General features: G+C 38.7%; 5 protein-coding genes, 1 long non-coding RNA gene and 1 pseudogene across 8 annotated transcripts in view; 3 read left to right on the top strand and 4 right to left on the bottom strand.

The window, feature by feature from the left end:
- Nucleotides 1-11,326: 11,326 nt before the first annotated feature.
- On the bottom strand, nt 11,327-43,006 carry LOC144666759 (pumilio homolog 2-like). 2 transcript variants are annotated; one of them, XM_078528145.1, is made up of 10 exons: nt 42,839-43,006; nt 40,596-40,892; nt 35,926-36,015; nt 31,170-31,502; nt 30,277-30,479; nt 19,421-21,356; nt 17,875-18,012; nt 16,261-16,508; nt 15,419-15,502; nt 11,327-14,363 (listed from the first exon to the last, which is right to left on the bottom strand). In XM_078528145.1, the coding sequence occupies exons 1-10, from the start codon at nt 42,884-42,886 to the stop codon at nt 14,132-14,134; spliced, it is 3,609 nt and encodes a 1,202-aa protein (XP_078384271.1). In that variant the 5' UTR covers nt 42,887-43,006; the 3' UTR covers nt 11,327-14,131. The 2 variants fall into 2 exon arrangements, with proteins under 2 accessions (XP_078384271.1, XP_078384270.1); XM_078528144.1 differs by lacking the exon at nt 42,839-43,006 and adding an exon at nt 41,869-42,003.
- On the top strand, nt 42,054-81,420 carry LOC144666783 (uncharacterized). The gene is made up of 6 exons (XM_078528173.1): nt 42,054-42,213; nt 48,678-48,824; nt 54,870-54,925; nt 66,996-67,075; nt 73,508-73,671; nt 81,271-81,420. Exons 1-6 carry the CDS (start codon nt 42,069-42,071, stop codon nt 81,312-81,314), a joined length of 636 nt encoding a protein of 211 aa, XP_078384299.1. The 5' UTR covers nt 42,054-42,068; the 3' UTR covers nt 81,315-81,420.
- Nucleotides 44,659-47,630, bottom strand: LOC144665971 (uncharacterized). The gene is made up of 3 exons (XR_013573098.1): nt 47,006-47,630; nt 46,785-46,865; nt 44,659-46,184 (listed from the first exon to the last, which is right to left on the bottom strand). It is a non-coding gene; the product is annotated as an uncharacterized LOC144665971 (long non-coding RNA).
- Nucleotides 81,421-90,597: 9,177 nt separating the features above from the next.
- On the top strand, nt 90,598-91,814 carry LOC144666776 (uncharacterized; annotated as a pseudogene).
- Nucleotides 91,815-122,678: 30,864 nt separating this feature from the next.
- Nucleotides 122,679-123,898, bottom strand: LOC144666557 (uncharacterized). The gene is made up of 2 exons (XM_078527974.1): nt 122,780-123,898; nt 122,679-122,687 (listed from the first exon to the last, which is right to left on the bottom strand). The coding sequence occupies exons 1-2, from the start codon at nt 123,710-123,712 to the stop codon at nt 122,679-122,681; spliced, it is 942 nt and encodes a 313-aa protein (XP_078384100.1). The 5' UTR covers nt 123,713-123,898.
- On the top strand, nt 123,810-127,429 carry LOC144666556 (uncharacterized). Its single transcript, XM_078527973.1, has 2 exons — nt 123,810-124,859; nt 127,403-127,429. The coding sequence occupies exons 1-2, from the start codon at nt 123,810-123,812 to the stop codon at nt 127,427-127,429; spliced, it is 1,077 nt and encodes a 358-aa protein (XP_078384099.1).
- The window catches only part of LOC144666767 (uncharacterized), a 67,887-nt gene continuing 62,001 nt past the window's right edge, over nt 124,713-130,598 (bottom strand). For both annotated transcript variants that reach the window (XM_078528156.1, XM_078528157.1), the window contains one exon: nt 124,713-127,585. In XM_078528156.1, the coding sequence (XP_078384282.1) occupies nt 127,532-127,585 (54 nt within the window). In that variant the 3' untranslated portion in view covers nt 124,713-127,531. The remainder of the gene's footprint in view (nt 127,586-130,598) is intronic.

Below are 130,598 nucleotides of genomic sequence, written 5' to 3'. Positions count from 1 at the left end.
AAAAGGTCTATTGCTTCGTGCAATATAGCCTAGTAAAAGCTAACCGCTAGCAAACCGGAGTGGAACTAACCGCAAGCAAACTGAAGAACAAACGTTGGAGCGAAGGAACTTGAGAAAAATAACGAAAACGCAGAAACAAGCATATGAGAAGGTACACAATAAACAGGTCCATACCTGGCACGAAATTGGATAGAAAATTTTGGTGGAGTTTTTTCTGTATCTCGACTAGCTCGACTTCCTTTACATTAAGTTATCCTGTACGTTATTAGTCCTCTTTTAGTAACATTCCGGTTGATCTGTAAGTACTCAACTATACTCGATTCACTCTCAACCACAATAAAGTCTATTAGACCATCAAAACTCTTCTCATTATCTTGATTGAACCCTACAACATGATAAAAGGTTTTCTCAACTCTACGCAACTACTAACATCACATCTTTACTCTTATCATCTCGAGTAAACTTTCTACTCTTATCGTCTCAAGTCAAATATACCACATAACAACTTTTCTCAACTCGACTCAACTCTACTACACCATTACAACTTTTTTCAACTCGACGCAATACGTGAATACCCAACTGTTGTATCCTACTCAGCTGGACACCACTTGAATCTGCTTTACTATTATGTACTCTACTCCCGCATCTACGTACATGTACGCTACTTGACTGAACTCATCTCTACTAGATTACACTCTGTTCAACTCTACTCTACTAACAATAATCTAGTCGTCTCTACTTTACGATTGTCGATTGGACTGGTCTCTACTCTCAAACACTTCTTTATTCGTCTCCGCCACGCTACTGTACGTTTATATAAGCTTATGTGACTGTTCTCGTCTCTATTCCACTCGACTCAACTGTACTCTACTGTACTGTACTCTACTTTGCTCTACTCTACTCTAGTATAATATACTTTATTCGAGTCTACTCTTCTGGACGCTGCTCTACTCGACTCAACTCCACTCTGCTATATTTGATTCGAGTTTACTCTACTGTAGGCTACTCGACTCAACTAAACTCGACTCGACTCTACTGGACTCGACTGACTTGAATCACCTCTACTCGACTCTACTCTACTCTATACTCTACTCTACTCGACTCGACTCTACTCCACTTGACTTAACTCTACTCTTCTCGACTGTACTCTACTCGACTCGACTCAACTCGACTCGACTACGGCCCTACGTTTTCATTCTAAACTTTACGATTTACAGCACTACGTTTTAATTCTTAACTGTACACTTCTAGGGCCCTACGTTTTCATTCCAAACTTTACGCTTTTACGGCTCTACCTTTTCATTCTTAACTTTACACTTCTACGGCCCTACGTTTTCATTCTTGACTTTACACTTCTACGGCTCTACGTTTTCAATCATTCTAAACTTTACACTTCTACGGCCCTACGTTTTTATTCTAAACTTTACGCATTTATGGCCCTACGTTTTCATTCTAAACTTTACGATTTACAGCACTACGTTTTAATTCTTAACTGTACACTTCTAGGGCCCTACGTTTTCATTCCAAACTTTACGCTTTTACGGCTCTACCTTTTCATTCTTAACTTTACACTTCTACGGCCCTACGTTTTCATTCTTGACTTTACACTTCTACGGCTCTACGTTTTCAATCATTCTAAACTTTACACTTCTACGGCCCTACGTTTTTATTCTAAACTTTACACTTCTACGGCCCTACGTTTTCATTCTAAACTTGACACTTCTAAAGCCCTAAGTTTTCATTTTAAACTTTACGCATTTATGGCCCTACGTTTTCATTCTTAACTCAGTTTACACTTCTACGGCCCTACGTCTTCATTCTAGACTTAACACTTCTAAAGCCCTAAGTTTTCATTCTAAACTTTACGCATTTATGGCCCTACGTTTTCATTCTAAACTTTACACTTCTACGGGCCTACGTTTTCATTCTAGACTTAACACTTCTAAAGCCCTAAGTTTTCATTCTAAACTTTACGCATTTATGGCTCCACGTTTTCATTCTAAACTTTACACTTCTACGGGCCTACGTTTTCATTCTAGACTTAACACTTCTAAAGCCGTAAGTTTTCATTCTAAACTTTACGCATTTATGGCCCTACGTTTTCATTCTAAACTTTACACTTCTACGGGCCTACGTTTTCATTCTAAACTTTACATTTTTAAAGCCCTAAGTTTTCATTCTAAACTTTACGCATTTACGGCTCTGCGATTTCATTCTAAACTTTACACTTCTACGGCCCTACGTTTTCATTCTAAACTTGACACTTTTAAAGCCCTAAGTTTTCATTCTAAACTTAACGCTTCTAAAGGCCTACGTCTTCATTCTAGACTTAACACTTCTACTGCTCTACGTTTATATTCTAAACTTTACACTTTTATGGCTCGACGTTTTCATTCTTAACTTTACACTTCTACGGCCCTACGTCTTCATTCTAGACTTGACACTTCTAAAGGCCTAAGTTTTCATTCTAAACTTTACGCATTTACGGCCCTACGTTTTCATTCTTACCTTTAACACTTCTACGGCCCTACGTCTTCATTCTAGACTTAACACTTCTACGGCTCTACGTTTTCATTCTAAACTTTATACTTCTACGGCCCTACGTTTTCATTCTAGACTTTACACTTTTACGGCCCTACGTTTTCATTCTAAACTTAACACTTCTACGGCCCTACGTCTTCATTCTAGACTTTACACTTCTACGGCTCTACGTTTTCATTCTTAACTTTACACTTCTACGGCCCTACGTTTTCATTCTAAACTTTACACTTCTACGGCCCTACGTTTTCATTCTAAACTTGACACCTCTAAAGCCCTAAGTTTTCATTCTAAATTAAACTTAACGCATTTATGGCCCTACGTTTTCATTCTTCACTGTACACTTTTACGGCCCTACGTCTTCATTCTAGACTAAACACTTCTAAAGCCCTAAGTTTTCATTCTAAACTTTACACATTTATGGCTCTACGTTTTCATTCTAAACTTTACACTTTTACGGCCCTACGTTTTCATTCTTAACTTTACACTTCTACGGCTCTACTTTTCATTCTAAACTTTACACTTTTACGGCTCTACGTTTTCATTCTAAACTTTACACTTCTAAAGTCCTACGTCTTCATTGAAAATTTCTAGACTTAACACTTCTACGGCTCTACGTTTTCATTCTAAACTTTACACTTTTACGGCCCTACGTTTTCATTCTTAACTTTACACTTCTACGGCCCTACGTCTTCATTCTAGACTTTACGCTTCTAAAGCCCTACGTGTTCATTCTAGACTTAACACTTCTACGGCTCTACGTTTTTATTCTAAACTATATGCTTCTAAATCCCTACGTCTTCATTCTAGACTTAACATTTCTACGGCTCTACGTTTTCATTCTAAACTTTACACTTTTACGGCCCTACGTTTTCATTCTTAACTTTACACTTCTACGGCCCTACGTCTTCATTCTAGACTTGACACTTCTACGGCTCTACGTTTTCATTCTAAACTTTATACTTCTACGGCCCTAAGTTTTCATTCTAAACTTAACACTCCTACGGCCCTACGTCTTCATTCTAGACTTGACACTTTTAAAGCCCTAAGTTTTCATTCTAAACTTTACGCATTTACGGCTCTACGTTTTTATTCTAAACTTTACACTTCTACGGGCCTACGTTTTCATTTTAAACTTGACACTTTTAAAGCCCTAAGTTTTCATCCTAAACTTTACACTTTTACGGCTCTACGTTTTCGTTCTAAACTTTACACTTTTACGGCCCTACGTTTTCATTCTAAACTTTACACTTTTACGGCCCTACGTTTTCATTCTAAACTTTACACTTCTACGGCTCTACGTTTTCATTCTAAACTTTACACTTCTACGGCTTTACGTTTTCATTCTAAACTTTAGTGCATTATATTCTTAACTCTACACTTCTATGGCCCTACGTTTTAAGTCTTAACTTTACACTTTACACTTCTACGGCCCTACGCCGGTTTTCCTGCTAAACTTTACGCTTTTACGGCCCTACGAGTCGTGTCGAGTCGAGTCGAGAGGGAGTAGAGTAGAGTGGTGTAGAGTACAGAAGTATAGAGTAGTGTCGAGTAGAGTAGAGTCGAGAAGAGTAGCGTATAGTAGAGTCAAGTAGAGTCGAGTCGAGGTGGAGTAGAGTAGTAGTTTAGTCGAGTCGAGTCGAGGTGGAGTAGAGTGGTGTAGTGTACAGTTGTATAGAGTAGAGTAGAGTCGAGTAGGGTCGAATCGAGTCGAGTAGAGTAGAGGTGAAGTAGAGTAGAGTGGTGTAGAGTACAGTAGTATAACGTAGAGTGGAGTAGAGTAGAGTCGAGTCCAGCCCAGTCCAGTGGAGGTGGAGTCGAGTCCAGTCGAGTTGTGTCGAGTCGAGTCGAGTCGAGTAGAGGTGGAGTATACTAGTAGTTGAATCGAGTCGAGTCGCGTCGAGGTGGAGTAGAGTGGTGTAGTGTAAAGTTGTATAGAGTAGAGTCGAGTCGAGTAGAGTCGAATCGAGTCGAGTAGAGTAGAGGTGAAGTAGAGTAGAGTGGTGTAGACTACAGCAGTATAAAGTAGAGAAGAGTAGAATAGAGTAGAGTAGTGAAGTAAAGAATGTAGCGAAGAAGATTGTAGCGGAGATGAGTGGTGGTAATAGATTCTTATAATTCTCTCTGTAGACTAGTATTCCTATATCCCTTTTATATAGGCTTTGATTGGCCGGTCGAGTTAGTCGAGGCAGAAAAAACTCCACCAAAATATCGGGATCATTGTCAGTATCTGGTCAAAGTACCTTATGTAATTTCTCTAAAAAGAATTAACAAAATTCCGCTTATGTAAATCATGTCTTTAGAATTGCTAGTTTTATCCATTGTCATAAAAATAGCAGTCTTTATTAAACTGACAGTTTTAAAACCCCTTAAAACTGTTAATTTTAAGACTTCTTAAAACTGCCAGCTTTAAGACTCCTAAGAACTGCCAGTTTTAATACTCCTTTAAACTGCCAGCTTTAAGACTAATTAAAACTCAGCTTTAAGATTCCTTAAAACTGCCAGCTTTAAGATTCCTTAAAACTGCCAGCTTTAAGACACCTTAAAACTGCCAGCTTTCAGATTCTTTTAAACTGCCAGCTTTAAGATTCTTTAAAACTGCCAGCTTTAAGATTCCTTAAAACTGCCAGCTTTAAGATTCCTTAAAACTGCCAGCTTTAAGATTCCTTAAAACTGCCAGCTTTAAACTTCCTTAAAACTGCCAGCTTTAAACTTCCTTAAAACTGCCAGCTTTAATACTCCTTAAAACTGCCAGCTTTAAACTTCCTTAAAGCTGCCAGCTTTAAGACTCCTTAAAACTGCCAGCTTTAAGATTCCTTAAAACTGCCAGCTTTAAGACTCCTTAAACTGCCAGCTTTAATACTCCTTAAAACTGCCAGCTTTAAACTTCCTTAAAGCTGCCAGCTTTAAGACTCCTTAAAACTGCCAGCTTTAAGATTCCTTAAAACTGCCAGCTTTAAGACTCCTTAAACTGCCAGCTTTAATACTCCTTCAAACTGCTATCTTTAAGACTTCTCAAAACTTCCAGCTTTAAGATTCCTTAAAACTGCCAGCTTTAAGACACCTTTAAACTGCCAACTTTACTTTTTTGCAATCTTAAAGCTGGCAGTTTTAAAGAATCCCATTTTTAAGACTTAGAAGCACTCCTTTTTTAAGACTCCTTAAAACTGCCTTTTTTAAGATTCTTTAAATTTGCCATATTGAAGACATCTTGTAATTGCCATATCATTGTATGTATTGTTTACAATCCCATTTTTAGACTCTTAAAAAGTGTTCATTTCTCACTGTTTAAGACTCATGAAAAGTCTTATTATTAAGACTCGGTCATTGAATGTAATTAGAAGCCCCAATTTAGAGCCGTTAAGAGGTCCTACATGCATGGCCACTTATAAAGTCAAAACACCACGGCAGATTAAAAGTTTCATTAATGGCTCATTTATTTCCATATTTCCCTGTAGGAACTTGTCTTAAATCGACTTTTAATTACTCACTTTAATTTTTCAGCTTTAATGACAGAAAGATTGCCTTGTACGCTCGAGATAAACAATTTGACCTGATATTAAAATGACATTACTCTTTCTAATAATTTTTTGGGAAAAAATGTAGTGAACTGAGAGAAATAGAAATCAACTAGTTCATTTGGGGCTCCAGCAATTCCAACTTTGCTGTTATTTTCCGCACACCGTTCACCGGCATTTTCAAGGGATGCTTGGCCATTGTTTCCTCTGCTAGTTCCACGGCACGCAAAATGTAAATGTGGACCTTTCCGTCCGATGATTTGACAATGAAACTGAAAAAAAAATATATAGCGTAAGTGTGGCGAGCTTTACTGATGCGACGTGTACCATTATAATGTTGACATCTAGCAACAAGGGTAACAAAATATCTAAATCTTCTTTATAGGCCACAATTCTCTTTACAAACGGTAAAAACCGGCCGCCACTTTTTTCGCATTCTCTACTCGTTTAGATTAGATTAGAGCTCTTGGTTTCCATCGCATGATTTTTACGAGGGCGAAGCCAGAACCTTTTTCACGCGCTATAGTTCACCACAGTATAGCTTACCTATATTGATTGGTTTTAAATTCCAGAGTTACGTGATAACGCTAGCGAGCGGAGTTACTATCAGCCCTTATAGTTCTATATTTAATTTTCTCTGATTCTGATTGGTCTAAATTGCTTACGTGACGCGTTAGTGCCCGCGAGCGTAGGGCATATCAGCCATTATAATTCACAACTAAATTTCCCTCCCAATCTGATTTGTTTAAATTGCTCACGTGACGCGATAGTTTCCACGCGCGGAAGGCACTATTTTGACAATAGAGTGTTTCTGTCGAGAAACTATTGGCTGATAGTTGCCCCGTGTAAATATTTTTCATTAATCCCCCTCCGCTCGTTTTTTCTCTCCCCCCCCCCCCCCCACACACACACACACAGTCCCCCTACATGCACCTGTTACGCATTTTTTTTTTTTGAAAAACAATTTGATTGAGTATTTGAGAAAACATATTTTTGGTGGTATTGTTATTCTTTCTTTTAGGTTGTGCTCAATCCACAAACGTCCAGTTTGCCGTGTCAAACGAGTAAGTTATTATGGGATTTATTACTTGAGGTTTCTTTTAACAAAACATTCGTTTTGGCGAACAAGTTTAGAAAGAATTATTAAAAAGTTCAAACGAGTGTTTTTTTCAGGCAGAATTTTAACCCTCTCACTCCCAAGAGTGCCATATGGCACAAGATGCCATTACATGCTCAATTTTTGGTCAATTTGTATGAAATTTGGACAGGAAAATGGTCTTGAACAGATCTGTCTTTTTAAAGCATAAAATCATACCCCCTAGCATATGAGACCTGATTAACCACCCCTATAACTTTTGCAAATTTTTCCTCTTTCAATTTTAAAATCAAGTAAATATCTGACAACAACCCACACATTAAGAGCTGCAAATTAAGCTATAGTTTAGGAGTATACCCAAAATATAGGCGGAATGAGATATTTTTTAATGTTTTATTTTTTTGGTTTTGTCACCTTTTGAATTAAAACAGTGACTTCCTCTGAGTCTGTTAGTATGATTTATGACATACCAAAAACAATACCTTTCAAATGGTATATTGTATGTGGTCTTTGGGTCTATAGTTACCGTTTTACAAAAATGTGGTATTTCCCATGGGAGTGAAAGGGTTAAAAATAATTTGACCTTCGAGGAAATACCTTTTTCAGCATTGGTGAATGGACCAAATCATCACGGAAATTTATGAAAATGGTGAAAGTGCAAAACAATCCCGATATGCTTCAAACTTTGCATACTTATAACGAGATCTCCGTACATAAAAACATTTAGGTCTAAAGCAAAAAAAGGAGAAAATGGAACTAATTTAAGTGACACTTATTATATATAATTTCTGTAAAAAGGACTACTTCCTTACATTGGGACTTCTTTTTTTGCAGGTTAGAAGAATGTCCAATCAAAAGGCAAAGCTCTCGCCATGGCCAGATGTTCTAGTTCTACATGATTGCTACCAAATTTAGATTGTATTACAATCTCTCAAGTTAATTATTAGACCGTTCGAAAAATTTGCGTCAGTTTCAAAGCTCAAGAATTGAACCTTATTATTAAAAGTAAGATGTGTGACAATAATTATCACAAACACGACAAATGTGTGATCATTTGCTATTCAATTGGCTGAAAAGTTTGGAAACCCCAGTTAAAGAGTAGGAAATGTTGTCTGATGTTGTCACTTTAATCAATCTTCTTGATTTTTTATCCCATTTACGTTTTGTTGCAATTTCGCAAGTTGAGGTGTGCCTTCGAATGCCAGTCGTTTGTTGATAGTATAGCACGGATTCATAAATGGCAAAGATCAATTATTTAAACTAACCATTAAATACCGTATATTGATTGCCAACAATCAAGATTCGAAAATAAAAAAAGAGAGATTTAACATGACGCTACATTTATTACATTAATAAAATGTAAAATATATGAAAGGATTTTACTGTTTTTCACCTCGTTACATTCATTATTTATTTGCCAAGCTACCTACAAAGCCGTAAATTAAGGGGCTGCCCTTTCGTTACTTGGATTCCCGTTACTCCTTACATCCACGGTGATATAAATCCCTTGTATCCAGGATTCAACGTCTCTTGCGTCCAAGAGTTCGTACATCGATTTTACAAATGTCTTGTAAACGACGAGGGGTTCTTGCTCCAGGGGTTTTTGCTTGCGATAAGGGGTTCGGAAAACCAGGGGTTTTCTCTTAGCTTACGTTGGACATCGAGGGGTTCTTACGTATAGGGATCCAGAAAATTAAACCTGCCAGTTTTAAAGGAGTTTTTAAGTTAAAGCTGGCAGTTTTAAAGAATCTAAAAACTTTACAAGCAAATAGGAGTCTTAAAGCTGGCAGTTTTAAGCAATCTTAAAGCTGACAATTTTAAGGAGTCTTACAGCTGGCAGTTTTAAGGAGTATTAAAGCTGGAAGATTTAAGGAATCTTAAAGCTTTACAAGCAAAGAGGAGTCATAAGCAGTTTTAAGGAGTCAAAGCTGGCAGTTGTAAGGGTCTTAAAGCTGGCAGTTTTAAGGAGTCTTAAAGCTGGCAGTTTTAAGGAGTCTTAAAGCTGGCAGAATTAAGGAATTGTAAAGCTCGCAGTTTTAAGGAATCTTAAAGCTGGCAGTTTTAAGGAGTCTTAAAGCTGGCAGTTTTAAGGAGTATTAAAGCTGGCAGTTTTAAGGAGTCTTAAAGCTGGCAGTTTTAAGGAGTCTTAAAGCTGGCAGTTTTAAGGAGTCTTAAAGCTGGCAGAATTAAGGAATTGTAAAGCTCGCAGTTTTAAGGAATCTTAAAGCTGGCAGTTTTAAGGAGTCTTAAAGCTGGCAGTTTTAAGGAGTATTAAAGCTGGCAGTTTTAAGGAGTCTTAAAGCTGGCAGTTTTAAGGAGTCTTAAAGCTGGCAGAATTAAGGAATTGTAAAGCTCGCAGTTTTAAGGAATCTTAAAGCTGGCAGTTTTAAGGAGTCTTAAAGCTGGCAGTTTTAAGGAGTATTAAAGCTGGCAGTTTTCAGGAGTATTAAAGCTGGCAGTTTTAAGGAGTATTAAAGCTGGCAGTTTTAAGGAGTATTAAAGCTCGCAGTTTTAATGAATCTTAAAGCTGGCAGTTTTAAGGAGTATTAAAGCTGGCAGTTTTAAGGAGTATTAAAGCTGGCAGTTTTAAGAAGTCTAAAAGCTGGCAGTTTTAAGGAGTCTTAAAGCTGGCAGAATTAAGGAATTGTAAAGCTCGCAGTTTTAAGGAATCTTAAAGCTGGCAGTTTTAAGGAGTCTTAAAGCTGGCAGTTTTAAGGAGTATTAAAGCTCGCAGTTTTAAGGAATCTTAAAGCTGGCAGTTTTAAGGAGTATTAAAGCTGGCAGTTTTAAGGAATCTTAAAGCTGGCAGTTTTAAGGAGTATTAAAGCTGGCAGTTTTAAGGAGTATTAAAGCTGGCAGTTTTCAGGAATCTTAAAGCTGGCAGCTTTAAGGAATCTTAAAGCTGGCAGTTTTAAGGAGTCTTAAAGCTGGCAGTTTTAACGAGTCTTAAAAAAGACTGCTATTTTTATGACAGTGGATTAAAACTAGTAATTTTAAAGACATGATTTACATAAGGGGCTTTTTGTTAATTCTTTTTAGAGAAATTACATAAGGTGCTTTGACCAGATACTGACAATGATCCAAATATCGTATCCAATTTTGGGACACATTTGAACAGGTCCGCTTTCACCGGACTGGAAAAGTATTAAAAAACATGGATATCGTTCCATTCAACGTTTAATCGAAAACGTTATTTGAATGGAGTTAAAACTGCATCGAATAGGTTGACTTACGCTGAGTCCTTGTACGCGCTTCAATTATACTTTTAGTTTTATGTGCTTTCAGAACTTTCTGCAATTTCTGTAGCCGTACCTCCGAGAAAAGACGAGAGGTGTGACCTCCAGATTTCATCACCAGAACCCCCGGGTTCCAAGTAAGACACTACCTCTCTGGAAGCTCTATTTTCATTCGCCCGCTGTAAACACTACCTCTATTGTTATTCAGGGCTAGCGGCATTGTTGTCACCTGTTATCTATTGTTTTAAGAAATAATGAATTAACTCGTTCCAAGAAGTAGTGGGCGACCCATGGTTCCAATCCAAGCGAGGTCAAGGTTATGGGGTTTTGAAGATAACAAAGATGGAGCCATAAAAAAATTCCACCCCGCCCTCGTACTGTCCCCCAAAAAAGAAATAATGAACATTTCCTAAGGGCCTGTTTACATGATACAGGAATGACTTTCATTCCGGAATGAGTTCAATTCATCCCCATATATTTCGTCTGTTTACATGACACCGAGACGAAATTTCGTTTTCGCACAGTCATTCGGAGAGTCGACTGTAAACGCGTAAAAACCGCGCACGTGAAAACGTCTTGGCAGGGCAGTACAGTCAACTCTCGTTATAGCGGACACGATTTTGCCGGGGATCTGGATTTTGTCTGTAATAGCGGGGTGTCCGCAAGGCGAGAGTTGACTGAACATAGCATTTGGAGGGGGGGGGGGGGGGGGGCAGTTGCCCCCGCCAGGAAAACTAGAAAACTAAAGGTGTGCGTAGTTTACCCCCCAGACAAAAGAAATCCTAGGTACGGCCCTCCTTGGTCTGAGTCGGTCGACTTGGTGTCAATTGTCATGTGAATGCAGAACGAACTTCGTTCTCGTTCCGGAATGACTTTCATTCCGGAATCAAGAAACAGGCCCTGAGAGGTTTCTTGAAAAAAATAAAAACTCTACAACATTTATTTGTGCAACCACGTTAACTTTTAATACAGCAATTGAAAAGTCTACTTTCTTTACATCATTTACATTCGTCTACACAACCGCACACATTGTACAAGGCGGTACGTCGTCAGTATTACACAGTAAAATACAAAACACCAACCCTTCATTACACCGATAAGACTCGGAAAAATGAGCCTGTTAAAATTACACTAAAACCTAAAACGGCAGTAAGTTCCACGTGCTTTTAATTAACAAGATAAAGAATCCTTACAATATAACATTCCTGATTTTTTTAACCGATTGTCTACTTTTGGATACATATAAACAGTGGTACGAAATATTTACCAAAGAAATCTGCCCGGACACAAGCACAAGCCCTTATTTGGTGGAGAACCAATGGATACAAGGATAACGGAAACGACCAGTACGCTGAAAAAAAAATCTTTTTCTCCACACGAAAAAGGACTTGCCCTTACGAACATTAGTGCAACAAATATGTGCAAGGTTCTCTTTACAGCAACTTGATTACAAAGTAATACACTGTATTCAACGGTGGTCATTTACAAATGTACAAAATGTACAGGGATTTCATTACAAGGGGCCAAAGGTATACATCTAATAACTTGAAAAATTATTACTTTATAGTTTAAATTTGTTACAATGCTTTGAATCAAATATATAGAAGCTTGGGTCATTTATGCGGACTGAATTAAATCCAAATATTAACAACATACGTACAAGACATAGATACTTGAATGTTTTTGACACATGGTTGACTATTTAACAATAAAGGGCGTCAGTTTTGGGTGGAGAATTTTAAAAAATATTTTCTAAACGATATTGAAAGATTTTAGCTCTCACCCACTAAATTACTCCAAAAGAGATTCATCACGATCTATTGTTATAGCATTTAAGTAATTAAAGCAAGAATCTTCTAGTGTTAATTACAGATACTTAAATCAATCAACAGCAAATTATCGTATTTTCCCGATTAAACGCCGGGTTACTGAACAGACGCCGGGTCTCTAAGGCGGAGTTGAAAAAAGGCCCTTCAGGTATTTACGTGACGTGAAACAAGCTGTAGGTATACTAGCAAGATAAATATCAAAAATAATGAATTCAAACTTTTTCTTAATGAAAACCGGACTAGCATAAACTGCAGGAGTCAAAAAAACGCCGGGTCCACCTGGTTAAGTTTGAAATAAATGCCGGGGGCGTTTAATCGAGAAAAGACGGTACATGCCGAAGGTTTGAAAAGTACTAACTTCTGAACGATTGGCCTTTTTCAGTTATATGACGGAATGCTATAATCTCAAAAATTCCACTTTAACTGAGAGGTTTTGGTTCCAACTGTCGACAATGAGGTGGATAGTTGATTTAGTATATACTAAAACAGTGAGATAATATAGCCCGAAAAAATGATTTTTGACCAGTTTAATCCTGTCAAAGATTACAATTTTCTCGCACGCATTGCTCGTAGGTGAATAGCAAAGGATATTTGGAGTTCGAGTAGCCAATCAGCGTGTGCGAAAAACGCTATTCACTGTTTTAGTATATACTAAGAGAGACCTATTTCCACTAACAAACTTCAGAATTAGTAACAAAACCAAATGCGAGCATTCAAGCGAGAAAGCAATGGAAAAATCAACCCTCACGCACTTTCTGCAACTAGGTCATATTCAAAGCAAATGTGGTAATATTGCTCATATTCAAAGCAAAGCCTTTAATCATATAATCTTTCAATGACAGGTTTGGTCTTCTCAAAATCAACACAAAAAGTCTTCATTTCGTTTGAAAGTATCTCATCTATAAGCTAACTTGTTGAAGTGGAAACAAATGAGCAATACAGAGATTACAACTCTTAATTGTCAAGCACTTACAATTTAAAACAGAATATGCTCCCAAGCTTATTCAAAAGGTTTACAATTTACAGATACAATAGATTAACCGTCTTCTACACGAACAAGCCATCTCCTGTACATATGGTACAATTGTACACTTACATTATTATACATAATTCATTTCTTCTTGAAGGCTCTTGCTTCATAGTAAAACTTCCAATGCATTATTACAATATTGAATTGATAAACGTTTACAACTCCTAAAAAACCCACATATGATAAGAATGTTGAGTAAATGTCTTTGTTCTTCATATATGATCACCATTATTTTTTCTCTGTTTTACACTTTGTTCAGTTGAATACACGTATGTGCAAACTAACTATTCAAAAAATCTTCCTTCCATGTAGAAGGAAATACCATTCATTACTAACACTAGGATCATCTTAAAACATACACATGTAATTCATAATAAATTTGTAAGTTATAATTATGCAAATGATATGCATTTAAATTTAATGGTACTCATTTCTAGATAGTTCATTAAGAATCCTAAAAGTTAATTGAAATGATAAAATGCAAGCTCGAATCTGTTCTGGAACTGATTGATTAGCAATGCATAATACCAGTGTATGACCTCTCTGGCAATATTAAAAAATTCACTGCATTTGCTAGATTTAGTATGCTCAGAGAGTTCTACTACAGCATAAAAATTGACAACGTTTAAACTTCCAAAGTTGCTAGTAAGAACGACCTCAAAAAGCACATTTTAAAGAAAGTAAAACATTTTAAAGCAAAACTTCATATAATAATTTGAAAACCTAGAATTCTACAACAAGGATGAAAACTGGTTTCAAATGAATCGTAAATCCAGATCAAAGTTAGTCTTCAGATTCAGGTTTTGAGTGATATTTTAAACATCTCTTCAAAACTGTCAGATAACATACCAAAGAAAATAAGGTTACTCAGCTAAGAAATTCTCCTAAAGTAATGGACCATTGGTCAAAGGGAGAAAATCAGGTGTAGGTTTCATGGTCATGTAGTACTTGTCTAACTTTGCCAAAATGTGTTTTCCATACGTGTACTTGCGCAATGTAGCCACATGAGGTCGGATCCTGTGCATCAGCAGTTTGCGTTGAGGGGGTTCTGCCACATCAATCATCTTCTGGATGACATAATTTGCAAACTGATCTTTCATCATGGTATACAAGGAACTACAAGTTAAAAAAGTGCCAAAAATGATTCATTATCATCGAAATGTTAAAGTATATGTAACTATACTTTTTAAACCTTGAAAAAAGCAAACTACAGAAGATACAAACAGGGAAGGACTTAACAATTTTTGAGTACAAAATACATTACAACATTACTGTAATACATTAAATGTATTTCTGTATTTGCCTCCTAATTCGTTTTAGTAGACAAGTAAAATGGACTGTCTAACAGTACTGACAACACATGGGGCTTTTAAAACTGGTTTGTATACAGTGTATGGCCTCTGTTCCCAGAATTTAATCCCCCGATAAAACAGACAAAAGTTTTAACCTAGTTAGTTTAGACTCAATATAGGAGTACTTTCAAGATAAAATGACTCATTTCTTCAAAATGTGTTGTTGAATTGTTGGTATATCAGGACTTCATGATGCCCTTCCACCACCAGGGCAGGGGAAATAATTCACCATAGCCAACTACAAAAGGTTATGCAGCGAATTGTTTTGATTGAGTGCATCATGAATTTTGGGACCCACACGTCAAAATTCATGATGTAAACAAACACTTTAAATTGTCCATGTTCTCGCTCAATTTATTTTGTTTGTTGAGAAGGGAAAGAACCAATGGAATTTGAGGGATGCATCAGGGGATAGATGGTTTTTTTTCTGAGCAAAAACAGAATCAAAATGGCTAGGACTATATTAGCCACTGAACTTGGAAAATCAATTATGAAATGAGAATATAACACCAACACCTTTGAAAAAATAAAGTTTTGCCCAAAAGAATTATGTTTTTAAGCAATTAGCACAATCCTGTATCTACCTAATTATCTTTGTAGCACCGAAGGCAAATCTAACACCTTTGTAGCCATAAATATGCTCCAGCAAAACTCTCTGCACTAACCGATTCAAAATAACTATACATTTAAACTGTAACTCAGTTTATTCCAACAAATCACTTCAACACTTGCTAATAGTTTGTAATGACTTTGTTGCTCCGACCTCACTCGAGCCTGCTATGGCACAATTTATTACTCAATAACTATCAAACAACATACCTGTCACTGCTACCGCAAACTTCATCAATCAGCATGGCTCTTTCTGCACGAGATGCATGTGTAACACATTTTTCAACCACATTGCTGAAATTCAAAGAAGAAGGATGAGTAACATAAAAATTATTTAACAATCCGATAAATGACTAATTAACAATTTGCTGGCACACTGGAGGTTTATATCAGCTGACAACTGACAAGGGCTAAAGCCTCAAGTCAGCTATCTAACAACAAGTTTAGTAAAGTTGCTTATATATAGTTTGGTTTACAAGTGTTATTGGTGATTTTACTTGCACACACTTCCAGGGGTACAAAACCAATAGCATAGGGGCACTGGCTTATACGTGTTCGGTCTTTTTTGAAGTGGGTTCACAAATCTATTGACGCACAAATATTGCAAATCATTGCCAGCAACCTAAATATAACCAAAAACTAAGATTTTCCCTTTCAAGGGCAAAGCATTCACAATCATGGTCTATCAGTATTTACAATGCGACTACTGTTACTGGGTCAATGTACATAACATTTCATTGGCTGAAATAAAATAAAAATGTTGAAATATAATGTTCCTGTTCTGCTTTGTGATTGGTTAACTTTGTCTGGGTGACCCAGGTAACAGTAGCTGCATTGTAAAAAAATACTTGTGTAACAATTAATTCCAGGCTGACACAGCTTAACTTGAGCAGAAGCATACACAGATAACTGCACGTCTGCACACGTCTGCTGGACTGGTAAGCATGTGATGCCCCCACAGACCCAATACGCATGATTGCAAAGCAATGCTGACCAGCATTGGTTGAGTCTAACTAAGCCTAAATTCCATTTAACCACATTAAAAATAATACCTTGCAAATTTGTGTTGGCTAAAAATGAGTATGTTCCCTCTGAGTTCATGAACAATCTTGCTTTTGTCTTCAGGTGTGCCATGTTCCAACACATGCTGGATCACATAGTTGCCATACTGATCTTGAACTAGTCGTTCTGCATGCTGATGAAGTTCATCTAGTATTTGGCATGTCTGTTCTGGCATGCAGTGTTCAAGGATCCGTTGGATCACGCGACATCCATAGGGATGAGTTGACAGCGCATACACCTGTAAATGAACATAAGGAATTTGAGAAATTTAAAGGCAGTGTTGCAACTACTACTTTAAATAAAATCAGCAACGACTGAAATAGATAACTGTCTTTACCATAACCCAGTGAACAACTATTAGGCAAACATGCAATCTGATTTACTGCACATACACAGTCTCATTTTCAACAGACTACCCTGAGAGCACATGCAAGTAAATGAACGAACCAACAAACAAATGATTGTTTAATTGAAATCGTTCCTTAATTGCCCCCGCAGGGTTTTGGCCTCTGCAAAACCCGAGGAGGCATCATTATGGTCCGTGCGTATATAGAGTATATATGGTATTACCAGACAAAATCTCGACTTGGCCAAAGTGCAACCGCAAGTAGTATCGGTAGGTGTGATAAAATGCCCGCAAGTAGTATCAGTAGGTGTGATAAAATTGCCTGTACGGTGATTGGTCATTGATGACACAAGTAAACGATGATTGGATGATGATGACAACCCAAAGCGTGAGCACGTGCACAGATGACAGCAAGTAAACAAACAAAGCTTGTAAAAGTTGATTGCAGTTGGGCAGAATTTTGAAAAAGATAATTTGAGGTTTTATTCAAGGCCTATTCATTTCACAATGTCTAAAAGCCGAAAGCAATGCAATTGTTGAAAAGACTTCGCGATAATTAACTAAGTAACTCGCAGAGAAGTAAGAAAATCCACATTTTTTTTACATCTGAGTGCCCGAAGAAGAAATATGTCTAGGAACACGTACGAACATATCAAGCCATATCTTCAAATTTGTCTGCGATTTACGATAAGCAAGCCTTAGTCCAAAACCGCGATTTACCAAGCGCAGACTACTTGAACGGAGAAAAGCCTTGGTCAGTCTATCTCCGGACGAGATTTACAAGAAATTAAAAAAAAGATCTCGAACCGGAAACAAGAAGCGAGAGACTTGTAGAAAGTCAAGCGTCCGCCGTCCCGGCGTGTTAAATTAATAAAGACGACGGACTTTTTCTAAAGTCTAGCTTGAGTGTAGCTGAGATCCTCCACCACAGCAAAACATGACAAATTGATGTCAAGATGCTGTTGCGTTCTTGTAATTAAATGATTTACCGTATCATAATTAATAATCATCCAAAATAGAAAATTAATTTCCAATCAAATGTCTGAATTGTAGAAAAGGATGAACAGCAAAGAAAAACCGATAACATCGTCGAAACTTCGGGGGCAACCTAGTGTCAGCTATTTCTAGTTATGAATTTATCTCTGCCATAGACTGAGTAGCTTTTAGTTGAATAGAGTATACAGCAAGCTAGATTCACTTTCGAGTCTGTTGTTAGATGATAAAACTCACTACAGCACAATCATTATGCAAAAATTACCTGAGCTTGAAAAGCTCCAATAATAAACTGAAGAGAAGAGGGGTCAACACATTCAATACACTTCTGTACTACATGGTTCCCATTCTGATCCTTGACACACTTCAGCACATGCCCATCCAATTCTCTTACCAGATCATTCTAAAAATTAAGCACAGACATAAACAAAGTTAACTCAAGAGAAGACTGCATTGAATTGCAGCCATGAACCAAAACATCAGCGTTAAAGCAACTGAAATAGTCAAAGTAATGCAGAGAGAAAAAGGTTTTAGGAGGGTCAATAATTATAATAGATAATTACTGAGGCTCACAGCACAATTGGGTATATATTGCAAGCAACTACGGACTGCAGCCTCAGTTGCCTGCTTTATACCTAATAATGCTGTGAACTTCAGTAATCATGCTTTTGCATTTTTTATAGCAACCCTCCAAGTTTATTTTTTTCCTTAGTGGCCATTTGGCCACCAACTGCTCAAGTTTAGTCGCCAGTGAAAAATTTTAGTCGCTAAATTAAGCTCAAGCTTTCAATCCTTCTTCTTAATTTTAGTCGCCAGCTCCAAAATTTTAGTGGCCATGATGACTAAAATGTTCTTAACTTGGAGGGTTGTATAGAGATAGGTCATACCCATGACACAGAGCAATTTGAGTTTAAATTTGCATTCAGGAATAAATCTATACCATATTATTTAAACATGTGGCATGAAAGAGTTTAAAACAATATGTCTCCTGCATTAGAAAAATGTCATAAGCAAGGTAACAAGGAAATTGGAACTTTCATTCTAGAAGCAACAAAAGTTATTATGCTTTTGAATAAAAAATATTAGCACAGAGACAAAGATAGAAGGAACAAATAATGAAACACATTATGTCTTAGCTGTTTTATATTGACAGTAAGGGATCTGTGTTGAGAGTTAAATGTTTTCCAACTCCAGAGATTTTCTAGCAGCTCAAGAACTCCTCCAGCTCTGAATATTATATATTCTAGAGTGCAAATAGAAATGAAAAACATTTGGTGCTTCATTATAGTTGACGCCATTTTGGATTGAAATTAGCTAATCAAAAAATTGCTCTGTTTCCCAGGAGGTCCACTCTGTGTAAAAGAACAATGGCGGCCAGTAAAATGTTTCCCTACAACTGACAAGTTACTAATGGAAACACAGCAAGTTGCCCTTGATAGCAATGTCGTTTTAACCTCAAGACCTTGCCACTTAACTCTCTTCGTGCCTCACTCAACTGATAATTGTAGTGCAAAGAAAATGAAAAACGTGGTGTTAAACATTTACATTCATTGTTGGCCTGTAGGATTTATATTCTGGACATGCTTAAGCTAACTTTTTTAAATTTGCCTGGTTCATAAACAATAGATCTAAGTGGGCCATGTGGTGCTTACACATGCACCAAACCATCAAACTATCCTTTTAAGAAGGACTCCATTATTGAAATGGTGAGTAATGTTACCTAATGCACATGCAATGAAACTATTTACTGGAAAGTGATTTTTTCCATGCAAAGGGAACAACTGTAGCCTGTTACAGAAAAGTCACCATACCTGAACATCAGGGGAAATGCACTCCAAAGCTTTCTGTATCACACGACATCCATACATTTGTAAGGCAAGAGGCAACACATGTCCACGAATGCAGTTGGCAAGGTGATGCTTCTGTTCTGAACTCCCAAACTCAAAGAACTTCTGTATAACATAGTTTCCAAACACATCAGTCATCAAACTGTATGCGGCTGGAAGAATTTCATGAAAAACCATCTGTTTTTCATTGGGAGAAGCACGTTCAAGTTTTTGCTGAATGAACCTTGAACCATGTTGGTCTTGAGAAAATTCTACTATGTGATTTGCTAAGTCCCGCAGCTGGATGTTGGGGTAGCGATTATTACGGAAGTCTTCCAAAAGTCTACTCCTGCCAGTTTCTTTTCCTCTAGATCCTCGAAAGCTGCTCCCTCCTAAAGAAGAAGTGCCAAACTGCATTCCACTGAGGCTACCAAGTGATGCTTGATACTTTGTATGGGATTCCCTTGGAGCAGCTGCAAGTTGCATATAGCGCGAGAGCCCATTGGAGATGGGGCTACCAACAGTGAACCCGGACTGTCCTCCATAACCTGACTGGCCACCAAAACCTGATTGTCCCTGTGAAAGAAGAGGAGGGGTTGGTAGTTCCTGAGGGGCATTGTAAGAAGGCTGTGCTGAAATTGATAAGCTGGTAAGACTGCTTACAGCGCCAGGTGCTGCATAGTACTGGGGAATTCCTGCACGTTTGCCATATTCTGTTGCATTCATAGAATCTCTCCTTGTTCCTCCTCCTGGAATGGTTCCTACAGCACCAACTCCAGAAGAACCTCCGACAACACTGCCAAGCATCCCCAATGCACTGCTGTTTAATTGAGGCTGCTGTTGTGTCTGTTGTCCAAACAGCCCCATGCTGGATGGCCCACCCATTGAGCTTGCAGTTCCCATTCTTCCTGCTGCAACAGAGCTGGCACCTGCATTCTGGGCATTTACCACCACTGGTGACACCATTCTAAGAGCTCCCATTTGACCAGCAGCCATTTGTGCTGTTGCCATGTTGTTGACATTCTGAGCATTTCCAAGTACCAGGTTCCCTGACTGATCATAATATGCAGTGGCTCCTAACCCTAACGGGGCTGCACCAGGTGGGGCAATTAGCTGGTAGTTGGTGCCAGAAGATGCAGCTGCAGCCATGGCCTGCTGCTGGTGTGATGGTGGGGTACCAATGATCTCCATCTGCCCCTGCATGGGACGTCCAGTCATTCCACCTGAGTTGGAACGAAGTAACTGAGCATGTTGAGCCTGCTGCTGCTGTTGTTGCTGCTGCTGCTGTTGGATGTACCCTCCTGTACTGGATGCTCCGGCTGCAGAATACACACCCCATGGCTGAACACTGTATGCTGCATACTGAGGATGGACCACTTGAGGTGCACCACCACTGACAGCAGCAAGTGATGGGTTACCATATGGATCTTGTGTAGGCTGAGCTGTGATGAAATATGGGTTTGGATGACCAATTCCAGTGGACTGTAAGCCAGACTGCAAGCCTAGCTGTTGGTGCTGCTGCTGCTGTTGCTGCTGTTGTTGTTGTTGTTGTTGTTGAGCAGCCATTGCCAATGCCAACTGATGCTGATGTGTTAAGTGAAGGGACGGACCATGCTGAGAAGTGACAGCATTATGACTTTGCAACGATGTTCCTGAGACCATCACAAAATCTGAAGGACTTGTAGGAGTGCCAATTACTGGCTCTCTCTGAGGTGCAAATGAGAGCTGTTCCAGTTGTACACTTTCAAGCGGATCTATTAAGGCAACTGGTGTGACAATATCTTCAATAGCATCAGACTGTTTAAAAGTCTTGGTCTTGCTCTGACCCACTTGAGGTGGTGGCTGTGGTTGTGTGGTCTGTTGAACATCTTGTTGTTGTGAGCCTGATGTTGGTGAGGGCTGTCTACTGCCAGGAGTGCGGCTGTTAAATCAACAACAAACAAAACTTTTCATAATCTATTTTCTCAAGACAATGAGCTGTACAGGAGCCATATAGGGAATTTGTTACTGTTTGGTTTAACATATTGCTTGCCCGATGGACTTGTCACAGATTAAGGTGGCTAAAAAACTGACAAAAGAATCTGAAGCAGGGACCTGAGGTACAACGGTTCATTCCTTATGAAATTTAAGGTGGTGTTGAACTCTTACATAATTTTTGATGTTTGTTTTATCAGTTAAACAAAAATATTTCAAAAAGAAAAACTTTCACTGAGTAGTGTTTAAGTTATTACCCCCAAAATGTCAAAAATAAGGTTTTTTCATATTTAATGTTGACATGGCAACACATAGCAAACTCAATCTATTTGGAAAGATGAACATTGATTCATTTGTCTCACTATGGAATCGCTTTGAGTTGTTGATCGCGGTGTTTCAACTGCAATACACTTGGAACCCTGCTTAACGGACACCCGCTTAATACGGACACCCCAGTATTACGGACAGTTTCGTTGGTCCCGACTAAAAGCTCATACATTCTCTCTTAGATTAACCTGCTTATTACGGACCCTTTTAATAAGGACAACGGACATTTTTCTGTGTCCCGAGTGACAAACTCTTATACATCGTTGACCCCGCATTACAGACACTGTTTATTTGTGCACTGTCAATTTTCATTGTCGTGATTATTTGCTAACTTGAACACATTGGTCCCTGGTCTAATAAAGACAGAATTCGACGAGTTAAAACCATTTTATCACAAAGAGTAGCTTAATAGCGTGACTTGCAAAGGTTTTGTCGAATCTTCAGTCCGCGTGGTTGTGTTGCAAGCTAAAAGCTTACGTGCAAAGTTACCGACTTTTTCAAATGAGTTTGTAGAGTTTAAGAATGGTTACAGTCAGAGTTTCATTTACAAAAGAAAATTTATATAAAACATTCTGTTGCTGTTTTAATGCATTTAATTTCTTGTATTATATAGTAAAGTTGGCACATTTTCACTGTTGAATTTATTAAAGTTTTGTTCAAGTGTCTGACAAGATCATAAGGTTTTCGGAAAAACTACTAATTTTAGTCAGAGAGTTCACAGTTTGCATTTGTTACAGTAACAGTATAATTTAATGTTTGGTTGCCATAAAAACGTTTGCCTTCGTCTTTGAGTCGATAAAACATGCATCCATGACATTTTTTCTGAGACCCCGCCTAATACGAACACTCCGTTAATATGGACAATTTGGCCTGTCCTCTTGGTGTCCATATTAAGTCATCCTGAAGGGGACAAGTTCGATTGTTTACATGTCACCAACATGCTACAGATAGTGACATGCTTACAATCAAGACCACCAGTATTGCAGTCGAAACATTGTGATCATCAACTCAAAGCCATTCCAACGTGAGACAAACAAATTACGTTCATCTTTCCAAATAAATTGAGGTTGCTATGTCAACAAAATTTGTTGATTAGTAAGTACTGTTGACTTATATTGCAGTGCAGCAGTGGAACAAGTTATATAATTCAAGTCAATAGCCCTTATTCAAGGACGTTTCACTGCCCCTATATCATGTCTAATCCAGCTTGAACAACAGACAAAGGAGCATACTTTTTAGTTAAAATCTAAGATATTAGTACTTTTGGGCATCAGACAAATCAAATTATAATTGTCAGCACAGATTAGTTTACAAATAAAAGAAAATGTAAATCACCTAGTTGCAAGTAAATGATAAACCTCAAAAACAAAAACCAGTGATAGGACTATCTTCAAGAGACAGACTTAATGCTACTGAAACCCTGTATATTTTATCTTCCTGTCACAGTCAAACTATCATGGAAAACAAAATTAACACCAACTACAATATTACTATTCAGTCCCAATCTATTGCATATGAAATATTTTTATTTTACTTAGTATTTCTCTCATGCCTATCAACAACATACATTGACATAAAATAAAATAAAATAAAAACTACACGCCTTTCTTGGACTTGAAAACTCCTGTCTGCATAGGTGCACAGTGTTACTATTAAACTAGTATACCTAAGTGGTAGAAGTGCTGCCAAAGGGGAAGAACGATTTAGTGGTATGCTTGCAGTAACTCAGGATTTGGTTAAGGCACCTAGCAAAAATATTGTATTATGCCGAGAAAAAAAACAAAAGAGACAAAAACAAGAACAAATAAAAAGAAAATGCAAAAAGTTAAGAAACTATTTACAATTTTACATCAAATAACGCTATCGGACTTAAACGCAAAGCCTTCAGCGTTCGCTTTGTGTCGGGGATCAAGTTCCACGCCTTGGCAGTACACCTTACACATTTTAGTCCATATGTAGTGCATGGTGTTGACTTTTGGAATAACTTATATCAAGGAAATATAAACGGCAAAGGAGACTTGTGGAAACTGTCACTCTTTAATAAAAATATACTAGCAATGGTCAAAGGTTAGGTTTATAGTGCGAGATTGATGCAAGGTGTCGTAGGATTAATAAAAGTTAAACAGACGTTTAATGTACTATGGCATAATTCCTCAGGAAGCGATTTATGATTAGCACTGCCTGGTTAATGCAAAAAGTTTTACACCAGGCTACTTCCCCTGCTGCGTGACATAACAAGTCACTGCAGTAAAATTAGACTGAAGAGAGCTTCGTGTTGATTCGAGTGAACGTTTTTTTAGAAAAAAGATTGCCTTGAAAAGCAAAGTATTTGACATGTTTCAGTTTACTTTGTGCGCGCTGAAAATCCAAGATGTCACTTGTTTGAAATCCTGCATCACACCTGGTCACATATCAAAACGCAATCAACGAGGCTGACAAATTCGCGCTTGTTTCTGGTTTGACCTTTGGGTACAATAAAAATTTGCTCGTTCTAAAAAATAACGAGAAATACTTTGCGCATCTTGGAATTTTTTCATTGCTATATATTGTTAACCATAAAGATTAGCGAAGAAACGGAACGACGTTTTGGTGAGTGGCACCATTATCAAGTATGTGACGAGAAAAAAAAATTATACTAAAAGTAAAGGTGCGAAATAGAATAAATTAAATCGTAACGGTTCAGTGTTTATGTAATTCCAGCGATTTATGCGTTAAGTCCTGGTTGTGCTGATTGTAGAAGCCACAGCCTGAGTTCATTCTGCAATACAAGATGACACCGAAAAGTTGTTCTGTATTTCTAAGTTTAATGCTATATATTGTGCCTTAAAACGTTCCATAGAAACAAGTAGTGGGAATATCGTCACATGTTCCAAAGGGCAATGTTCTGATGAGAAAGATAACGATTATGAAGTCATTGCGTTACTGTACTCATTGTTAAACTAATGGATTTATTACAGTGAGTGAAAGCAGACGTTTCAGGTGGCTGCTTCTCTCGTGAAAACAGTTGCCGGCATTTCCCACTCGCTTACATCTGCAATGACCCAAGAGCAAACCCTGGAAGGAAAATTTCCTTCCTTTCAACATTGAAATGCAAAGCATTCAGCTAACTTTAGAAATAATTTCCTTGGGTCTCCATTCGTTATTCCTCTAGTGACGAAGGTTCATTTTGCCGATGTCGCACGCGCGGCACGTGGACTGTTTATTTTCCTGTATTGCAGAATGAACTGTGGCTTCTACAGTCAGCACAACCTGGACTTATCGCATAAACGCAGTTATGAAAAGAAGAAGGACGCACATGCGACCTTCGTCTGCATCTTCCGCCATTATTCACAAAGCATTAACACAAAGATCACATTGAACTCCACTGCGCATCCTGAATCTTCCAATCGCGCATAACCACAATTCCTTGCGCCTTTGATGCGCATCCTAAATCTTCCGTTCGCGCATAACCACAATTCCTTGCGTTTTGAAGAAAAAAGCGATTGCAAGCCCCATATAAAGTAGTCCTTTTGCCGATTAGAGAGCTGCCTCGCTCGTTCGCTTCAGGCTCACTTCGCTGCGGCAGCAATAATACATAACTCTAACTAGGTTTAAACACCTGACTCCACCTAAATTTCAAGTAGGCTAGTACAACTTCTCTTCCCAAGCACAAAAACGTAAAAAAAATCAAAAACAAGTCATTGTGTTTAGCTAATGTGCTGACTACAGTGTGCTATACAGAGCAAAAACTTGGTCAAGACATCTAAACGAGATTTGCCATTACATAATGTTGTTTTAAAAAACAAACCATTAAATGTTAAAATCACATTATTTGTGACTTAGATCAGACAAGTGAACAGGAAGGCATACCTTACAACACTACACATGCAAATTGTGTTGATACATCACAGCTAATACATGAAAATCCACAACTCAGACTTGCAGGTTAATTGATTATCATGTTTTTGTTTTAAAAATTGAAAACACTTGGTTAAAGTTTTGCAGCTAAACTAAATGATTTTTAACTATCTAAGACATGGAATTGACCAGTTTCTAGCAGCCCTGGCAAAATGTTTCCTAAATGCAGTCCAATTCAGACAAAATTCATTAATAAATCATAGCCTTGTTTTGACATTCAGCTCCTGGAGATGCATAAATTACTGCTTGTGCTGCCAAGGTCAAGGTCTTTTTTAACTTATTGTGACCAAGATGAGGATATTTGATAAATAAATGAACATATCCTGAAGTTTCAAAGTAATCGAACATTACATTGCAGAGATATTGCAAGTTGAAAAATGCTTTTTTAGGCCTTCAGAATTGTAGAGTGCTCGGAAAAATTGTCGGGAATAAAAACTTTTGACGTCATAATTGGTGTTTTTGAAGACAACCGCAGACTGATTCCCCAGTACGCACCTTAGAATTTAAATAAATGTGTTTAGTGACATTTCAAGCAGTTATTTCTTTATGTTCAGCCGTTTTTCAGTTGACTGTTTGTTGGTTGTTGTTTAGAGACGCGCAAATTTTTTAATAAAATAGCTAAAGCTCAAAAATAGCCTATAGTTCGGCGGCTTAGCTCCTGAATTGTGCGATTTTGTACAAGCATTTACATACTAATCAATTCTTGATATAGTGCCAACGCCAATTTCCTATTTTTAGCTAGTAAACAGCAATGAAATTTTTGGCCAAGAGGCCCCTCCCCTACGAAGTGCTTTTATACACCTTTTATTGTAGATTTCATTTCAAAAATACAGATATGAATGCTTTAAATTAGGCTTACAATTGTTATTTTTTTACCATCTTTTTAATACCAATAATTTACTTGGAAATTATTGCATGGAAAAAGATTTTTCGTTCCCCTCCCCCTCGCAGGGATGTAGCTAAGAAAACACTTCGCTGGCTCATCAACAAGCCCAGCTGGCTTTTCTGGCCTAGGCAGCTCTAAAATTTTACCTATGTCTCTGTTTTCATGTGAAATTTCAGCCGTAGAAATAAGCCGGCAGCCGGCCCTTAGCAATATCCCTGCCTTTGCGTCTTTCGTTTTGTGCTAGCGTCCAAACAAATATTTCACGAAATTTCATTGATTTTAATAAATTACGGTTTGCATGGAAACTGGCGCCTTTCGGGCTTGGCACTATATCTGAAAAAACTTTTGTTGATGACCACTTTCATTGTGCCAAGTTTCATGCTTGTATCAAAAGTTGAACAATTCAACTAAAATTTCAAGCTAAGCCGCCGGACTACTAAAGTTTTGTTTGCTGTCGTTCTGCGTATCATTTGAGACATAGGCAGAATGCATGCTCATTAGCACTTCACGTTAATTAGCAGATCTATCTGGCGTTAACTATGCACGTGCGTTTTGAATCTTGGTACACTTCAAAGCCGTTCTTCTGGATCTCCGCCCAACAACAACGTGACATGAAGAAATTCTGCAAATTTTTGACCATGTCAGCCACGACGGCTTATTTTTGGTTTTTGTGTTTTGCTGCAGCCGCAATGGCTGCAAGCAAAACACATTGAGAGCTGAAGTTTGTGCCGTAAGGTACGTAAGGTGTAAGTGCCGTAACAGAGGAGAAATCTGAACTACCGATGTCAATCAAATCCATGAACAAACAAAATCGAAACCAATGAACCGTAGCGCTGATCGCATTCGAAGTTACGGGCCAAAGTATTCGAACGCAAACCACGTTGGACACGTTGGAAAACAGAAAACCGATTTAAAAGTATATCGCATTGGGAAAGAAAACAAACTGTGGCGCGACCACTCCAGTTTTATGAGAAAATTATTCTGCAGTTTTCATCATTTACGAAAAGAGCGAAGACTTGGAACCTCGCCGAAGGTCATAAATATTTTCTCCAAAGGACCGGTTAGTGCACAGTTTGTAAACTTTCGCTTTGAAAATAAACTTACCCTCACCTTGTCTACACTGTCTACAGCATACTAGTACTGTATTAACTCTGAACTTCATATTTTAAAATAAAATGTATGAACGTGTAACTTGTCACGCAAAGACAGCTGGTAGGCTGCACCGCTAATTGTAGCTGTATTCGAGCTATATAAAAGACAGCTAGAAACGAATTAATACTAGTAACATCACAATGGGAAAGAAACTTATTCAGTGGTGCACACCGTCGAAAACAAAGAAATATTAAAGGAAGTTCTCATTCACCAGATTCACTGCATCAGATGCAACATTCGTCAGTTCGTGTTTAAATGCGTGGCGACCAGTTTGTTTACTAGTTATTAAAAAATAATACGGTCTTCATTTAATAAACAGTTCATCCTTAAATTTCAGCTTTTCTACGACTGACAGGTAGGTACTATAGTATAAGCCCCGCTAAAATAGCTGGAAAGGGAAAGTTTTTTGAAAAATGAATTTTTGACTGCCAGACGCGCTCGCGCCACATGTTTATTTTGTGAAGATTAATTAAACGCCGTGAAAAATAGAATTTGATGTCCAGCGAGCCACTGCATCTTCGGCTACGCAGTCCTCAGTGAATCCTCCAACTTCACAAATTTCTAAAACTTTAAGAAAACGAACTTTCGCAGAATCAAAAATTGGTCCTTATCGATCTTCCGATCTTGTTGTGAAGACACTGAAATTCGACGAGTGTTCATGCGTGAAGGGATGACTGACGAATGATAATAATTATTTGTAAACTTTCGCTTTCAAAATGAACTTTGCGTTACGTTCAACGCCGTCTTTCCGTTGTTGATTTCAACATAACATTGATCAGTAAAATTATCAGGATTGAATTAACACAAAGTGACTACAATATAGTGCAATTATTAACCTGCACACAAGTGACAGACAATAAAAGACGTTGGATTTCAATCTCGACTCACTTGTCTTTCATCAACATGTTCCCTAAGACTTTGCTCTAGCAGCAAAACACATGGACCCATTGGGGCCCTATTTTTCTATTTGGAGTCAAACGCTCCCTTTTAAGAGCTAGTTCTTAAAGCAATCAATTAGCACAATACGTCCGGAAAGTTGCGAGATTCTCAAGTGAACTATAAATTCATTTTCCACCAGACATTGTCATTGATGTTGCCGTCGGTGCGGGTCTGGGGTCATCTACAATAACACCGATTACAATGCCAAAAGCTCGTTCCATTCCTTCCATTTCAGTGCACAGTCATTCAAAAACGTTTTCATGAAGCCTTCAGAAATCTTTGTATTTTTTGCTGTAATTCACGCTTTAAGGCTCAGAAAGCAAATTTTTTTTCTTAATTTTACTCAATAATGGGCAGTTTTAGGGTTTGGTTGGTTAAAATGGCATTTTGAAATTTCTCTTCATTTGACCTTTCTGTTCATCACAACCTGGTTAGTGACCTGATAACAAGCAACGATATAGCATCATTACAAAGTGGCAGGCCCATTAAAACCCTAGGATTTTAAATCTTATGGAAAACAATTTTTCGGTTCCGTGCCCAGAGATCGTGAGAACCCATATGTGACTTTTTTTTGGTTCTGTGAAAATTAATGGGAACCAATTTTAAATATCACTGATTTAAAATAAATAATACAGCTGTTATGAGTAATAGGAAAGATAGCTGGAGCAGGGGTAAATGCCACTAGCTTGTAAAGTACAGAAAAGTTGTAAATTTCAAACAGCAGGATCACATCCATTTACAGCAATATTTTTTGCTAAAACATTTATTTGGCAACTAAAATGTTGTCTTTTCTTCAGTAAGAAATCAACAGAAACACAATCCATCAGCACACATAATGTACATTCCTTCAATGGGTTGCAATGCATTACAGGGCGATTTTCAAAATGGCTGTGTTTGACTGTTTTGTAAGCTAAGAGAAACTTTGTTGCTTTGTTTTGGCTTCTATTTCTTGTGATAAAATCAAAACAAAAAATTGTGATTGGGTGACGATGACAACCCATTGGTGTAAACATGTGTGCACTCGGCAACAATGCTTCAAATTCTTGCAAACGTTGAAAAGAGTTGATTTCCAGCTTAGAGTAAAGATAATTTGAGGTTTTATTTGAGACCTATTCATTTCACAAGGTCTGAGAGCTGAAAGCTATTGAAAAGAGTTCGCAATAATTAACTCGCAGAGAAGTAAGAAAATCCACATTTTCACGTAAAAGAATATTGGACTTTTTGAGTGTTGCTTTCATTTTACAAAGCCCCCCAAGACGAAATTTGTCTAGGAACTCGTAAGAACAAATCTACAAATTTGTCGGCGATTTACGATAAGCAAGCTTTAGTCCAATACCGCAATTTACCAGGCACAAACAACTTCAACGGAGAAAAGTCTTGATCACTCTACCTCCGGAGGAGATTTACTAGATGATATGTGGCATCAAGAAAAGAAATTCAAAAGAGATCTCAAGTTAATTATTTAAGACTTGCGGCAGGCGTTTGCATTGACAGAGGTGAGAAAAGCCACAGCGGGACTGCAGCGCTTATTCAGGGGCGGCCCTTATTAACTTTTTTGCCCCAAATGCGGAGCTTATTAGAGGGCGGTGCTTATTCGGGGGCGCCGCTTATTCGAGTAAATACGGTAGTTGTGTTCCACAATATAAGTTTAAGGGGAGAATCCTACCTAAAGGTTCCAGGTGCTTTGTCTTCCTCTACACTCGGCTTACGAGTGGGATTTGGAGATTCATGACCTTGTTCATCCTGAAGCACATGCTTCAGTTCCTCTCCGGTCCCTTCTTCAAAGGGCGAACCACCTTTACTTCCTTTGCTCTCTCCATTAGATTTAACTCCCTTGTCAGACAAAACATCAGAAGATGGAGAAGTGCCCTGTAAAATAACTCTGCATTAACAAGGGCAGGAGTCTAAAAAGTCCACCTTTTTCCAAAGAGGTACACAGCTTCTCTGTTATTACTCCCAAATCTTTGTCTGGTGATCTGAGTTTTTTCTTAAAATAAGTGGAGTGTAGTTTTTAATATTAAAACTCCAATCACTTGACTCAAAACTCAAAGATCTTGACTTGAAACTCTAAGTATTACATGAGAGCCCAGATGAGTTTCGTCCTAAGATGAAAAAAAATTTCATTTACATAAGCGTGTTCATCCCGAGATGCCGGGACGTAAGTCACCCTGCCCAAGTTTAATTCATCTCACCCATGCTTATATTACATTACATTTCATCCCAGAAAGACTGTTTGCATGGCGATTTTTGTCACGTTTCATCCTGGTGCCCAGGACAGGGATGAAATCATCCGGAGACAAAATCATGTAGACAACAACAAGAAAATGACCAGACACCCAGATGAATTCATCTCTGGACGAAAACTCTCATGTAGAGAGGCCCTAAAGGTGTTACAGTTTTGAGGATCAAGTCACGTCATAAGAGTTTCAAGTGTCGGTCAACTTACATCTCACTGATAAACAGTATCTGTTGACTATCGTCATTTCTCTCGCATTTATAAAACTAGTTTTCTGAATAATGCAATCTTCACAAAAAAATGACAGACAAAAAGATACTTACAAATCCAGCTTTAATTATTTGTGCATCCAACTCTTGTCCACCAGGTGATGAAGCCAAGACATACTCCACCATACTGAGTCCCACTCCATCAGCAGATCTGGGTGACAATACACTCTGCGACTCTGAGGCATTGTTAAAGTTTGCTCCTTTGGCTGGACGCTGTACCATGATTGGCTGAGATACAGCATGCTCTGACTGTGCCATATGAGGAACGGATGGACCCCATGCTGTCTCCCTCCACTGCTCCCCAAAGAAAATGCCAGATGTCATACCAGCTTGATTCTCCTCACCCGAGTCTTGAACATCCCAAAGTTTTTTTGCAGTAGAAGCAATCTGCAAAGGTCAGGGCAGTTTAGAGTGAAAACAAAAAAGATAGAGAGTTTTGGGTTCACAACTAACAGAATCAATCCTGTTAAAAAAGGTATAAATTCTTCTTCACACAACTACCGTAAAAACCCGCAGATAAGCCGCACCTTTTTGCCAAAAATTTTCGCTCGAAAGCGGGGGTGCGGCTTATCTGCGGGAACATTCGGAAAAGGTGCCGTAAATTTTCGTGAACTGATGCTAATTTGTAGAAAATTATGTAAATTAATATAACATAAAACTACAAGAGAGTACCGGTCATTGCTTTTGCAAGTTTGACAGCTCCTATACTGTTTGCAGTGTCGACAATGGCCTATAACTTTAACAGTAATAAATACTTTTACGAGCGAGAAAATACCACGAGTATTCACGAGTGAGATGGCCAATTGTTTCTTTCTCATTTTGCACTTTGATGGAAAATTTGTCGAAGTGATTGCGAAACTCATGCAACGAGTTTATCTCAAATAGATGGCTCCCAAATCTCTTTAATTTGTCGATATGATAGCCACGAAACCCGAACGCCTCCATCTTGTTTTGCTTTACGTTCTCGCCCTAGTCCCTAGTCCCATATTTTGCGTCTGATCAAATGCCTGGTTACTAAGCTACGAACGTTCGGCAAACGCAAGTTCTTGACATGTCTTGTTGTTGTGACACAAAAATCTATGGAAAAACTGCGTTGAATGAAGAAATACCTGTCAACAAATGCCAGCAAAAGATCACCCATATGTCAAAGATGGTTTTCATTATATTAAAGAGCTCAAATTGTGGGTAAGACTGAAGTATTTTCTGTTTCAATGTTCATTGAGTTTACGTTCGATGAAGAAGACTTCCTAAGACTCGACTTTGGATTTTCTTTGATTTACTTTCAAAAACTTTTTTTCCAACATTTGACTTGTTAAACTCAGGGTGCGGCTTATCTGCGGGTGTTTACGGTAACTCCACACTTTATTTTTTTTTAAATTGAAATGCATGATTCTTACTTCCACTCAAGCCTCACTTGGTTATTCTTTGCAACATATTCTCTGTATATATACATCTAATTAACCAAGCTGTACTGTCAAGACCTCGAGTCAATATTCTCCCAGTACAGTCCCGAACAAGCAGTAAGAAAATGGAAAAGGACAAAAAGAACAGGATTCTGACTGAGGAATTCTTTTTGACCCTGAACAACCTGTGAGTCCGTCATGTTGCCTTTCACCAGAAGATGGACAAATCATCTTGACACATGAAGGCAAGTTCTCTGACAGTTCTCTGGTGAAAGCATGTTAAAACAGGGCTCCAGACTAACAGTAGCCAACTAGCCAAAGGCTAGTAGAAATGCAGTTTTGGCAAGCAGGTTCTGAGCTTTTACTAGCCAAAATGGCTAGTTAAAATTTCAGGAATTTGATTGGAAGTAAACCATACATACTCTGAGAGAAGAAAACTCACAAGTACACTGCCGTCCCGTATAAGACTGAGGACAAGCTGAAATTACCTAAAAGTAACCTAAAGTTAACCCTAAAGATAATGATAACAGAACTAGTTAAGGCAGCAAAACCCATGTTAGTTTGAGAATTCTGGCTAGTAGAAAATTGGTTTTGGCTAGTGAAATCAAAGCTGTCACTAGCCAATAGGGAGACGACGTTCGAATAGTATCCCATGATGCATTTCGTTCCATCTTATATTATCACTGCGTACGTGACCTAATCAGTATTGTTCAGCTCTCGCGAAGCGAGAAGAAGCGTTCGCCATGGTGTGTTTCCAGACTAGTTTTGATTCAAAAGCTGCTGCTTTCGAGGAAAACGACTTATTCTACGTTCACTGCGTTTCAAAGGAGAATTTCAGTGTCACATTGAAGGGATTTACCTGTGTTTCGCTAGTATACAGAGAAATACCGTACTTATTCGGCTATAAGCCGACCCCGGCTATAAGCCGAGACCCTAAACTTTCGGTTTTCAGAACCAGTTCAAGTCTGACAAAAAATAAACCCAAAACACTCGGCTATAAGCCGAGACCCAGTTTTTCCTTCAAACTACAAAACAATCCACGAGCAGCAAATCAACATATTTGTTAAATAACAACTACATGTATGCAATTGAAAAAACAACAAAAGAAATTACTAATAAAAGATGAATTTATTTAGAACCGTACATACGTGTGACAAAAATTCACCTGAGTTTAGAATCCCATCTCAAACAATCACGCATTCTTCTGAAGAATTAAGTGGTTATCGATCATCATACCAAAAGCTACTAGTTTTCAAACAACTAAACCTTCCGATGAAAGTTGTTGCTGAGGTAGAGACCGTTCGAAACAACTGCAAAATCGCAAGAGAATACGGGATGAATACTGTTCAGTTCGTTGCAAAATATTTCGCAAGTCGTCAGCGAGCAGATCAAGCGGATGAACTTTAGATGTTATCAACACGTAATGCCGTGCTGTTGCCGGTATTTGTCGAGTATTCTGAATCCAATCAAACTCTTCTAAAGTGGTTTCTTTGAGCAGAGAAGTCGTGTAAAGTTTGTAGTTTTGAACAAAAATATTACATCCAGCCAGCCGCTTTCTGATAGATCGTGTTACAATGTTTGCCAAGCGCGTGGAACCAGCAGCTTCTGATTGGTCAGTTTCTGACGTCGCCAAAGCAAGTCAAAACAATCGATTCTTTCTTTCTTCTCTTGAAGTGTCACGTTAGCGGTTGATTCCGCATAAAACTTTTAAAAAGCCAAAGGAAAAGAAACAGTCTCAGGCAGAAATTTACTTGTGGAAGAGATTGCGAGGAAATTGCTCAATACATGCGAGATTTCGAATGATCTCGACCGTTCACAAGACGATCACGCACGCCGACAAAATAATATTCGGATTCCAGAGCGAGCTGATGGACGACCGCAGTTCCAATAGCAAAGAAAAGACGAATAAAAACTTCATTCTTAACGTTTCTTCACTAAACTAAATGGCTTTTTAGGGGCCGCCACTTAAATAAAAGGTAATGAACAAGAATTAATTACAAATGCTTGTTAATTTTCTTTATCGATGATCGCTCGGCTTATAGATGAATAATTTATTCAAATTTAACTCTTTTCTAGTACCATGGAATTTTTTTTCGGCGGAAATACTCGGCTATAAGCCGAACCCCCAATTTGGCTGAGTTTTGACCAGATTTCAGTAAGATTTGGTGAAAAAATCGCTCGGCTTATAGCCGAATAAATACGGTACATGTTAGTGTTATCGAACAATTGGACGAACGTCAAAGAGCTCTCGTTCCTGTGACAGTCAAAAATTCAGCTATAGATGAGCTATTTGTTGCTGGAGTGTTAATAAAGAAGTCCTGTGCTGATCCGAATCGGTTTTCTTACATTTCTTCTTACATCTCTATCAATCTCTAGTCTGTCCGCTTCGCAGTCGGCGGGCTCGTTCAGCGTTGTTTACATAATCTGTGAATACATATTTGAGCTTATTATTATGGTTATTTTTCACCAGTTGTAAGCATTTCACTTATTTGAAGAGTACAGTTATAAAATTACTTTCGAAATTAGTCATTTTGAATGTAAATATAAATGGCAATGATGACAAAGCTCACGATAGAGCCCAGCGATTGTTGCCTGAAACAGACATCACACATGCTTCGCAGCACGCGGCGCTGGTTTTTGATCGAAATTTCAGTCATCTTCGATCGCTGAAAAAGTCATTAAGATGCGGGTACTTCTGGGTACTTCTTTGCAAGTACAATAATACGGCCTTCGTTATGCTAGCGTGAGACCCATATTTAGTAGAAACCTGCTTATAATCTGAAGAATCGTGAATATTTATGACCTCGTCGCGGGTCAGTGAACACTTTGTGAAGGAAAGCTAATCAAAATAAAGGACGTTTTTTAACAAACCACGGTCATAGGACAATTGCAAATCAATGAAAGTATGACAAGCAACAAAATAATATTTTTCTTGCTTTTGACTGGAAAAAAATACGAAATGTGCCGTAGAGAAAGCGGCGTTATTTTACGGTGGAATCCGCCATAACTTCGATATTAAGTGAAGTGCGCGGAGAATTGCACCATGGGATACTATTCGAACGTCGTCTGGCCAATAGGCTAACTAGCAAAAATGTAAGTCTTGAGCCCTGATAAAACAAACAGCTGCTAATAAAATAAAGGCAATACTGACTACTTTTGGTTAAAAAGTAGGTTACCTATGAAAGTACAGTACCACTCAAAAGTAAGTCACCATCCCTTGATATGACAATCATGCCTTGAAAGAATCACTGAAGCAGCAATTTTGGAATAAATTATGAGCATATTATCATTTCTCAATCTAGAGCTAGCTACTTATAGTGAAAGTTTTAAGTTATCCTGAACAACCAAAGTCCACTTAAAGAGATGTAGCTGCAACATTTCTGTGGCCAAACATATTTGATAATTACCTCTTCTATTGGTGTGTCAGCTTTCTTTTCATTGTTGTTTAAAGACAAGCTCTGGAACTTGTCTTCTAGTTCTCCATCCTTGGAATTTGTCTAGGAGATAGAGAGTGTATTATTTATAAGCCTCAGAATATACCATACTAGCGACAATGAAATTTGTACAATTTTTCAGAACACCTCCAGGTTAAATAAAGTTAATTCCAGCCATTTCCTTCTATCATCACTCAATACCGTATTTACCCGTGTATTAGTCGACCCCGTGTATAAGTCGACCCCCTATTTTTGAGGCCAGAAACTAAGTTTTTTAATTTTTGGGCTAAATTGTCTTTAAAATTTACCTTGTGTTTCTTAGATTTTCGTTTCAGGTAGAGATACTTAACGAAAAAATCACAGCAAGTTTCAATGTGATTTTTATTATCGTACTTACTCGAGTGTTTTAACAACACGTGTTTATGCAGGCATTTTGTCCACAATTTTTGAAACAGGCTTCTAAAATCAAACACACTTAATACAAACGAACCTTTCTAATTGTGGAGAGATAGTAGCAGCATAAGAAGACAAGCAAAACACCAAGAAACACTAGAAATCTTTAAAAACCACTCGATAAACAAAGTGCCAAGCTTGCTTGGGGAGCTTGGTAACCAAGCTACAAAACGGTGAGGTACTGGTAGCTGATAACTACACGTGCTTGCATCATGCCAGGTTACTAAGTAGCAAAGTTCGAAGCAAGAAAGATCATGCACGAAGATGTTTGTCTCGAGTGGATTTACCAGCTTTATTAGTGGAAAATGTCAGCTCTTTATTCAAATCTTATGCCAGTGAGTTTCTACAACATTCAGGTTTATATTAAGCGGATAAATCGTAATGAATTTCAACTTGAAATGCCAATTTAACGACACAAATAACAGCGAAAGGACATCGTAACCTGTACTGTTGTTTATTTAGATGTTTAACATATTAAAACAATTGTTATGTTAATTATTCAGAATTTATTAAACTGGTACTTGGGTCGAAAATTTTGACCCGTGTATAAGTCGAGGGCGATTTTTTGGACCGATTTTTAGGTGAAAAAGGTCGACTTATACACAGGTAAATACGGTCCTTTAGAGAACTTCACCTAATACACCAGGGCTAATGGTGGTCAATGGACAATGTCCAGTCAAGATGTCAATATAAGTCTGTACAAAATTTTGATTTGCCTGTCTTGTAGAATACTGTCAACTACATATATTTTTTAATACAATAACTGAGCTACTGCGTGCATATTACTTGGTTGATACCTGTCGTCTATCAAAGTACAGACGCACGGATTAGGTCACTACATGGTGTGACTCCTGCTTGATCAGAGTTTATACATCGTTCATATCATGTCAACTTTTAATTTCGATCACTGTTCATAACAATTGGAGTTTCTGTCCCAAACATAATTCAATGTTAAACTAGTGGTACCTATCGGTAGAAATGCCAACGAGTACAACGGGAGATCGAGAGAAGGGGGGATAATTGTAAATGTTTGGCTGAAAGTATGCTTTATGATTATGATCCGATCAATAAACATTGGATGTTTTCTTTGAAAATCTTGAATGTATCTGGAATAAAATGCGATTTTGTGAAGGCTAAATGAGGAAAAAGTTCTAAAATAATACCGTGAAAGTAGTGAAGATTCAGTGAGAAATCTTCTAAACTCCATGTTTTTTTAGAGTTTTAAGCCATTGTTGTTCGATGCCGCTATCGCTGCTGTTTTAGCTTTTTTTTAAGTCCTTAAGTTAATGTTAATCAAAGTTGCTATGACCCACTGAACTCGGAAAATAAATTACAAAACAAAAAGAAAACTTTTACAAAGATTTGCCAAAACAAATCATTTTAAACTTTCCACACTGCAGTTAAATCCACTCAACACATAAGTATCCAACAAATTTGAGGTTCCATCTTTGTGGCCAAAGATTGAACAAGTTTATTTTATTTTACTACCACCGTTCCGAGAATAATTCATCACGCGCAATGCGTGACGTCTCAAATGTCACGTTAAACTGTTGTTGTTGAGACAGCTTTAAGGAAAATTCAAGACCCGTTTGTCCGAGAAAAAAAAGCTAGACACTCCAGTAAAAAAATGAAGTATAGGGCATTTATTTTATAAACTCGAGAAACGTTGTCTCGTTGGCAACAAGTTAAGTTGGGGGAAATGATAGTTTTGGGGGGCATTCCCCCAGACTTTCAAAATCCTGGTTATAAGCCTGCTTGTGGGCATTAGCAACCACTTTTTTGCTGAATGGGCTATTAATTTAGATTATTATTTTCAATATTTTTACTTCTGTAAAATGACATGTGGCTGATAAAATTAATTTGGTCGGCCAACATGACCAGGAACTACAGTGTATGGAGGATTTTATTCACAAAATTCAGCGAAAAACTGAGCATGCTCTGAGAGCTGTCTATTTAACAATTAGACCGCAAGCTCGACGTTTCTACAGGCTGATAGTTGGCAAGGGGTGGAGCCCCGAGTCAACTATCAAAAGCCAGTAGAAACTGAGAGCGAGCCGTCTAATTGTTTTAGCATAACACAGTGGCTGATCTATTAAATACACAATATCGCTAGAGTTTATTTATTGAAGGATTTGTTGATAAAACTCAGTGAAAAACTGGGTCCGGGCTTTGAGACCTGTCTAACAATTGTTAGTAGAAACTCAGCTGTGTTCTATTAGAGGAAATCCGCGAATCTGATTGGTTCTCCCACTGTTTTCTATTCACCGACAGAAAACAGTCATGCGTGCGCATAGCTCTTTAAGCGATAAATTTTCTTGATTTTTTGTCGTCAAAGTGCACAATATTGTAGCCTGTTTTGGACTGCAATCCTTTAGAGTTTCTACTTAAACAATTAGACTACTCGCCCTCGTTTTCTATGAGCGATAGTCAACTCAGCTGCGCATCGTAGTCTAATTGTTAAATACAAGGCACCTGTGTAGCCAATCAGATCCCGCATTTTGCCAATAGATGGGCACTGGGTTATGCTAATGATTGATAGACAACTCCTGTGTGCTCAGTTTTTCACTGAATTTTGTTAATCAAAAGCTTAAATAAAACACTTCTAGTGATATTTCGTGTTCAATAGATCAGCCACTGGGTTATGCTTAAACAATTAATCAGCTCCCTCTTGGTTTCTATCAAGTAGAAATCCAGAGCTTGCCATCTAATTGTTAATTAGAAGACAGTGGAATCTCTATTTTTTAAAATCTCCAAGGAAAATGGAAATTGGTTTGACAAACCAGATAGTTAAAAAAAATTGTGTGTAAAATCACAGTGTCCCAACTGAGAAAAGGGAAACCATTTTGGTTTGAGATATTGGGAAGTTCGAATAAATGGAAGGTTAAAGAAATCGGGATCCTACTGTAATAATAATGAACTTATACTAGACAAGTTCAGAACATTCAAAGAGTAAAGAAAGACATTTTTATCTTACTGATGAGTTTCTCTACACTTTTTGGTGTTCCTGTTACTTTGTTTTATGTTTTATCATGGAACAAAGAATGGGTGTAGCTTATCCATTTGCTGGTTAATAACAGCTTTCATTTTATTTCTAGTTACCAAGATGAAAAGAAAAACATTGTTGTTCCTTGCTAGTGAGTGCAAGCTAACGCGCTGATAACTTAAAAAGAAAAATGTAGTTTGAAAAAACTCATGACTACATGATTTGCTGACTTGTGGTACAACATGATGAACAAAACAAAGAACTAAAAGGCACCGAAGACCAAATAGTTTGAGGTGTCGTCATATAGTATCATAACTAATTAGGCAAGTTGTGGGGGATCAAGTAAAACTGCCATCCAACTGGGTTCATAAACAATAAGGCTTCGAGGTAAGGCCTTTGTGATGTATTTTTACAAGTCTTGGAAATACAATAAATAAATTGCATACATATTCTTTGGAATAGAATTCAAACTTTTTAACCACTACATTGCTTCATTAGTTCAAAATGCACAGGAATGACTGACTCTTGAAACAGGTAATTTCACAAGAAAGAAATTTACCTTCCGTTATTGATTATGAGGGCTTAATGATATTGCAATTCAGCTGAAAGATACATATCATTTATCCCTGTATCAAAGAAAGACTTGGAATACGGTACATGTGGCATCGCAATCCTCGTTTCTGAATAGGATCTTTTAATGTATTGCAACTGCAGCAGCGGGGTAACAAGGCGAAGGAAATAAGACAACAAGATCGAAACAGTGCAATATTAACGCAAGGAATTTCGTCATCGTACTTTCAATCAGCTGGAAAAAAAATTCGTGTATTAAATTTTCAAGGCGCATTAAACATTTCCGCTTTACAATATCGAGTTGTGACATGCACAACTTAAAGATCTGCAAGAAGTTATGACATGTCGCTGTTCGAGTAAACAAAAAGCCGCCTAATCAATGTTTCAGTAGAAAACAGAAACGTAATTTGCAACCGAATAGCGAAACTAGCTATTTTCATCGACGCCATTTTCGATCGAGTTGGGTTGCATTTTATCTGTGCCAAAAAATAACAGTGAAATACACGGCTTTCTACTGCAAAGGTGGACGTTCCATTTCGGAACACTTCGTTATTTCGTCCGCCTTTGCAAACAATTCACTGCTTCAACTCCGACATGTAAATTGTTGACAAGCTCGACTAAAATTAAAAGCTTTTACCTGTTCCGACATTCCTTCACCAACTGATGACCATCTCTGGCCAGAAAAATTGCCTTTATCGTTTTCTGCAACTGTTTTGGAAAAGCTTGTAGCGACTCCTTGACGCTGAAAGAGGTAACTTGCCACTTCGCCGTTCGATTTGCCACCTACAATTTCGAAGCCACTGTTGTTCGTCTTCGATCCACCATTACTGGTGCGTCCTACGAGTTTTGGAGTCATACCATTGTTGTGGTACGCTCCATCTTCCCATCCAACTTCGTTCATGCCAAGAACACATGGAAAACTCATTGGACGGATCTAGACGGAATAAAAAATTTCCACGGTCAACAACGAGCACAGTGTACTCCTAACAACTGAAATACGGGGGTGTGACGTGCTGCGTTTGCAAAAACTGTCAGGATACTAAACGTTCAACAACAAAAATAATCGGTAAGATGCATACACCAATTATTTGCGACCTCGAATACTACGCAATAACATATCTAGGACAAAAGATGGCCGTTCAACTAACCGGATGCAAAACCCTTATGAAAGAAAGGCCATTCTTGGCATGGCCGTCGCTGGCTTGTCAGATAAGGAGAATCCCATGAGTCCTTTCGGGCGGATTAAAAACACGTGGTTTGTTTTTGATTGATTTTGCACACGTGCAAGAGAACATCGCTATTTTTCGAAGAGGTCAAAAACAAGAAAAATAATCCTTCAACCAGGTATTTTCAAAATTGAAACTTCAAAATTATTGTGAAAACGTCCACCACAATAATTAAGAATAAATTTAGCTACACGTATTTTTTTGTGTGTATTCTGCAATCTGGTAGCATGTGAAATTAATATTTAAAATGCTGTGTTCTTGACATTTAAATTTTCACTGGAGATGAGTAAAAATTTTGAACGAGCTGTTTTACACACTTCACTGAAAGACGCTTTACGTTACTACTGGCTATATCACCCCCGGTCTATCCTGCGGCTAAGAAAAATGTTCGACCAAGCTTGATGTTAAGTAAACAATCCGTGGAATTTAGCTCGTGAAAAATGTTCCATTATTCATGCACTGCAAGAGGCCGTACAAAAGCAATGCAAGAATTTCTTCAAAATAATTCTACGCGTATTAAAAAGAAACACGGGTCAATTTGCCAAGTCATTTTATATTTTAGATATCACGAGTCCAAAACTGCCGCGTGGGGTATGTAATTATTTTGTCGGTCATCTTATGTGTTCTTCCTCTCTCACAGTTTCAAAATAATTCACAAGTGTCTCACGAGACCAATGTACTTACATGATCACACTTAATCCTGCCGCAAGATCTTGTCTTCCAAGGCCAATTAGTAATTTGTGTTGAAAATTGTGGCTTTCTTTGAAGTTTGCTCGTCATTTCATTTTTTGGTGGTCCGGAGAAAGTTCTCACAACAGTTGGAGTGAAGACAAGTGAATTTTTAAATCACTTGCCTCACTTTCAAGTCGATCTTGGCAGCAGCTATGTACCCAGCATGCACAGCGTCTGGCTTGAATGTGACGGAGATGAGATTGTTTTGGTGGAGGGTTGTCTTATTTGTCTTTCTTTCAGAGTTTTTCAAGTTTGGCGATGTCTTTTCGACTAACGTGGATTTGCAACACCATTCAGGTATTTGCAGTGTTGTGTTGTAATTGTCGTGGAATTTTCAGTGGCAAATATGGCTTCTGTGTTACACATTCCCCTTATGTGGCTGATGAATGAATTTTGTTTTCGTTTTGCTTTACGCACGTTACGGAACTTGAGTGCTTAATCACACGAGCGATAGCGTGTCGTGCTTACCCACTCGTGTTTAACGACGAACTTCAAACCATATTATTACCTACTTTTGTAGGAATGTTAATAGCTTTGATCTGACATGAACCAACTGCGAGCTAAAATAAAACATCAGCTAAGCTATAAGCTTAGCTTAGTTATTCCATTCTGATCTTGAATTGATTCAGGCTCTCAGTGTTTCGAAGTGCACATTAAAGGGAAAAATATATACTGCGTGAGTGTAAAAGTTAACCTCTTATTTTTTCTTTCTATTGTACAAATTGTGCGGGTCTTCATGGAGTCAACATGTTAACATTTCTTCTATATCCTTTCGTTTCGTTTTCATTTTCTATTATAATGATTGTTCCATTAAAATAAATAACCAGAAAGCATGGCAGTAGTATTTTACCCGGCCCAAATGGGTTCAAGTTTGTCAAGTAGTTTCCTCATTATTTTGTTCAATATGACATTTGTAACTTACCCTTGGCTCTGGGACTGGCCTGTTTACAGGAAGGGTGATAAAAACCATTCCAATTCTGATTCAGCAGTTGCCCTTCAAACATAGCAGAGATACATTGTAAAGAGAGTAAAAAGCAATATCAGCTAAACCTTGTAGCAAGTTTAAATGTTGTTTTCAAGAAAATGTTGACAGTAGATCAATTTAGGTGTTATTAAGTTAATTAGTAATTAGACAAGTTTACAGTTTGAATTCTAAATCATTGTTGGTGATGTTTCATTGGCTTGTCCGCTTTTGTGTTCACAGTTTGCTAATTTTGAATGTGTCCCACCTGTATCTGTTGTTTTTTTCTGAGAACTGATTGGAAAGATCACAACCTTTGTTATGGCACACCAATTCTCTTAACCTTGAAAAGACACAACAGGAAAGTCACCATTTAAATGGTAAAGAAAATAATTAAAAGTCTTCCTTAGTGTAACTTAAGTGTTGAATTTGTGTTGTATTATATTTATTTGATTGGCTATGAAAAATGTAGCTAATCTAACCATTCATGTATTTTTTAGCTCATAATGTTAGGGAAAGAGTTTGACAATCCAAGTATCTCAACCATGAAGCCTGCACTGATATGAAGGAATTAGGTCATCAAAATGTTCTGTTTATGAATTCTTGTATGTGATTCTATTGAATATCACTTTATAGATTGAATGGCTTTTTATAACATTTACACAGTTACTATAATGTAAAAAAGGCTTGCTACTCAGGAGAAAATTATCTTTCTTAAGAAAGATAATTAATATCCTTCAAGTCTTTAAAAGGAGCCTTAATTTCACTGTGCAAATGGTATTTTAGGTGATATTAAAACTTTTTATGAATTGAATTATTTTGAATCATCCTAAATTAAATTCTGACAGTGTGAGAAAATGTATATTGATAGTAAAGGCTTCCAAATAAGACACTACTGTTTGACAAAAAATGTAGCTGAATGAAAAAAAGGCATGGCAATATAATTAAACTCAGAGACTCAAAGGATAGTGCAGCATGCAATGGAGTCAACCTACTGAAAGTGCGACATTTACTCGAATAAGCACCACAGCGCTTATTAAATTTTTTGCACCTCAAGTGCGGCGCTGATTTAAAATTTGGTAAAACGATCACTTTGAATTGCAAAACATCACTTTTGATGTAAAGAAATGTCTAAGTTGTTTTAGAGTTGCTTTTAGTGCTGTTTTTTATAAACAGATTTCCTTGAATAAGCACCACATCGGAACTGCAGCGCTTATTCAGGGGTGGGGCTTAATAACTTTTTTGTCCTAGATGCGGTGCTCATTCGGGGGCGGCGCTTATTCAAGTAAATACGATATGATGTTTTTTCCTTCCCAAGTGTTCCTTGCGCTTATCTTTGCAACCGTAACACAATTTTTGTTCCTTTTTTAATAACCTACTTTTGTTTTCCTTGCAAATGCTGTAACATATTGCTTTTGTATTTTTATGGCGACTTCGATGGCAGTTGTTTTACTTTCAATAAGAAAGCTAATTATTTCACTTTAAATTTAATTAAAATGTGATATGAACTGCTGGAAAGACATAACTCAAAAAGTGAAGAACAAATCAAATAAAAAAAATTATGTCTCTTTCGACTGTTTCTTTTTAAGCACAGTACATCTATTTATTTAATTTACCATTTTAACTTGGTGCCACAGAGACTGCAGAAATCCTACCCAAAACACGCAATGTACTGAAGCTCCTTGAGAATATAGCATAGACTACCGGTAATATGCGCATGGGTTTGGCACAAAAGAAAGAATAGTACCACAAGGAGAGCAAAGGGTTTTCTAAAACAAACATATACCTTTGAAATATTCTTATGAGAGTAACGTAGACATGTTTCTCATTTGTGACCCTATTTGGGAAAAGCAGGCTTAACGAAAATAGCGTTGTGCCGTTTTTCCGTTGGAAATGCATTTTCAACGCGTTGAAAATGCGTTGAAGAACATTTTCAATGCATTGAAAACGCGTTGAAAAACACTTTCAATGCATTGAATATGCGTTGAAGAAAATCGTTTTGAAATGTTTCTCAGCGAAAACGAAATGCGTTGCAAAATCAATTTCATATATTTTCAAAATATTTTAAACGTGTTTTGAAACATTCGAAAACGAAATTACCGAGCATTTATAGAATCATTCACGGGACTATTCCCGGGGGACTGTTGTGCCAGTTTTCGAAATTCTCTACAGCGTATTATAAAGCCACTTACATCATTAATTTCGCTTTGAATTTGGAGAAGAAACTCCTCAAATACACGGACTATTCCTGTAATTTTGCGAAACGCTATAAATGTATAATAAACTTCGAAGCGGCGTTGAATGAAATCATGCTGCATGTCTGAGTTTCAAATGACATTCGATCTCTTCCATAATCGCATGCACGCAACAAGTTCTGAAGATAAATATATTTTATTCGGCGACCACAACTCTCTGTTACTGGTGCCGATTAAACCCGTCTGCTGGCTGTTAAGTTATCAATAGAGGCTTCGCTTCGCTGGCCGTTGCAATAAAACAGCATAAAAATAAAAGGCGCAAACTTTAATTTTTTTAGCGACGGGCAAACAGTCATGCGGCACTACATTGTCTGCTGTGTCTGCTTCGTATAAACAAGAGAGGATAAAATTATTTTTCAGATTTTTCTGAGCCACTTGCATCATTAATTTCGCTTTGAATTTCGAGAAGAAACTCATCAAATACACGGACTATTCCTGTAATTTTGCAAAACGCTATAAATGCAAAATAAACTTCAAGGTGGCGTCGAATGAAATCATGCTGCATGTCTGAGTTTCAAATGACATTCGATCTCTTCCATAACCGCATGCACGCAACAAGTTCTGAAGATAAATATATTTTATTCCGCGACCACAACTCTCCATTACTGGTGCCGATTAAACCCGTCTGCTGTTAAGTTATCAATAAAAGCTTCGCTTCGCTGGCCGTTGCAATAAAACAGCATAAAAATAAAAGGCGCAAACTTTAATTTTTTTAGCGACGGGTAAAACAGTCATGCGGCGCTACATTATCTGCCGTGTCTGCCTCGTATAAATTCTTTTTCAGATTTTTCTGAAAAGATTTGTAAACCGTTCAGTTTCACCCAGTTTACAAACGCAGAAAACTTTAAACAGAAGACTTTATGTCTCATAAAAATCTCTTAAATGCCTTTGCCGAGTAAAAAAGTTACACTTGGTCAAATATTAATTAGTGCTGGGATAATCGCCAGTTCATTGTTGGGACGGTTCATGTCATCCAACAAGTCCGCACGGCGCAGTATGAGGGCTGTTCCGAAAACGCGGAGTGCGGAGTGCGGAGTCCGAAAATGCGGAGTCTGTAAAAAAATTAAAAAAAAAATAAAATAAAAATAAAATAAAAAAAGTGTGATAAAAAAATTAAAATAAAATGAAAAATATATAAATATTAAACTAAATATTGAAAAAATAATACACATTTTTGCACAGCTTCGCCCGAAGAAAAGTGTATCTTTTCGGATACGCAAGCTGAACTTTCAAACTTCAGAAAGTTTTAGGTAACGAAATATTATTACCCGAATTTACGAGCAGCTGTTGCCTTCTCGAAAAACGTGGCTGGTCCTTTTTCGTGCCCAAAACGACATTTTTCTCTCTCCGAAAACAGCAGGCATTACTTTCCCCATGTCACGAAAGTTTGAGCTGTAGAAACTTCAAGTTTTTCATCACACTTTAATCCGAAAATCGTAGGCGATTATAGGTCTTCCGAACAGATATTCACCGAAACGGACTGTTGGATGCCCATGACGCGTGATTCGCACTCAGTTCGTTTCATTTTGTCGTTGCGGATTCCTTGTTTTATACTGTTCTTTGATGTTTAGCCTCTATTTATTAAACGTCTTGATATCATATAAATTATTCGCTTGTTCTTAAAACATGGAACTCTGAGAACTCAATGGTACCTTTCATTCGCTGATAATTCTACTGCTTCTGTCTTTATACCACGAGGAGAAATCACCAAATCAACATCTAACTCCTTGGAACTAGATCGGGAAAAAAAAAAAAAAACGGAATTACCAAGAGTATAAAGTACTGTTTGTCATATTTAGGTGATTTAATTCTCGTGTACAACGTCAAGTTAGAAAAAGTACCCAACTTCATTCAACTGAATATACAAACTTACGATTTCTCGTTGGCTTTGTCGCTGTCAGAGCTCTCATTGTCGCTACTAATCACCAGTGGATGTTCCTTATCTGAGAAGAAGTTCATAACTGAACGTAAGCATAACATCTTTGAAAATTTCAACCAAACCAATCAAAAAAATACACATTTCTTGCAAAGAAATCGATTTACTAACCTTGTCCTCTGACCGACATGGCTACACGACGCGCAAGGCGTGCATCTCTCTGTGACAGATGGATCCAAGACGGGCGAGATGAATGGAAGTTTTGACAAGCAGAGCAGTGCGGTTGAATGGCTTTTTGGCACTCTTTGAAAAGTTTTATTTTTTGCTTTTTTATTGGCCAATCTCTTTTTTTTTTACTTCACTATAACTATAAGTCTGCGTAACGTATCGTTGTCACACATTTTTTTTTTTTAAAAAAAATGAACTTCGTCAATTAGAATGCGAAAAGTTTAGAAGGCGGAGTTGACAAGTGCCACGTAGCTGATGGATCTTCAGTTTAGAGGGTTTCCTGTGTATCATGATCTTGGAAAGCCAGGCGTATTTTATTTTTTACGAGGCAACATGGCTTTAGGCTCTTTGGTAAAAAAGAAACTAAAGTTATTTGAAGTTTACGAGTAGTGATTCCAAAAAATTGGAAATACTGTCTGTTAATATTTCGTGAAATGTGAACTGCAGTCATTTTTGAAGAAAGAAATGGCCGCGGTCTGAACGATCCGCTTCACTGCTTCGGGCGAAGCTGTGCAAAAATGTGTATTATTTTTTTAATATTTAAGTTAATATTTATATATTTTTCATTTTATTTTAATTTTTTTATCACACTTTTCTTATTTTATTTTTATTTTATTTTTTTTTAAATTTTTTTACAGACTCCGCATTTTCGGACTCCGCACTCCGCACTCCGCACTCCGCGTTTTCGGAACAGCCCAGTATGAGTTCGGGAGCGAAACATAATTATTATTTTCGTGGTCTTGGCTCTTTATGCTTGCAGTTCTTAAAAAAAAAACTTTTAATATTCTCTTAGTTAAATAAAATCAAATTCTCTCTGATGCCGAATTTTGACGTCTTTATTGAAACAGAGCGAAATATTTTCCAGCATTTCAACCTTTTGCGAAACATTCCCATTTTAACGTTGGAAAAAGCAGCCAACGCGTCAAGAAACATCTTTTATTCGTTACTAAACGTTTTCGAACATTTCCAACGTTTTCACAACAGACTGAATAAGATTGTGAATGCGTTGAGAATCATTTCCAATGCGTTGTAAATGCATTATCAACGCGTTGTAAATGCATTATCAAAGCATTGTAAATGCATTGATAATACGTTACAACGCCATTTTCGTTAAGCCTGGTTTTCCCAAATAGGGTCACATTTTACCTGGGGAGTACTGTTAGGTGCTCCCAACCCCGTACCCTCTTCACACCTTGACAGGTGTTCCCTACCCTTTCACAGGACTAATGAATTAATTGGCTATTAAAAGTTTACACCATTATAACGGTTTATAGTGTTAGTGGACAACATCCCCAACAAACCATCACAATAGTGCATTCTGCACAAAAACCATAATGCTTTCTGTAATCATAGCAAAAGTCAACCTCAAATCCAAGTCAAGCGCAAGACAGTTGAGTCAAGTTCAAGTCAACCTTTGTTAATAATAATTTATTTTTTACAGATTCTTTACTATGTAGAAAATGTGGACATGACATCACTGCGGCTGCAAACCTTAAGAATATAGGCAGTAAACTTGCCCTGCGACTGAGGAATGACACTATACTTGGAGTTGAGCATTGCCTTATTCAGCTCTTCAAGAATCCTCATGGTATATCATTTTTTTTTACATTGTTTCAAGAGACATTACACCATGGTCATGTATATGTACAGTATAACAGCCTTCACAGCTTGTTAAAAATGTTCCACTTATTCAGAATTAACTCACAGATATTAGGAAGATTTAAAATGATCCTTGATATGGTGAGAGTGTTTTCTAAGATCTTGACAAATAATTGAGCATCTTAATTGGCAACTTTTTAAATTATTTTTAGTACATATGTATGGCGGCCTTTTACGGACTAAATAACAAATGACTATACATCAATGTTATGTTGCATACATCGATGTTGTGTGAACTAAAAGATTTTTGATACAACTAAAAGATGTTCGATACAACTAAAAGATGTTCGATACAACTAAAAGATGTTCGATACAACTAAAAGATATTTGATACAACTAAAAGATGTTCGTTACAACTAAAAGATAAAAGTATTTGATACAACTAAAAGATGTTTGTTACAACTAAAAGATATTCGATCCAACTAAAAGATGTTTGTTTCAAATAAAAGATGAGTAGGCGGAAATGAATTTTGAAAACAGGAAGTGACATTTTACCCAGGTTCCAAGCGATCCAACGCACATACAAAATGGCTTCTGGTGGAGCTGCGATATGGCTGCCAGATTCACTAGATACAGAAAGAGTTTTTTTGGATTTAAGCAGGCTAATAACAAGTGCAGCCACTCAATTTGATTCTTCGTAGTTCTTCATTCGTAGACTGGACGAATATGAAAGAACTTTAAATGTTCTAACTGTAAGAATAGAAGAGTCATACGCACAGGAAACTACTAGGTATCCTAGGTGAGCTACGACTGAAGTCACTTCGAGAGAATCGCCGAAGAATCCAAAAGGAATCTTGACCCATTCGAAGAGTCGGTTACTTAGTCAGTCTATTGTATTGGTAAAAAGGAACGGTGAAGTGTGAAGACTATCCAATAGCAGTTGGAAACATTACATGTAAGTAACCGACTTCGGCGATTCTCTCAAAGTGACTTCATAGCTCGCCTAGGATATAATTTATATCTAGGCCTTGCGCACGGTGTTGGTGATCACGAGCGTAACATTTTGCGTGACATAAAAAACGCTTGATTTTCTCTTATTAATTGAGCTCAGAATTGTATGAAAATTGGCACACTTCTTCTAGAAAGAATGTGCACCTCAAAAAGCTAATAATTTTTCATGGCGCTCACGTAATATTAAAGTTATAGCAGTTTAAAAAAACAAGATAGCAAATTAGTGCATTACCGCGAAAAACGGATTTTTCTCAGGTGGCTTAAAAATAGCTTTTTACGGTGGAATGAGAAAAGTAACGACAAAAATTAAGTGCACATAAACTGTTTTGACTTTTTTAATTCAGTGTTTACCAGTGACTGTTTCGGCATTATCAATACGAATCCAATGTCACTTTGACTTACCTCGAAAAATCTTCGCTTTCGGTCAATTGCGTTCCCATTTCGTGCCCGTTCCTATCGTGCCTTACGTCACTCTCAAGGTTCTTTTAAGCGTGCGCATCGTTCCTATCGTGCACATCGTTCCCTGATCGTTCCCATAATCGTTCCTGACCTTATCGTTCCTACTTCAAAGAAAGATTTCTACCATGCACTTGGGGTCAACGTGGTCTAAACATTAATTATTCTGTATTCGCTAAATTTCATTACATGTATTTAATACGGAGTCGTGAGTTAAGTGAATTAAGAAGAGGAAGGTTCCTTCGTTTCATTTGCTTTCTTGCTTTCTGGCCTTGTTCTTTTTGAAATAAAATTTCAAGAACGTACCAGAAAAAAGTCAAACGAAAGCCCAACGTGTTTATCGGCGACCGACAAGGATGTCTCGATCTCAATCAAAAAGTAAACAACAAAGCAGCGTTCATTCTTCCATGATTTACACATAAAATTAAATCGCAAAAAACAATGAGCTATTAAAGTAATTTGCAGTTTCGAAAATTCAAATAATATCAACTATTTTAACAATAGAGTGTTTCTGTCGAGGAACTATCGGCTGATAGTTGCCCCGCGGAAATTTGATGTTCTTAAAACAAATATTAGCCCGAGAAGCGAAGCTTCGAGGGCTAATACCGTAAACACCCGCGTATAAGCCGCACCCGCAGATAAGCCGCACCCTGAGTTTAACAACTCAAATGTTGGAAAAAAAGTTTTTCGAAAGTAAATCAAAGAAAATCCAAAGTCGAGTCAAAAATCCAAAGTTGAGTCTTTAGGAAGTCTTCTTCATCGAACGTAAACTCAATGAACATTGAAACAGAAAATACTTCAGTCTTATCCACAATTTTTAATATAATGAAAACCAACTTTGACATATTATGGGTGATCTTTTTCTGGCATTTGTTGACAGGTATTTCCTCATTCAACGCAGTTTTTCCATAGATTTTTGTGTGACAACAACAAGAACTTGCGTTTGCAGAACGTTCGTAGCTTAGTAACCAGGCATTTGATCGGACGCGAAATATGGGATTAGGGCGAGAACGTAAAGCAAAACAAGATGGCGATGGAGGCGTTCGGGTTTCATGGCTATTATATCGACAAATTAAAGAGATTTGGGAGCCATCTATTGGAGATAAACTTGTTGGATAAAGAGAGTTTCGTAATCAATTCGACAAATTTTTCATCAAAGTGCAAAATGAGAAAGAAACAATTGGCCATCTTACTCGTGAATACTCGTGGTATTTTCTCGCTCGTAAAAGTATCAATATTACTGTTAAAGTTATAGGCCATTGTCGACACTGCAAACAGTATAGGAGCTGTCAAACTTGCAAAAGCAATGACCGGTACTCTCTTGTATTTTTATGTTTTTTTAATTTACATAATTTGCCATAAATTTGTATCAGTTAACGAAAATTTACGGCACCTTTTCCGAATGTTCCCGCAGATAAGCTGCCCCCCCGCTTTCGAGCGAAAATTTTTTTAAAAAAGGTGCGGCTTATCTGCGGGTTTTTACGGTATGCTAGTTTTAAGAACATCAAATTTCCAAGGGGCAACTATCAGACCGATAGTTCCGAGACAGAAACACTCTATTGTTTTTATTGTTCACCACTAAATTTTGTTCCGCGCACACATACAAAAACAAGCAACGTAAATTATTTTTACTTTTGAGGATAAAAAACTCAATTGAAAGCCGAAATTTAACAAACGAAACAAAACCAGACGAGAAACCCACTAAATGCAGTGAATTTGGTTGGGTTTTTTTGTCTGCAGGCGGCTTGTTTACAAAAAACAGTCACGGGCGGGCACTATCGATCCGGGCATTTTTTCACGGGAGGGCACTATGGGCTGATAGTGCCCTCCGGCGGACGGGCACTATCGCGTCACGTGTTCAATTTAAACCAATCAGAATCGGAGAAAATTTAGTGGTGAACTATAACATCCCATAGAAAACATTGAAGCGAGCGTGCGTTATAAATTTGTTTTCATTGTTTTCGGTGCTGGAATGAAATTTGATCCAGTTTCAGAACTCGTTGCCTAGCACGTGACAGAAAATCTTCCCATCGCGAAAGTTTTATCGGCGATGAAATCTTACAAAGTTGTTCTTCGTGAATGAAAAATGGAGTTTAGACTAATTCTGAAAAGAAGGGCAGTTCGCAATCAGAATCTAGTAATTTTTAGTTAAGCTTTCATCAAGAACCAGAAGAAATTATCCGAAACGCGCTGTACAAAATTGGCTGTGCTAACTTTCTATCTGTCTGTGGACACCGAACGAGCGATCGGAAAGTGGCACGCACGATAGGGAACGATAAGAACACTAAAGGAATGATATGTTGGGAGTGATGGGCACGATTTGGAAGGGAACGGTGGGCACGATTCTGGAAAGATCTGTGGGCACGATAGGCACGATATTTGTGGCACTGCCTTCGAGGGAACGATAGGCACGTTTCGCCGTGTTTGTTACGCCGGAAGTGCAGATTTTCGACCATTTTTTTTAAATTCTTTTAGCTCTTACTTCTCACTCTTTAGCTTAAATGTGGCTAAATGTAATTTAGATGTGGCTAAATGTAATTTAGTTAACCTCGAAGCAATGCTCTCCAGCAACCTTAAGATGCACAAAGCCCGCCTGCAACCTTGGCGGTTCGCTGGGGCACTCTGTGACGCATATACGCAGTAGGCCGTTACCGCTGGCCGCTTAGAGCTCGGGGTGGCCCCAGGGCCTTCGCAAGGGCTCTTCATGACCTTTCACGCAGCGTGTTGCTCGCCATCATTCGCAAGCTCATTTCGCTAGCACTTGCTCGCAAGCTTCGCTATTTTTGCCCGGCCCACCCTCCCTCAGGTAGGTCTTAGAGCCTCGTGGTAGGTTGGTAAGTATTCCACTGAGTCCTTCAGTGTGACGGTGCCTAGGTGGGTGGTGGCCGCTTCAGGGTTACCATGGATACCTCCTTCCCTGCTGTGCATCGCCGGGCTCCACCAACCTCCAGGCACCAACGCCCAAGCTCATCTATTGTTGATGAGTTTAATTGCATTTTAACATACAAAATACTTTAGGTCTGTTAACTGAGCAAACATGCTGAAGAAAATTGTAAGATTCTAACGTTTTTGTAAACAGTAAATTAGAATCAAATACAACTACTTCGGCCAAAATTCGAGTGGTAGGCAACACCGTGCGCAAGGCCTCTAGTTATAGTGATTAAGCTTCCTGTGTGTATGTCCAGTCTACGAATGAAGAACTTCGAAGAATCGAATTGAGTGGCTTTGGTGTTTTGTTGTTGCTGTGCTCTTGTTATTAGCCTGTTAAAATAAAATGGAAAAAACCTTTCTGTATCTGGCAGCCATATCGCAGCTCCACCAAAAGCCATTTTGTATGTGCGTTGGATCGCAGGAAACCTAGGTAAAATGTCACTTCCTGTTTTCAAAATTCATTTCCGCTTCCTCATCTTTTATTTGAAACAAACATCTTTTAGTTGGATCGAATATCTTTTAGTTGTAACAAACATATTTTAGTTGTATCAAATACTTTGTATCTTTTAGTTGTAACGAACATCTTTTAGTTGTATCAAATATCTTTTAGTTGTATCGAACATCTTTTAGCATCTTTTGCATCTTTTGTAACAAACATATTTTAGTTGTATCAAATACTTTGTATCTTTTAGTTGTAACGAACATCTTTTAGTTGTATCAAATATCTTTTAGTTGTATCGAACATCTTTTAGCTGTATCGAACTGTATCAAATATCTTTTAGTTGTATCGAACATCTTTTAGCATCTTTTGCATCTTTTGTAACAAACATATTTTAGTTGTATCAAATACTTTGTATCTTTTAGTTGTAACGAACATCTTTTAGTTGTATCAAATATCTTTTAGTTGTATCGAACATCTTTTAGCTGTATCGAACATCTTTTAGTTGTTTCGAACATCTTTTAGTTGTATCGAACATCTTTTAGTTCACACAACATCGATGTATGCAACATAACATTGATGTATAGTCATTCGTTATTTAGTCCGTAAAAGGCCGCCATACATATGTTTAAATAAACAAGAACCATTTTTGCAAAAGTTGTGAAAGAAAACTTCTAGAGGAAAACTTGCTATTTATTCACACAATCAAATAATACATGTCAAGGAAAACCTTTGGTACCGTAATGATTCGATTTAACGCCCTCCTTCCAATAAGCGCCCCCTTCCGAATAAGCGCCCCTATTCCAATAAGCGCCCCCATTCTAATTAGCGCCCCCGTTCTTATAAGCGCCCCTATTCTAATATTAAGTGCCCCTATTGTGGATAACTGGCCCTACTGAGTCATTGACGTCAACTAAATAAACTCCTGGCCGTTCACCGTACAGTTCATGTAAAAATTTACTGCCAAAATGAACAATTATTATAAAAGTAACTGAACTTTTAACAATTTCTAACTGTTACAGTTTCTGTTATTGTTAGATACATTTGGTTGTTTCTCAAAAAATTAAATAAGCGCCCCGTCCCGAATAAGCGCCCTGTCTCGAATAAGCGCCCTCCCACGAGGTGCCCAAAGTAAATAAGCGCCCCGGGCGCTAAATCGAATCATTACGGTAGCTGTTTTAATTATCTTAATTCCAGGTCAGCATTTTGAGCTGATAACAGCCACTTCTGCCAATATTAAGAGTCATGGTGAGGTAGGCCACATTATTTAATGATGAAAGGCCTTTAAATATTGTCTATGCCTTAGAGATTATAAATAAGCAGTTATTCTTTTCTTGTGGTGTACACTGTAGAACAGGGCTTGAAATAAATAATGGACAGGCAACAGTCATGTTTGATCAAATACATTATTTTATGGGTGTCTGTTGATCTCTTGATAGTTAAAAACTATTCCATGAGTGTGTATTGGATAGGAGATCGTAGATAGCCAGTGGGGTGCGTAGTATCAAAATGCCAATAACTATCTCATATCAACCAATGTAAATGCAATAATTGTTTTATTGAAAACACCGAAACTATTGCAAGATTTTAGCTCCTTGGCTGTTCTCGCTGATGCATACACCTACTATACTTGTTGTCCATGGAAAATGAGTTCATCAAAACTCAGGAATTGCAATATTAATACCAAGGCTAGTTTTTAAGTGATGAAGTAGACATCGCTTTACACCATAAGCTCAGCTGTCAACTGGTTCTGTTGCACATGAGTGACCAAGCAGCCTGGAAAAGCCATGGAAAATGAGTTCATCAAAACTCAGGAATTGCAATATGGCAAGGCTAGTTTTTTCGACTTTTTTGCTTGTTTACAAGCAAAAGGAAGGAGAATAGCGGTTAAGCTGGGTAATCTGGAACCACATTCTTGTTTACTCTCAAGGGACTTTTAATTTCTCAAGGGAATACTTTCCGCTGTGGGTGATCAAAGCGCGTGACTCGTAAAGTGTCACTCTATAGTTGTGCTTCAGCACTTCCGTTCTTGTAGAAATCAAAGAGCTCTTCGAGCCACGACTGAATTTTTTTGCCAAGTTTGAAAGTTTAGTTTTCTTTCCTTGAAAATATATGAGCAGCAGGTGATTCAAACATTTCTTTGATGCACATGATAACATATAAACTGTGAAATATTAATTACATTAATATAAGATATTTTCGTCTTACGTTACTTAGTATTTCTGATTAGCTCAGTCGTGTAGGCATCTGACTGGGGAACGAAAGGTCGCGAGTTCGAATCCCAGAGGAGACAGTATTTTTTTTTTCTTTTTTTAACCCGTAGCACTAAAATGGTTTGTTTGTTATATCGCTCGGCCTCGCGCACGATGTTGGTGTACAAAGCAAAATTAGCAAAAATCGAAAGCAAAATTTGTTTTATAATTGCTGTAATTTACATGTTATCTTCCTTATTCTCTTCAAATATGTACCATTTTGAAGCTGATTTTATGTAGTTTCTTCAGGTCTTACCAATGTCTTGAACACGTTAGAGCTTTTGCCTGAGGGAGTGAAAGTATGAGGTTCACTCACGTCAAAACTTCTCAAGCTGCGTAACATTACGGTCCAATTTTTCGCTTTCAAGTCACCGGCCCGATTTGCTCTTTTTGCCGTTTTTGCCAATTTGCCTTTTGCATATCGCGCCTTTTTTGCTCCTTTTGCCGTTTTTGCCAATTTGTTATTTGCCATAGTATCGCGCCCTTTTTGCTGGAATGTTTTTTTGCCTTTATTGTGTATTTTGCTTTTGGGCTATTTATATCGGTTCAAGCAGCGCCCTGGTTCAAGACAACATTTGAGCGCGATCCATAAAATGAGTGAAAATGTGCAAGCTGAAAAGATGAACAATGAATTAGCTGCTGTCAGTAGTAAATTTTTATTCCAACTAGCTAAATAACTTAAAAGTCTACTTCAAAACTACAAAATTAAAAATAGAGATCACTATAAACCTTGACTGACTATTCACAACAATAATAAAATTTTGTCACAAATTGGCTGCGGCGCTAATCACATACTGACACAATTTTAGCTTACAAAAATTAATTAATTTTCACCGCTGAAGCTAACGCTTCGCACAATTCGCATTGGTATTATTAAGTTAGTTTCTGAAATACAAATCTCTGAAATACATTTCAAATAAAGTGACTGACGATTGAGTGAATGTGCAAAGAAAGTGAGAAAAATGCGCCCGAAATATATCAGATTACCATCTACGAGACGAATGTCTGCTGTTGTCTGATGACATCTGATGATAAGATCTATTTCAAAACATTTTAAGCCTAAAATGTCCAATATAGGTGTACAAATGAAGGGAACTTGAAATAAACTTTATTTGTGATTAACTTTCATTGAAAATGAAGCGAACAAACTGCTTTAAATGAATGTTTTTTCCAAATTCCAAGCCGTGAAATCACGCATGCATGCTAATTTAATTACTTCACACTTTGCTTATTTTTGGCGACGGCTAGTATATTTTCGATAGGACCGATAGCGATTATTCATTCACATTGAATACAATTAACTTCATGGACAAATAGAGCAAAAAAAGCAAAAATAGTGAGTGTATGAAGCGAACAAACCGCTTCAAAAGCGATAAAATATTTTCAAATTCCAAGCCGTGAAATCATGCAACTTCACATTAATTTAGCTTACAGAATTGTCAGTTCCAAATCGATTCCAAAGCGCCTATTTTTCTAAAAAAAAATTATGTTTTGTTAGTACTTATTCATTCACTGTGCGAAATTTACTGACTGCAACGGAGCTATAATCATTAGAAGCAAAATAAATTTTTATTACCACTGCACGAAATTGTTTACTACACCAAATTTACGTCTTTGGGAACGACGTCGGCCAGAGTTTTCAAAGAGCAAAACTGGCAAAAAGCGCAAAAATTGGAAAAGAATGAAACATAGCAAGGGCGTGAAAGGCAAAATCACAGAAGGCGTAAAACGCGCGATTGGCAAAACACTAAAAAATGCAACGTTTGTCAAGGGCAAAAAGTGCATGAAGTGCGTGAAACGCGCAAAGAAGGGCGCGATGAAATGAACATGTTTTGAAATTCAGTTTTTGTCTCACGCTACTCTTTTTACAATATCTTTTTTGACAAATAAAAGAAAAAAGAAAGAGTAATACCATTTTACAGCGAAATTAAAGTGCACATCGAAAATACCTTCTTCCATCAACTTGGTTTGACGAAAAAGTTTAAAATAAACAAAATGCTTTCCGCTGTCGGGTGAAAAATCGGGGGCAAAACAACATTTTTTCGCTAACTCGTTTTGACAATTTTCCTCTCGCTTTTGTAAATAGGTCTTACCAAGAAAAAGAATGTCACTTTTTTAGTGCACATAGACTGAAGTTTTATTCTGCCAAGTTTTACGAAAATTGGAATCCTTAATGACGAGCAGCGATAAGAAATCTAGCGTGAGACAAAATTTGTTACGCAAATGTACACCAACTCCGTGCGCAAGGCCGCTCCGTAGGTATGCATTGCAGAATAATTTACATGTAACCTGTTAAGTTATAACGCTGTAAATAAATACATCAACATATAGACTGATTCAGGTACAAATGTAATTGTGCTGTTTCATCTGAATAGCTTTTCCTTCTCTTGCGAACAAGCAGCCACGCACTCGATTTTAGCCAACGCTCTGGTTTCTAGATAGATCCATCGTTAATGAGCTTATGTGAAACCCGATTCAGTTATTGAATGCTCCTACATGTACAACGCTTGCTTGACAGATATTTACAAAAGAGATTGATCGTTACATCGCTATTGCGGCTCTCGATTTCCACTTTTTCGGCGGTCGAATACTTTCTACACATAATTGTCAGCCATATTTTGTTTCTTTGCTTCTCGGTTTTCTTGTAAACCCCTTTAAATTTCTTCTAGTATATCTGCTGGTCAGCGGAATTGCAATGAGAAGTTTACAGATGATGGACCGAACGACCAACCATGCGAGTGCCATTGGGCTAGCTACTAAACTACTGAATAAATTCAGTCGTAAAAACGTGACTTGTCAAATTTACAAACGTTATATAACAATTAAAAACGTGTATAGCCCAAATCTTACGTGACATTACCAATTTAGAATGTGAGGGGTTTAGCGCTCGAAGGCAGCGAAGTTTAAAACGATTAAGAACGCAATTTGTACTGGTACAAGTCTTTAGGCACTAATATTAATATTAATTTAACCTTAAACGATTAACAACCCAAATTTGTGCTGGTACAAGTCTTTCACACACTAAAACGTTGCTAATAGTTAACCAAAGGGAACTCATTTTGTGACAATTGATTATTTCTGCTGAGTTGCACAATTTAGAATTGCAACATTCAATGCAGGTGTGAAGTGATGTTTACAAGTTTTTTTTGTAGCCTTCCGGTGGAAGCAGTAAACACTAAAAGTTTTTGCTTCTGTTCAGAAGTTAATGCATCGCCATTAGAAAAAAAAAACAGCAACTGTTTTACTGGAAATGTAGTCGTTAGAAATGGCATGTGTAGGCGTAAGGTAAAGAATAACGTGAGGAGAAGCGGCTTTTGGTAATATCCAAACGAAAATTTACTTCTCAATGTGGGGTTAAGATTGTGTGACTAGACAAAAGGTAACTCTGTCGTGCTAACCTTTATCGGGAACCCTGCATTAAGCCGAGTAGAATCTTTCTAACTCGAAAGGAAACAACTATTTCGATTGAAGGCAAGCATCAAAGTTTACCATTTTTAACCAAGCCAAAGTATATGAGTCGCAAAGCGCCCATCCGTTGCGACTGACAAATACAGCATTTCCTCCGCGAAAATAAAAGAAATGCTTGAACTGAAAGACGTTTGAATTCTTCCATGATATGTTCGAACAACAATGCCCAGGACAAACCTTCTACTCATACTAACTTCATGCAAAAAAGTCGATATCTCGAAGAGATCTTTGATTAAGTGATGGTGTAGGCATGGCTTCACATCATAGGCTGTCAATTGGTTCTGTTGCACATGAGTGACCAAGCTTATTCTATACAAAATCATAAATTGAATGCATGACTTTCTTGCAAAAATATGCCAAGTGCCTTTTTGGGGTTTTTGTGGTTTTAGCTTCTTACTTCGTAGGAGCTAGACCCACTTTGTCAGAGTGTTGTAAGTAAATACAGTACGTACTTCGGAAAGCCGACATAATGGCGATGGGATGCAGACGCTGCAGTCAATGGTTTATTGACAAGTCCGAAGTATTTTCCTGACAACCGTTTATAATTAATCATCGATCATATTTCCATGGACCACGGATATATCCGATCTTCCATGTATGGCTTCTGATAAATGCCCAGCAACACTTGGAAAAAGTTTGGCTGCCTTGCCAGGGTTCAAAATGTACATGAAAATAATGGCAGATCGCGAGACAAATTCAGAACCAAGGACCTTCCATTCTGAACATGGAAATTTCTTTCTTTGGGACTAAAAAATGGAAAAAGCAATACAAATTACGGTAAAGATCCATGTATAAGCCGCACCTTTTTCCTCTAAATTCAAGTCAAAAATCGGGGGTGCGGCTTATACACAGAACTTTACGGTAATTTTAAAGTGGCTCAAATACCAAAGTTCACAAAGTACAGAGTGCTAAAACCCTGCTGGCGAAGAACTTATCTTTCCTTCGACAGCCACAAAAACATGACATGGCTCTTCCAATGTGGTTTAAATGCAGATCACAGACTTCTTGAATGATCATGAACTTTGTAGGCTTCTGAAGACTTTACAAATGAAAATGGTAATGTACAGTGTTGCTTCGAATTTGGAATTAAGCCACCAAGTCAACATTTGACTGCAAACGTTCGCATGAAAACAAGTAATAAATTATTGCAGAATCTCTCTAAGTTTTCGATTCGATATTTCGTCAGTTTTAAATCCATTTCTTGTCTTGATATGAATGAAAAAAAATCTGAAACAGAGTTTCTTTTGTTTCTTTGATTTGTCCATCTCTTAAACTTCAACATTTTAGGCAACATAATTATCAGGATTTGAGACAAAAGTGATAGCTGATAAGCATCTTTATATATGGCGAGTCTTGTGTTATCTATTTACATGTAAGCCTCTTTTTATTTTGAACTGAGAATTACTTCAGAAAAGACAAGTACAAATTGTACTTGCTCAGGGCTAAACGCTTGAATAACACAAAAATAAATATTTCACACAAACAGAGTGCAGAGTATTCGTAAATATTTTTAAAATAGGTGAATGATTATTTATAGCTACAAGCGAGTGATCCTGTGGCATTGGTATGACGTAGTGGTAGTTTTAAATAGCTTAGACATGTCCAAGCGGTCTTTGGTTTCGCTATGTGATTATATTCAGCTCTCTCTTCTGGTAAAACACTGGAATGAAACAAAATTATACATTTCAGAGAGCATAGTGTTTATGTTAAATGCAAGTGATTGGCTGATCGCTATTAAACATTAAATCGTGCATGACCATGACAAAAGAGCTGTCTGGGCCGTGTGGGTCTGAATCAATTTACCGACAAAAAAATGCCAGGCAAATTATGAACCAGCTTTGCACGGTAAAAAAAAGATTACGAAAGATTACCTTAAAGTTCCATGTATGAGCCGCACCCAGCCCATAGATAAACCACATCCCCAATTTGCTGGTTCAAATTTTGAAAAAAAGGTAGACAAAGTTTGTCAAGTTCAAATGAAGTAAACAAACAAGTGCAGTTCCAAAACACTGACAAGGTGGTTGTTGCAAACTTTAAAACTGAATATAAATTCAAATCGTGCAGTTCGTTGTTGTTCAGTTTCTGTTTGTATTCTGTCTGCTGTATTTTGTCGAAGTCTCTAAAAGCATGCAGTTCGTTGTTGTTCAGTTTCTGTTTCTATTCTGTCTGCTGTATTTTGTCCGTTACTAGGCAACAATAACCCAGAGCTTCGCGAGGCCCTGGGAGTCACGTATTACTAGTTAAATTACATAAAACTAGTAATAGCTCTCGCTAATTAAGCTGCCCCAGCCTCTTTAGTAATTTCTTTTACAGCAGTAATTTAAGATTATTTGAGAAGAAAAATAAGCAATAGGAAAATAGAACGACGTTGCGATGACGCCATGTCATCATTATCAGTTCATGCTTATATAGTGATCTATAATTTTAACTTGATAATGATGGCATGGCGTCATCGAAACGTCGTTCTATTTTCCTATCGCTTATTTTTCTCTTATGACCCTTCAAAACCTAAAATACCGAACTAAAGATGACAAATGAAAGAAACTTGAAAGAAACGTTATTTCAGATTAATTTTCATAGAAGATGAAGCAAAGAAATGTATTAAAAAGGTCTATTATATTATAATAGATTATAATTTTTTACTTGACTACTTTTACTGATCCTTCTAAAAATGTCATCTAAAATTCAAAGTAATAATATACTTAACATTTGCTTTCTGAAGTCTTGAGAAGCCGCAGAAAGTCCTTGATCAAGTCCATGATTTGTATTCAAAACACACGGATAAGGGGTGATAAGTACGTCGCGACACAGTCTTCGCGGCCCCGAAAGAAAGAGGGATTTGTAGATCTGTAGTTGCCCCAGAGAGGGAAGTTTACGTGTTTAGCATAACAAACAAGACCTTGAAAGTTTGTAATCCGTTTCGTGGCACAAAAGACTCAGCATGAATGACTTCACTTGCAATGGCGACTTTTCCCTGTCGAGGTCAAGCAGATGGTACGCGAAGCACAATGGGATTACGTCACTCGATTGCGCAATTTTGCAGATTTGTGACTACAAAGAAATCAAGCCCATTTTACTACTCCTGGCCTCCAGCCGGGGTAATTATGTTGACTTTTCTGTTTCCTGCCAATTTCAATTCTTAGAAGTCACTGATGTATGAGGCATCTGTTACTTTCTTTTAATTATTTGCCTTCTGCCACAGTTTCTGCCATTCTTTAACAGAGAAAAATGTATGTCGAATAATACCACTGTCCTGCATAAAACGGCTGAGTTACCTGGTTCTTAATTAAAGAACCCTTTAGCAAATGTGAAATTTGGTGAAAAAAATCCCTAGCATCTTTCCATTACCAGCTTTGCAGCATCTTAAAATGCCTCATATCTTGCTACCACTATACGTGTCTCTCTCAGAATTTCAGCTCTGAAAATAATCTTCACTTCTTAGCTGCTTAGCTAGAAGGCCTCGATGGACTACTGGATGGTTAGTTTTCAGTTAGAATATAGGGTTATTTATCACTTATCAGCTAGAACTTTAAACATGCTTCAACTATCAAGTACGTTTAACAGATTTTATAGACACTGATTACAAAAATTGTCATTTGTCAACAAACATTTACAAATTATTTTGGCTAATTCTGGGCTATCAGTTTATAATACCACATTCATGACTTTGCTCATAGAGCCTTTGATTTTCGTTTGTTGACGATCCCTTGGCTTATAGATGAATATTTCATTCAAATTCAACTCTTTTCTAATACCATTTTTCGGCAGAAATACTCAGCTATAAGCCGAATCCCCAATTTTGTCTGCGTTGACAAAACCTGGATCGGATCCGATCACGGATCGCAGATCGGATCAACACTGCGGCAAAACGCACTGCGCATGAGTGGAAAATTAACATCCGGTCAGTTTTGTATTTCCGGTTGACTATGTAATCCAGTCGCGTAAATACAAAATTCCCGTCACGCGAAGTTTAAACACAAAACTTAAGAAATAGCAAAGAAACTTAAGGAAAATAATGGTCTAATTCAAAAGTTTATTTATTTTTGTAGCTTCATACTTTTGCACCATAGGGTTTCCTGCTTGCACCAACATTGAAAATGATGCTTGAAGTTTACAGGTCGCAAGCGCTCAACAGTCGACAGCGGCAATTTCGTTTTGACTGTGTCTATCACTTTGCCCGCTTTAATTGCTCGCAAATTAGGGGCGACAAATGAGAAAGAAAAACAACATAAAACCAAAATAAAGAACCACTACACTTTCAAGTTTAGGCTTTCGATAATTCTTGCCTTCACTGAGAAAAAAGTCACAAAACAAGAAAGAAAACAACATTTGCTCAGTGTTTGCATGGTTCAACATGAATGAATTGAGTCTTCGATACTCCCGGACTACCTGGAGTTTTTGCTGGATTGAAAGCTGTTAGCCGAGAAGCTAAACAAGTTTAAATTGTGTTTCCATTCAAGACAAAGGCAATTTGATTTTCTTAATCCTCCTCACAAGGTCAAATATTCGTCTATTTGGCGGATGTTTTCCACATTTCCAGTCCGTGTGGCTACCTCACGCGCGAACATGAAACTTGCAGATTCGCACAAGCAGATTCGTTCAATTTACCAAACTTTCGTACCGGTTATCTCTCCTCAATCTAAAAGGAAAAACAGAATCAAAGTCTAGTTTAAAAACTTGCTTTAAACCAAAAACCGAATAATTAAAAATCGGACCTCACTACCTGGTGTTATTTTAAAAAAAACTTTAAAAAGTTTTTATATCTCTGCTGAACGAAAACCAAACGAAGCGACTGCGTGCTGTCATTTTTTAGGCCGAAGTGTTAGGTTAAATAAATGTAGAACTGAAACAATTAAAGCTAAAAAATACACAAACATGCAACCAATTACTGGATTGGAAAGTATGAATTTAGTCAAGGTTAATCGATCAAGAAAAACTGGCAAGTAAAACTCTGCCTTCTCGCCTTGTGTGATAAACCTAAGCTTATTTAAGCTCATCTGCTGCTCAAATTCAGAATCAAAGCCTTAGCGATCTAGCGAATCCACGACTTACCTTTTCTAAATCTATCGAGTATTGTTTCTGTCATATTTAGTTTGTAATCCATGACAGCAGATTAAAACACCGCAATTAACAAAGCAAAACAACTAAAACGTGGGCCACGACTGACCTTGAACCGAAAGCGTAGCGAGTGAAGCCCGTTGAGTGACTGGAAAGATGACCGGAAGTGCTAAATTCAGCGCATGCGTAGACGTTCTGCCGCGGTGTCGATCGGATCACGGATCAGATCACGGACCGGATCACAAAAAATTAAAAATATTAAAAAATAAAAAATATAAAAAAATAAAAATAAATAAACAAATAAATGGTTGCTAGTAACCGGCCTAACAGCGGAATGGCGGAACGAGAATCGGCGTAGTTAACGAGATTTTTTTTTAATTGCTTTATTAATTTATTGCTATGAATAGTAAATTATCACTTAGCAGACCTGCAGACAGCGTTCCCTGGAACCTACTTTTTCTTTATTTCACACACAACTGAGGCCGCAATGTCGTTTACGGCTTATATGATCTCTGGACTTCTGATTACGTAGAACTGGGCAAAGAAGCAAACAAACAGTAAATATATCCCACGAAAAAAAGGGCACCCACATCTTCTTATAATTAATCCTCCGAGGTCGATCTAGAGCCAGGATGTGAGGATTTCAAGGAGAAGCTGTAAACGTGACTGCACAGTGTGACTGCCCTTCTGACATTCTTGCCCCGATCGTGACAACGAAACGTACAAAGCCGAACAAGTCAACAGAGCTGTTGGAAAATAAAAAGAAGGGCCTGAAAAGTAACCGATTGTGTAAGAAAAAGAAAGAAAATGAAAATCCCACAACAAGATATATTCTCAGCTGGTCACCCATCCAAGTATTTACCCCACACAACAAGGCTTAACTTCGGCAATCGGACAAAAACCAATGCTTTCCTTGTGGTATCAGTGTCAGACGAAACAGAGGGTTATAAGAGAGGGTTATAAAAATAATACTTGGTTTAAATGGATCTTTTGGACAATTTGGCACTTTCCTGCTAAAACTGGTGTTAACTTTTACTAGCTGATTTACATGCTCTTTCTGATACCACATGGAAAGCAACGGTTCTTGTCCGATCGCCGAAGTTAAGCCCTGTTGGGCGGGGTTAGTACTTGGATGGGTGACCAACTAAAAATACCCCAAGTCAGTGCTTTTTTATTCTCTTTCTCTTTTTGATGAATTAAGTAACTTAACAGGCCCTTAATTCTATTTTTTCCAACGGCTCCGTTGACTTCTTTGGCTTGGCTTTGTACGTTTCATTGTCTCGATTGGGGCAAGAAAATTTATAAGGGCAGACGCGCTTGTCCTTGAAATCTTCATTCAGAAAAGGCTGGCTCTAGATCGACCTCGAAGGATTAAGAAGATGTGGGTGCCTTTTATTTCTTGGGCCTTTTATTTCTTGTTTGTTTCTTTGCCCAGTTTTAGGTAATTAAGTCCAGAGATCATATAACTGACACAAATGATATTGCAGCCTATTGTGTGTGAAATAAAGAAAAAGAAAAAGGTTCCAGGTACCAATGTCTGCTGGTCTGCAAGGTGAGAATTTATTAATTTGATTTTGCTCATAGCAATGAATTATAGAAGAAGAAAAAAACAGAAAAAATATCTCGTTACGCCGTTACGCCGATTACTAACAACCATTTATTTGTTTATTTAATTATTTGTTTATTTATTTTATTTTTATTATAATTTTTTATTTTTTATTTTTTTTTTTTATTTTTTGTGATCCGGTCCATGATCCAATCCAGGTTTTGTCAACGCCGCAATTTCATTGAGTTTTGACTAGTTCTCAGTAAGATTTGGTGAAAAAAATTGCTTGACTTATAGCCAATGATTTTATTATTTTTCTTAACCTTTAAATAACAAAAAGGAAAAATTAAAAGAAAGAAATCAATTTGCAACAGAGGGGAACTTTTTCTCTTGGCCTTTCGGTCTGCTCTCGAACAGTATTTGATGACAATCAAAGTGAAGTGAACTGAAGTTTGTATTAGCAAACCTTTATTTGTCAGTTTGTTGTTTTCGATTCTTGTTTCATAATAACTTTTTGGTGTTTAGTGGCTTATAGCCACTTTGATTAACTATTAAATTCACTATAATATGTGTCAATCTTCCATTTATGTTGTGTGTGGATTAGACTTATGGGTGATATTCTAAAATAGTTTTAGATTTTAGTGTAATGGCATCAATTATTAAGAGTTGGTGGCACAATAAATTCAATGCAATATTCTAGACTTGTGAAGCAACATTAAGTCTTACAAATGTGTGAGGCAAGGCAGCGAGGGCTGCGAGGCAAGACAGCAAAGCATGCGAGGCAGAAATCCCTACTCCAAATAAAAAGGCTAACTGCAAGCTACCTAAGCTAACTGTTGGCAAACTGTAGTGCCATTTAGGCTAATTGAAGTGCTATGTAGGCTAACTGGAATGGATTGCATGCCTCGCTGCCTCGCACTTTGTGATGACCCGCAACATTAGACAAGTATATACACTTTACAAGCAATTTCCCAGTTAATTATCACTTTCATTCCACAGGCCTTTGAAGAACATTCTTGGTTTCCAGGTTTTTTATGGCGGATAGCTGTCTGCCCTCAGTGTGGTGCCCATATGGGATGGTAAGAAACCCTTTAAGTAAGTCTTGTTTAATGATTCTTTAAAAAAATGGGTCATTGTAAAGATAATAAATTTAAATATTTTCAAATAAATTATTCCAAAAAAATCCACCCACCCCCAACAGATGGCAAGGTATTTTAGCACCTCCCCCTGCCCAGATTTCCTGGTCCAATATACCCTTCTGCCTCATACAATGTTTGTGTTTTTTCTGAAATTTTTTTTAAAACTTAAAAATTATTGCCCCCTTTTCTGTCAGGCTTATGAATTCTCCAGGAATTTAACAGAACCTGTGATAATTAAACATCAAATATCTCTAAGACTACGACTATTTTGCTCACACACAGAATTAGACATTTAATTGCAGACACTTTTTATCTCATTTCTGACAAATTTGGGTGACCCTATTCAGGATGGAACAGCGGGATGGCGGAATATCCTAAAACGCAGAATGACGGAATATCCTACAACACAGAATGAGGGAATAATTATTCTAAAATGCGTAATTGTGAAACGTTAAAAAAAGAAGCCAAAGAAAAAAGGAAACTTATAACTGCTTACTTTCTCAGACGGCGATTAAAGCTAAGAATGCTGTGAAGAATGATTCACGACAGGTACTTTAACTTGTGGATATTCATTGTTGTGACAGAAAAACGTCTGGACCTCCTGTCTCACACTGCCATTTGGGCCTTATTCTGCACTGCTTTCTTTTCTTGTCTCCGCAAACAAACCTCACTGTCGCATCCGGTGGTTCCTTTGACCCCGCCGTCAACTAGCTACATTTACAACATCAGAACGGTCCTTAGCATTCGTTGGACCAAAACCCTTTAAAACAAAGAGGGACTCCTTGTCATTCCCGGCCCTCTGCCCCGTCTCTGCCTTGCAGCATTACTTCACAATAGTTCCAACCTCATTCTCAGAACCTCTCTGAACACCTTTTGTAGTTCATCTGCTGACTTTCTCTATCATTAGTGCCTCTCTCAAGCACCTTATTTTGGCCATAGGACTGGACCTGCAGCACTTCTCCCCTCACAGTTTTCGTCGCAGTGGTGCTACTTTTGCCTTCCAGTCCGGTCAAACTGCATGGGTATTTCTTCATTAAACACAGACTTTTTTGGGAGCCATCCGTTGGATATAAACTTGTTGCATCAAAAGAGTTTCATAATCAAATCGGCAAATTTGCCATCAAAGTGCTCAACAGGGAAGAAACAGTAGGCCATGATCTGCATCTATCATGCGAATACTTGCGGTATTTTCTTGCTTGTGCTCCTTAAAAATTAAATCTTAATTAAAGCCTTTGTCCTACTTCAGAACCAGAGCAATAGCCAAGAGGTTACGTCAGCTATTGTTCTGGTGCAGAGGTAAAACAAGATATTACAATTTAAGCTTTGCAAAAATAATGAACAGTACTCCCTTGTAGTTTTATGTTATATAAATTTCCATACTTTTCCATAAAAGTGTCAATTCACAAACATTTTTTGGACCTTTTCCAAATGTTCCCGCAGATAAGCAGCACCCTTGATTTAGAGCGATTTTTGGAAAAAAGCGTGGCTTATCTGCAAGTCTCAATGGTACTCTTGATTGAACTGTGCTTCGCCAATCAAGGATTTTGATTGAACTCTGTTTCAATAATGAAGTATTTCATATATGGTGTGACCTCCTTACACACAATTGAAGGCCTAAGCGCAAGAAACGCACTTTGTGTTTTGGCCAAATTAAAAAAATGTCACAAACAACTCCAAATTTCGCATGCAAGTTCGTTTACGTGTGCTTAACATTGATCTGTATTCAAATTCGCTGAATCTAGCTTCGTTTTTTAGAAATTACGTATGCAAAGAACAAAGGCGTTTTGCAAAGCTTACGTTCTCCACCGTCAGCCAGCAGCATGAGTTTTTTGACACATCGCGTGTAAATCTTTCCTTCTAGCGTTATTTAACTGTCCGGGGAGGTTGAAAAACGTGTCAGAGCCATGATTTTAGTTCCTATCCACCATTTTGAGGATTCGCTTTAAGAAAAGGACTGGACTGAACACATTGTGACGCGATGTCACCTGATAGGCGTCACGTGAGAGGAAAGAGAAAAAAAAAAATGGCCGTTTGTTCCTGAAAATCATTTGAAGCCTTTGGTTAGTTTTAGCGTAAGTGCTGCTGCCAGGTGGTTGAAGGACATCATTAAGTCTGAATACCCGTAAGTTTACAGCATCGCTCGAAGAACTGAGTGATGTTTCTGCCTTTGTTTTGTACAACAGCGCTGTTTAGCGCTTCGGAAAAAACGTTGCACAAACCGAGGTAGTTTTGAGCCTGGCGGCATAGAGAGTCTAAAACAAGAGGTTTCTTGCCGGGAACTTCGTCAACGCGAGTTTTGCAGGATCCGCTTGGGTGCTGCCGCGACAAAGTTGCCGAGAAGTGACCTGGTTTTAGACTTCCCCAGGACACCTTCCCTTCGCAAAATATTTTCTGTGTCTCATTAAATATTCATCAATGAATCTATCGATTCGTGCGAACGAAAACCTCATAAGTTTATCTTGTTTTCGCGGGATTTTGTAGATGTGTGATGATGTAAGGAGTGGAGATAGAAGTGAGAGCAAGCCGGCGGCACTCAACTGAAAGCAAAACTAGTATAATGTGACAACACGAGCAAACGTATTCAATCAACAATCAGTCTTTATTTCACTTTCACCTCGGCAAATTCAGTACAGCTAACGGTAACGGTAACAGAGTAGAATAGTCTTGCCCGAAACAACAAAAACTAGATAACTGCAAACAGACTGCAGAAAAAGCTAGCTGCAAGCAAACTGGCGTGAAAGCTTACTGCATTAAAAGCGCGATCTATAAAAGGTTGAGGCTGACTCTGATCCTAAACTTAACTTGAAACGGCTTAACTCCCTAATCCCTTGGGGTTAGTGTTAAACTTTTTTTTTTTTTTTTTTTTTTTTTTGCGTTAGGGCTAGGCTTTTGCGTTGGCTAAGTCTGTAACCCTAATCTGAAACTCTAATCCCGACCCTACGGCCTTGGGGTTACCTTTTGCGTTAGGGCTAGGACTTTAACCCTAAAAATTTAGCTGACTTCATCGTCTTGAGAAACAAAAGGTTTCCTTTATTAATCGTTTGTAAAAGAAAAGTCAAAAGACGCCGCGCAAGCAAAAACCTTGTCTTTTTGCATGTGTTATTTTTCGAAAACGAAGGAAAGACCAGCAAAATTAAATACAGGGCAGTGTTGAGCACACGTAAACGAACTAGCGTGCGAAATTTGGAGTTGTTTGTGAGAATTTTCAATTTGGCCAAAACACAAAGTGCGTTTCTTGCGCTTACGCCTTCAATTATTTTAATTTTTGGTTTCTATTTTTTTCCCTTTTTTTTCTCTTTTCAATCACATGTTTGGGCATTTTTGGGGCTTTGATTTCAAATTAAACAATGTTTTTGCCCAAACTATCCCGATTAATCGTTGTGTATAGTAATTTTTCTGTTTTGACTAGATTAAAGTATTTAATTATTAGTTTGATCAATTGTGTAATCAGCTCGCTACTCTGGTATGTCATTCCCTCGTACGGTTGGTCTTCAACTCTTTAGTCTTGCAACCCTCCCTCCCTGACAGGAGGCTTTGATTTCAATTTAAATAATATTTCTACCCAAACGTTTCTCCTGATCTAAAGTTGATGTGTGTAGTAGTTAGCCCTTCACTAGAGCCACTATAAATAAAATGTCCATTTGCCCCATCAAGACTGACTTGAGTTCATGCAAAGGGATGCAATATGTATCCCCTTACACAAGGGGCTTTTAAAATGTTTTAAGAAGTCACAAAAAATTCATTTATTTCTACACTGATTTGACAGACGGTGGACTCTACGATCCATGCTTGAAGGCTGACTAATGTCACCCTTCAAGCCAGTCCTGTGCGCAAAAATTGAAGTAGGGGGGCAACGTCATGGCAGGTTGTGCCAGGTAGCTGAGTGGTAGAGCTAGCAGCCCTAGGAAGCCAAGGGTCAGGCATTGAATTGCTGGCTTGCTAGGGAGGTGGGCATAGTCAAGTTTTGGGTCATTTTCACCAGACTCTGTCAGTCACAGCAATGTCATGGTATTTTAGTAATGATTGTCTTGTGTGTGGCAGCTGGCTGCAGCCCTGTGGCAGCATGGCTGTCATTAGGGTTGACTAGGCACTCCATCTAGACCCCCTAGTCTAGCCAGGGGCCCTCATGGGGAGGAGAGGTAGCTGTTAGTGAATTTCAAGCCTTTCTGTCAGTCTGCTGGGCACCTTTTGTTGAAACAAGGCAGATTTTAACTAATAATAATCAGTAAAATTGATAAAAATCCATAACATTAAGAGGACTTGACTTGTAAGTTTCAATTTTTCATTGATGGGTGGAACTAATCAACATTAATCAAGTAATTTTTATCTATTATATATATTGGTGATATTGGTTGGTTCATCTATAGGACGCGATGGGTATCTCAAACCCTTGCTTGTCACATCAGGTTTGTTTGTGCACTTAAAATACTTATACTGTACTGCAAATATTTTGGACGCTTAAAATTTTTGGACACTAAGACTTTTTTCTCAGCTTCACATTTACCAACATTTATTTTCATCTCTTTAATCTCAATAAAGTTTGAGCATTGGTCAGCGGAAATACAAACAATAGTCAATGACCCTAGTAGGACCAACCAAGCTCACATAATATGCTCCTATTTTGCATATAATTCCTGCAAAATAAAAATAAAAATTGTTAGAAAAGTTTAGCTTGAAAGATTGTTACCTTTTTAAATGGAAAAATTTCCTCATACATGTAGGTGGAAATTATCTCAAAAAAGAAACCATGATTAAAATAGAATGTTCAGTTTATGACAAGCATGGGATAAAGAAAACTCAGAGACTCAAAGAACAGTGCAGAATGCAATATGCCAATCAATTGACAGCATGATAATAATTTTCCAGGGTAATTTGGCTTGAGAATAAGTCAAATGAGTTCACCTTTCAGTCTGAAATGCTGTTTCATGTGTACTTGCGATTGGTAGATTCGATCCATTCTGTTTGTTTCTGTTTTGCATGGTTTATTAGAGACTTCATGCATGATTGTGACGACGAACGTAGGATGAAAGCGCACACGCGGGGAGACGTTACATTAATCTTTGTATCCGTTCTGTGACGAACTGTTCAACCAAAAAACCAACCCAGGGTGAATCTCTCTAACCATGTTTCAAACTGCGGTTCCACAGCTGGCCCTACGTGCCTGAGCCGACAATTATCAATCTATGTAGACTAATTGTCCATACAATATTTGCAACCAGCAAAAGTCCAGTGTTCGGGGTGAAACAGGAAAAGTTTGTTATTTGCGTTTAAAGTTTGAACGATGAAATAAAACGAACAACATGAGCAAAAAGTATTTCAGACCAGACAAGCATTCACATCTAAGTTGTATATACTACCAGTAATACAAGGCTTTCTTTCCTAAAATAAATTAACATACAGCAAAATAATAAACTTACCAATGGAAGGATAACAGCCAGTCGCAGAACAACTTCATTTGGTTGTTTTAATTTGTAGGCTCGCGACAGTTGCATGTACGCGCGTGCCTTGTTTAAATAACCGCACTGTGAGCATGCACAGCTTGGATAGTTATTACAGTTACGATGGGGGACAAAAAGAGGGAATCCCTTGAACTTTGAAATTTTTATGTTTAAAAGTTTTGGTTTTTTATTATTAGAAGCGAAGGAACTTCGCAATTTCACAATAAACAAATGAATGGCAAGTCGACCAGAAATCATGTTCTAGTAACATGATCATCTGAGAGACCAAACCAGTACCCCCACCCCCTCCACGGGAATAAGTCATTGATATTAATTAGTTAATTGACTATTAAAGTTTACACCAAAGCGGTTTAGCGGACGACAGCCCCAACAAACCATCACAATAGTGCATTCTGCACTAAAAATGGGTCCCCAACGGGAATCAAACCCAGGGCCTCCCAGACACCAGTAAAACTGAACCATTTACTTGGTTAAAAAATAAAACTAAAGGTAAAAGCTGTTAAAATTGATGCTAAACGGTTTGATCTGTTCGATCATCATCAGAGTGAAAAAATCTGCATACGCTCAACGTTCTTAGTTTAGTTGATTGCACTTGTTTGTTTGTTTAGTATATTACCAAGCTTAAAAGTTACCATCTTTATTGTGTATTAAAAGAAAACATCCCAAAGGAAGAATTTTGGTCGGTTGATTTCTTAAGTGACCACCCCTCCCCCCCCCCCTCCTTCCCAGAATTATTTCTCAAACGCCATTAGTTGGGGAGTGTAAATTTTTTTAAAAAGAAAATGACACAGAATCAACTGCTGTGTTTTTTCCACTGGTATGTTTATCCACACTTGCCTGTGAAAAACAACTTATAGAATGATTTGATTTCACTCGAACAATTCATTCTTTCATGTTTGTTTTTCTTGTCCAGGTCATTTGAAGATCATCACTCAAAGGACGATAAAGAAAGCAAAAGTAGATACCCAAACAATCATGAAGATTTTGCTCATGACAAAGAAAGAGAGAAAGAAAAATCCTCTGAGAAAGCATATTCTTTTGTGGGTCTAATTTACCCAAACCTTATTCAGGAGCACTGTAAGTTTAATTTACAATCTTCTGTCTCAGTCAGGGACAGTTACGAGTTGTTAGTTAATTATTATTTTTGTTGTTGTTGTTATAATTATTATTATTATTATTATTATCATCTTTATCATCATCATTATTATTATTATTATTATTACTATTATTATTGTTATTGTTACAAGTGAAACCGGTAAAAACAATATATAATTATATATCCCATAGAAAACAGGTAAATGTGAAAATAGATTAGTGTGTATCAATCAGTTCAATCTGCAGCTTACTTTCATAAGGAAATGCCTACATTGTGCGGTTCCAGAAAATATCCATACCCACCCCAAGGATGGTCATTGGAAATTCCGAGGGGGATGGGGGTCTCAATAGCACAAATTTTTAAAAGAAAGTATCAAGCTAAACTGGAAATCCCAAGGGATGGGAGGGTCCAAACCAAAAAACCATCCTTGGGGGGGGGGGGTATGGATATTTTTTGGAACCAAGCCTGTGCTGCAAAAAAACTTGACACATTTATGGTCTGTGATAATATTATGTAAATTCTCTGTTATTTCATTATTTTTACATGTTTTTATTGAAAGAAAAATTTTTTGTCCTGAACCTCAGAATGGTATTAAACTTACATGTAATTGAGTGTCAGTATTTACATGTAGCCTTATTGGGTTCTGGGATGTTCATATTATATAAAAAACCATAAAATATGTCACTAAAGTATATTCAGGTTTAAACTGGCAACATGTGGGAATCAGTCATGTGACAATTTTATTTCATTGACACATATGTATTTTTGAGTTCATTTTGACTAACAGGAATGCCCTTGCAAAGTCTTCAGGTCACCTGTAAATAGAAACAAAACAAACAAAAAAAATATTTTTTTTATGAAATTGCTATTTTCCAGCATGCAGACTGTATATTAAAATAAAATGGCCTTTTTCAGTGTGTGAAAAAAACTGGCTGCTTTTATGTTGGGCTAGTGGATCCAAAATTTTTTCCACTTGCTAGATAGCCAAATGACATTTATGGATTTTTACTTTTTGTTGTAGTTGTTTCGAAAGAAACATGGGACTTTGGAAAAGCTTAAAATGGTTTCACCTTGCCCAGTCTACCTGGGTCAGGCAAGGAAGAAATCAATTTTCTTTGCATCCTTAGCTTCCTTTCATTAATTATTGCAGAAAAATGTCATATTGTTATTAACGTTTAAAAATGTTTTGGACCCTAAAGCTGAATTTTTGTAATTTGTTTATTTCAAAGCATTACGTCACAGAAATTTATGCTTGGTATTCTTGTGGAGCAAGTTGCCAACAAAAACTAAGCTGGAGTTTATTTAAATTAAATTTACAGCTACTACTTGGCTAATTTCAATATGAGTTTGGTCTTGACAAAGTGTGAGCCAACAAGTCTTGAGAGCCATTCCACTATAAAAAAAGTACATTGGTTAGCCTAAAAAGCTCCCTGGTTAGCCTAAGCAGTACTCCAGTTAGCCTGAGTGTAGCTAGCTGAGCCAAAGGGGGACGGTTATGCTATTTATTGGAGTTAGGTATTTCTGGCTTGTATGGCACTTATGTGTCATGAAACATGCGAGCCATGCAAACCATTCCAGTTAGCCTACATAAGATTCCGGTTAGCATACATGGTACTCTGGCTAGCCTTAAAAGCATTTTGGTTGCCAAAGGGTACATCATGTTGCTTGCAGTTAGCTTTAAATTGGGATAAGGGTTTTCTGGCTTGCTTAAGTTTAAGGCCTCACGATTTTTTACATTGCTACTTTAAAATGCTAATGAAGGTAATCCAACAACTGAAAATACAGGCCTTAAAAAATGTCAAACAGATTTTTTATAAAGTAGACAAATGTCTGGTCAAAAAGCAGATCTTAAATGCCTCAGGTAATGTGTGTAGAGAGAAGGAAGGGAATTGCTAGAATTGACTGTCACATAACTATGTGAAAGACTAAGAGATCAACAACTACCTGAACTTGTTACAATCCATAGTTTAACTCACTGAACAGTAATCCAGAATGTCCTGTCAAAACAATAGGCATTCTATTAGTCCCATAAATTACCTGTAGACCACAAAATGCAAAGGAAACGTTGATCTATGTTTACCAGTACAAGAAAACATCATGGGAAGAACAAATTTTAAGTTAAGAAATGGTCTCAGTTTTTAAACATGCCCAAAGAGGCATTCCAAAACGTGAGTAGCACTTTTTAATTGAAGTCTAGATTAGCTACCAGGTTGACTGCAAGTAGTCTCTAGCCTAACTTAAAAAAAGAGATCACACTGAGCTGAAATGTTTCTTCCAATTTCAAAGGTATCACATCAAATTTTCCTGACGTAATTTTCTTTGCAGCCTGAAAAAAATGGCCACTTGGTCGACAAAACTGTCTTCTAACTCAAAATCACTCCATTAGATTCCATTTTCTTGTTGCAATTGAAAATGCTCCTGTTATGAGCCCACAACAAGGACCACGGGGAATCCGCTGGGGTGACCCCCAGCAGGGGGGAGGGGGAGGGGCAGCTATTTAACTTCTCCCCAGGCCCACTCCTTTCGTCTGAAAGAAATTAAATCCATCCTCGCCAAAAGCAATTGAAATGAGAAAAAAACTGACAACGCCATCATAAAGAGCATACACTCCTGCCTTTGGCAAAATTTTCTTTTATTCCTACAGCAAATGGTCGGTTAGAAGGAAGCCAACAAACTTTTCAGTTGTATTTTTTACTGCCGTACTTTTTTAGGAAAAATTAATAATGGCCATTTTTAAAAACACTATTTAAAAAGCTACAACTTGGCTTAAAAAAATTGTAAGAGAGAGATACAAGTAAAGTTTTCAAGCGATTTAAAAATGCGGTCCGTTCTTACACTTGACCGATGACGTCATAACAATAAAAGTGATAAAAATGTATAACATAAATATCTACCAACATGTAATTTTTTGCTTCCTCACATTTATTGCAATGCCAGATACGCACTTGTACCCAGACTCCCACTTTTTAAAAATTGTACATAGCTCCCTTAATATTTATATTTTGTCCGGTACCCGGGCAGTCTGAAATGCCTCACACCAATGTGCTTTAAACTGCAATGACTGCTTTTTCAGTAACAAAATATCTTCGTCACAGTGAGCAAAAACCGAACTTCAGGGCAATATCACGTGACTAATGACGTCAGCGCCCTACGTCTTATATGAGAAGTGGTTATTTTTGAGAGTCATGACGTAGTAGTCCTGTTGGCTTCAAACTGATCAAGTTATTTGGCATTAACGATTTTTTCAGCTGCAAAGGATTTTGGGAAGGTTTTTATTATAATTATATAGTTTTTGTGTTTTGCTGCAGCCGCAATGGCTGCAAGCAAAACACATTGAGAGCTGAAGTTTGTGCCGTAAGGTGTAAGGTGTAAGTGCCGTAAGGTGTAAGTGCCGTAACAGAGGAGAAATCTGAACTACCGATGTCAATCAAATCCATGAACAAACAAAATCGAAACCAATGAACCGTAGCGCTGATCGCATTCGAAGTTACGGGCCAAAGTATTCGAACGCAAACCACGTTGGACACGTTGGAAAACAGAAAACCGATTTAAAAGTATATCGCATTGGGAAAGAAAACAAACTGTGGCGCGACCACTCCAGTTTTATGAGAAAATTATTCTGCAGTTTTCATCATTTACGAAAAGAGCGAAGACTTGGAACCTCGCCGAAGGTCATAAATATTTTCTCCAAAGGACCGGTTAGTGCACAGTTTGTAAACTTTCGCTTTGAAAATAAACTTGCCCTCACCTTGTCTACACTGTCTACAGCATACTAGTACTGTATTAACTCTGAACTTCATATTTTAAAATAAAATGTATGAACGTGTAACTTGTCACGCAAAGACAGCTGGAAAGGAATATACCATGCTGGTAGGCTGCACCGCTAATTGTAGCTGTATTCGAGCTATATAAAAGACAGCTAGAAACGAATTAATACTAGTAACATCACAATGGGAAAGAAACTTATTCAGTGGTGCACACCGTCGAAAACAAAGAAATATTAAAGGAAGTTCTCATTCACCAGATTCACTGCATCAGATGCAACATTCGTCAGTTCGTGTTTAAATGCGTGGCGACCAGTTTGTTTACTAGTTATTAAAAAATAATACGGTCTTCATTTAATAAACAGTTCATCCTTAAATTTCAGCTTTTCTACGACTGACAGGTAGGTACTATAGTATAAGCCCCGCTAAAATAGCTGGAAAGGGAAAGTTTTTTGAAAAATGAATTTTTGACTGCCAGACGCGCTCGCGCCACATGTTTATTTTGTGAAGATTAATTAAACGCCGTGAAAAATAGAATTTGATGTCCAGCGAGCCACTGCATCTTCGGCTACGCAGTCCTCAGTGAATCCTCCAACTTCACAAATTTCTAAAACTTTAAGAAAACGAACTTTCGCAGAATCAAAAATTGGTCCTTATCGATCTTCCGATCTTGTTGTGAAGACACTGAAATTCGACGAGTGTTCATGCGTGAAGGGATGACTGACGAATGATAATAATTATTTGTAAACTTTCGCTTTCAAAATGAACTTTGCGTTACGTTCAACGCCGTCTTTCTGTTGTTGTACGCCGGTGCGCGTGCGATTATTTATAATTTCTGAATTTTGCATATTTAACTCAGGGTGACACAACAAGTTTGTTAAGAGTTAGTTGTTCCAGTGTTTAATTTGGGTGAAAGTGGTTAAAGAACCACTGTCTTGTCACTAATAAATATATCACATTGAGTTCTTATAAGGTCAATAGATTCTGTCTTTTTCGTTGTTGTTAAAACGCTACCATTGTGACAATGATTCCAAATACAACTAACGGTAACCAGTGAGATAACGCCACTAAAAGAATCACATTGAGTTCATTGAGATTTTTTTATAATGTTAAGAGTTACTGTTTTTTATCAAAGAGACAATCATGTCAGACATTACGTTAACTTACTAGTAATTAAATTATGTTTGCTGTCTTTGATTTCAACATAACATTGATCAGTAAAATTATCAGGATTGAATTAACACAAAGTGACTACAATATAGTGCAATTATTAACCTGCACACAAGTGACAGACAATAAAAGACGTTGGATTTCAATCTCGACTCACTTGTCTTTCATCAACATGTTCCCTAAGACTTTGCTCTAGCAGCAAAACACATGGACCCATTGGGGCCCTATTTTTATAATTATAGGACCCTCTCTACGAGCAGTCAAGGTGAAGCAAATTCTTTGCGGTGATTGGCCAAGGCTACCAGAACGGTGGCCCGCTGTGTTCAAACTTAATATCAATGAGACAACTAAAAGGTTTGAAGTGTTAAACTAGGGTAGGCTGGTTGAAGACTGCTCAGGCAACAACAAAAACTAGGGCAGTATCAATTATAATATTCTGCTGCTCTCTGTCTTTGGCCAGCTTAAGATCATGTTCCTGATTTGTGGTTTTTAAAAAGCCCCTCTGTTGAACGTTGCCATGTATTTTCGGTCCTGTCACATTTGTGCTTGCCTTCAGATGTCCAGTGAAGTTTTTGTCTCGGTGATGGTTTCATTTTCCATTCTGTGGACAGTGCAATCACATGATGATGGTACCCATGTTCTCCTGCTCACAAGCAGATCCTTATTGCAAATGGTCTAAGGCCAGAAGAAGCTTGTATGTTTTGAACAGACGTTTGGTGTTCTATCACGGGTAGACAGGACACAGCTCTGGTACATCTTTAGCTAATGGAGTGTGTACTGTACTTTGATGAGTGCCACACATTGTTCAGTATCCTGGTGGTGTTCCTGGCTTTGGCCGGCTCTAGATATCTACATTCCTGCCCCACCATTTTGCCTGGCAATGCTGCCCAGGTACTTAAACAGTTCGGTTATAAGAAAGTCTCTTCCATTCAGCTTGATTGGTTGAGGGTTAGAGATGTTGAAGGACATGAGTTCTGTTTACTGAGGTTGATGTTTAGTCCTGCCTGGTGAGCGTGCGGTTTTTCACCGGATTAGTAAATAAGTTGAACAGCAATTTAATGCAGGCATCAAGCAACCCTACCTAACACCCCTCTTGACATTTTAGCATGGATAGTTGTTTAGCAAAACCTGTGTTACTCTCCTGGATTGATGAAGCCACATATAGACTACGACTGCACAAAGGAGTGTAGCAACTCAGGAACGTGAAACCAGTGCACATTGAAATAACAAAGAAACCAAGCAATGATAGACTGTTGAAATCAATGATAATCAGAGTTTATTCGGAATATAGCGATGAATCAAATAGAGACCTACAAGATGATGTGATGTATTATTGATTTGAAATTTGGTGTGGTTCAATCTAGAATGCAAAACTATAAAAAAAACTTTTGTAAGGTAAGTAGCTAAGATAGACACTGGCTAAGTGCATTACGTAATTAAGGATATACTGATCTAGTTAATCTAGACACCAAGTCTATGTAAACGTAACAAAAGGAGTGAAGAAATATAGTATGCTTTATGCTGTTAGCAGTACAATATTGAGTTATGGTTCATTTGGGAAGTTTTAAGAGCACTCAAAAAGCAAGGGTTGCTCTCAGTAATCACCCAGAGCAACTCTCACTTATCTTTTGTGCTCTCCAAACTTGCTCTGTGCACCATAGCTGAAACTGCCTGCTTACGCCTTGAACAAATAATTGGTAAATAAAGCCAGTTGACAAATATTTTGGTATTTTGTCTTTTCACTGCTTAACATTTTGAAAATGTAATTTGACTACTGCTTATGTGAGGCCAGGTTAATAACCCACCAAATCTACTTGGAAATACTACAGTAAGACCAGGGGTCAATTCAATAAAACATTTACAAGTGTCATTTACAAGTGTAGCTATTGTTTTAGAGGTTGAGAACAATAGCTATACTTGTAAATGTTTTGTTGAATTGACCAAAAGGGGGAGTCCTCCCTAAAGTGAACTTTACCAGGAGATCCTACCTAAAAGGGGTACCTTTTTAAGGCCTTTTGAACAGGTCCGTGGAACTGACAATTCCTTCAAGTGAAAATTTAAAAAAACAGAGGTATTAACCCTTTTGTAGGTACAGAAAAGGTACCATTTTCTATTGAAGGTAAATGAAAAGGGGTACCCTTTCTGTCAAAAATGGCATATGAAAGGGTAAGGGTTACATCAGCAATCAAGTTCTTTTCACAGTCAACAAATTCATGTAAAGTGCGTGCACAATTGTAATGACGGAACTGTGCTTGTTGCTTGCGTTGATTTTACTTTTGAGATTCGTCCCGCAAAATTGCACAATGCTGCATAAACATAATTCATTCTTCATATTTCCCCAGCATTTTGTCACTGACTAAGTAGATTTTGACATCCAATATTTCTTGAAGACAAAGAGGGGTCCAGAAGAGTATCTAATAGGGGTACAAAAAGGGGCCACATAAGGCTCAGGTGGGGTCCAGAAAGAGGGGCGACAGAAACAGGAGTCCATGTTTTATTCTGGCCCCTCAAACAGTAATGTTTTTGGTTCAAACTATCTCGTGGAAAGAGCTACCTAGAAATGATGATTTGGCTTGTTTGTACTATAAGGCTGAATAAAGGTATTTAATCCTTAATTGTCATATTTTCTGTTTCATTGTTTTACAGATGCAGACTCGTTAATAGTGACGCCCAAAGCATACAGAAGCTGATGTTAATGTAAATTTGTGCTGCCTTGATCAGTGTTTCACTGTTTTAAGCAGAAGTTTTTTTTTAACCTAGAGTCTAGTGTTTCGAATAAACTACACTTTTGTAAAACAGTTGTTTTGATGTGTAATATTTAATTTATATATACACCTAATTGCAATAAGGTTGTCATAGAAAAAAGTAAAAAGGAAAAAGTCAAATAGGAATTAATTAAGCGCGTGCATGGAATTTATTTGTACAAATGGCCTCAAAATGCTTCAAAATACGAGTAAATCAAATAATCTTGTTACAGCATAAAAATGTGGACTTAAAAAGTGCAGATAAAACTCGTGAAATTTCTTTAAATGCTACCAGTTATGAAACTAAGCTAATTAATTCCTATTTACCTTTTTTCTTTTTTACTTTTTTCTATGACAACGTTATTGCAATTAGGTGTATATATATTACATCAAACAGTTTAAGACAAAACGTCAAGCCACTATTTCCTCAAGCTAGTAAAATGTCATTAAAAACACTGAATATGTGAAAGTGGTGATATTACCCAACCAAAGTTTTTCTTTTATAGACATCATTTTGACACTGATAAAAGGGTTACATCTGAACAATTTGTTTGTAAAGCATTTAAAGCACTCCGAAAATTATATTTTGTCAGTTTCCAATGTTAATGGATGTTGTGTTCAATTGACGCAGAGCAATAAGTCACTTACAAGCTAACCTAGGAAGGGCATGATCTCAGGTTACTTACAAGCATGAACTTCTTGTGGACATTGAAAACTGCTCTAGTCTGTTGTTACTGTTGACATTTTTCCCTGCCGTTGTGTTTTTTGTTTATTTTGACGTAAAGTCGTTTTATTTAATTCAAGTACATGTTAATTCATATCACCAAAGAAATGTAAATTGTGTCTTACCATAACATCGTCTCTGTCCATCCTGACAGCATCAAACTCTGATCTTTTATTTGGTGGTGTCAGATTATCGATTACTTGATATTGAAACTCGCCCCAGTTTCCTGTGCAATTTCGTAACGGGCCTTTTTCCACATTTCCATAGCCTGCGTGTCCGGCGTTCAAAGGGGAAGAAGGAGGGGAGTTCGAGCGCGATGTGCGAGGTGCCGGCCACGCAGGCTAACATTTCCACTGCTGCATCCACCCCGGAGTCCCGGCCTGACCAATCTATGACAATTAATCGATTGATATTGGAAATCGATGACGGAAAATTTTGTGACTTTTAATTTCATCGATAGTTTCTTATTTGGTTTGATTCAATATGGGTGTTATTACATCAACAATTTTTGATGTAGCGGGTACATAATGCCCCCACCTGGGTGCAAAATTCCACGTGTATCGTTAACTGAAGGCCCTGTTACAGTTCTGCAATCGACGAATTTGGAGAAATATAAGTATCTACAAAATACAAAAATCCTTAGAAGCTGGATTTCAAAATAAACTTACACATTGATCTCTGCTGTTCTCAAACGGTAGAACGGTCAAAGGTTCGAAGGTTCCAAACACACAAAACGTAGATTTTTACCATTTAATGTCGTCAAAACGAACCACGAGGTCTTACAAAACTTTCACAATCAAACATGTCTTTCGATTTCTCACGTGTGAAAATGCGCCCGCGATACTTAAGCGGTAATCTCCGAGGCAACGGGTTAAATATTAATTTCTTCAAATTATTACAATTTATATAATTATTCGATTCTTAACATCCCCCTCCCGAATGCAATTGCATTCGCAAGTTTATGACAAGCATCAAAAATCTAGAGTCCATGGGGGACCAACTGTCACTGACTGTTTCTCGACAAAGTTAAAAAAATCATATCATTCTGTCTAATCAATGTTCCTATGACAGTTTCGGTAACAAAACATTAACAAATGTCACTATCGAAATTGTGTGCAGTTTCAGCACCACAGTCAATCTCTTTAATAATGGCTCTCACTCCTTTGCACTGTCTGTCACATACTCCAGGGGACACAAGCGATGGACAGGACGCAAGTACTCCTTGTCCTTTGCCTTGACTTTGACGACTCGTACTAGTCCATCAGCACCAGGGTATGCCTCAATCACACGGCCAAGAGGCCACTCTCCTCTGCGGGCATTTGGCTCCACAATCAGCACGACGTCGCCTTCTTTCAAGTTGTGCCTGGGGTGAAACCATTTCTTTCTGACGTAAAGGCTGGGCAGAAACTCCTTTCTCCACCGCTTCCAGAACTGTTCTAGAAGTTGCTGCACGTGGTGCCACCGTTTCTTGGGGTTGTAGGCTTGTTCATGGTCAAGTGCTTCTGGGGCAAACGATCCTCCCAACTGTCCAACTAGGAAGTGGCTTGGGGTGAGTGGCGAAAGGCATGGGCTCACATAGGTTAATGGTCGGGAATTCAGCAATCGTTCCACGCCGCAAATAGCTGAGTGAAGCTCTTCATCAGTAACATCTGCGTCTCCAAGGATGGCTTTGATTGCTTTCTTCGCACTCTTGATCATTGCCTCAAATACTCCACCAAAATGAGGGGAAGACGGTGGGTTAAACTTCCAGTCAATGGGGTGATACGTGGCAGTTTCTTGCGTAATCCTGTCTGGGTCAAGGGACTCCACCAACTCCCGCAGTTCGCGCTCTGCTCCCACTAAGTTGGTTCCGTTGTCAGAGATCACATAGGTTGGTGTCCCCCTCCTTGATGTCATCCGGCCAAATGCGTTGCTAAACGAGTCAGTGTCTAAGGAGTAAGACATTTCGAAATGCACTGCTCGGGTAGTGAGACAAGTAAAAAGGCACAGGTAACGCTTGGCTCTTGTCTTTCCACGGCCTTGTTTCGTTAAGAACGGACCACCATAATCAACGCCAACTTTTTCAAATGCCCTCAGCGAAGATTGTAGTCTTGACTTGGGTAGGGGGGCCATCATCTGGTTGCCTATCTTTGTGGAGAACCGGCATCGACATTCAGCACAGACCTCGATAACATTTCGCACCATACGCCTTCCTTTCACAATCCAGAAACGACATCGCAACTCAGTCAGAACATGTTCCACTCCTGTTCCATGGCCGAGTCTTTCATGGGCGTCTACAATGACAAGTCTCGTCACAGCGTGCTCCTTAGGTAGAAGGATAGGATGTCTTGTGTCATAAGGAAGGTGGTCAGCAAAGCGCAAGCGTCCATCCATTCGGAGTAACCCTTCACTGTCACTCTTAGGGTTCATCCGTGTCAACGATCCATCACTTTCTCCACCAGGAAAGGCTTGCGTTTGGGCTTGCTTGATCCACATGGTCTCTGCTTCAGATATCTCAGTTGGCAGGAGGATTCTGTCCTTTCTGCGTAAATTCATTGGTAGTCGTTAATTGGTCAGGAACCGCTAAACCCATCCTGTTACGCGAACCAGACGCTTAAGGCTTGAGAATTTGTTTGGGTCGACGATCGTACTGGCATGGCTCATGATCATGTGCGTTCTGGTCACTGTTCGCCTTTCACAGTCCTCAATCTTCCTAGTGTTGTCTCTGGGGGGTGGTGTTGCTGGTCAGGTTGACTCATCATCTTTAAGGAAGGCTGATCACTCTAACCAAACTTTACTCTTGGCTAAGGCTGTAGCAGAAAGTCCTCTTGTTGGAAGGTCTGCTGGGTTGATGGTTCCCGGTACGTGTCGCCACTGTTCAGGACTTGTCGTTCTTTGAATTTCACCAACTCGGTTGGCAACAAATGGTTTGAACTCGCGGCTTTGGTTGCGGACCCAGTACCAAACATTCTCTGAGTCAGTCCAGAAGATAGTTCTGTCGACCTTGATCACTTTCTGGATGTTCTGTGCCAGACGACTTGAAAGGACTGCACCCATAAGCTCTAGCCGAGGAATTGTCATCGCTTTTACTGGGGACACACGGCACTTTGACGCAATAAGGCGTGATGATGGATCGTTATTCAGGTATCGACAGACCAAATAGGCAACTGACGCAAAGGCATCATTGGAAGCATCTGAAAATAGATGTAGTTCAATAATCTCTGGGTTCGCTTGACGCAGACAACGAGGGACAGCAACATTTGACAGTTGTGGGAGTTCTGTGATCCACTTCTCCCACTTGGCCTTTAAGTTCTCAGGTAACACATCGTCTCAATCGATACCAGCCATCCATATTTCTTGCATCAGTATCTTGGCTCTCATGGTGAATGGTGCCAAGAACTGCAGCGGGTCAAACAGGCTTGCAATAGCACTCAATACGTCTCGCTTGGTGGGCTTCTTGCTGTCAACGAGTGGCTGTTCCACTTGAAAGGTAAAGACATCCCTTTGGGCTTCCCACATGACTCCTAGGGTCTTGGTCTTGGGCAAGTCATCTTTGTTTATCGCCAAGGTAGGTAGTCGGTCTTCTTCGGGAATGTCTTCGATGACCACTGGTTCATTGGAGGACCACTTTCTTAATTTGAAGCCAGCCATGGCTAAAAGATCAGATAGCTGGCGTCGTAGGTGTTGAGCACCTTCAACTGTCTCACAGGAGTCCAGCACATCATCAACATACATGGAGTTGTCTACAGTGTTTGCCGCTTCAGGAAAGTCTAAAGCATGGGTCTTTGCATGGGTTTGAAGAACATACTGTGAGCAAAATGGCGAAGCGGTATTTCCAAACAGTAGGCGCTGGAATTCATATGTTTCAGGCTCTCTTGAAGTGTCAAAGTCACGCCACAGGAACCGGTGGTAAGGACGGTCTTTGTCTTGCAGTTCAACCTGAAGGAACATCTCAGAAATGTCAGCGGACAGGGCTACAGGTGCCCGCCGAAAACGTGTCAGAACATCGACCAAATCTCTTTGAAGCTTTGGCCCAGGCAATATGGCATCGTTCAAGCTCTTCCCTTCATGTTTCACTGCGGCATCAAAAACTACACGAACTTTTGTTGTGACTCTGCCTTCTTTGACTACTGGAAAGTGGGGTAGAAACCACTGTTCATGACGTCTGGGCCTTTCCTTTTCAGAGACTTCTCCTGGCTTCTGAGTCTTACAAGAGCTACTTCATAATTGTTCGCTAACTTCGGTTCACCTTCTTTCCAAGGGATGCCAATATTGTAGCGTCCATTCTTGAACTCCAATGTCTCAGCTACTTGAGCAACTGCTGCTTTCTCTTCGGCTGTCATTTGTTGCTCAGCCTGGTCTGTAATTCCGAGGGATTCGAGCTCTCAAAATGCACGCAGAATGTCCTCAGGTGGCGGGGACTTGTTGACTTGACTACTGCGGTATGTACGTGTGAAGTGGGAATGAGTGTTACGTCGAAACTCTTCCACCAATGTGGGACCAAAGCACACCCAGCCCAAATTCGTCAACCGTGCAACTGGGTCATTTGGTTCTTCGCCGCAAGCTTCTTTTAACACGTGATGAACGACGGGGTGATCACTGCCAATCATGATGTCAATCTGACGTCGCTTTGATACAGTCTCAAATGGCACATGGCATAGGTGGGGCCACTTTTGCTTCAATTCAGACCAGCGAATAGCTGGTGTGTCGCCAGCAATGTCATTGAGGACACAAGTTTGTAAAGGACTTGAAAATGTGCTGTCTAGGTTTGCCACAGTAAGTTCCACCCTGCGTGAACGTGTCTTAACTTCAGTTCCTCCTGTTCCTGCAATGGTTAGGTCTAACTCTTGTCCCTGCAATCTAAGTTCTTCGGCAGCATCCTCTGAAATGTGGAGCATGGGTCTAGCATAACATTCACCGACAGTTCTTTAATGGGTTGATTGACTGGGATTTTAACTTTTATAGCTTTAAAGAAATTCATAATTATAATACTCGTGGACGAAATGACATTTGTAGGCCCAAGTCATGTCGCTCCTGGGGCCAGAACCGTTTTATTAATCAAGCTGCTCACGAATGGAACATTTTACCCGACAAAGCAAAAAGCGCATTTGACATTTTAACTTTTAAAAGACATATTAGAAGTATTTGATAAGTTTTTTAATTTCTTATATTCATTTTTTAAAATTTAACTTTTTCATCTTCTATTTTTAATATTCACTTTTTAACCATTTTTATCATATTTGTTATTTATTTTATGCAGGGCCCCACTGAAAACCACCTTTTTGTGACGTGGGCTCCCTGCTAAAATATCTTTATTATTATTATTATTATTATTATTATTATTATTATTATTATTATTATTATTATATCTCCGTTACTGATCAAATCTGAAAAAATCATCAGTGAAACGTGTTCAACATGGCTGGTCTTGTACGTCTGCTCTCGTGAGTGTAGATTAACCGGTGCCGGGTCATTGGTGCTTGCTCCTGTAGCCTGCAGGATCCTTGGTTTCTGTTCTGGTGGGCGGAAGGATGAGGCGTCTGCTCGCAGGTGGTTTTGTGAACTGTCTGTCACACGATTTGGAGTGCTCTCATGAAGATAGCTGCTACGGCTGGTACTTAAACATCCGTCAACTCTCCTGATAAGCTGGACGAAGCTTCTGATTCTCTTAAACACAAATCGTACGAAAAAGTAAAAGTCGCCGTTGAAGCAGGTACTGAGTTGGTCTCGAAGCGTATTAAAGCAATTAAATTAGCCGACAATAGTGAGTTTGGATGGGCGACCGTCAACGAATATTTGTCTGATGAGCTCGCTTCGGACTCCGACGACGAGAAGAGAATTTACCGGGCTGAGAGGAGAGCCGAGAGGAAAGTGAATAAGGAGAAGCGTCGACGTGCCCGCCCTCTTGAGAAAGGAAATAGTTCCACTTCTGCATTCCGAGCTACTTCTTCGCCAGGAAATTCGTCAAGCGATTTGGCTTCTCGTTTTGAGGCTAGGCCAGCTCGTCGATTGGGCCCTTGTTTTAAGATAAGTATTCAGCACTTTCTCGCTTTACTATCTTTGTTCTTTACTTCGTCGATTATGGCGTTGCACACTGCCCATAATCCAATATTCTCAGTGATTTGCTGTGTTTTGTTGATGTTCTAAGTTAGTACAGAATATAAAAATATCTGCGGTACGTAGTTTAGCAGATATTTGCTTTCTGCACGATCTGTATTTCATATTCTCATTGTGTTTTTCACAATGAGGTGTTTCAGGTTACGTCATAGCTGTTAATTGCGTTTCATATAAATACGCCGTTGTCAGTTTGTGTTCTTCCTTCGGGTCTGCGGACGCCACATGATACACCACTACTTTTTATTTTTATGTTGCGGATATTATTTTAATGTTCGTTCTTTATTGCCTTTTTTGTTTTCAGTGTGGGGAGTATGGCCATTTAAGTTCCTCCTGCACGAAAACCGCGGACACTTCAAAAAGCAACGCTCGCCGTGATTGACTAGATGGCGGTTCATTGATTACAGATGATGCTGAAGCTCAAGTTGAGTGTGATTTAATGCATTTATTGTCTTGTAATAGCGATGAATTCAGTGTTAAGGGTGATAGCAATGGCGTTAAGGGTCGCTTGAAGTCCTAACTTAACTTCTGGGTTGAAACTTTAGACGCACCAGATTTTGTGCTTGACATGATTAGGCGCGGTTACAGGTTACCATTTGCGGAGTACCCTGCACAGTGTTGTTTAAAGAACAATAGATCGGCTGTTCACCATCCAGAATTTGTGGCCGAAGCAATAAGTGAGCTTCTTAGTAATGGTTGTATTGTTGAGCACGAAGTTCCTCCGTTCTGCGTGAACCCTCTAACAGTAACCGAAGGAAAGAAGTTGCGCTTGGTTATTGATCTTAGGCACGTCAACAATTTTTTAGTTAAACCTAAATTCAAATACGAAGACCTCCGCTCGCTTTCTCAAGTTCTAGACGAAGGGCACTGGTTTTTCACTTGGGACCTCAAGTCAGGCTACCATCATGTTGACATTTGTCTTGACCACCAAAAGTATCTCGGGTTTGCTTGGCCTTTTTCCGGCGTTGTCAGATATTTTACTTTCACAGTTCTTCCTTTTGGCCTTAGTAGTGCCTGCTTTTGTTTTACCAAGTTAATGCGCCCGTTAGTTAAGCGTTGGCGTTCTATGGGGCACAACAGTTTCATTTATCTAGACGATGGTTTCGGTAGTCTACCTGACAATTGTTCCGCATCAGTAGCTAGCGTAATTCAACGCAAAGAGCTTTCTTCTTCCTGTCTTCTTTGTAATGAGGAAAAGTCACATTAGTCCCCAATGCAAATTGGCCAATGGCTTGGTTTCGTCATCTGTACTATTTCAATGTCTTTCCAAATTCCCGAAAAGAAAGTCTCCAAGCTTAAAGGCTTGCTAGATTCTGCAATTCAGGCTGGGTATTCTTCATTCCGCGAGTTGGCTAGAATAGCGGGTTCTATCATATCAGTTGCATTAGCAGTCGGCCCAATTGCTCGTCTTCTTACTAGGCAGATGTACTTCGCCATAGAAACTAGGTCTGCGTGGGACAGCGTAATTCATTTTCCTCCCAGTCTACAGCAAGAGCTAAAATTTTGGTACTGCAACATCGATTGCCTGAACGGTTATTCCATCCTTCTGTATTCCAAGTTATTGACGCCAAATGGGGCCCGCACATGATTGATCGCTTCGCTTCCTACTACAACGCCCAGCTTCTAAGGTTCAACTCTAAATTTGCCTCTCCTGGCTGCAGCGGCGTTGATGCTTTCGCTCAGGATTGGCGAGACGAGAACAACTGGATCTGCCCTCCAGTGAGCGCCATTGTGCGTTCTGTTAGAGCTCTCTTCCTGCTCTGGTTACGGTACTTTGATCGTTCCACAATGGCCTTCAGCCTATTTCTGGCCTTTTTTTGCACGACAGCCCTTCCCAGTAAAGTCTTTCGTTAGGGAAGTGTTTGAGCTTCCACGTATAGAAGACCTCTTGTTGGAAGGTCCTGGCCAGAAACAAAATTACAGGTCACATCCCTCGGCCTTCAGCGGTTGCCCCAAATTCAGAATGTTAGCTTTGAGGGTAGATTTTAGGTGAGCTTTGTCTTGCATATTTATTTTCCACAAGGTAGCTTATTTCTAAGCGCTACGCTGATCACGTTGTTTTGATTTGTGTTTTTTTGCCTGATTTGGCAGCGTCATTTTGGCGCGTAGTTTGTTCTCCGATTGTTTTTGTGCAATGTTTGCTATTTGTTTGTGTTTTGCCTGATTTGGCAGCATCATTTTGCCGCGTAGTTTGTTCTCCGATTGTTTTTGTGCCATGTTTGCTATTTGATTGTGTTTTGCCTGATTTGGCAGCATCACTTGGGTGCGAAGCTCGGCCTCCGTATTGATGTTTTTAGTACAAGTTGTGTTTTCGAAGGATGATTGGCTGTGTTTTATGCTTCTTGCTATTTTTATTTTTTGTATATTACGTTGTTTTACCTCTTTCTTGCTTACTTATATATATATTTTTAGATGTTCTACAATCCGGGATTTGGCCTGAAGCAAATTCTTTGTCCGACTAATCTTTGCGTAGGATTGTTCCACACCTTCTTAGAGTCCAAGGCTCCCTCCACCTTGCAGAAATACAGATCAGGCTGGCTGAAGTGGCGTGACTGGGCAGCTTCTAAGATCGGCGTTCAAGTTATTCCCGCAAAGCCTCTACATATTGCGCTCTTTATTAGTGAGCTTGCAAATAATTCAGTTAAGAATAATACGGAGATATCTCCAATAGAGTCGGTAGTTTACAGTATTAGATGGGGTCATAATCTAGCTGGGATTGAAAAATGCCCTACTAGTCACCCCCTTGTTAAGTCATCCTTAGAGGGTGCTAGAAGGAAACTTGCTCGCCCCGTTCAGCCCAAAGAGCCTTTATCTGTTGACACGGTCCTAAGGATCGCTGGTCATTATATTTGTAGTAGTTCACTCGCTGTTATTCGTCGGGTTTTTTCGTATGGACGAGATTCGTAATTTGTCAGTCATGGATGTCTCTATTTCCAGCGAATACATGTCGGTTTTCATTCCGAAACGCAAAAATGATCAGTATAAGGAAGGGCATACGTCCTTATTAGCCAGGTCTTATAAGGCTACTTGCCCAGTAGCTATTACCGAGAGGTTACTCAAGCTTCTTCCTTCGTCTAGCGAGTCATCTGCCCCCTTTGTTAGACGTATTGTTAAATCTAAGTCTAAGGAGTATTTTCATGCATCTAAAGGAGTTTCGTACACAACTCTTAGGCAGGAGTTTAGGAAATATGTTAGTCCTTTTGTTGATGACATTACTAATTATGGCACACATAGTATCAAGTCTGGTGCCGCGTCGAATCCTGCGTGTAGCAGTGTTTCTGGTGATCTTTTGGGCATGCATGCCGGCTGGAAATGTGCTTCCACTAAAAGCCGATATATTAAACACGCTGTTAGTGATCGCTTGAAAGTTTCTAAATCTATTGCTCTTTAGTTTCGCTTATCGTTTGTTTTCAATATATTTGTTAGTTAGTTGTCTTGGCGGGGGACTTAAGTCGTGCCTGGCCCGCTCCAGATTTCCTATCGGTTTTTTCCCATAGGGTTTTTTAGGTTAGGTTTTTTCTGGCCACCCTGGCACGGCTTACTCTAGTTTGTATTCTCGTTAGTTTTCTCATTTTGTAGGAGTTTATTGTTAAAGTGTTGCTTCAATAAAGTGGTGTTATGGCGTTGCACACTGCCCATAATCCAATATTCTCAGTGATTTGCTGTGTTTTGTTGATGTTCTAAGTTAGTGCAGAACAAAAAAAAGTTAAAAGTTCAAGTTCAAGGCTCCAATGATAAATGTTCAGTTCACTATGAGATTACAAGATAATCTCGTCATGTAATAGTCTTGTTGTCATACAGGCGGACAACGCCTGCGTTCTGAACGGCGTGGTAGCTCTTCCACTGGGTCCACTTCAGGTTCAGTGTGAGCCCCACTGTTTAGGTTAGGACTGGCTACCAGTGGCTCAGCTGACTCTTGCTCGGGGTTCTGATTGGTCTCTTGTCTCAAGTTCTGGGACCGTTCCGGGATAGGATCTGGCAACTCACTTTCCTGCAGGTTAATAGGCGGAGGAACTTCAGGTGTCATTCTCAATTGTCGACGGTTTCGACGATATCGTCTCCCACATATCTCGACTTCATAAGATCTGTTTTTCAACACACGTGTACAAGTCCCCAGAAACCATTCCTGTTTTCCGGGGAGTCTCATGCGGATGGCCTGTCCACATCTCAGTGGTTCAAGGGGTCGCGACCTCTTGTTGTACTGGCGTACCTGTCGTGATTTGCGATCAGCCAGTTTGGTTGCAGTATCACTGTGAGCAGCGATGTACCGATCCTTTCTGTAGGTGTGTTGCGCCAATCCAGAAGGGCTAACAGGGGGTCCTGTCCATCTGCCTTTGCATTCTTCATCAGATTCTTGCAGGTTTTCACGGCGTTTTCTGCACGGCCGTTTGATTGGGGATAGCGAGGACTGGAGGTACGATGTTTAAACTGCCACTCTCTCGCGAATGCAGTGAAAGCTGATGACGCAAATTGTGATCCATTGTCAGTGATTAGCACCTCTGGTATCCCATGTCGTGAAAACTGGACTTTACATGCAGCTATCACACTGGCGGACGTTGCCACTTTTAACTCCTGTACTTCAAAGAACCCACTCCAGTAGTCCACCAGGAGAAAGAACTGCTGCTGTCTCAGTTCGAACAGATCGGCGGCGAGCATTGACCAAGGGCGTGGTGGTACTGGATATGGCTGCATGTCTTCACGACACTGATCAGGCTTGTGGGATTGGCAGATGGAGCACTTGGAAACAAGAACTGCAAGCAGTTTATAATCGTGCGGGTAATGTTTGACCACCTGACCTCTTTCAGTGCTTTGGCTTAAAGGCACGGTGCCGCACAGTAAAATCTTTAGAAAAGCAGTCACTTGAGAAACACACAAGTCGTGTTTGCGTTAGTCACAGAGTGAACGTGACATGAATTTCCTTTACCACGTCATCTTTTGCTTTTTTAAAACCACATGCCTAGCCGGAAAAATGCGTGCTTACGCAGGCAAATATTTATTTTGTTCCGAATGTTCAATAAAATAAACCCAAACCAGTTCATTTAAAAGAAAGCCAAATCACGCCAAAATAAAGAGTAGACTAAGGCCATCCCATTGTGTTTCTCCGTTTAGCGTCTTCCGACAAGCTTTTGGTAATTCCCCTGGCGCTATGACGTGTATCCCGTGCTTTGACACATTCTTGCTGAGCTTGCAACTTACGTTTCGATAACGTTTTGATTCTAAAAAAATACCGTAAACTCAAAACAAAAATTGGGATATCCAGAAAATAAGTCGTCGTCTTGCAATATTTAACACGTTCCGGGTAAATTGTACGACTTGCACTCGCTCCGAGCCAAACGCTTGAGTAACACAACAATAAATATTTCACACAAACAGAGCGCAGAGTATTCAAACAGAAAATAGGTGAATGATTATTTATAGCTACAAGCGAGAGATCGCGTGGCATGGGTCTGACGTAGTGGTAGTTTTAAATAGCTTGGACATGTCCAAGCGGTCTTTGTTTTCGCTATGTGATTATATTCAGCCCTCTCTTCTTGTAAAATATGGAATGAAACAAAATTATACATTTCAGAGAGCAGTGTTCATGTTAAACGCGAGTGATCGGCTGATCGCTATTAAATATTAAATCTTGCGTGACCGTGACAGAAGAGCCGGCTGGGCAGCGTAGGTCTGGATCGATTTACCGACAAAAAAAAAAAAAAATTCCGTGCAGATTATGAATCGGGCCCAGGCCCCGCCCGATTAATAAAATCTTTCACTTCGGCGTTCATGAGTGGCCAGTACAAAACTTCTCTGGCACGACGAAGACATCCTTCAATTCCAATGTGTGACCTGTGAATTTGCTTCAACATTTCTTTTCTCAGGGATGTAGGTACAACCAGCCGTTCTCCAAGAAATATTAGTAATTGGCCTCCACAAGTTCGCTTCGCTTGTCATAGTACGGTGTAAGCACCGGGTCACACTGTTTTTTTGACGATGCCCATCCGCTCTTTATTGACGTAATTAGACTTTGCATGACGGCATCGTTCGATGTCTCGCGTCTGAATTCTTCAATTCTATACGGGGCGATAGAGAGGTTCTCCAAATGGTCAACTTCCTCGATTGAGCAGACGAAACTTGTGTCAAGCTGTACAAACTCAGTTGTGTTGCGGTAGGCGCGACTTAGGGCATCAGATATCGACATGAGTTCTCCTTTCTTGTATTGGACATCTAAAAAGCAGTTCTGTAGAGCCATCAGCATCCTCTGAAGCCTTTTTGGTGACTTGTGAACTGGCTTGTTGAAGACTGCTTTCAGTGGTTCATGGTCAGACTCGATATGCACACAATCGCGTCCCAGTATGTACTGATCGAACTTGTTGGCTGACCACACAATTGCTAAAACCCTTTTCGATTTGGGCGTATCGGGTTTCTGTATCTGTCAGAGCTCTGGACGCAAAGGCGATGGGTTGTCCCTTTTGCATGAGAACCGCACCCAGACCTGTCTCGCTAGCGTCGCATTGGATCGTGGCTTCTTCATTGACGTCATAGTATTTCAATACCGGAGCATCAGCCAAGTACTGTTTGATGGTGGTAAATGCTTTCTGGTGTTGCTCAAACCAGCACCATTCAACTTCCTTATCATCTAGTCTTCTCGAAGGTTCCGTCATGTCCGATAATAGGGGCAGAAATTTGGCCAAGTAATTGACCATGCCAAGGAATCTCTTGAGCCCTTTTATGTCACTCGGTGGAGGCATGTCCAAGATGGCTTCCACTTTGGATGGGTCAGCCTTTAGGCCCTCTGGGGTCAGGAGATGGCCCATGAATCTCACTTCAGTTTGGGCTCGCTTCAACTTCGTTTTGTTAAGTTTCAGGTTCTACTCACGGCACTTTTGAAGGAACGCCCGTTCATTCTTTTCAAGGCTGGCATTAACCTCGGCATCTGTGGCACCAAAACCAGCGATGAGAAAGTCGTCTGCAATGACTTAAACGCCTTCAAGGTCTTCAACGAACTCGTGCATTCGTTGCTGCCAGACTTCAGGAGCACTGGATATGCCGAAGGGCATACGTGCCCAACGGTAACGTCCGAAAGGCGAGTTGAACGTTGTCAAATAGCTAGAGGTGTCATCCAGAAGGATTTGGTGGAAACCGTCCTTGGCATCACAGAGCGTAAATTTCTTGGCACCGGCTTATCGGTATGCAACTTCGTCAATGGTGGGCAGCTGGTAATGTTCTCGACGTATTGCGCGGTTGAGGTCCTTTGGGTCAATACATATCCGTACCTTGTTCGGTTTCACTATAGTCAGCATGCTGGATACCCACTGAGTTGGTTCTGTGACTGGCACGAGCACTTTACGTTCAACCAGCTCGTCAAGCTTTTCTTTGATGCGCTCTCGCAGGACCACTGGCACTCGTCTCGGGGCATGAACACATGGAGGAATGTTTTCGTCAATAACGATCTGGTACTTTCCTGGAAGGGCGCCTAATCCCTCGAATGCGTCTGTGAATTCTTCTTGCAGGGTGGCGGAGGGGGAGTCGACGTGGAGTGCCAGAACATCACAGTTATGCAAACTTACAAAGCCAAGACCAACGCTTGTGTTTAATGACAAGATTGGCTGGTAATCGCCATCAATGATGTTAAAATCTAGTGACTTTTGCTGTCTTCCAGACCAAACGGGGAGGTTAACTTTGCCGGTGATTTTGCGATGCTCTCCTGTGTACGAAACGATCTCCTTTTGGCAAGGTTTAAGACGCTGAAGCTGAGTATCTCCTGTAACCTGTTTGCATATCCAGGCGGGAAGTATGTCACACTGAGATCCGGTGTCAATTTGAAATTGAACTTCTGTCTCGGGTGTGGGCGAGGAGATTCGCAGTTTGATGACAGCCATCCGTGCCTGAGTTTTGTTCTCAGCAATTGAACCAATGTAGTACGGGTCTTGTTCCGGATCAGCGCTTTCATAAACAGTCGAGACTCTGTTCCTCCTTCTTTGAGAAGAAACTATGCATCCGTGCGCAAAGTGACTCATTCTTCCACATTTGATACATGTTTTTCCATACGCGGGGCATTCGCGTCCATGAGACATTCCACAATTTCCACATTCTCTTCTCGGTGGCGGTCTTCTTGTCATTGGCATTTTGGGGAATTTTTCGTCTTCTGTGTGATCCGAGTTTCCTGATTTATTCAATGCGTGGACCAACGTGTCTCCCCCGATCATTTGTTTAACTTGCTGTTGTGTCTGCTCTGAAGATTTGATTTGGTCCACGGCTTGTTGAAGGGTCAAATCGTTTAAACGGAGAAGTCGCTCGCGTACGCGATCGTCACGTATGCCCAACACAAGACGGTCACGCAATATTTAATCTGGAGTGATTGTATCATGTGCACAATTTCTAGCGATCGTTCGCGGCTCTGTAACGTAGCTTGTAATATTCTCGCCTGATTCTTGGTTTCTATTGTTAAAACGATAGCGCTCGTAGATAACTTGTGTTCTCGGGGCACAGAATTGATCGAACTTCTGCAAAACTAGCTCGATGTAAGCTCCCAGTTTATTTAATGAAACGCCTACAGAGAGTACAAAAGGCTACAGCTAGCTTAAGTATTTGGTAGATTCGCGTGATCCGATGACATCCTTACGAAACTCAAATGGCTTCCCGTAAAGGAACAATGCGAATGGAACCTACTGAAGGCAACTCACAAAGCCCTTCATAACCCATATTGGCCAAGTTACTTGAAGCTTAATGTATTCCAACACGAAAGATGCCTAAGATCCAGTAGCATAACTGAATCCCATCTAAATCATGATGTTTCTGATGATGAAATCGCCATTACCGGATATAAAACTGCCAGATGCGACCGAAATGATGGCCGAAAAGGTGGTGGTACGCTCATCTACTTTGCTGAACACTTAAATGCTTACGAACGCCTCGACATAAATGTAAACAAGTCTCTGGAAGCCTCTTGGATTGATGTTACAATAGCGTCCCAAAACCTTCTAGTTGCCTCTGTGTATCATGCACTAGACAACATTTCTTTCTTGAATTTATTTTCATCCACTTTAGATCGCATATGGATGAAACGAACTGGGGCACTTCAATTTTAACCTATTACCATCAACTCAGGACACAAACTCTTCAGTATGGAAATTTCGTCAACTTTTGAATAGATTTAATCTGAAGAATATCATGGGTGTAGACAAAACGTGGACCCCCCTTTCTGGACCCCTTTCTGGACCCCTTGAATTTTCGGTAAAAAATTAATGATTAAACTAGTGGTAACCACAGGTTAGAAAGTGCGGGCCTAGATGCACCTTCCTTCATTTCCAGGTGAAAGAAGCGTTGATCTCAGTTGATAAATGTTCATGACACTTTCTTCGCATTCTAACCGAAAAATTCTCAACTTCCTGTTTGAACGACACATTTTCGGATCCTTTTGCAATGTTGAAGAACAAATAACTTAGGTCACCTCATTTTCACGCCGGCAATTACTCCGACAGGTCACGAAAATCAGAAGTGTCGATAAATCGCTGGACAAAAAAAAAATTATTATTCCAAGTAACGCGTCACGCACGGAATGGATGATTTAATCGAGCAAGCGGTGTACCCGGGCGGTGTTATCGAGATGTGATCTTGTTTGGTCGGTGAACTCGCTATGTTGTTTATGTTGTAAGGAATCATTCGTTTTGCCGTGGTGTGTTTGTGATACAATCACAGTAAATATTCTCAAAACCAACGCCTAAACAACGTCGGCCAAACGTAGTTTCCAATCTTCCATCTTATGTGACAAACTGTTGAGGTTGACTTATGTTTCGTCTGGTTTCGCATTCTAATCGTTCTTGAAGAACAGATTTTCAACTTCCGGTGTTTCAACAATCTGTTTTGATTGACACATTTTTCGCATTCTGATCGTTCTTGGTGGAAGAACAAAATTTTCAACTTCTGCTTTGCAACTAGCCTTTTATAAACGTGTCGCGCACGCGTTATACGCAATCCGCTGGTCACTGTCAAGATTTGGGTTGCGGGCCTCTCTTGGGCCCGCAAAAATGGTAAATAAAGGTGACGGGCCTACACGACTCCTACGTTCGTGACATTTGTACCTTTGCCGTTCAATGTAAAGTTCGGTCTTTCCACCTTGTAAACATATCAGGTTTTGCGCATGCGCGTGAGGACTGGACAGTAAGGATGGGCCGATACAGGTTTTTCAAAACGATACGATATCGATACGATATTTGCCTTTTTTCTCGATATCGATCTCGATCTCGATATTATGACGTCATTTCCGTCCTGATGTCATTGGTTTGTCACGTGACCATACAAAGGACAGACCTGGCATTATAAATGTTAGCCAAGAATGTTGATTTTGGTCTTTTTGTTTCACTGTTGCATCAGCAATGTGTGGACATCAAGTCAAGGCAAGAAAAATTCTAATATTGACAAGAACATCAATATTTCTTTGAGCAAAATTGCATTTTTTAACATCAGGTGCTGACCAGAAGACCGCAGGCTCAGGTCACGTGTGCAGTATCGAAAACGTATCGAAAGTGCGATATTTTTCGAAAGTATCGATACTTTTCAAAATTGTCAAAATATCGGTGTATCGAATATTTGGTATCGAGTATCGGCCCATCCTTACTGGACAGAATCATACACGTGTGCTTGTACTGATCTGTACTCGTTAGATACACTGTTAGATAGAATAAAAGTTAGCTTCGGCACACTTGGAATATCCTTACATGGTGTCAGAAGCGGGATTGTGAAGTAACCAAACATACCATTTAGCTCGATACACTGGAGAAGGTGGAAGAGTGAAGGATTTCCGAACGACACGCGTACGATTGATTCTGACAAGAAGACAACATGGTCGCCAGCGCCTCATTCATTGACAAGGGTCCAACCATGGACTGGAGTACGGATGAAAACCTATACTCACGCTTCAAAATGTGGAAACAACGCTGTGAACTACTCTTTACCGGGCCGATGGCCAAAATTGACGAAGAAATCCAGTGTAAGCACCTGCTTTACTGGGCCGGTGAGCACGGCTTGGAGCTGTTCAACAGCTGGGGCCTCTCGGCAGACGAACAAAAGAAACTCGAAAACTACGTGAAACCCCACTCAAACGAGTTGATCGCCGCTTGGGAACTTCATAATCTTCGACAAGGTACACTATCGTTGGAAGAATTTATTGCAAAGCTTAGAATCCTTGTCAAAGAAGCAAACTATCCATCGGATCATCATGATCGATTTTTGAGAGACTTCCTTGTACTCGGCATGAATGCAGACCATGTCAGAAAGGAGTGTTTCAAAGAAGGAAATGCTCTAACATTTAGCAAAGCTAGAGAAATGGCAAAAGCAGACGAATCAGCAGACAAGCAGCTTAAGCTAATGAACCCAGTGTCAGCAGTACACCCTGTTAGCTCAACGATGAGAAACCAATTCCCAAGCGACCAGCTGAATCCAGTAGCCGGCGAATCAAGGCAAAACCCAAAAGGCAACAAGTCAGGAAAAACGCAACTCTGCAGGAATTGTGGTTGGGGTCCTCACTCTCGTGAACAGTGCCCAGCAAGAAATGCAACATGTCATTACTGCCAAAAGGTGGGACACCTTGCAAAGGTATGCATTTCAAAACTTAAAAAGAAGAATGTGCATGAAATTGAAGCTACTAGTAATAACAATGCCCTAGCTGAGTCAGAGCCTCCCAATCATTAGGTGATTATATGTTCCTGGGCCTAATTGAAGCAACACCTCTGGCCATGAATGTAAATGTTGTATCCTGTAGAGACAAGGCTCTGCTAGAAGTCTCCTTGGCATTGAAGCCAGAAGGAAAACAAATGAATGCACTTTGTAAGATAGACTCAGGGGCTGAAACAAACATTATACCTAAGTCCCTATACCAGCAACTAAGCCCTGAGACACTAAGCTTACAACAACCTACAGTGAAGTTAACTGCTTATGGTGGAGCCGAGATCCCAAATCTTGGATCTTGCCAAATATATGTGAAGGGTCCTAACAATCCCAACCCCAGAGTCATCCAAGCAGAAGTTGTTGACGTTGATGGTCCTCCCATAATTGGTAACATGTCTGCACAAGATCTAAACCTCCTAAAGCTCAACTGGCCAGTCACAGCCAGCACAAATGCAACTACCCAGAATGTTGTGCAAAGTGAAAAGCCAATGCCCAATGTACATACTGTTAAACTATTTGACATCAGAGGCAAGCAACACCCTTTCCCACTGACAAAAGACTATCTGTTGAAAGAATATCAGGATGTCTTTACAGGAATTGGCTGCTTCCCAGGACCCCCATACCACATCGAAACTAACCCTGACATTCCCCCAGTACAGCATGCCCCAAGGCAGGTTCCAGTACAACTACAGCAAGCCTACATAGAAGAGCTAGACCAGTTAAAAGCAATCCGTGACATGCCTTCCCCGAAGAACCTTACAGAGCTGCAGTGCTTTTTGGGCATGATTAACTACCTGAATAGGTTCTCACCCATTCTAGCTCAAGTGTCAGAACCTGTACGACAGCTGATGAAAAAAGATGTACCATTCTTGTGGCAACCGGAACACCAAAGGTCATTCCAGAACCTCAAACAAGCAATCACTGAAGTACCAGTCCTAGCCTATTACGACCCCGAAAAGGAAAACCTTATCCAGTCTGATGCGAGTCTTAAAGGCCTTGGATGTGTCTTGATGCAAGAAGGAAAACCAGTATGCTATGCCAGTCGATCGTTAACTGAAACTGAGTCTCGATACAGTAACATAGGGCGAGAGTTACTTGCTGCCTGTTGGTCGCTTGAAAAGCTTAACCATTACGTGTTTGGTAAGAAGGTGGTCGTTGAAACCGACCACAAGCCACTCGAAAGTATCTGGAAGAAGAGCATATCAAGCGCTTCACCACGTCTTCAGAGGCTCCTACTTAAAATGTCGAAATACAACGTGGAGATCAGGTACATTCAAGAAAAAAGCAACGTGATAGCAGATGCCCTTTCCAGGATTAGCCACATGGAGTCCCCTGTAGCAGACAACAAAGTCCCCGTGGTGGAACTGGACACGATATCTCGAACACTGCCAGCCAGCCCTGCCAAACTAGATGAAATACGAGAGTGCACTGATCAAGACGTTGTACTCAGTCACTTAAAAGATGTCGTGCATCATGGATGGCCAGAATATCCAAATGAATGCCCACAAGACCTGAAAGAGTTCTGGAACTTCAGAGAGGACCTGAGTGTTGAAAATGGCCTCATTCTTAAGGGACACAAACTCGTAATTCCCAGTAAGCTACGCCCACAGATGTTACAAATCATACACCAAGGGCATATGGGAACGGAGAAATGTCTCCTGAGAGCAAGGGAAAGCCTGTTTTGGCCAGGCATATCAAGAGACATTAAAGAGATGACAGAGAACTGTCCGACATGCGCACAATTTTCCAAACAGCAACCAAAAGAAGCATTGCATCCACACAATGTACCCAGTTATCTATGGCAGAAGCTTGGATGTGATCTGTTCGACTATCGAGGTGCCGAATACTTAATAGTCGCAGACTATTACAGCAAATACCCCATAATTAGAAAGTTGAGCTCCACGACATCTGCTGCAATAATTAACCACCTCAAATCAATCTTTGTAGAACACGGCATACCAGAAACCCTGGTATCTGACAATGGCCCTCAATACAGCAGCAGGGAATTTGCAGCGTTCTGTGACCAATGGGGTATCAATCACATTACTAGCTCACCAGTGTATCCAAAGAGCAATGGATTTATCGAAAGGATGGTACAAACCGTAAAGAACCTTCTAAGGAAGTCCGAGGCTGCAGGGCAAGACCCATATCTTGCACTCTTATCATACCGGGCCACGCCTGTTGACAGCAACTTACCATCACCAGCCAAGTTGCTGAACAATAGAGAATATTGCACACAACTACCCAGCAGTGGACGACTCCAACGGTCACAAACAAAAGAATGCCACCAAGATCAGCTGCAGCACCGCCAAGATGTTCAGAATCTGCAGCATGATGGCAAGTCCACACGTGAGCTACAAAAGCTAGTACCAGGCCAACCGGTATCGGTGTTTCAACCAAAAACCAAGACCTGGACTCCCGCTCAAGTGAAAGAGGAAACGAACCACCCAAGATCCTACATTGTGGAGACAAACAGTGGTTCTGAACTAAGGCGCAACAGAATACAGCTAAAACCGTCAGGCCGAGTACCAGCAAGCTTTGAAGGGCAACTGCTCTCTAACCAAGACAACCCACCACAGTCCAGTGCACCTACATCTACATCCCACCAAGTCCCGTCACCAGGATTACCACAGACACCCCAGAAACCAGCTACAGCTGCTGAGGGAAGTCCCGACCAGCATTTGACAACCAGAAGTGGTCGCGTTGTAAAGAAGCCATTAAGGCTAGACCTTTAAACTTTGTTAACCAGAACAACTCAGCTTAGCCGTCTGAGAACTTTGTTACGTTGGGTTTTAGTTTGAACAATACTTGTGTTGTTTAGGTTCGAATTTATAGGCCAGGTTAGTTTCTTTCACCCGGCAAAGTTTTCAGGGTGGAGATGTAAACATATCAGGTTTTGCGCATGCACGTGAGGACTGGACAGAATCATACACGTGTGCTTGTACTGATCTGTACTCGTTAGATACACTGTTAGATAGAATAAAAGTTAGCTTCAGCACACTTGGAATATCCTTACACACCTTATTTGCTTCTGACTTCTTTCTGAGGGTACTGTTTTTATTTAGAGGCATTATGTATTGAACAGAGCCGTAAGATTGTGGCGAAGGAAGTATTTTATAGAGGTCATTAGTCCGCGCTGCGTGGTTTCCGTTTGTAGAGTTGAATGACACCTCTAAATCTGTACACTGCCACATGTTGTGCTAGCTCAGTTTGTTTTGTTTTGGCCCAATTCCATTTGCAAAATATGCTTTAGGCTCTCAAAATGTCTGCCTACCAAAAGATCTGAAATGATCCGTGAAAATGTAAACTACTTGCATTTTATTCGGGGGTGGAAGCGGAATCATGAATCATGAATCATAGGTGTACAATTGGTAGGAATCATGAATCTTTGTGTTTAAAACTTGGGAACCATGAATAACGGAGATGGCCAAAAGAATCATGAATAACAAATAAATTCTTCCATCGATATTGAATGCTTGTGAATATAGAATGTAACCAAAATTAAACTGATGGGTCATTTTACTAAATTTCTTAACAAATATGTTCCAGAAATGGCCTGAAATCGCATTTCTGAGCATCTTATTTTCAAAATTTCCTGGGGGAGCATGCCCCCAGACCCCCCTATAGGAAAGCAATGGAAACACGACTGTACCTTTTTACATCTTCATCCCTTTTTTAAAATACTAACTTTACAGTGATCAAGTATGTTACCCACAGTAAATATTTAGAAATAATTTGATGACTGAAAATATTTTACATCGGCTTCCGGTATATTTCCGTGCCAGAAGAGTCTCCACTGGGAAAGGAGGCTCTGTTAGCAGGGAACCGGAATGCGCAACCAGCCTGTAAGTGAATAAAGAACAGAAACTGGTAACACGTTATTTTGTAAAGCTGGGTGAAAAGAATGAAAATGAATCATGAATATTGAATAAAATTTATAAATGAATCATGAATCATCGAGGTAAAATAAGGCAGGAATCATGAATATCCAAAGTCCAATGATTCCGCTTCCACCCCCGAATTTTATTGACGCCGGGCCCGGCACTTTAATCAATACTGTTGCAAGATGTATTGTCTTATCACGGATAATCTTGGTCCGGCTTCGCCAGAGACTGTTTCAGCTTTATAATGAAAAAGCTGAAAGTTGGTTTCAGAGAGACATTCTGTGTTGTTAAGTCTATGCTTCTTGCATTATTTTGGATCGAGCGCTGTCTTTTTAGCTCAATGTTTAGGATTTTTTTACCTCCCTTTTTCGTTGCGTTACGTTGGGACCACATGATTCAAATATAGATATGAAATATTTCACGCGCAATTCTGTTGACCATTTTGCGTTGTGTATATGCCGGTATATGGTTCAGTTCAGGCAAGACCATGGTTTCGATCCTCCATGTGGATCTCATCAGTTGCCGGGGCCGATATTCGGTTTTCTTTAGTTGCTAACGCAACTCGTTCATGTGCGAGAATGTTAGACATTCTGCGTCTTGGCACAGACTGTTGGTGGTGTTTTTCCTTCAGGGGGGGATCGAAAATGTCTGGTTTCTGTTGGCTAACACAGTTAGCCAATGGCGTTGTGTTCTTTTCGATCCTCTTGTGTTGGAAGCTCTAGTGTGTTTCTTCGAAGGCATGTTTCTAGCTTTTTTAAGCACTCTATGGTTTGTTTTAGCGTGAAGATGTTTTTGCTCGCCGGTCGAAGAACAGGTGAGTCGTGTGCCCTGTTTAATATTTATATTATTTTTTTAATTATTAATTTTTTACCGAAAATTCAAGGGGCCCAGAAGGGGGTCCAGAAAGGGGGTCCACGTTTTGTCTACACCTGAATATTATTAACAAAGCAACGAGAATCACAGACACCTCCACGACGCTAATTGATCTAGGTTAATAATAATAATAATAATCATTTCTATAGCGCTATTTAGCAAGTCTTTTATAGCACTTTACAATCACTATGCTAAAATATAAAAATAAAATATAAAAATACCTAACTAAATTAATCTATTGAGCGAAAATATCTATACATGCAGAGAGTGAAGTTTTAAAAGTTAAAAATTTAAAAACTAAAAATATCATGATTATTTAACTGGACTTAAAGTAAACGTGTATAAGAAATAAAAATTAAATGTCATAAGCTTCTTTAAAAAGATAAGTTTTTAGGTTCTTCTTAAAAATGTCTTCTGATGCTGATTTTCGGATGCTCAGTGGCAGGTTGTTCCACAGCCTTGGCGCAACAGTGCTGAACGCCCGGTCTCCGTAGGTCTTGAGTTTAGCCATGGGCTCAGTTAGCAGTTCTTGGCCACTGGAACGTAGTGACCGAGAGAACGTTCTAAAACTTAGCATACTAGAAACATAGGATGGTGTTTTGTCGTTGAGTGCTTTGTAGACTATTAACAGTAGTTTAAAAATAATACGGAATTGTACGGGTAGCCAGTGTAGCTTAAACATTATTGGGGTAATAGAATCATATTTTCTTGTTAACGTGACAATGCGAGCAGCTGTATTCTGAACACGCTGTAATTTACAAATTAACTTTTTCGGAATACCATACAGAATTGAGTTGCAATAGTCGAGCTTGGAACCAATAAAAGCGTGAATGAGAATTTCCGCAGAGTCCTGAGTGAGATATTTGCGAATCTTTGATATGTTTCTGAGATGGTAATTTGCCTCATTGCATATCTTTTTCACATGTTGTTCCATACAAAGGCAATTGTCAATGATGACTCCTAGGTTGCGTGCAGAAGACTTAGGGGCAATGTACTCATCTCAGTCCAACCCGAATATGTTCAAGATCAGGGCAATGTCGAAATTTGGAGCTAATGACGACTAGTTCAGTTTTGTCCTGGTTAAGTTTCAATAAGTTGTTACACATCCAACGACCTTTTTTTTCAACACAGCGTTCAACACGCAACTTTGCTTCTTCAAGGTCAACACAGCAATCAGTCTTGAAGGATATATAAAGTTGCGTGTCATCAGCATACAGATGATATAGCAAGTTGTGCTGCTTGATGATATCAGCAATCGGTGCAGTGTAGCGAAAACGAAGACCCCCGAAAACGAAGACCCCATTATTTTATTACTTTTTGCCCTTTTTGTCTTGTGACGTCATGACGTAGTCATGACGACACAAGATAATACTACAGGGGACAAGGTGCATTCCATGCGTATTTGCTTTCTGAGGCCGCGGAATTTTCCCGCCATGTCAATATTTTTCCCGCCATGTCAAAATTTTCGTTTTTTTTAGTAAATGCCGAAAAATGCGATCATCAGATTTAAACAAAACAGATGCAGACTTCTCAACCTCAAAGCACTGGAAATCTAGAGATTGAGGTAAAAAAATCTGGAGATTTCAGTAAAAACCGGGAGATTGATCAACTGACGGACAAAAATAACTAAAAGAGTCCTAAAACCAGGCGCTAATCAAATGACTTGTTACTCTGTTTTTTCGTGAGATTTCTGTTTCTCGTCGTGAGATTGAAGTGAAAACCGTGAGTCTCAGGACAAAATCGTGAGACTTGAGAGGTCTGCAGATGCTGTTTACACTGACAGTTGCGTTTATTTTTAAGCTTTTTGTTTGTTTTTCTTAGTGATAAAAGCAATCACACGAGATTCCCACCATTCTAGTCATATTAGTCAATCTGATAATAGCTACCGTTTCGTGAGAACAATGTGTTTTATGATTTTGGTACAGCAATATAGGGGAAAAGCATGTCTTAAACAGGATTGCGCCTTACAGAACTGTAGGTATGTCGACCGACAATATGTCAGGAAAACCTTTTTTTGCCGTTTCCATTTTTGATTAGATCCGATTTCAAAGATGTAATAGACCGTAGTAGTCGAACCACATGTGTGCCTTGACTTCAGTTGACTAGCTAGCTTAGGCAAGTTAGAATTTGTGCTGATTAAACTAGTTCAAAACAACTGATCCCGTGGACATTATTTTCCTTGTGTGTCTTCAATTTGAGTATTACTCGAAGACACACGCGAAAGGTCAACCATGAAACTTTGCTTGGTAGTGTGCGTGAGTTTATTGAAACGTAAGGCTGAAAACGTTCTTATCAGTCACAGACACAAAACAACAAAGGAAAATCTGTGACTTTGTTGACCTTTTTAAGATATTTAAGAATTATCTGTGACAGATAAATGCTTATGAATCTGTGTGTCTGTATTCTTTTTGTGCTGTTATCGGAGTCCTATAACTGTTCAACGGCTACATGCTGGAGTGTACTTTGAATTTAAGTCAAGCCTACTTTCGGCTGCTTGGAAAAATCGCTTTTGATAAGGTGTCGGAAACAAGTCGCGTGACAATAATAAGTACAAACATTATCCGCCTGACAGAAATAGCAACGATCAATTAGTATGAATCAAAATGGACGCTTAATTACCGTGATTGTGATCGGAATGGATACTATTAAGGCATCGATTTCAAAACTTTAAGCACGTAATCTTATACAATAATTAAAGATAGAAACTTCACGGACAGTTACTCAGAGTTTAACGCACGAAGCGATCATCAGACTGTGTCGTTAGATGCGGTGAAATACAATTTAAACTACGTTCATGGAGGACGGTTGGAACGATCCTGTCTCTGATTGGCCGTGTAGTACTTGTTTTCGTGCCTGCACTTGGTAACAAGCTCAGATCTTTTGTTCAAGAAGGTGTATCTGTCAGCTGATAGTATGCAGAGCTTCTCCGTCAGACACAAATTGCAGCGTGACGGGTTTCCCCTGTAAGCGCTTGCTCTCGTGACAATGGACCACTTGATCGAAAATTCGGTGTTGTTGTCTTTTAGGTCCCAAATCTTATATATATTTTTTAGTTGGATTTTAAGCCTTTCGCGTGAGAACCTTTTGTAGTTGGAATAAACCTTTGTTTTTATCTTTAGCTGTGAAATCGTGAAGTTCAGCGCAAGCATTCACGACAAAGGTTTCTGAATTGACAAGTGAATAAAGAGTTTCGTATATCGTGTTTTGAATGTCACAACTTTTATCGAGCGACAAAAGTAGCTTTAGTTTAAGTTTAAATTTTAGGGGTGAGGAGTCTAAATGTTTCTTTATGTTAGATGCACGCTTTTTAATTTTCGATATCTTTACAAGCAATAAATAGACGTGAAAAGCGGTCTATTTTCAAATAAATTAAACTCTGAAAAGAGTCACAAGACACTAAGCCCAGAGGGCTTTTGATTTTAATATCTTTGTTATCTATGATCACGGTATTAATAATTACCGGCATATTAATTCCTTCGTCTTTGAGTGGTATTTATTACAAGTTTTGCCAGGGAAACTGGGCTTTTGTTTCATCGTTATGGCGGCTATTGTTTCATCGTTTATGGCCCGTTTTAGATTGTCCGAATCCTGGTAAATATAAATATCAGATCGAGCCGAAAAAAAAGACCCGAGAACGAAGACCCGAAAACGAAGACCCCCTTATTTTATTAATTTTTGCCCTTTGTGTATCTTTGTGATCTATGGGTTGTGTTTCCACTTGACCGATTAAACTAGCTGAACATTCTGTCTAGGTGTTTGTTTACAGACCGACATTAACTAGTTAAACGTCACAACTGTTTTCACTGTGAAAATTTAAGCCGCTAACTCAGAAGATTCAAAGAATTACAAAAGCGCGCAACAGTCAGAAAATACGTGAGAGGGAAGCGCTTTTAATGACTTCTCGTGTAAATATTTTACTTCTTAATCTACCGGCAGCAATACAGCAAAAAGCAACACTGGATGCATACAAGGCGACAAATACCTTTGAGGTGGCATCTAAGGGCGCAAAAATTGGGAAGGTGGAGTGCTCGGCCAAAAAAGACCATGTGAAGTGCCGTTGCCACAGCTTTAAGTATGACAGTGTTTGTAAACACTCCATTGCTGTTGCAGAACGAGTAGGAATGCTCGAGGAGCACATTCGTTTTATTACAAAGGGCTCAAACAAGAAAGGCCAAAGGTCGGCACTAGCGGAGGCAAATGTTAACAAAGCAGTCGCCGGTAAAAAAGGATATCCATATCGTCCCCAACCGTATGTGCAACAGCAAAGTGCAACTAAAAGGGCTTCTCAGCAACCAGCAAGTCACACGTACACTCAAATAGTACACCACAACGACAATTCGTTTTGTGCTGAGGATCCTGCCGACGGAAGCAAAAACTTTTGTCACCGACTTCAAATAGTCTCCCATGACCTGGTATTTGAACACAGAGAGATATTACTTTCCGCTGAACAATGATTGGAAAAACAAACAAGTGTCCAACCGAGAAGCTATAAGGTATTACCATGCTGACTACAACTGTATGAAGGCACGATTTCCTTACTTCACCAATGACTACATAGAGATCCCTCCAGATGTCCGTGCCATGTTGAATGATTCACACAAAGCTCATCTACGGGGGCAGTTTTTTCTGAATTTATAACTACTATGTAGAAGCTTAAGATTCGTAATGACCAGATATAACTAATATCGATGATCAACAACATCAATGATTAATCGATGGACAATCAACTGTTAATTAATGATGATAAATGAGTTATCGATGATTTATCAAAGGTCGATAATGTTATGACCTTCAGCGATAATCAATGAACTATTACCCATCTATTAGTCATCGATATCATTGATTTTCATCGATTAGTTTTGCAAAACTGAAGGAGGAACACCTCGTTAGTAATTTGTCTCCATAATGTTTGGCTCGTGTATCAGTTTAGTTTTTTAAAGCAATGAACAAGGCAATGAAGGAAAAATAATTAAACCATCGACAGAGTGCATTGACTATATGCAAAAATCGGTCAGTTTACGGTTTATTTTCTTGTTCGTCCCGTAGAAAAAGGCACGTGATATGATTTCTATTGGCAGTATTAACCGGGTTCAAGTGAATTGCAGCTAAGTGAACTGAATACCTAAGTACGGGTGTTTTACGGCAGTTACTGTTATGAAGACATTAAGGCGACGTTAAGTGTTGGTGCCAGTGCCTGGAGAAAGGTTAGTTGTGTTAACTAGATTCAAATTTTGCTTACGACTCAAGTGTTCGATTTAGCCTTAAAAAATTAAGAAAGGTATCCTATTTAATAGTTTTTTTTAAAACTATTTTCGAAAGTTGTTTCAGATAGGAGAAGCCACAAGCCAAGCGGCCCACACTGCCTGTTTCTGTAGCATTAAGCGGCTAGGAATATTTCTACTCCCCCCTGAATGGGATGCTAGTCCACTGCAGGGTTCCCCCCCCCCAGCATTATGTCGCCGGTACCCATTGATACACCTGAGTGGAGAGAGGCACTATGAGAGTAAAGTCTCTTGCCCAAGAACACAACACAAGTGACCCTGCATGCTGGCCGAGCGAGCGCGACAGTCTTCTTCCGAAGTATTCCTTGGTCCACAGTCTCGTCTAAAGTTGTGGAGACCATGAAAAATGTGGTCGATTTGTTAATAATATATACCTAACCTAGATTTTTTCAACTAAGCCTGACTAGTTTCTGATAGAAATGGTATTTAGTAAGATTTTAAGCTACTTGGGTTCTTAATAGGTTTTTAATTTGAAAGGGGCACCAGCAATCAGCACAGATAACAACTACAGGGCATATTGATATGGAATATTTATAAACGCCCAAAGAATTATAACGCGCGCTCTGATTGGCTGAAACAGTGTACTTTATCAGAGTCCAGATGTACGGAGGAAATTTCACGCCATCGACCCAAGATGGCCGACCACTATTTCCGAAAGTCTCTTTCGGGTTTTGTCTTGACCCTAACATCTTCTTTGACCTGAAAAACGAGAATGAAAACGAGCTTTTAGCGTCAGTTAATTCAAAACGTCCTGTTCCTAACAGCACAAATTGCACGGCGATAGAAAGTGAAATTACGGAAAGTTACGGAAAAAAATACCGAGCCGGAAAGTAAGCTTAACAACAACAAACAACCAACCAAAGATTTGTAAACAACTCAAGGCCGAAATTGAAGACATTATAACGAAAGCAGAAACGAAAAACACGAAAGATAGTACAAAATGGGCTATCTGAGATTTGAATATGAGTTTCGCGTTATTTAAGTACGGAATTTTAGATAAAACACGCACAGCTACATTTTCGTGTAAAAAACAAAACAAACAAACAGCAATTCAAAAAACAGAAAACTAAATTAGCTAGCGAATACACACACAACTTAGACTTATCACATACTGAATAATTTTTTCTGGCGTTTTCAAAACAGCTTGGTGCCGTGAAAGAAAAATTGCCAAAAGCCTTCACAAAATAACCAACAGAGAAGCTAGACAACAACGAGGTAAATTCTACGCCGAAGCTCGAACAAAAGACGGTGAACTTTACTCGAGGTCATCGCTTCTTGGTTTTAGCAACGCTATCGAGAGACACCTAAACAATTCACTCCCAAACCGAGGAATTTTTATTGCAAAAGGGGTTGAATTTCAAGCTTCAAACAAGCTGCTGCAAAGTTAGAAAAAATTGAACAAGCGCGGAAACAAAGAAAGACATCGAACACAAGTTTACCTGTCATTCCAGGAGCAGACGTCCAGAAATTAAAAACCTCCAATGCAATTCAGGAAGACAATCCTGTTCCTATATCCTTAACAGTGCAATGACTGGAAGGCCACAGCAATCACAGCAGCCGACTCTAATTTTTCCCTTGAATCCGATGGTTGTAAATTTCATCATCATTAATGATTCGCGAAACACGCCGCACGGTCGCATTTTGTGAAGTACCAGCCACAAGCTTTGATCAGTTTGTTTTTCTAGTTGTCAAGTTAACAAAATGCAAGTTTTCATGGGCCAGAATTCAGCCGGTTTTCACTGAACAGTCTACTTTTCTATCCTGTGTTGTGAAAAATCCTAAGAACTTCAAGGACTCGTGTTAAAATTCGGATTCCACTTGACGTTTTCAGCTTGTGGATTTCTGAACTTTGATGGTTTCAAACTTGATGGTTTGACAGCTGTTGACAGCTGTTGTCTTATTCAACCAATCAAATTCTTTTAACCATTCTAACAAGTTTTGTGATTGGCTAATTGTTGCGTACTTTATCAGAGTACAGATGTACGCTGACGCCACTTCTATTCGCTTGAAAAAAGTTTGTTTTGAAATAATTGCGCGAATTCGTGGGGAAATTAATGAATTTCTTAATTATAAAACAAATAAAGAAGCCTCGACTGTGCTCTGTTCTGTTGTAAAGCACTTAGGTAGCGACTAGAGCACTCAAGAAGTAGGGAGAAACACTCGCCTTCGGCTCGCGTTTCACCCTACACTTCTTTCGTGCTCTAGCCGCTTCCTGCGTGCTTTACAACAGAACAGAGCACAGTCGAGGCTTCTTTATTTGTAATAAAACAATTATTTCACTCGCGCTTGTTGGATATGAGGATCGTTATAGCCAACTCGAGAAAGTGTTGATCCTACTGATGAACGGTTACGGCAATTAGATATTTTCAAGAGCGCCATTACGTTGCTGGTCTGTCCCCTTAGAATTGTGTAACTACTTTATACCATGCCGTAGAAAATACGCTTACTAAATTTCGTCGAGAATAAGATCGCAGCACAATTTGGGAAGGTTGGGTTGAATACTGTCGAATATACAACGGCTTTCCTGTATTCTGATTTAGATGGCAACTTTATCTTCCTAAAATTACTAGCAGGTATGTCTAGACTAAAAATTCCTTTCTGTATTTTCATCTATGCTTTCATTTTTTTTTAAATAAGAACCTATTAAAAATTTTAGGCTAAATAGTCTCTTATGAAAAGGGCCGGTTTAAATTGAGAATTTTAGCCTCACTGGTTCTTTTTAAAATTTTAAGGTTCTTATAGGTGGGTTTTTACTGCATCCCGCGAAACAAAAGAAAACAATGTAATTTGTGTGTAATAGTATCTAAAAGTGTAATAACTATTTCACGGGTTTTCTGAAATCACTCTATTGCTGGGAGTTTATTCTGCTCTGTTGCAGGGACAGCGCAGCAAGTTTTTGAGTGGGAGGGGGGGGGGACTAAAGACTAACGCTTGAGCGAAATTGAGGGGGAGGGGGCGCAAATAAAATGACGGGAAATGCATTCATATAATTTTATCTCTCAAATGTGTTCTGTGCTGTTGCTATCGGACCTTTAAATTCACTATCATTAGATCAGTTGAAATATCGTTGACTATTGTACTTTATATAATAACATGAATTCTACGCGCATTGTGATTGGTTGTTCCTTATGATCTATCAGAGTTTATATTATAACCTGAATTCTACACGCATTTTGATTGGTTCTTACTTATGATCTATCAGAGTACAGACGCATGGATGACGTCACGCGGTGGTGTGACTCGCGCGCGTGATCAGAGTTCATAGTCCAAATCAGAGTTGTCGGCAAAGTTTTTCAAACTTGCGGGGCCACAACAAAGCAAAAAAGTTCAGCTTAAGTGTCATTGTCAGTAAGAACCGGGCAAGCTCCACGGATCGAGGTTGGCCGATTCCCTTCAAACTTTCAGCGTTTTTTCTCTATCGGATAAGATTACGATCGGTGCTATTCTTGGTAAAATAAAATAAATTCCTTCGGATTTTGACCACCCCCTAGTTTTTGGAGCAAATTAAGCAAGATACGGTGGCGAATTTTTGTCAACTTCCGACGGCTAATTTTACTAACGTCGGATAACTCTTGATCATTTTTACGACTGTTACGTATTGTCCTGCATATAAACAACTCATTTCTGTAATATAAACGATTTTGGATAAAAAGCTTTACTTTGGCTCGACTCCAAATATTAGCATTTTTTGGTTATCAGATGCAAGGAAATTTTTTGCAATTTTTAAAGCCAATTTTCTCCAAAGTGCGGCAGTCTCTTTTGAAACCAAACATATCTTTTATGAGCCCTTCCATAAGTCTAAATAAATCCGCAAACTCTCATTTGGCAAGTCAAAATTCCGTCGCGTGAACTTCCACGCGAATTGACTTAATTAGCATAATTTGATCTAATTTGCATAATTGTCGATTTCCCAGAAAATTGTCACGCTTGTTGTTTCATGTTGAAGGTGTTTATTAACTTCTTTTTTAGTATTAATAAGCACGATAGACTACTTTCTGAGCATAGAAGGTATATTTAAAAAATTTCCCACTTACAAAGCATAAATTCTTTCCAACAAACTTCCTAGAAATTTGACCAAACTTGATTTGTCATCGAAATTCATGTCTCCCCGAAAAATTGTCACGCTTGAGTTATTACATGTTGAAGGCATCTATGTTCTCTTCAAGTGTTTATAACAATTTTTTTTCAGTTTAGTGGGCATGCTCACATAGAGCTTTGTCGATTGTTTGTTCGTTTGCTTTTTTTTAACATGGAATGTATAATTATTTCCGCCGCTCCTGTAGCACGTGACTAGTATGCTGTGGCGTTTTCTGTAACCAAGAATGTAATAATCCCGAATTATATTTTTCATACTAAAATTGAAGAGGGAAAGCTAATTAGGAACAACACGTTAGAATAAATTGTAGTTTAGAGGGCACACAATCACAGATTGTACTAGCGACTAATCTTTAAATAAGAAGCGTCCGTCCGTCCGTCCATCCATCCATCTATCATGATTAACTAGCTATCTATCTGACTCACGTCTTGTAAGCCTGGGTGTCAGCTTAGGGCTCATTAGCAAGGTTGATCTGATCCTGAATCGAGCTGGGCACATTGTTATTACAAATGACACATAAATGCTCATGATAATTTATCGTAGACATAGTTGACTGCAAACTGGGTACGCAGAAAGAGCAATACATGCTCGTATCATACCCATCAAGGACCGCGGAAAAGCATAAAGATGCCACGCCGCGTAAGCAAACAATACTCAGAAAAATATATCAAAGTCACCACTGTTTCCATTGGCTCTGGTAAGTATAAATTAATATGTGCTCTGAATATAAGGAACTGTTGCTGGTTACTTCTATATTTATTCGAATATCCACGTTGGGAGGGAGCCAATTGTTAGGGAAACTTACCTTGTTGATGGGAGGGTGAGCGTGACAGGGAGGTAGGGGGGACTCTGCTGTGGGTTCAGAGGTCGAAATTTAATCATATATATTAAAGAGAGTGGCAAATGAATACGATTCTCTACTGGGCCGATTAAGGCTCTTTCTTGTCGTATTCTTTGGGCGCTTTCATTCAAATTTGCCGCTTCGCTGATTTTAAATAATTAATAATATGATGTCCCTGCATTCTACCGTTTGATTGAATTTAAAACACGTTCTAATAATAGGAGGTCTGGAACAAAAAAGTTACGTGAGTAGCCGGCGTGAGGTCTGGAAGGAAAAGCGTTTCGGAAACCGCTCGGATTTTTTCTCCCCTTGCCTCCTTTTTACCATTTTGGAGGCTAAATTATACTACATGGGGGTTACCTGCAAACGCAAATCACATTAAAACGTGGTACAATAATGGTAAAGATGTTGATGAAATGCGAAGAAGAAGAAGAAGAAGAAGAAGAAGAAGAAGAAGAAGAAGAAGAAGAAGAAGACGACGATGATGATGATGATTACAAAATTCGATGCCAGTGAGCGTGCAAGAACTGGAAACAAGGCCGATCCTGTGCAGGTAACGACGGAGACGAAGATGCTTAGAAACGAGGATGGTCAGCTCACCTTGAAGCCTGGAGAGAGCAGGACTGCGCAACAAAGCAGCAGCATGTTCTTACGCCAAGCAGATGTGCAGCACTATATGGGTATTGATCCTGAGGAAATCACTAAGGAAGACATTCACAGTGGTGTCGGAGATGGCCTTGGACACTCTCAAAAGTTTGGTGATGGATGACATGGGCAAGCAAAGCCATCAATTTTTGTTTCTTGATTATTTGCGACCTTGTTAAAACCAACAAAATTGGCAATCTCAAACTAGTTGTCCTGAAAGAAATCTGCAAGCAGCTACATCTGATGAAAAGCGGACCGTTATCAAGACAAGACTTTTATCGAGGCCATTGAAGCAGTTTCCGAAATTTGTACATGCTTTCAAAAGTAACTTAACTAAAAGCTTACAGCTAATAACTAATAATTTTGGCACAAATGATGTCGAATGGGGATGTGGGTTGGATAGGGGTGGGGGTGGTGGAGGACACTCTGCCAAGGAACCTACGATATAAGCTGAATTGAACAAGCATTTTTAATAAATGTAAAGTAAGAAAAGGAATAATTGAGTGTTCATTAACCATCTCTAGCATCTCCATTATTACAGCTCTATTAAAATTATGTTATACCTTGCTGGTATCCTATTCTATTATTCCATAGTGAAAATTCGTCATTCTTATTCTATTATTCCCTATCGATATTCGTATCCAAATTAATCATTCGGACTCAGCTCTGAACTTATCTTAGCAGTTAGGTAAAAATCTTAGTATTTAGACTATAGTTCTACATGCTGTAAGAAATGTCACTGTATAGACGTGATCAAGGATAAAAACGTTTTCATTTTTCGTCTCCGACAGAACAAAAGTAAATACGAAATAGCTGGGAGATTTCAATAACAAAATAGTGTATTAAGCAGCTTTTTTGACACAATCTCTATATACTGTCACATTGTCAAACAAAAAATTGAAACAATATTGAAACGTGTATTAAATTCTGGTTTAAGTTTAGTAACAAGCTTCTTGCATGCAACGCGTAACTAAACTGGCCAGCTATTTGGCATGATGTTTGGTTACGAAGATTAACTAGTTCTGTCAATCTTGTTGCTTTATTGTAGATTAAATACAACACACGACGTTTGTTATAAGTGCCATTTCAGTTCAGTCGTATACTCAATATAGCATATGATCAGACACCGAAAGGTCCAAACGTGCGGTCTTTTTTTACGCCTGAAAAAACAATCAGTTTCATAATAAACAAAATACGATGATGTGTATTATCGTTTGCATCTGAACAGCTCATAAGTAAAGTTTTCCCGAAAAAATAGGCATAGTGCAAGTCTGGTCAAATTCTTAGGAAGCCTGTAGGATAGACTTTTACTTTGTAAGTGGGAAAATTCTTTTAAATATACCTTCTATGCTCAGAAAGTAGTCTATCGTGCTCATTAATACTAAAAATGAAGTTAATAAACACCTTCAACATCAAACAACAAGCGTGACAATTTTCTGGAAAATCGACAATTATGCAAATTAGATCAAATTATGCTAATTAGGTCAATTCGCGAGGAAGTTCACGCGACTGGATTTTGTTAAACCATAAAAAGTCGAGGTTTTTGAACAGTTGTTTTACATTACAAATTTTAATTTTCACGTAATAAATTCATTTCCTTGTCACCTTTTGTGGAGTTATTTTTATCATCAAGCACTTATTTCATCTTGACTACGTTATCAATTATATACTGATTTTTGAGAATGTTTGAATTGAGTGTAATTTTGGTTGAAGTTATTTTTCTTATCTAGTGTGTGTTTTTGTAGCAAGAGTCAAGGTTTCTTGAGAGATACTTGCCGGAAAACAGTTTTTGCTTTACTATTAGATGACAAAGTAAATTCATAATATTTACTCATTCCTAGGTAACCTACACTATCAACCATTGTTTAAGAACAAAAGACATACTTGTTTGCTAATTTATGATTAAATAGATCTTGACCTTTTTGACCTTAGATTGGTCAACCACGGATTCTTTCCTGGAATAACTTGTTTCTGACCTTAAGTTGTTTTGTACTCTTGTATTCGGTGATATTTTTCTAGCAGGAAACCTTGACCTTATTTTTCCACGTTTTGTAAGGACAAAGAACCTTTTTAACTATTGTACAATGTTTATCCACTCTTTTGTACATCCTTGTTTGAACAGCCATGTACGCAAACATTCTTTTAAATTCGGCTTGCACAAACGACTGCTCTGAACTCGTAAACAACTTAGTATTCATTTATGGAAAGGGGTCGGACTGTAGTTACCGAATAACACGCCCCTTCTTCTTCGATTTTAGTGGAAAAGTTGTTGTTTGAACTTGTTAACAAGAAAACCTATTTTCGGCTCTAACTGTACAACTGTATTACTTGTAACTGTTTTTGTTGTAGAAAAACAATGTTTGTAATTTTTACATAGCTCGCGCTGTTTTATTTTGGCCAGTTCACGTTTGGTTCGTAACGAAATTTTGGAAAGAAAAGCGTTTTCGACATCGCAAATAGCTCGAAGGTATGCCTTAAACGCGCAGTCGTACTTCAACGAAAACTAACTGCGCAAGTCATTACGTAAGCTTAGACACATCAAAATTGGCGTTTGACAGAGATTGACAGTTAAAGAATCTGGCTATCATAAAAGGGCGCGAGCTGCTTTACACACCAGAGAATTAAGAACAACATTGTAAGTGAAGGTTCTACGCCTGAGGTAGAGTTGATTAAAGAAGATTGAATCAAGACGAGTTGACCGTCATTGCTGTTAAAGTGGGAATTGCTAGTCCCCCTTAAATCCCGCTTTTAACAATTTTGACTTGCCAAATGAGAGTTTGCGGATTTATTTAGAATTATGGAAGGGCTCATAAAAGATATGTTTGGTTTCAAAAGAGACTGCCGCACTTTGGAGAAAATTGGCTTTAAAAATTGCAAAAAATTTCCTTGCATCTGATAACCAAAAAATGCTAATATTTGGAGTCGAGCCAAAGTAAAGCTTTTTATCCAAAATCGTTTATATTACAGAAATGAGTTGTTTATATGCAGGACAATACGTAACAGTCGTAAAAATGATCAAGAGTTGTCCGACGTTAGTAAAATTAGCCGTCGGAAGTTGACAAAAATTCGCCACCGTATCTTGCTTAATTTGCTCCAAAAACTAGGGGGTGGTCAAAATCCGAAGGAATTTAATTTATTTTACCAAGAATAGCACCGATCGTAATCTTATCCGATAGAGAAAAAACGCTGAAAGTTAGAAGGGAATCGGCCAACCTCGATCCGTGGAGCTTGCCCGGTTCTTACTGACAATGACACTTAATTACAAATCTTCAGTGAGAAACAATACGCCAAGCATCGTTCACCTTTCGAAGCATTTAACTGGGCGAAACAAGCTTGAAGAAGACAGTGAATTATTCGAGAAATTATCCGAAATCTGTATGAAAGTTTGACCGATGTTGTACAGTTAGACGACGCCACGGGAAACAAACGAATTGCGGTTGAACGCTTCGGTTATGTTTACGGATTTGAACAACTTTCCAAATCGGAATAAAGGTTAGTTTTTTCATTGACTTTCAATTGACCATTTTTCTGTTTATTTAATTAATCGGATTATAACAGTGCTTCGTGTTAACGAAAACTTAATAGTTAAATCAAAACAACTTAGCTCATCTTTACGGCGGCATTGCTCAAACTGAAGTGTGCCGAAGTCTTGTGTTATTATTTAAAACAAATAGATTCCATTTTGCCGTGGGTCTGTTCAGTTATAGATCACAGAAGACGTCAAAATGTGGTATGAACATCAGTGACCCACTCGGCTAGCGCCTCGTGGGCCACTTCTCTGTTCATACCACATTTTGACGTCATCTGTGATCTATAACTGAACAGACGCACGGCAAAATGGAATCTATTTGTTAAGTTATCCACCCTTTGAACAACTGGGACCAGACACTTTAAAGGTACCAACATTTGTTTTTTCTTACGATTACGATCTGTAAATTCCTTTACAATGTCAAGAAGAGAAAGTCTGTCTTTCCTTTCTTTGTGACAGTTTAAAATCGTCAGGTTGCTAAATCTAGTAGCTCTAGGGTTATTGTTGAACGAAGCCGTGCTTTTAACCTCCGGGCAGTCGAAAACGATTTTTTACCAGCTGCACTGGTTGCCACTTAATTTTACAAGTACGAGTAAACAACTTGCATACCGTGATGAAAAGCCAGGACGTAATGGCGGCAAGAAATCGCACCATTATTAACTGGACTCGACAACCGAACAATTTATTTGGGAATCGCGTTATAAACCTAACCAGGTCACGAGTTCGGGTCCAAATTAACCAATTACGAAATTAATGGTTTTCCTGAGAGGTCGACTTGCAGAATGAAACCATTTAAAATACATAAACCTGTACTAGCACAAGGTTAAAATTGAAAAAAAAAAATTACAATGTCTGTTGTTAATTCATCATTGCACGTATACTTTGCCCCTAACTTATTACTCATTATTAAAAGTGGCGGGGGAGGGGGGGGGGGGCTAACGCTCCCCTAGCCCCTCCCTCTGCGCGGTCCCTGTGTTGTGCCATGAGCATTCCGTATTTTGTTGTGACGTAAGATATCTATCTTGCACTAATGGGCAGTGAAAATAAATAACTGTGAAGCTACGCTTTTAGGCTTGCCTAAATCGAGATATTTATTAACAACACCAGCCAAACCTCCATACATCAGGCTTAGGATAGCTGGATACCTTATTACATGAAATTTTGGCGACACTTGAATTTAGCGATATTAGCGATTTTTCAAAAAATCGTTAAATTAAAATGCACCAAAATTACGTGGCGCTAAATTAAAGTGAGTATAATATGAAATTCCACCATCTGGTCCGTTGGGAGAAAGCGGGAGTCAAAGAAATCGTCAACAGCGACAAACCACTACCACCTGTTGATCCATTTGAAGAAATCTACCAGGCTTGATTGGTGTTGTTAGAATGTTAATGGCTAGCAAGGGAGGATTGACTTTGTGAAACGATGTAAATATGAGTGAGGAAAGCATGAAGCTGAAGATATGACATTATAGTTACAGTTTTAGTTGTTTTGTTATAACGTTGTGTGATTTTTTTAATGAAGCCATTGACGCTTATGATTTTATCAAATAAATTTTCTATTTCGTAAAAAAAAAAAATGTGTTTGTTCATCATGGTAAAGTAGATAGTAACAACAGTGTAGTCACTTGTGATATGAATCACCAAGTGACTACGCACATCATGAGACAAACGATTAATAATTTTTTTCACATGTTCTATTGTCATCGCAAAATTTTTTAATACCTTACCTTAATTCGCAAAAACGTTTCAGCTTCTACAATTAAGTGACTTATGTTACAAAATTTACGAAAAATCGCTAAATTAAAGTGTCGCTAAATACGGATTTTTCAAAATCGCTAAATTAACGTGACGCCAAAATTTCATGTAATAAGGTTTGCTTCGCTTTTGCGTGAAAAATGAAATTGGGCAAGATCCAGCCATTGTTACGCCACAAAATGTAATAACTGACACAAAATGTAATAGTAACGCAAAATGTAATAACTTTTGCCACAAAATGTTATAGTAACGCAAAATGTAATAACTTTCGACGAAAAATGTAATAACGTCGGTAACGCAAAATGTAACAACTTTTGACGCAAAATGTAATACATAAAAGTAACGCAAAATGTAATAATGTTTTGGTTGGTATATATTTGTTCGAAATATAAGGAATTACATGTGGGTAAGGGACAGAACATCTGTATTTTTTTTTAAACTGGCGGACGCCACGAGCTTTTCCAAAAGGCTACTTTGATTTTTCCAGGGGAAAAGGGGTGAATAGGTGAACTCTCGTTAAATTCCTGTAGAAAAGTATTTTTTCATACAAAAAAGCCCTCCAAATGACACATGCCTTTCTTTATTTTGAAGTGAAGGTACAAAAACTACGATTTGTAATGGTATATATGCTAACTTTATATGGCAACAATGAAATATCATTCAATTCTTTATCCGTTATATTATCACGCTAATTAACGTACTAACAAACAAGCGACTTTGTTCAATTTAGCGTCTTGCAATATTACGCTAGAAGCGAGTCAGCTCCTTTTTAAATAAAAATCGGTAAAAGAATTATGCATATATATATATATATATATATATATATTAAATTGATGAGAATCTTATTTCAAACAAAATCTAACTGCAACTCTGAGGAAGGAAAAATGTAACTTGAAAATGTAAACTGAAACTTTAAACTATTTCAGGGCTCTTTTAATTGCGGGTTCTCCAGTAAATTAAGATTTATTAAGATTTTGCTATCAATTGTGCCTTGATATTGAAACTCTTGCCTAGAGCAAGTCTCTGATGGGTGCCTATTATGATCTTAATCAAAACTATAACAAAATTTTCGATCGGTGATTGGTTATCAGCAGCCCGATTTGAGCACTAATAGGACAGTGTACGCGTCATGCTTGTAATTGGACAGTGTAATAGGACAGTTTACGCGTCATGCCTGTGTAATTGGACAGTACGCGTCATTTTGCGCGCGCTGTTGTTGTGCATTTTGTTGAGTAAACTGTTATGTTTTTCAGTTTTTATAAAAACGTTAAACCATTTGACTAAAGGTTAGTTTGTTTCTCAAATTTTGTCATAGTTTTGATTAATTGGTAACAGGACTTCGTGTCGTCCAATTCTATCTGTAATCATACTCGTGATTAAACAAATCGGACTCCCGCTTCGCGGTCGTCCGATTTTGTTTATCACTCGTATGATTATAGACCGAATTGGACTCCACTCAGTCCTATTACCATTATTAATAAATGAAAAATAATAATTAAAAAATAAATATATGAATGTTTCGAACAAACATATACCAAGAAGATAAAAAGCGTTCTCTGGTAAAATATTTTAAAAATTATTAGCTTTCGACAGCCAGACTGCTGTCTTCGACGGATAAAAATGAAGTGATAAAATGGACCTAAAAATTTGAATATGACTAGCGAATCACATAAATTAAAAAGTTAAAAGTATGTGTAAAAGAATGTTAAACGGAATGCTAAAAGTGTATAAATTACTGTTTGTTTAAAAGAATGTTATATTGTCCTGGCAGAGGGCACGAATTGTTGTCGGCCTCGACCGTTTTTGCCGTGTGCCACGATTTAAGTGTCTTTCTAATGCGATTGTTGCCCTTGTCAATTATCTCCGCGTTTTCAAAGTCGATGGCATGATCAAGAGTCCAGGCATGTTTTGCTACATTGGAGCCTTTAGCGCATTGTTTAGTATTCCTGATATGTTCTTTTCGCCGTGTGCTAAACGATCTTTTTGTCTCGCCGATGTAACTCCAGGGACAAGACGCACAAGCGATTTTGTAAACAACATTACACTGGTCGTCGACCGGAGGTCGAAACTTGGGAACAGGGAACTCTTGTTGTAGTGTCTTGATTGGTTTGTTGGTTACTCGGATATCGTGACTTTTGAGAATTCTTGTAAGAGGTTCGGTAATGCCTTTGATGTAAGGAAGGACCGCGAAACTCTGACTATTCATTGGATCAGCCCAACTGAAGAACATCCCAACCAGTTCTTCAGGTGAAGGTGTTGGGGGGTTCGAAGATTTCTTTCTTATGATATCAGCTGTGACCTTTGGTGGGTAGCCATTAGATTGTAACGCGATGCTAATGCGATCAATTTCACGGGCTTTTCCAGATTCCGAGTTTGGTAGTTTTAGAGCTCTATGCAGAAGTGTCGCTGCAGTGCTGATTTTGTGATCTCTGTCATGATGTGAGCGAAAGTCAAGGTATCTATCCGTGTGTGTGGGCTTCCGGTAGACATCAATGTTGAGCTTATTATTGTCGCGAGAAATAAGAGTGTCGAGGAATGACAACTGGCCATTAGATTCGTGCTCAATGGTGAAGGAAATATGCGGGTCGATAGAGTTCAGAGAATCATGGAAGGAAGCAACAGCATTCTTCTTGATGACACAAAAACTGTCGTCAACATAGCGTTTCCAGATTTTGGGTGGAACAGGGGTTGAATTGATTGCTGTTTCTTCAATTTCCTCCATACATAAGTTGGCTACAACGGGGCTCACAGGACTACCCATGGCACAGCCGTGGATTTGTTTGTAGATGTTGTCGTTGTAAATGAAATAATTGTTGGACAGCACAACGTTTAATAAACAAATTATGTCATCAATGTCTAGACTGCTCCTGGAATGGAGAGAAGAATCATCTTCTAATTTATTTCTGATGTAGTTGCAAGCTTTTTCCACAGGAATAGCGGTGAATAACGAAACCACGTCAAAGGAGACCATAGTTTCGTCATCTAGGATGTTGATGTCAGCTATATCACGGGAAAAGTTTTGTGAGTTAGGGACTGAAAAGCCATTACGATTTTGGATAGGCGTTAGGATGTTGGTGAGGATAATTTGTTTATTAAACGTTGTGCTGTCCAACAATTATTTCATTTACAACGACAACATCTACAAACAAATCCACGGCTGTGCCATGGGTAGTCCTGTGAGCCCCGTTGTAGCCAACTTATGTATGGAGGAAATTGAAGAAACAGCAATCAATTCAACCCCTGTTCCACCCAAAATCTGGAAACGCTATGTTGACGACAGTTTTTGTGTCATCAAGAAGAATGCTGTTGCTTCCTTCCATGATTCTCTGAACTCTATCGACCCGCATATTTCCTTCACCATTGAGCACGAATCTAATGGCCAGTTGTCATTCCTCGACACTCTTATTTCTCGCGACAATAATAAGCTCAACATTGATGTCTACCGGAAGCCCACACACACGGATAGATACCTTGACTTTCGCTCACATCATGACAGAGATCACAACATCAACACTGCAGCGACACTTCTGCATAGAGCTCTAAAACTACCAAACTCGGAATATGGAAAAGCCCGTGAAATTGATCGCATTAGCATCGCGTTACAATCTAATGGCTACCCACCAAAGGTCACAGCTGATATCATAAGAAAGAAATCTTCGAACCCCCCAACACCTTCACCTGAAGAACTGGTTGGGATGTTCTTCAGTTGGACTGATCCAATGAATAGTCAGAGTTTCGCGGTCCTTCCTTACATCAAAGGCAATACCGAACCTCTTACAAGAATTCTCAAAAGTCACGATATCCGAGTAACCAACAAACCAATCAAGACACTACAACAAGAGTTCCCTGTTCCCAAGTTTCGACCTCCGGTCGACGACCAGTGTAATGTTGTTTACAAAATCCCTTGTGCGTCTTGTCCCTGGAGTTACATCGGCGAGACAAAAAGATCGTTTAGCACACGGCGAAAAGAACATATCAGGAATACTAAACAATGCGCTAAAGGCTCCAATGTAGCAAAACATGCCTGGACTCTTGATCATGCCATCGACTTTGAAAACGCGGAGATAATTGACAAGGGCAACAATCGCATTAGAAAGACACTTAAATCGTGGCACACGGCAAAAACGGTCGAGGCCGACAACAATTCGTGCCCTCTGCCAGGACAATATAACATTCTTTTAAACAAACAGTAATTTATACACTTTTAGCATTCCGTTTAACATTCTTTTACACATACTTTTAACTTTTTAATTTATGTGATTCGCTAGTCATATTCAAATTTTTAGGTCCATTTTATCACTTCATTTTTATCCGTCGAAGACAGCAGTCTGGCTGTCGAAAGCTAATAATTTTTAAAATATTTTACCAGAGAACGCTTTTTATCTTCTTACAATGAATCCTCGTATCGGATCTTCAATATTTTTAAACATATACCAACCAAAACACTATTACATTTTGCGTTACCGACGTTATTACGTTTTGCGTCGAAAGTTATTACATTTTGCGTTACTATTACATTTTGCGTCGAAAGTTATTAACTGCGCTGCGCAGTTCTTGCTCTGCACAGGGTTTTTTTTGTCGGTGAGTAGACTGATGCCCCCGCTCGGCCAAACGTCGAGTCACGCAACGTCACGTAGGAATAAATCAGTTACCTTTGGAAACTTTACGAAAATAAGGTCTACTAAGCATGTTTAATGTAAAGTGTTCGATTTTTTAAGTGTTTGACTCAAAAGAAATAATTAATTTTCATGCTATGAAAGAAAAATATATTTTAGCGGACTTGATACTGTGCGTAAAAATATTTTTCTTATATGCTAATGCTGGCCAAATTTAATTCCCACGATCCTGATCCGTGAAACAAAAAAATCTTTTAAATCAGCATCCAGTGTTGTCTTGAATTACCGTTTAAAGATTGAATAACCAGCTCCGAAAATGGAATATTGGAGCAAATAATTAAATCAAATTTGAAAAAAAACACTAGACCTGTGTTTTGCTGAATGGGAATTCCCCGGGGAATTAATTTAGCAATGACGTAACCCTTGCAAGTCAGGGTTTGTCTCAGTGGTTTTCCATCAGATTTCAGAAATCCTCTAGATGACACAGCTCCAAAAAAAAAATAACGCTAAAAAGTCAAACATTTCACACTTAACATGCTAAGTTTAGACCAGAGGATTTGTTTAGTTTCCGTTTGTGGCAGATTTAAACCTTTCAGAGCATTGCGTGATTCTTGCCGATCAGTGTCTTGTGAAAGTAAAAATTTGCTAACGCCAGCACATTCCAGGACACAAACGTAATGTAAATAAATGTAAATTCTTGCCCGCTAAAGCGTATTTGTTTAAAGCGTGAAATTTTAGTATTTTTTCGATTCAAACTTTTCAAAATACTTCACACTGAATTTTGTAAGGAAAGATTAATGGCTTCGCAAAGATTTGAAAGGAAGCTGATAATAGCTTTGAAAAATTACGTGACTCGAGGTCTAGCCGATCGAAAGTGAAACTTGTCATGTCAGCACATTCTTTTACACCAACGTAATGGTATTTATTCACAGATTCTGGCCCGCTGAAATATATTTTTCTTTTGACGCATGAAAATTTAGAAATTTCTTTGAGTAAAACGCTTCAAAATCGGACATTTCATGCTAAACATGCTTATTAAGACCAAAGCATTTGAAAATTTCCCATTGGTAAGTTTTTTCTAGCTTTTAAACCTTGCGTGACCCGAGCCCGGCCGAGCGGGGCATCAGTCTGGTCACTGAGAAAGAACAAGAAGCTCTTAGAGCTTAAAACTGCGCTGGTCACGTGACCAGCCAGAGGACTCTTGTTGGAGGTTCAAAAAATTCACCCCCCCCCCCCCTCACTCCATCCCCTGCGTCAAAAATGTTGCGACTGACAAACAAACCATAAGAAAACATCTTGTGTGACATTTCATGGTTGACTAGTTCCATCTGCAATTAAATATTTTCTTGTATGGTAATGCTAGTCAGATTCCCACGATCCGTGAAGCCAGACAATCTATTGAATCAGCATCCAGTGTTGTATCGAATTAATGTTTAAACACTGAACAATCGTTCCTACAATAGAATATTGAAGCAAAGGTTTAAATCAAATTTGAGAAGAATACTTGAGCTGTTTTTAGCAGAGTAAAGAAAGAAAAATACATTTCGCTTAAAAATTGAATATTTCACACTAAACTTGCTAAATGAAGGCCAAAGGATTCGTAAGGTTTGCATAAGTAGCTGAATAACAGCTTTTTAAACATTGCGTGACTGGCCGATCACAATCAAAGCCTTGTGAAAGTGAAAGTTGTCATGTCAGCACATTCTTTGACACGAACGTAATAGTATAATTTCGGATGGAACTAGTCAACCATGAAATGTCACGCAAGGTGTTTTCCTACCATCTTGTTTGTCAGTCGCAACATTGTTCGACGCAGGTAAAGGGGATAAGGGGGGGGGGGGGGCGGCGCGCATTTTTTGTTCCCCTGACATGGCTCCCCTAAAGTGCTCACGAGACCAGCGCAGTTGTAAGCTCTAAGAGCTCTTGTTACATTTTGCGTTACTATTACATTTTGTGTCAGTTATTACATTTTGTGGCGTAACAGCCATTTTGACCTCACACTACTTTTCTACTTGGTAAAAACACATCCCTTTTCCCCTGTACAGATAGGAGGCTCTGTCATGTGTTATTGACTCAAGTTTGTCAACTATTAGTTTCTTGTCAACTGCTCGTCTCTAAAAAGTTTCCTTTTCATTATCACTATTCCAACAAGTCTTCTAACACTTTCCAGGACATCAACTTCTATTGAGTGAATTCAAATAATCGTCTGTCCACCTCTTGAGATTGGCCTATCACAACAAACAATCGCTAAATTAACACTTTTTACATGACAAATTCTGTATACTAAAGCTGGTCATTCCTAAAGTTATTCCCGATTTTTATGAAGCCAAATAATTAAGGTCAGTGAACCAGGGCTCGAGACTAACGATAGCCAACTAGCCAAAGGCTAGTAGAAATGCAGTTTTGGCTAGTAGGTTCTGTGCTTTCACTAGCCAAAATGGCTAAGTAAAATTAATTTTCCGAAATTTGTTTAGAAGAAGAACATACATCAAAATCGACTGCAAGAGAATAGAACTCACAAGTACACTGTCGTCACATACATGAATATCAAAGACTGCAAAAAGGGTAAAAATTACCAAAACTTAACCTAAAATTAACCCAAAAGGTAATAATAACAGAGTCAGTGAAGACGGTAAAGTGCCTCTGCCCAAGCGTAGTAGATCAACGTTTTCACTAGCCAATAGCCTAGCTAGCAAAAAAGTGAGTCTCAAGCCCTGAAGGTCTTTCTAAAACTCAAAATTACTAAATAAGTACTGCTTGACGTACTTCTACGTTTTATATTTAACAAATTCCCCATTTCCCCCAGAATCCCCTAGATGGCATATTCTTGCCCACCATTAGAGGAACTAAAATAACTACGAATATCAATTGAAATTGTTTATAGATATGCCAACATATAACAGACTAGGAGAAACTTAGTAGTACATTATTGTGCTTACATATAATGGGCTAGGAGAAACTTAGTAGTACATTATTGTGCTTACATATAATAGGATAGGAGAAACTTAGTAGTACATTATTGTGCTTACATATAATAGGCTAGGAGAAACTTAGTAGTACATTATTGTGCTTACATATAATAGGCTAGGAGAAACTTAGTAGTACATTATTGTGCTTACATATAATAGGCTAGGAGAAACTTAGTAGTACATTATTGTGCTTACATATAATAGGCTAGGAGAAACTTAGTAGTACATTATTGTGCTAACATATAATAGGCTAGAAGAAACTTAGTAGTACATTATTGTGCTTACATATAAAAGGCTAGGAGAAACTTAGTAGTACATTATTGTGCTAACATATAATAGGCTAGGAGAAACTTAGTAGTACATTATTGTGCTTACATATAATAGGCTAGAAGAAACTTAGTAGTACATTATTGTGCTTACATATAATAGGCTAGGAGAAACTTAGTAGTACATTATTGTGCTAACATATAATAGGCTAGGAGAAACTTAGTAGTACATTATTGTGCTAACATATAATAGGCTAGGAGAAACTTAGTAGTACATTATTGTGCTAACATATAATGGGCTAGGAGAAACTTAGTAGTACATTATTGTGCTAACATATAATAGGCTAGGAAAAACTTAGTAGTACATTATTGTGCTAACATATAATAGGCTAGGAGAAACTTAGTAGTACATTATTGTGCTAACATATAATAGGCTAGGAGAAACTTAGTAGTACATTATTGTGCTTACATATAATAGGCTAGGAGAAACTTAGTAGTACATTATTGTGCTTACATATAATAGGCTAGAAGAAACTTAGTAGTACATTATTGTGCTTACATATAATGGGCTAGGAGAAACTTAGTAGTACATTATTGTGCTAACATATAATAGGCTAGGAAAAACTTAGTAGTACATTATTGTGCTAACATATAATAGGCTAGGAGAAACTTAGTAGTACATTATTGTGCTAACATATAATAGGCTAGGAGAAACTTAGTAGTACATTATTGTGCTAACATATAATAGGCTAGGAGAAACTTAGTAGTACATTATTGTGCTAACATATAATAGGCTAGGAGAAACTTAGTAGTACATTATTGTGCTAACATATAATAGGCTAGGAGAAACTTAGTAGTACATTATTGTGCTTACATATAATAGGCTAGGAGAAACTTAGTAGTACATTATTGTGCTTACATATAATAGGCTAGAAGAAACTTAGTAGTACATTATTGTGCTTACATATAATAGGCTAGGAGAAACTTAGTAGTACATTATTGTGCTAACATATAATAGGCTAGGAAAAACTTAGTAGTACATTATTGTGCTAACATATAATAGGCTAGGAGAAACTTAGTAGTACATTATTGTGCTAACATATAATAGGCTAGGAGAAACTTAGTAGTACATTATTGTGCTAACATATAATAGGCTAGGAGAAACTTAGTAGTACATTATTGTGCTTACATATAATAGGCTAGGAGAAACTTAGTAGTACATTATTGTGCTTACATATAATAGGCTAGAAGAAACTTAGTAGTACATTATTGTGCTAACATATAATAGGCTAGAAGAAACTTAGTAGTACATTATTGTGCTTACATATAAAAGGCTAGGAGAAACTTAGTAGTACATTATTGTGCTAACATATAATAGGCTAGGAGAAACTTAGTAGTACATTATTGTGCTTACATATAATAGGCTAGAAGAAACTTAGTAGTACATTATTGTGCTTACATATAATAGGCTAGGAGAAACTTAGTAGTACATTATTGTGCTAACATATAATAGGCTAGGAGAAACTTAGTAGTAATTATTGTGCTAACATATAATAGGCTAGGAGAAACTTAGTAGTCTTTATTGTGCTAACATATAATGGGCTAGGAGAAACTTAGTAGTACATTATTGTGCTAACATATAATAGGCTAGGAAAACTTAGTAGTACATTATTGTGCTAACATATAATAGGCTAGGAGAAACTTAGTAGTACATTATTGTGCTAACATATAATAGGCTAGGAGAAACTTAGTAGTACATTATTGTGCTTACATATAATAGGCTAGGAGAAACTTAGTAGTACATTATTGTGCTTACATATAATAGGCTAGAAGAAACTTAGTAGTACATTATTGTGCTTACATATAATGGGCTAGGAGAAACTTAGTAGTACATTATTGTGCTAACATATAATAGGCTAGGAAAAACTTAGTAGTACATTATTGTGCTAACATATAATAGGCTAGGAGAAACTTAGTAGTACATTATTGTGCTAACATATAATAGG

This window comes from Oculina patagonica, chromosome 9 (assembly GCF_052425735.1).
Source record: "Oculina patagonica isolate OP01 chromosome 9, crgOcupat, whole genome shotgun sequence".
Taxonomy (NCBI): Eukaryota; Metazoa; Cnidaria; class Anthozoa; order Scleractinia; family Oculinidae; genus Oculina; species Oculina patagonica.
The sequence above is the reverse complement of the archived record's forward strand: the minus strand, read 5'-3'. Positions and strand labels throughout refer to the sequence as shown.

Excerpts from the sequence above, each read along its gene's own strand:
- LOC144666556 (XM_078527973.1), top strand. The coding sequence starts at position 123,810 with ATGTTGGTGAGGATAATTTGTTTATTAAACGTTGTGCTGTCCAACAAT. Across the intron at positions 124,860-127,402 it reads CACTTAAATCGTGGCACACG|ATAGGAGGCTCTGTCATGTG; the intron begins GCAAAAACGGTC and ends TCCCCTGTACAG.
- LOC144666783 (XM_078528173.1), top strand. The coding sequence starts at position 42,069 with ATGTACCCAGCATGCACAGCGTCTGGCTTGAATGTGACGGAGATGAGA. Across the intron at positions 42,214-48,677 it reads GGATTTGCAACACCATTCAG|ATTCTTTACTATGTAGAAAA; the intron begins GTATTTGCAGTG and ends TATTTTTTACAG. Across the intron at positions 73,672-81,270 it reads AAACCTTATTCAGGAGCACT|ATGCAGACTCGTTAATAGTG; the intron begins GTAAGTTTAATT and ends ATTGTTTTACAG.
- LOC144666557 (XM_078527974.1), bottom strand. The coding sequence starts at position 123,712 with ATGGTCTCCTTTGACGTGGTTTCGTTATTCACCGCTATTCCTGTGGAA.
- LOC144666759 (XM_078528144.1), bottom strand. The coding sequence starts at position 41,964 with ATGACGAGCAAACTTCAAAGAAAGCCACAATTTTCAACACAAATTACT. Across the intron at positions 36,016-40,595 it reads GTGAAGGAATGTCGGAACAG|ACAAATTCCAAGGATGGAGA; the intron begins GTAAAAGCTTTT and ends TCTATCTCCTAG. Across the intron at positions 14,364-15,418 it reads GTTTGCGGTAGCAGTGACAG|TTCCTTGTATACCATGATGA; the intron begins GTATGTTGTTTG and ends TTTAACTTGTAG.